We start from the raw sequence: 144,179 nt of genomic DNA, 5'->3' as shown, positions 1-144,179 counted from the left end.
ATTCCTCTCTTCTCTTGAGGTTCCCCAAAATATCCTGAGGTTCCTTGTACCTGCCAGGGAAGTGATCTTCTTTACTCAGCTGGTAAGGTTGCTGTGAACCCTGTAAGCAAGGTACCAAGCTAATATTTCCAAGTGGCTTTGTTTCATAAACTCAACCGTCATTCCTCAAAAGCTGTATGGTCATATCTGAGCCTATGCATGTTTTCTCAAATATGACATTCCATTCAAGGCTTTGGTAATATAACCAGTGTTTCCAATTGTGTCCTGTTATAAGGAGAACAGATTTTTACTGAACTTATGCAAACAACCATATTGCCATGAATGTAAGAATATTCATTCATCAAGAGTTTCTAAATTCTAGAGGGATCAGATAGGGAGGAAAAGATAAATGCCTCAGTTCTGCTTACAAATTGATGTAAGTCATAGTTTCCTAAGAGAAAAGAGAAAAAGCTTTCCTTAATCTGGAAAAACAAAACATTTAAAAAATGAGCTATATTTCAAATGAAAAGTTCATGAAAATTATAATCATCCTCATCAATTCATTCAGTCCCATGATATCAACTCTTGATCTTCTGTTAACAGTTTCATGAGGCCATCAGTTTCTACATTACAGTTTTGTAATTTCTTATCCAGCTCAGTTTCATAATCTGAAAGTTTATCAGAAACCTGTATTTTAGAGCAAATGTCAGAGTCCTTTCTACTAATCTCTCTGAAGATGAAACACATCTGCAAAAACATCACAGTAAAACAACTGTCTGCAAATGACAAAATATTCAAAAATGGCAGTTGACAAAGAAATTTGGCTACTTCTGTGACATATAGCATTTTAAGATAATAACTAGTATTATGACAGATAACCAGGACAGATCAGCATTTTAGGAATGTTATATAATTTTTAAACACTTAGATTAATAATATTTACCCACACAATCTAACCTGGGAAAGTTTATTATCACTTATTTGACAATGCTTTCCATGTAATTTAACATACCAAATATGTTTAATTAGTTTAATGTCTTCCTCTTTATAGAAAGAGAGAATAAATTCTTTGAGAAGTCCCAGGGCTGGTTGGAAATTCTTAAAGTTTCCTTTTTTTAAGTCAAAAGAAAGACTTTAATTTGGGGGGAAGTTTGTAAACAGTGTCTGGTTATCAATTCAATCAAGATGACAACAAAAACAGTCAAAGGTAAACGGAGAGTTAAACAGTAAAAAAAAAAAAAGAACTTAATAGAGAGATCCCAGTCCTTCAGAACATAGGAAATTATTACAACAAAACATACATTTTCTTTTAGGTAAACCTACTCAAAGGTAAAGAAAAATACTTTATAAATAACCTCTTTAGCCAAAGCAGATCAAAAGTTCAACAAAATTACCTTTTTAACAGAGAGAAAGCCAAATTCTAATTTTGCACCAGTTTGCTTTTGATATTAAGACTCATTCATTTAATTGAGTTCTTTTTAATCTTAGGCAACTCAGCCATGATCAAAATCCTCAGATCTTCTGTCACTTGCTTCTTACATTCAGAATTTGTCCCATGCCTTCTTTCCTTTTTCCTTTCCCAGTACTTTGTGATAAATTTATCTTTCTTAAAAAAACAAACAAAAATATCTCTATTCTTTATACCATCATCACTGAAAACACACATTTTACTCTTTTTCAGATAGACACTTTCTAGAAATATATGTGTTTTCTCACAAAAAATTCCCCAGCACGGCACAGAACATGTTTATTAATAAACTTAAGTATCTTTCAGTTTCTCTGAGATAAGAAATCAAGGCAGACAAATATATACCCAGTAATCAATTACTAATATTTTACTTTATGTGGAAATGACCTAGATACTCAATAAATTTTATCATTTAATTTAACTTGGCAAAACTCTAAAGTTTTAAGTCACCAAAAAGATTTTGGAAGCTGTTTTTCAAGTATACAGGCCATAAAACATAATTATTGCTCTCCAACACTCTTACCCATTTTCATCTATCTAAATCATTTGTTCCCAACAATTAAGTTTTGGTTACTCACAAAAACTTCAGGTGACATTAAATCAGTTAGCCATCATCTTAAGTTCTTTTAAGTACAGACACCACAACACATCTATTTAGTTTACTTCTTCCCAAAAATCATATTTAGATTGCCTACAAAACCCTCATGAGACATCAGACAAAATCAGCTATTATTCTAAGTTATTTTTTACTGACAAACTTTGTCACAGAGATAACATGTTTGTATCATATCCAATGTTGATAACTCTGAGAACATGTTTATTTTAACCAAACCAACAAACTTAGACAGGCTTTTATTTACCAAAGACCATTTTATAGCATGTTAAATTCAAAGACGTCTGGGCTAGTTTCTATTAAATTTAGAAATAATTTACATAAGCACTTACTTCAAACCAATTAAATAGAGATCCTTTAGAAATTATATCATCTGGAGGCAGACAAATATATAGGAAGACAGACACAAACAGAGATCTTCAAAATTTTAGCCAGGTCTCAGGGACAAAGCTCAAAAACTACAGCTGGATCCAAATTGCTCCTTGGCAGATGGCCCTGTTCAGATGGCCAAGGACTTTTTACTAAAGATTCTTTTCTTTTTGCTATAAGGATACTTTTGTCTTTTAGAAGTTTCTGCATATTAATAAAAGATGGCATTCCATTGTGAGAGGTTTTGAATCCTCTCTTTTAAGGGTGTCCACTTAAGGTCACTTTGTCTGAAACAGAGGTTCCCCAGAATGGCCATTATAATTGCAAATTATCTCAGAAGTTTGCCTATTTTTCACTTGCTTAATTTTACATTAGGAATTTCAGGGCAGTTGAAGCAGGGAAGCTGAGTGAGAGAGGAGCAGATTTGGTTTCATTTCACTGGCAAGACTGCTGACACCCCCCAATTTGATATGTTTAATCATGTAATTATTTTCTTTTAAAGAGGCAGTAAAGTGTCCCCAATTTCATTTAGAAGCCTCAAAAAATTAAAATAGGCTTCCCATTGTTTGTTTAATTTTATATCCAGCTTTTTCCAATTGCATATGCAAAGACAGCAGTTTGGTTAGTGAAATTAAAAATGAAAAAAATGAATTACGAAATTGCCCCATTTTGGCCATTTTAAAGTGAGATCTCCTTTAGCACATTTTTTTTGTTTTGTTTTGTTTTGTTTGTGAGGAAGATCAGCCCTGAGCTAACATCCGTGCCAATCCTCCTCTTTTTGCTGAGGAAGACTGGCCCTGAGCTAACATCTATTGCCAATCCTCCTCCTTTTTTTTTTCCCCCAAAGCCCCAGTAGATAGTTGTATGTCATAGCTGCACATCCTTCTAGTTGCTATATATGGGACGCGGCCTCAGCATGGCTGGACAAGTGGTGCATCGGTGCGCGCCGGGGGAACCAAACCTGGGGCCGCCAGCAGCGGAGCGTGCGCACTTAACCGCTAAGCCACCTGGCCGGCCCAGCACGTTTAATTAACATTGCCTGAAGGGTGGATTTATATGCTGTTAACAATATCATGAAGGGGAAATGTTCCCCAGTAAGACACAATGTTTACCTCCACAACATAATCTATAATACAATCAGGCAAAGGAGATGCAATCATTTGACATAAAGCCCATTTAAATATACCAATTTCTTTTATAAAGTTTTATCTTAATTTTATCAACTCATACCTCTAATCATAACTCCCATTAGGATTCCATTAACAAGGTTTGGTATTATAAGACTGTGTAGGGGAAGCATTCCCAGCCAAACATAACATCCATTTCCAAAAAAATATTCAGGCAAAGTTGACATGACATCTCCATATAATATTAGTTTAAATATTTGAATCTCTATAATCTTATTAACCTTAGCAGCCTAACTGTTGCCCATGGGATTGCTGATCAGGTTTCTCATTGTGATTTCTGCCTTCTGGCTTTTAAAATAATTTTTCAAACTGAGATGAATTGAATGGACCCACTTGAGGGTCCTTTAATGTTGGGGGGGCCGTGGGGGGTGCCTTTAGCTCACCCGACCTTAGGCAGTGTTTTATTAAAACCTTTGTTTTAACCTCATTCATGTCTGTTTCACTCATCTCATTTTTCTGTTTAATAACCAGCTGAAGATTTCCATCCTGCTGGGGTGAGCCCTGTGACTCTTCCCTTTCTGATTCCTCTTTGTTTTTCCCTCTTTAAATATTTGTATTATTTACCCCACTGCCTTATTTACCTTATTTAAAAACAAAAAACAAAACAAGACAACCTTTAAAAAACGTCCACCTTGTTGAGAAGAGTCTCTTTATTTTTCTCTCCGCTTCTTTGTATTCTTTTGTTAAGTTACTGTTTTCATTAGCATTTGTAAGATCCTGAAAGGAAGCTCAGACCTCAAGCTTGATTACCTTCTTAAGACTAGTCATTGTATTTCCTTTTTAATTTGGTCTTTTCATAGGTACCAATAAAACAGCTGTTTATGATGAGAGCGCTCTAAAAATTTTTCTAACTTAGAAGTTTTTCCAACTTAAAGATTCTTTGTCTGACCATTTTCTCTCCAGAGTCTAAAGAATATTGTGGCCGTGTGGTGTTACAAAAGATGAGCATCTTCTTCTTAGACATTGGCTCATAACTATAACCAGACCATCTCCTCAGAATCAGCCCCAATGGCTCTGCTTAGGGACAGATGGCACATTCCCCATTCTGATACACAGAGATGGACAGACACACAGATCCAGACACAGAAAAACCAGGCACCAGTGAACCAGTTTCCACATTCTGGGTAAAAGTCCTACAACTACTCCCACTCTGACAGGATGCCCATTCAACCAGATAGTCCTGCCTCTCAAAGAGGGAGGGCCCTGGATGGAGAAGAAGGGAGTTCTTGGTGGTGCACCCCCGAGGTGACTTACTCTACTCCATATTGAGTCTGTTGACTCACCAGAGACAGTTGCTGCTCTTTTTCACCACAGATACCATATAGAGGCAGCTGGCGTCAGTATGGGAAGTCAAAAGGGACAAATCTCCAAGGTGAAAGGGGCCTCTGCAGCTGCTAGGGAATTACCCACGAGACTGGCCATCTAAGGCCACTAGCCACGGGCAGAACTTAAGGTTCCTTTGTGGTCACCAATTTGATACTGAGCAAGGGCTCGATCTGCTCACTGTAAGATAAAATCCCAAACAGGCAGTGGTAGAGAAAAAACTTTAATAAGCAATTGGCTATCAAATCAGAAGATGGTGGACTGTTGTCCTAAAAAAAAAAACCATCTTAAAGGGGAACTGATTTGGAAATGAAGTATATAAGGCAAATAGGGTTGGGGAGGGGCCTCAGGAGTGTCGGATGATGGGTGACCGCAGACCCTTGGGCAGCAATCTGTAGATGAAAGGTTTCAGATGTGCTGAAGACGACATTCCTGAGGAATCTAAGAAAACCTCAGTTACTTCCTTATCTGGGACAGAAGGAACAGTTTGGGCAGAGGACATGAATTTTCTGTTAACAAGTCATTCTTTTATACTGGTTACTGATTGGCTTGCCTATGTGCAGTTCTAGGCATCTTTCCAAAGCATACTGTGTGAATAAGATGTATGGGGGAGCATGTGGCCTTGGTTGGATGAAGTTCTAAGAGTCCTCTGCACAGGGGCAACTGTCATCCATATTTCTTCATGGGTCACATGTGCAATTTCGGGGGAGGGGTTTCCTACGTGCCATATGTAGTGGATCTGTAGTCTGTGATGTGTAAAGCTTACAATCGGTCATCTTAGCTTCTCCATGCTCCTGTGAGATGCTTAGTCAGGCAGAGGGCTGTCAGGAAGCTCTTTTCTTTATCAGTGGTCCTCCTGCTGTTCTGAAAGGCAAGCTCAGAAACTTTGGTTACTTTGTTTCCCACGGTAACCTTGTGGGTACAGGCACCGTTTCATCCTAATCCAGGGAAACTTTAACTCCTTTGTCCTCAATTTCAAGATGATTTTGAAGCATTGCTTTTGTTGGTTGTATAAGGTCTGTATATAGGAAGAAATGAGATATTATGACCATGAGTCATAAACTGGAGTGTAGTCACATATCAGTTCTTGATCCACCAATTTTATGGACTCCTTTATTTTATTTTATTTTATTTTATTTTATTTTATTTTATTTTATTTTATTTTATTTTATTTTATTTTATTTTATTTTATTTTCAGTGAGGAATATTGGCCCTGAGCTAACATCTGTTGCCAGTCTTCCTCTGTTTTGTATGTGGGATGCCACCACAGCATGGCTTGATGAGCAGTGTGTAGGTCAGGTCAGGATCTGAACCTGCAAAACCTGGGCCGCCGAAGCAGAGAGCGCGAATGTAACCACTACACCACCGGGCTGGCCTGTGGACTCTTTTTCATACATGAGAACAATTCAAGATTCCCCCAACATTGCCAGAAATAGTTTTGGGATCCAGCAAGCAGGGAAACACTTGAATTGACAAGTAAAAAACAAAACCTCAAAGGGATGATGATAATAATATACATTTGAAATGTGATTCAGATATATACATTTTCAAAATAGGAAGAGAAACAGTAAATTAGGTAAACTATACATTTGAAATAAGAGAAGTCACAGTAAATAAGAAAAGTTGCACATCTGAAGGGAGATTCAAAAGGAAAGCAAGTCATAGATGATGTTGAGAAAGGAAATCAGTAAGATAGTTTTTATTCTGATTTAACTCGTGTTCTGAGACACTGTAAGTAACAAGTGACCTATGGTAGGTTATAACAGGAAATTGGAAGTCTTGTGCTTTTCCTCCTCAGTCATATAACGTTAAACTTGCAAAGACATTGCATAGGAATGAGTGCATGGCGCACTGGAAAAATGCAACATAAAGATTCATTTTGGTTATTTTTATACTTTCCTCAGAACAGAGATATTTGAACCTTGTAAATCACAAATTGTAAAATGTATCAAAATTTTATTTTAGTAAATTATTATGTGTCTTTCAAAACAGGGGGATGTGGACCCTATGGGTCACAGTGTTAGGCCTTTGTCCATCCACAAGGAAGCAATTGGCTCCCCAGCTAGGAAGGAGGCTGCCACGTGAGCAGCCCGGGCAGCCCTCTCCCCAGCAGTTGCTGTTTTGTAAACACAGGGAAGTCTTCCCGAGAAGAGACAAACGGACATTAAGGAGTCCCTCAAGCGTGTTCTTCTGCTCCCTGGCGGTGAGCCATGACAGAGGCTGGCTGGGAAACAGCTGCTGGCCACAGCCCCACCTGGAGAGCAGCTGAGGGATGGAGTTGCTCTGTTTGAGCAAAGGCTTAAAGCCAAGGACATCTCCGACAGGCACTGATGCAAACAACCATGGGCGCCTCAGAGAGCCTTGTTGCGATGGGACTCTATTAGATGGAGAAAATAAATGACGATAAATAATAAAATAATACTATGCTTTGGGGGCATAGTATAGGCACTGTATCGAGGCGTTTTGCAGACTCTCTGCCTGTGATCACTCCACTTCTCTTCACACTCACTGAACAGCCAGGGCTAGAGAGCTGTGCCGCCACATCCCTGAGCAAAGGGAGAGCTCCTCGACTCTGTTTACTCATGAGGAGACTGAAAGGGTTTCAGTAGTTTCACAACGTTCCATTGCACCAAGGAACCAAGATTTTAAACCAATTCCCTGTGGATGGAGGGGGATATTAGGCTGTTTCTGATCCTGCTGCTACACACAGCGTTACAATGAATACCTTTGCATGTGCTGTATTTCCTGTGTGTGTGACCACATTTGTAGGATGTATACTTACACATGGACATGCTGCATTGTCACTTTTTTTGGTTTCTAAGGATCGTGGCAAATGTACTCCTCTACATGGAGTTGATGAATTTACTCTCCCACAAGCAATGTAAGAGCGTTCCCGTCCCCACCCCCAACCTCTCAATATAGCATTAATACTAGCAATCCCACGTGGGTGCCCATTATACTCAGACGCTGTTCCAAATGGCTTAACTACATTAAGTCACTCAATCTTCACAAAACCCTGAGAGTTAGGTCCTGTTGTTATCATCACCGTTTTATAGGTGAGGAGCCTGAGGCAAATGGAGATTAACAAATTTGCCCAAAGTGACACAACCAGTCAGCCAGGCAGGCTTTGGATTCGTGGCCCCATGCTTTTAAATCCCACATTATACAGTTCAAGTTTTATTTTTGCCAGTCTGTTGGGTGAAAGGGGCACCTTGTTGTAGTGTTTATTTGCATTTCTCAGATAATGAGTAAGAGTGACATTCTTTTTATGAGTTTACACTTCATTTTTCTGTGAATTGGCTCCTTCTTTTGTGCCCTTCTCTGCCTGGTGGTTGGTCTGTTTCTTGTTGATTAATCATATAACCAAGATATTTTGACTTTACTTATGACTCTTGCTTATGGTGTTTTTTTTCCCCCTAAGCAATATATTGTTGTTTTTATGTAGTCATATTTATTCATCTTTTATTTTATGGTTTCAGGATTTTATATCACACTTGGAAAAATCTTCCTTCCAAGTTGTTTTCTTAATTCTCCAGTGTTGTTTTAGTAACTTTTTGTTTAAGTTTTTACATTTCAGTCTTTGACCCATCAGGAATTTATTTTGCTGTGAGATATGGATTTTATTTTTCAAATGGCTATTTTTTTCCAAAACAATTTAATGAATATCATATTTTTTCCTCTACCTATTCCAGTTACCATTGCTGCATAATAAACACCCCAAAATTAGTGGCATAATTTAAAAACTCATCGTATGTACTATACAATGTTATATTGTACTCACAGGTTCTTTGGGTCAGGAATTCAGAAATGTCACAGCAGGAAAGGCTTGTCTTTGCTCCACAATGTTTGGGGCCTCAGCAGGGAAGACCTGAGGGCTGGGGTGACTAGACAGCTGGGGACTGGAGCCGTCTGAAGGTACTCTCACTCAGTGGTTGATACTGGCTGTTAGCTGGGACCTCAGCCAAGGCTGTTGCTCAAAATGCCTGTGTGTCTCTCCATGTGTCTGCCTGGGCTTCCTCAGAATATGGCGTCTGGGTTCTAAGAGCAAACTTCCCAGGAGACCCAGGGAGTATTAATTGCATTTTATGACCTAGTTTTTAAAGTCACATGGTGTCATTTCCACATTAGTCACAAAGCCCCCCCATGTTCAAGAAAAGGAAACATAGACTCCACCTTTAGAAGTGAGAAGTGTCAAATCACATTATAAGAAGAGAATTGCAGAAATCTTCAGAAAATGTCACATACTAGACTGTACACTATATAGTGTATGTATAGTATATTATAGGATAGTGCCATACGGAGAAGTTTTACTGTCCTAAAGTTTTACTGTGCTCCACAAAGGATTCATTCATCCCTCCCTTCCCTCTTACCCCCTGACAACCACTGATCTTTTTACCATCTCCATATATTGCCTTTTCCAGAATGTCATACAGTTGGAATCATACAACATGTAGCCTTTTCAGATTGGCTTCTTTCCCTTAGTAATATGCACCCTCTCCCCTTTCTCAGGACTATTCTCTCAAGTCCTCCTGTTCACACCCCATCATTCACAGATATCACTGGTATCTGTGATTGCTCACAGATTTTCCTCCTGCTCCAACTCCTGCCATGATCACCGGCAATGCCAGTGTTCACAGGCATAATGTTCCTTCACCTCTTAAGTCTGACAGACATTATCCTCATTCTTCAGCAGTCCATGATCCTGGCTGCACTCTGGATCTAATGTCCACCGAAATTGCCTAGCCTCTGGAAATGCAAACTTCAATATTCTAGTTTCTGACTAGAGCGCTTGTTATCTTAACCCACCCTCACTTCCACTATCCCTGTTCTTTGACGTTATCATGACCTCTTTTTTTTGCCGCAACCAATCATATCCCTCATGTCTTGACTTCATGACCTATGCAGTGGTCGTGGGTTGAACTGTGTCCCCCAGAAAGATATGTCAAAGTTCTAATCCCAGGTACCTGAGAATGTGACCTTATGAAGTGAGTCTTTGCAGATGTGATCAGTTAAGTGAATGAGGTCATGATGAAAGGGTGGGCTCCAACCCAATGACTGATGTCCTTATAAAAGGAGAGAAATTTGGACACAGACACAGAGACCAAAAGAAGACACACTGTGAAATAATAGAAAATATATTAATTGGTCTCTTCCCCCAGTCCCCAGCACAAAGTTCCTAAAACCCTGGTAATTTCCTAAGTCATAAAAGCACCAGGAGAATTTTTTGTCTAAAATTTGGTCTTTGACCCCGGTTCCTGACACTGAGCTCCTAAATCTTTTGATAATTCTGGGTGATAGGAATGTCTTTTGATCTAATGAGGTGACTCTTAGTGGGCTCCTGGATGTGAGCTGGTCAGCAGAGAAACCAAGCAATAATCAGAAGCTTGGAATTTTCAGCCTGTGAGATAATGGATAATATATATATTGTTCCCTGCCCTGGGTTCCCAACACAGGGCTCCTAAAACTCTTGTAAATTCCTAAGTGATAAGAACACTAGGAACATCTCTTGTTCTAATATTTGGTCTTTGATTCTGTCCCTGACACAGGGATCCTAAAACCCTTGTAAATTCCTGAGTGATAAGAACTCGAGGAGGATCTTTGTTCTAATGAGGTGACTTTAGATGGGCTTCTAAATGGGGGTTGGTCACCAGAAAGATCAAGCCTTGATTAGAAGCTTGGAATTTCAGCCTTGCCCTCCCCACTTCTCAAGAGGGGGAGAGAGGCTGGAAATGGAGTTATAAATTGATCATGCATACACGTGGAAGCCTCCATAAAAATCTTAATAGTATAGTGTTTCAGGAGCTTCCAGATTGGTAAAACCATCCATGTACCAGGAGACTGATGCACCCCAACTCCACGAGGACAGAAACTCCTGTGTTTGGGACCCTCCTAGACCTTGCCCTATGTATCTCTTCATCTGGCTACTCATCTGTATCCTTTTTCATATCCTTTAATAAACTGATCAATGTAAGTAAGTGTTCTCCTGAGTTCTGTGAGCTGCTGTAGCAAATTAATTGAACCCAAGAAGGGGGTCATGGGAACCTCCTATTTGCAGCTGAGTCAGACAGAAGTTGTGAGTAACCTGGGGACCTACTACTTGTGATTGGCTCTGAAGGGTGGTGGGAGAAGTCTTGTGGGACTGAGCCCTTAACTTGTGGGATCTGACGCTCTCCAGGTAGATAGTGTCAGAATTGAGTTAAGTTGTAGGATACCCAGCTGATGTCACAGAGAATTGCTTGGTGTTGGAACTCCCACACACACATCTGGTGTCAGAAGTGTTGTGAGTGTGGTAGTAGTGTGAGAGTAAAGGAGACACATAAGAGGAGGACTGTAGGTTTTTCCTACTTGCACACACAGAAGGGAGACAATGTGAAGACACAGAGTGAAGATCATCCTGTAAAGCTAGAGGTTGGGAATATGCAACTACAAGCCAAGGAATGCCAAGGATTGCCAGGAGCCAGCAGAAGTTGGAAGAGGCAAGGAAGGATCCTCTTCTAGAGCCTTCAGAGTGAGCATGGCACTACTGACACCTTGATTTCAGACTTCTAGCATCCTAGAACTGTGAGAGAATAAATTCCTGTTGTTTTAAGCCCCACTGTTTATGGTACTCTGTTATGTCAGCCATAGGAAATGAATATAGCAGGTTAGACTCTATATCTAGGCTTCTGAGCATTAAAACTCATATGATCAGAGAATGGATGCCACCATTAATTCATGGCCTCAACTTTAGCTGGATCCTTAACATCATTCAACTGGACATGAAGACCTCTCTGGTCTTCCCATTTTCAACTATAGCTGTGCTAATCTTTATCAACTCCCCTCAAACCACCTATAGAGGTCACCACTGCTCAACGCCTTATGTCAACAGCAGCTGTAGTTGGGTTATGACTTGATTATATTTGCAGTAATCCACTTTCATCTGGCAGGATCTATCTGGTTTACATTGGGACCATACATTTAAATTGCCAGTAAATTAAATGCAGAAATGAAAGGGACCACCACCCAGGAATCCTTTAGGTCTTTAAGAGTGGCACAAATTTCTGCCATTTCCCCTGGGATGTAAAATTATTTTAGGTTTAGGAATTTGGCTGGGGAGGCCATTTTAGAGGCTTCTACTTGGCCTTCCCACTATGTGATAGCTCTTACTGTTACCACCAAAGGGGTTTTCTACTCACCACAAAGACAAGCCAACAGTCAGGAGGCAAGGTGGTAGGAGCAAAAGGGTTTTTTTAATTATAGCTTGCTAGCAAGAGGGAAGATGGTGGACTGGCATCCTAAAGAACCATCTTCAGACTACAGAATTTTGAAGCAGTTATATAGGGCAAATGCATTGAAAAGGGGGTCTCGGAATGTTGACCATCTGGTGTAGTAGTCCTTGAGATGTAAGATCATCCCTTTCTCTTGTCACTGGTGATGGATACCAGCATAGGGATCTTTTCTGGAGGTTGTTACATTCCTGGGAAAACTTAAAGAACAAAGTTATCACCTTATCGCAATAGGGAGGTCTATGTATGAGCCAGGGCTATGAAAATGGCAGAGCAAGCATATTTCTCACAAGCAGGTGCTTACTTATCTAGGCTACATGCAAAATAAAGCCTTGCTGACAAGGCAAGGGGGTGTCTGGTGGATGAGGGTCATTTATAGTCCCAACATGGCTTCCCTCTATAAGATGGTTTCCCTTATGCTAACCTATGTTGACCATTGGCCTTATTTATCTCAGCTATTTAAGCAGCAAAAACATTACCACATTAGACCAAGGAATCCAAATGAGCATTCTGACAACTACCAAATATATCCACTCCAGTTATACATTTAAGGACTGAAGAACCAAACACTCTGTTAATCCATGGGCCCCACGTGAGCTGGACATGGGCCTGGCCTCCTTTTATTTCTTGGGCAACATACACCTCTTCTCTACTAGAGAGGCCAGGATGAGGCTTCAGGTCCTTGACTATCAATAGGAAGTCAGAACTTATCTTCAACAGTTCTCAAAATGTTTAGGTATATCCCTTTTTGCAGAGTCTAGTTACCTAGGAAATGGCTGTAGATTCCTTTGATAAAGAACTGCAAAGAATCATTAATGTATCCAGTTGCTGTGGTGTTACGGTGGTCCATCCTCATGGGGATCTAGTCTCTCCTTGATTCAATATGTTATGGCTCTGAAAACTGACTCAATCCTGGAAACTAGGCAAGGGATTGTGACATTTTATTGGGCTGTCTGCCCTAACCCTCCTAATTATCCATCATGATTTCTTTTGTAGTTTACATTGAGCAATACCGTTGTCATCTGCCCAGCTGTCTTGCGCTAGGAACATCATGCTCCATTAACTAACTTCATAGTTCTTGGTGGCTCAGGCTCTTCTACCTGCCACTCCTGCAGTGCTGTTCAATATGATAATTGCATCCACCTTGCTTCTGAAGGTTAAATGCCATCAACTGGCTTCCATTATCACCATGGCTTTCAGGGAGCCAGGTTCTGTTAAGCTGCTCCTATCCTCAGCCCTGGCCTCCAGAAAAGAACATCTGAGCTCCACAACAACACTGGTGCCCCCTCACCAGTGCATTCCTTATAGCTTTGGTCAAATGCATTCTTCTGGGCTCTCCCACAGCTGGTGGGCTCTCTGGCCCTACATAGTACATCCAATCTAGCAGGCCTACTTTTATAAGCATTTTGATCCCTTGCTCAACCATTTACCATGGAGTTATGGAATTTCTACTTTAGGGAGTGTGAGCCACCACTTCCCCAAAGTTTGCAAAGCTAGTCTAGCAATGTTACTACATCATCTTTATTGGTCCTTGCTAGTGTTAAATCCTGTGTCAAGAGAGGTGGTTCCCATATCAATAAACTCTTATTTTATTATATTAAATATTATATATTATATTCCATCCCACTTGATTTGGCACACTCCCAAAAGTTCTCTCCTAGAGACTGCGGGTATGTCTTAGCTGGATTCTACATCTCATCTGGTGTCAAGTCCCTTTTCTTTCCTAGCAGGCTCAGCTCTTCCCCAGCTGGATATCATGTCCCCAACTTATGACTTGACCCTAGTCTGGTAGGAGGTTGTAGGTACAAGGGGGTTACCTCTTGAGGTAGCCATGTGTTTTCTTGCAAGGCCTCAGCATCATCATCAAGGTGGGAGTGTTAGCCTTTAAAAAGGAAGAGTGGGCCCATTCTGCAGGTCTGGAGTCCTGTTTTCTAGCAGAGAACAGGTACTTTTGAAAGGTAGTAAAGATAAATTCTTCTGAGATAAGGGGCATGAACTGAAAGCAGAATACAAAAACATCATATTAGGAGTTGTTGCTTAATTGTTCTGGTCATCTCTGGGAGGAGCATGAAGCTGTATTTTTGACCTTCAGAAGCAACAGTGGCGAAAGCTATTGCTGAGTCAGGGTTCTTGTATTACTGCTTCAGTATTTCACATGCTTTTTCATTGTTTTCATTATATCATTATATTATTTCATTATATCATTATATACGATGTTCTGAAGACCTCCTAAGCACTTGTGTGTCCATCTGTTTGTGTGGAATCTCAGAAGAGTCACATGATCTATTAAAAAACAACTGTTTCTCAGACTCCAACATGTTTGGGAAATCTGCCTCCTAAACATATTTACTCACACAACTTCCTCCATTGGTCACAAATATTTTATTAGGAGATTTTGTTTGAAGAGGGGGTGAAGAGAAGGGAAGGTGGTGACAGGAAGAAAGAGAAGCTCGTGATGAGATTGTGCCTGATATCCGTGAATCCCAACTGGACTGCACCCAAATGTCTTTATTTTGAAGGGTCTGCAGCTGTTTGAAGAGATAGTTAAAGAAGTATCATTTTATGGTGAGAAAAGGCTTTGGAATGAGCACACTTTGTTGAAATCCTAGTTTCTCTGGTTAACAGTTGGATGACCCTAGCCAAGCCATTTAACTTCTTTCAGTTGTGGTTTCCACATTTTCAAAATGAGGATAATAATACTATCCATTCTGCCAATCTCTAAAAGGGCTGTGTGAAATTTTAAGATTCTTGATATGAAAGCACTTTGTAAATTTTAAGAAACCATTAGGGTCAGTGCTGACGCTCCTGTTGCAATTACTATGGAGCAGTTGCAAACTAAAGGCAAACTACTTATTCCTAAAGGGGGAATTTGCCACTTCAGCGTGGTGATTTATTTCCTCTGAAATTCCTAGGATTTTATTTTTTGGTTTCAAACTAAATAAATATTGACAAACATAACTTATAAACATTATATGTTTTAAATTAATGCTCATTTTTAATTTCATACCATGACTATTGAAAAACAATTTTTTTACCCTGAAAAAAAAATCTACAGGTTGTAACCACAGAGAAGGCAAACTGGTTTTTCTTAATTACTCCAAAGGACACTCTATTCTGAGGTGATAATTGTGTAAATTTGTAGACATGTCTGAGGACTCAAAGTAAATTTCTAAATATGCAGAACTCTGTGCAAGAAAATGACCTTTAGGGGCCGGCCCGGTGGCGCAAGCGGTTAAGTGCGCACACTGTGCTGCGGCGGCCCTGGGTTTGCCGGTTCGGATCCCGGGCGCACACAGGCGCACTGCTTGGCAAGCCATGCTGTGGTGGCGTCCCATATAAAGTGGAGGAAGATGGGCACGGATGTCAGCCCAGGGCCAGTCTTCCTCAGCAAAAAAAAAAGAGGAGGATTGGCAGATGTTAGCACAGGGCTGATCTCACAAAAAAAAAAAAGAAAGAAAGAAAGAAAATGACCTTTATTTCAAAGTAAAATTTGAGTTTAAAAATAAAAGTCAGTGTTCTTTTTTATGAGATCTGTGATGAGATAAATAGACCTGCCCTCCCACTCCCCTTCACCCACCGTAATGATCTTCATTCCTAAAGAAATCACATAGAATTTTGTTTGCTGCTTAATAATACTTCTTTTTGACCCCATCCTGGCCTAGTCTCACTCCCTTTGAGTCTATTATTCCAAAGTGACATCAGCTTTCAGGTAATAAGCGACATCCAAATATCTTTTTGTAAGGAAGATTCTAGATATTCCTTGATCCTCTTTCCCTACCCTCAATATCCCCTGTTTCTTTCTTTCCAAAGATGTCTTATTATTATATGATATATATAATATAATTAGACATAATAATACAAAGATGTATTGTTATTATCATGAATAACTAAAGATTTTGCTGATTCTAAATTACTCTTTGGTAATGGATACAAATGACAAAAAAGAGATTAGATATGATATCAAAAACATAAAATGAGGGAGGAGGGGAGTTAAAGAGTAGAGCTTTCAGACAGAGGTCAAACTAAATTACTCTTTGGCTAATAGTAGAACAAAGTCTTTGAAAGATATCAACCTGTTAAAGAAACAGCACTTTGAAATGGCTCTCCTGCGTCTATAACAAGCTTACAATGGTAAATAATTAAACTCATAAAAAATGATCACTTGGCTTGCATAGCATCCTAAGTTTTCTAAATTTTCCACCAGTGTTACAGCCAATCTGTGCTCAAGTTTAAATTGGGAATCCTTTCCTTTTTTCCATGAATAGCAGGCAAACTAGAAGGGAAGAAAGAAAATGTGCTTATCGAATTGAATTATTCAGTTGGCTGTTCCCTTTAATCAAGTCACTGGGATAATTGCCAAATCCTTTCCTTTGGGTGGCATGCCACACACTCCTAATAGAACCAAAATACCAGGAGTATTTATAAAGGTGAACCCCCTATAGAGCAGGGATCTGGGCAATTCCAGTGGCTCTCCACTCCGACCCCCAAGCCCTTGGTGACCAGGACCCCTGGGGAGATCACCCACACTTCAGACCAAAGATGTTCTGTGGAATATATTAGACTTTCAAGGAGGCATGTATGTTTCAAAAAAAAAACCCAAAGCATATCAATATTATGATACAATTTTATATTTGGAAAACCAGATAAAAATGTTTATTTTGAAATTTCAAATCAGTTATAGTTAATTCGTTTTCCCAAGGGGTGCATGGATTTTGAAATGTTGTAATGCTGTCCAGACTTTTCTCCTTTTCTGCTCCTTGTGAGAATTTGCCTGACTCAGGCCAGAGCCAATATCTGTACTGAGAGTGAGTATCAATGTGATTGCCAGCTTCCCAGGGTGCGAGAAAAAGAGATCCAGCCTCTATCAGCCCCCTGGGCCAGGGCACTGATGCCCCATGCCCCCAACCTTCTCTTCCTCCGTCGGCCTTTCTCTGGAAACTGTAAACCCAATGCTCAGGGGCACACATGAGGCTCGAGTTTCCTGCCTGCAGAGTGAACTGACAGAGCTCTGGAAGAGAGTTTGGACATATGAAGGGTCACCATCCCAGACAGAGCAATTTTCTTCCACATCAATCTCCTAGGAGAGAAGTAGGATGGAAGAGGGGGAGGGGAAACCTGGCTCCCATTTATCAGCATGGGCTTACTTAAGCCTTTGCTAAGTTACCATAGAAAAATACATGAAACCAGACTTCATTACTGCAACCAGAAAGTATTTTTCACGATTAATTGCTGCTTAGTCTCCAAGTCCTGGAACACAGCTCTGCTGACGAGAATGCACTAACAGTTCTCAGAAAACCCACAAGCAAAGTTAAAAATCACATATGCTGGAATTATCAGGAAAGATTAATGCATACCTGTTGTGATGTTGATAGTTTCTTAGGAAGAAATAAAGATGGAAGTCAGTTTACCACACAGAGTAACCAGTGAGAACTGACAAAAAGGATGGTGAATTGGCTAGCTTTCTATATGTAAGATTTACTAAACATTTACATTTTTTCTTGGTCACTGGTGATTCCAAAGGAGTGAGGTCTAAAGATTTTATGGTCTCTACATTCTCTAATACAAATGTAGCACCTTTGTACATAGAACAGTCTTGCAAGAGCCCTGAGGATCTTCACCCTTAGGAATCACAGATCTGAAGTTGTCAGGTAAGGCTGGCTGCGTCTCACGTATGCACTCACTGACACAGACTGATTTCAGAAACCAAAGCTTCCAGGTTCTAGCGTCCCACAATCAACCAGCAGATGCTGAAATTACACAATTACTACATTAGAAATGCTTTGATTGGCTTAATGCTTTATTTACCTTAATTTACCAAAATGAAAATATGTTCTCTCTAGCACTTATATCTTAATGGAGAAAAGTTTATGACAACTCAGGAGCTGGTTCTGATAGGGAAGGAAGAGAGAGAGGATGAGGGCACTAAGCGTCTGAAATGACTGTGACAAATGAGGGTGCACATAGAGGGCACCGTAGACTCTGAAATCTGTTTGTTTTTTATTTCCCAGCCTTGTTATATTGAACCTTACCCCTGACAGCATTCCTCCTTCAGGATAGCATAGGTTATCTGGATAAAAGAAAGAAGCAGAAACTAGTGAACAAAATAAACCAGGATTCCGCATCTGATGAGGCAAGTGAAACAAGGTGGGAACATCCCTTGGTCAGTAGGGGATGAAAAAACCTGCAATAAGTGGCTAGGCATATCTGGAGAGGGCTGTTACAGATAGCATGCATGGAGAAGCTCTAAGAACACTCACAGCCTTGGTGTGAGCTGATGATTCCTATTTCCCAAGTACTCAGGTTGCCCCGGTTTCTCCTGCATCCCAGTGCTCTCTCTGCTCCCCTACTCTCCTAAGGCCGTCACATCCATTCTCCAACAGCCTATAATGTCCTCCACCCCAGTGACCCTGGGGTTCCTGGGTTGTCCTCCTCAGAGCTCTGTTTTCAGAAAACTGTGCTCTTATTTAATATCAGTGACATGGTAGCCAAGAAGTCCTCATCAGAGGTCCAGTCTACTTCCAATGTAGAGCTAGCAGGCCAGAGATAGGTTTACTCTCACCAGGCCCAGCAGATCCTCTCAGTTCCTCAATCTGCCCACCCCATGGTCAATATGCCCACCTTGCTACCTTTCAAACTATTTTAATCTCCACTCCCACCATCAAGGCCCTTACGTCCGTTTTTCATGGGCATCCATCCACGTATCAGAGAGAGACAGACGGGGAGCCCACTACATGGCTGGCACTGCGAATGTAGCAGATACCGAAAGAGACACAACCTCTGCCTTCCTGGCACTTACAGTCTAGTTGGGGGATGCGGACAACAGGGAAAATAAATAAATGAGATGAATAGTATATTAGCAAGTTGTAAGTTCTATGGAGAAAAATACGCTAGGAGGAGGAGAAGGAGCGTTAGGGAGAGGTAGCTGCAATTTTAATCACAGTGGACCAGGAAGAACTCACTGAGGTGGTGTTTAAGTAAAGACCTGGAGAAGGTGAGGGAGGAGATCTGGGGAAGAGCGTTGCAGAAAGAGGGAAGCAGTGAGCGTACAGCTCTGAGGCTGGAGCCCGCCTGGCCTGTCCGAGGACGAATGCTCAGGAGGCCAATGTGGCTGGAAGACTTAGTGAGGGAAGATCAGAACAGGTGAGGTGAAAGAGGTAAAGAGGCTGGGCCTCGGAGGTGAGACACAACCCTGACCGTCCCCAAATCCCACAAATGCGGAGTACCACTGTGGGACACCCGGCTAGGGAGCTTCCACTAGGTCTTCACTTCCTTCCTATGTGAGAGCAGCCAGAGGACTGGCTACACACATCTAGATGTTCTGCCCTTCGTTTGGAGCCTCTGCCAATTTAAGGCAAGATCCTTGTGTATCAATGGCAGTTACATTGACAGGTTTTTATCAGGAATTGTGTTTGCTCTCAGTTGCTATGGAGATACAAATTTATAAATTTGCAGGGATTTATTTGCTGTTGACTTTTCAGCCAATTAATTCAAGAGCAGAGAAAGTATACAGAAGGATTCACAATCAGAGATACAGGTATTTTTCATCCAAGTCACCAAGTATATTGAGATGAGATAATGACCTACAGAAGATGGCAGAGGTGGTTATGAATCCTAAAGGGGACACAATTGGCTTGCGTCTGTTGCAAGGTGTCCACAGTGCCTAGATCGGCTCTTCAGTCTCCCCTCCACTGAATAAATGCTTGCTTCTCCACCAACTGGTAATACTTTGTCAGTTGACTTGTTATCTTTTGAACTATTTTATATTTCATAGTATACAGATGTCATTATAATTTTTTTTATTATTTTATTGAGTTCATAATAATTTATAACATTATGAAATTTCAGTTGTACATTATTATTAATTAGTCACCATATATATATGCCCCTTTACCCCTCATGCCCAACCCCCAGCCCCCTTCCCCTCTGGTAACCACTAATCTGTTCTCTTTATCCATGTGTTTGTTGATCTTCCACATATGAGTGAAATCATGCAGTGTTTGTCTTTCTCTTTCTGGCTTATTTCGCTTAACATAATACTCTCAAGGTCTATCCACGTTGTTGCAAATGGGACAATTTTGTCTTTTTTACAGCTGAGTAGTATTCCATTCTATATATATACCACATCTGGTTTATCTATTCATCAGTCAATGGGCACTTGCGTTGCTTCCACTTTTTGACTATTATGAATAATGCTGCAGTGAATGTACAGGTGCATAAGTCTCTTTGAATTCTTGATTTCAAGTTCTTTGGATAAATACCCAGTAGGGGGACAGCTGGGTCATATGGTATTCCTATTTTTAAGTTTTTGAGAAATCTCCATACTGTTTTCCATAGTGGCTGCACCAGTTTGCATCCCACCAGCAGTGTATGAGTGTTCTCTTTTCTACAAATCCTCTCCAACATTTGTTATTTTTTGTCTTCTTAATTATAGCCATTCTAATGGGTGTGAGGTGATATCTCATTGTAGTTTTCATTTGCATTTCCCTAATGATTAGTGATGTTGAACATCTTTTCATGTGCCTATTGTCCATCTGTATGTCTTCTTTGGAAAAATGTCTGTTCATATCCTCTGCCCATTTTTTGATCAGGTTGTTTGTTTTTTTGTTGTGGAGTTGCATGAGCTCTTTATATGTTTTGGAGATTAACCCCATGTTGGAAATATGATTTGAAAATATTTTCTCCCAGTTGGTGGGTTGTCTTTTTGTTTTGTTCCTGGTTTCCTTTGGCTTGCAGAAGTTGTTTAGGCTGATGAAGTCCCATTTGTTAATTTTTTTTTTCTTTCCTTTGCCTGAGAAGACATGGTATTCGAAAAGAAGTTTGTAAGGCCAATGTCAAAGAGTATACTGCCTCTATTTTCTTCTAGGAGTTTTATGGTTTCAGGTCTTACATTTCAAGTCTTTAATCCATTTTGAGTTAATTTTTGTGCATGGTGAAAGATAACGGTCTACTTTCATTCTTTTTCACGTGGCTATCCAGTTTTCCCAACACCATTTATTGAAGAGACTTTCTTGTCTCCATTGTATGTTCTTGGCTCCTTTGTCGAAGATTAGCTGTCCGTAGATGTGTAGTTTTATTTCTGCGTTTTCTATTCTGTTCCATTGATCTGTGTGTCTGTTTTTGTGCCAATACCATGCTGTTTTGATTACTATAGCTTCGCAGTATATTTTGAAGTCAGGGATTGTGATGCCTCCAGCTTTGTTCTTTATTCTCAGAATTGCTTTAGCTATTCGGAGTCTCTTGTTGCCCCACATGAATTTTAGGATTCTTTGTTCTATTTCCATGAAGAAATAGATGCCATTGGGATTCTGATTGGGATTGCATTGAATCTGTCAATTGCTTTAGACAGTATGGACATTTTAACTATGTTTATTCTTCTGATCAATGTGTGTGGAATATCATTCCATTTCTTTATGTCTTCTTTGATTTCTTTCAATAATGTCTTACAGTTTTCATAGTACAGATCTTTCACCTCCTGGGTTAAATTTATTCCTAGATATTTTATTCTTTTTATTGCAATTGAAAGTGGGATTGTATTCTTGAGCTCTCTTTCTGTTAGTTCATTATTAGAGTATAGAAATGCAATTGATTTTTGTAAGTTGATTTTGTACCCTGCAACTTTGCTGCAGTTGTTGATTATTTCTAATAGTTGTCCGGTAGATTCTTTAGGTTTTCTATATATAGAATCATGCCATCTGCAAACAGAAAGACTTTCACGTCTTCCTTGTCCATTTGAATACCTTTTATTTCTTTTTCTAGCCTAATTGCTCTGGTGTAAACCTCCAGTACTATATTGAATATGAGTGGCAAGAGTGGGCATCCTTGTCTTGTTCCTGTTCTCAGAGGCATGGCTTTCAGTTTTTCACAATTAAGTATGATGTTGGCTGTGGGTTTGTCATATATGGCCTTTATTATGTTGAGGTACTTTCCTTTTATACCCATTTTATTGAGAGTTTTTATCATAAATGGATGTTGGATCTTGTCAAATGCTTTCTCTCCATCTATTGAGATGATCATGTGATTTTTATTCCTCATTTTGTTAATATTTTGTATCACATTGATTGATTTGCAGATGTTCAACCATCCTTGCATCCCTGGTATAAATCTCACTTGATCATGGTATATGGTCCTTTTAATGTATTGCTGTATTTGGTTTGCCAATATTTTATTGAGGATTTTTGAATCCATGTTCATCAGCGATATTGGCCTGTAATTTTCCTTCTTTGTGTTGTCCTCGTCTAGCTTTGGGATCAGGGTGGTGTTGGCGTTATAGAATGAGTTAGGAAGTGGTCCATCTTCTTCAAATTTGGAATAGTTTGAGAACTATAGGTATTAAATATTCTTTGAATGTTTGGTATAATTCTCCAGAGAAGCCATCGGGTCCTGAAGTTTTATTTTTTGGAAGGTTCTTGTTTACTCTTTCAATCTCTTTACTTGTGATAGGTCTATTCAGATTCTGTATTTCTTCTTGATTCAGTTTTGGGATGTTGTATGATTCTAAGAATTTATCCATTTCTTCTAGATCGTCCAATTTGTTGGCATATAGTTTTTCACACATTTTCTTATAATCTTTTTTATTTCTGTGATGTCTATTGTAATTTCTCCTCTTTCATTACTAATTTTTATTTGAGCCTTCTCTCTTTTTTTCTTTATGAATCTGGCTAATGGTTTGTCAATTTTGTTTATGTTCTCAATGAACCAGCTCTTAGTTTCATTGATCCTTTCTACTGTTTTTTGGCTTTCTATTTCATTTATCTGCTCTAATTTTTATTATTTCCTCTTTCTGCTGACTTTGGGTTTTCTTTGCTCTTCTTTTTCTAGTTCTGTCAAGTGTAGTTTAAGATTACTTATTTGAGATTTTTCAGGTTTGTTATGGTGGGCATGTATAGCTGTGAATTTCGCTCTTAGGACTGCTTTTGTTGCATCTCATATGAGGTGGTATGGTGTATTTTCATTTTCCTTTGTCGCCAGATATTTTTTGATTTCTTCTTTAATTTCTTCTTTCATCCATTGGTTGTTCAGTAGCCTGTTGTTCAATCTCCACATATTTGTCACTTTCCCAGCTTTTTTCTTGTGGTTGATTTCTAGTTTCATAGCATTATCATCAGAAAAGATGCTTGATATGATTTCAATCTTCTTAAATTTATTGAGGCTTGCCTCGTTTCCCAACATATGGTCTATCTTTGAGAATGTTCCATGTGCACTTGAGAAGAATGTGTATTCTGCTGTTTCTGGATGGAGTGTTCTATAAAAATCTAGTAAGTCCGTCTGGTCTAGTTTCTTATTTAATTCTGCTATTTCCTTGTTGACTTTCTGTCTGGATGATCTATCCATTGATGTAAGTAGGGTATTGATATCCTCTACTATTATTGTGTTGCTGTTAATTTCTCTTTTACATCTGTTAATAGTTGCTTTCTGTACTTTGGTGCTCTTGTGTTAGGTGCTTATATATTTATAAGTGTTATGTCCTCTTGGTGGAATGCCCATTTTATCCCTATATACTGTCCCTCTTTGTCTCTCATTGCCTTTTTTATCTTGAAGTCTACTTTGTCTAAGTATGGCAATACCTCCTTTCTTTTGTTTGCCATTTGCTTGGAGTATCATCTTCCACCTCTTTACTCTGAGCCTGTGTTTGTTTTTAGAGCTGAGATGCATTTCCTGGAGGCGGCATCTTGTAGGATCTTGTTTTTTAATCCATCCAGCCACTCTGTGTCTTTTGATGGGACAATTCAATCTATTTACATTTAGAGTGATTATTGATAGATGAGGGCTCAATACTGCCATTTTATCACTTGTTTTCCTGTTATTCTGTGTTTCCCTTGTTTCTCATCCCATATATTTCCAACTGTCGGTTCAGTTTGGTGTTACTCTATGATGGTTTTCTCGGTTTTTTCTTTATTTATCATTTGTGTCTCTGTTCTGATTTTTTGTTTAGTGCTTACTGTGAGGTTTGTATAAAAGATCTCATAGATGAGATAGTACATTTTATAATAGTCTCTTAATTCCTCAGTCTAAGCAGTTTCCATCCCTTTCCTCTTCCCTAAGTTATTGATGTCACAACTTATTCTGTTTTATGTTGTGACTTTGTGATTAAAATGGAGTGATTGTAGTTATTTTTGATGTTTTCCTTCCCTTTATCTTTCATGTTATAATTAAGTGTTTGCTAACCTATTTTGATAGAGAGCTGAAATTTTCTGATTTTATCTGCCTATTTATCTCCTTGCTCAAGCCTTTGTAAGCTCTTTCTTTTTTTTTCATGTATGAGGGCCTTCTTGATCATTTCTTGTAGGGGAGATCTTGTGGTGATCAACTCCCTCAGCTTTTGTTTATCTGGGAACATTTTTATTTCTCCATCATATCTGAAGTATAGTTCTGCTGGATAGAGTATTCTTGGCTGAACATTTTTGTCTTTCAGAATTTTGAATATATCGTTCCACTCTCTCCTAGCCTGCAAAGTTTCTGCTGAGAAATCCACTGAAAGTCTCATAGGGGTTCCTTTGTAGGTTATTTTCTTCTGCCTTGCTGCCCTTAATATTGTCTCTTTGAACAAGCTCTCTGCTCTTTTCTCCCCCCCTTTTCCCACTGGAATACATATAATCCTTATGTTGCATTTCCTAATTGAGTCAGATATTTCTCAGAGAATTTCTTCATTTCTTTTTAGTCTTAGTTCTCTCTCCTCTGTCATCTGCAGCATTTCTATATTTCTGTCCTCTAACATACTAATTCTGTCCTCCATAATATCAGCTCTATTTTTTAAGGACTCCAGATTTTCCTTTATCTCATTCACTGTGTTTTTCATCTCCAATATTTCTGATTTTTTTTATAGTTTCAATCTCTTTTGAAGAATTCCCTTTGTTCATTAATTTTATTCCTGAGATCATTGAGTCGTCTTTCTGAGTTTTCTTGTAATTTGTTGAGTTTCTTTATGATAGCTATTTTGAAATCTCTGTCATTTTGATTGTAAAATTTCTGTGACTTCAGTGTTGATTTCTGGGTACTTGTCATTTTCCTTCTGGTCTGGAGTTTTAATATTCCTCTTCATGCTGTTTGATGGTGTGGACTTGTGCTGTTGCGTAGTGGTAGTATCTGGTCACAGATTCCACCTGCCACCCCGGGGGGGAGGGCAGGAGCTGTGTCTTCTGAGCCCTCTGTGAACCCCGGCAGATGTGCCTGTCCATTGGATGCTCTGCCAACAGGGCCCATCTGTGTTTGCCCACTGACCACTGCTGCTTTACACACGTATGTGCAGGCACTCTGGCAGTGATCCGCTGTTCTGGCTGAATGGCTGAGCTGGTGTACCAGGCAGAAGGCAGGGGAGGGGTGCTTTCTTTCTCATGCATGATCCTGCATGCCCATGTCTGCCAGCTTGGGCTGCTCAGTGTGGTGTGGGTGCCCCCATAATTGCTTAGCTGCCTTAGTGTGGAGTGTTCCCAAGGCTGGGAGGCAACTCCAAGAGTACAAGCGTTCCTGTGGAGGGCTGTCTTCTCCTTCTCCTCTCAGTGTTGCACACTGGCTGCTGGTGAGGCCTCACACCATACATCACTGCCTCTTGGGGAGGGAGAGGAGATCTCCTTACCTCCTTCCACGGCCTCCCATGGGGGTCCAGCACCCCCACCTTCAGATGTATGGCTGTGTGGATGTCTCAGACGTCTATTGTGCTGTATGAATGTCCTCTGTTGGTTTATGAATGTCCTTTTCATTGTATCTTGGGGGAAGAGATTAAGGGAAGAGCTCACTCTGCCATGATGCTGACATCACTCTCCACATTATAATTTTTTAATGAGGAGAAGCCTTTTAAGAAAAGTTGAACATTGAATCCAAGGTAAGAAGCATTCAGCAGCAAAGAGAGGTGAATAGATTCTGAATTCTAACCTCATCCTATTCTTTTTTTAATCTCCATGATGTTTCATACAACTTCTCTGTACTAAAAGAAATTATTTAGGATACTTACTCTGTACCAGATGCTGTGATAAGCACATATTAACTTTTTACATGTATTAACTCATAAAAAAATCTCTGATGTATTCTATTATTATACCATTTTATAGATGAAAAAGTTGATGCTTAGAGAGTTCAAAATGTTGCACTGTGTTGCTATGTGTAGCTGCCAAAGACATATTTTCGCTTACTCTGCGGGGGGGGTATGGAGAACTGGTAAAATATATTCAAATCTTAAGAAGCAATGAGCAGACTGATATCGTTAGATCTGTCTGTGATATTGAATCTAGTTTATTCCCTGATGGATTTCTCTGATGGATGAGGGATATGTTCCCTTCAGGAGCTGGGTGTAGGTCAGGAAAGCCATAGGAAATCTTGGCTTGGTCAGATTTTACAGGCCCGCCAATTGGCCTGAAAACCTTGTAAAATAGATAGACACTTTATCTCAATTTTTCCATATCTGAGCCCAGTTTCAACCAAGGAGGTCAGAATTGTGTGCTTAGGAGAAAATCACGTAAAACAGCTACTTGAACTGAGACACTCCCAGGTAGACCGTTGGTCCTCCTGGAGTCCATGCAACACTGCTCCCCTGTGCTTTAGTTGTTTCTTCCTTATCTCAGGGTGAGAAATCCAGAAAGGTCTCCAAGAAATGAAATAAGTGGGATGTTTATGAAGGGTTTTGGCCATTCCTTTCCTCGACCACAGTAGACAGACTAGCTCTGAGATTCCAGGAAAACTCCCCTGTGGGGACGCTGATGAATCCAAGGACACATTGTTTACTTTCCCAGTGGTTGGGTCACTCAGGAGCAAACAGAGTGCTGAGAATCTCAAAATCCAAACTCCCCATGGATTTTGTGTCAAGATCCTTCACCCACTGTCCCCCCCCGCCATTTCCTTGTTCTTTTATTTGATTGCCAATGACAAATCCATAGCATTTACGTAAAGTGAGTCTCTCTTTACAAATTTGTTGCATTATAGGAAAGTTCTGATTTACTTATTTGCAATTTTTATGAATCTTATTAATGCTTTTCCTTGGAGTACACTGTCGTTTCAGACATGCCATCTCACTTGAAGAGGACAATTTGTACATATACATATATTTTTTTAATTTCTATATTATATACATATGTTTAATATACATATACTATTTTACAAGCTATATTGATAGTCACATGTCCTGATGCCTCAAACTTTTTGAAATTTCATATTTAAGAAGAATATAATTTCTAATAAAATCATTTTTAATCCCAAATTAAAGTTTGTGGATACTTCTGGTAAAATAGCGTGGTAATAAGATTTTGATGCTATGTGAATCATTTCAAAGTAACTAGTAACTACCCTCCCCAATACAACTCATTAAACAAGAAGCAGCTTCAATTCTCAAAAAAAAATTTTTTTGAAAAGCATTATTGTGATTTTTTTCTTTGGCCTATTTTGAGCACAAGCCGTTAATCCTGACTTGCCCAGATGTGGATAAGGGTGAAATGCGGGAAATGAATATGTTTTGCATTCTTTTGTCAAATACCAAAAGAAAGACTGGTGTTTTGATATTCAAAAACATGATTTTGCATAAAGACACTAGTCCTTTATGATAATTCGTTATTTGGGGAAATGATTATCTAAATTTCTTTATCTCCCCTTGAACATATCCATGGACTAACTTGACTCCCTAAACATTCAGTTTTCATTGGAGAAGGTCCAGAAGGAGAAAAGGCTGTTCCTTTTTGGCCTCAATGGACTGTGGAAAGAAGGATAAGAAAGAAAGAGTAGCAGAAGCACTCAGATATGTGTATCAGTTTTTACCTCTCTGGGCTACAGCCCAAAATGTGTTCAGTTCATGTGGAAATAACTTATGGGGGACAGGGTAGGTGGTCTTGCATTTTGAACTTGGAGAGGAAACTGCCCTGAACCAACATAGGGCCCACACTGAGCAGAGCGGTAGGCAGAGGGAGCCCCTGAAGTTAGCTTTCCTGAGCTATTCAATTTTCCTGCAGCATGGATCCTAAGTTCAGAGCCAGCTTGTGTGGAAGAAGAAATCCACAGTAGGGGATGGGATTGGATTTAGGGGCCAGTTGGATAGAGGGAAGATATGGTGAGAGGCTCAGAGGCTGAGGTCCCTAAGCCGAATGGATGGGCCTTGAGTTCGCTACTGGTGGATTTCACCATCAGAGACCAATAGGGCAATTCCATGACAAGGAAGAGAAGATTTTTCCTCTCAGTCCAGAAAATACCAGCCAGCGCACACTCATGGACAACAGGAGGCCAAGAAACTCTTGCCCTCAGCACCACAAGGTCACAAAAATCCACTTTTTCTTCTTTTACACCTGGACACCATCTAAGAGAGAAAAAGATGAGAGAAGCTATATGAGAACTAAATTTTTTCTTCCTAGAGTGTATGAACACTACCCAAAAAGATGCTTACATTATAAGGTCATGCTAGGCTTTAAACAGGACTAGATTTTGGTTAAATTTTTTCCCTGTCAACCAGCATATGGTGACTCCTCTGCACATCTGAATTATAGTATAGTTAGTTATGAGTTAAAATTTTTTAGTCTGTTGTCTATGTGTCTTGTAAACTACAGGCACTCTACCTGGACAGCTAAAGAAAAGAAAAAAGATTAAAATTGAGCAGAATTTGTTCTCACTCAGATTTAAGTATAAGGCAGGATAAATTTATTGCATCCTTACATCTAAAGTTTCTCTAAGCATAGTCCGGTAGAGCCAAAGCTCTTAGCACTTTCCTACCACAAGCTGAAATGGGCCCAGAGAAGTTTACTTCGCATTTACTGAGCCCATCCTCAGTCAGACACACTGGTAGTTACTGGTACAAAGAGGAATGAGAAAAGGTTCCCACTCTCAAATCATTCATAAGCATCTAAATAAATAATTGTGAACAATATATGCACTTAAAATTACTTTTAAGAGCAATGGTGTCAACAGAAGTTCTGAAGTTAAGATACGAAATGAAGATCCATCAGCCAGCCTTTCACTAAGACTCCAGCCAACAATGCATCTGAATCAATGTGTTTAATAATAGTACCATGCATGGTGGTTCAAAGAATTTAAAAATTTGCAGATTGCTTTATATTTTCAATAAAATGCATTATTTTTCTGCAATCTAATTTTTAAGGCTAGTCTAAGTGCTTTCACATTGAGATCCATGGGTTCAAGGTAATTTTTGGAGCAAGTAACAGATCACAAGAACAGCACTTTTCACTTTCCTGAGCACGTTTCATGTGTTATCTCACTTAATCCTCACAACATGCATTAAATTATCTCACTTTGTTGATGAAAAGGAACCACACAGAGTTCACTCAGTTATGGCACAGGAGCCCCGCCTTTACCCACTGTGCTGCACTTCCTCTACCCCGTGCTTTCCCTAAAGCACTTGGCAGGTCCTTCCATGTGGTACTAGTTTGGACAAATTGGCTCTGTTGCTCCACATTTGTGAAAGTGTATTCTTTAGAACACCACAACTATATGCAAAGGTTGCTGGTACCTTTTATTTTTAATTACAGTAAAAAAAATTTTTTTTAACTAAAAGAAATCCTTGGAGCCTTTGATATACTAACGTGCACTGTATACATTTCCAAAGGACATAATATTGCTTAGTGCTTCCTAAACGTATAGACCCTTTTGTAATGGAGCATCCCAGGTCTATTAGTCAGGGTTCTCCAGAGATACAGACTCAGAATATATATGTAAATATATATTCTATATAAAATATAAAAGATTATTTATTTATTTATTTTAAGGAATTGGCTCATGCAATTATGGAGGCTGGTAAGTCCAAAATCTTCAGAGTGTGTTGACACGCTGGAGACCTAGGGAGGAGTCAATATGCAGTTCAAGTCTGAAGAGCTGATGTTGCAGATGAGGTCTGAAGGCAGTCTTCTGGAGAATTCCCTCTTTCTTGAGGAGGTCAGCCTTTTGTTCTGTTCAGACCTTTGACTGATAGGATGAGGTACACCCACATTATGGAGAGCAATCTGCTTTTCTCAAAATCCACAGTTTTAAAGGGATTAAAAATACCTTTACAGAAACATCCTTAATTAGACTCAGGCAAGTTAACACATAAAATTAACCATCACACCTGGAGAAGAGGATTCCACAGAACTCACCTTAGAAAACATTGCCATAGCTGCATCATCAGCTCCCTGAAAGCAAGACCTGAGTTTTGAAATTATTATATCCTTCAATATCTTGAAGTAGTAGTAGATAATAATAGACTGTGATTGTGGTAAAATAGAATGAGCACTAAAATTGGAGTCGAATACATGGAGTCCAATCCTGGCTCACCATTCTAGTAACTTTGTGATCTTGAGTAAATAATTCAAATCCTATTCTTATCAGATTTGTTATGTGTGAACAGGGAATAATCATAACTATATCACAAGATTGTGGAACTAAATGAGGAGATATGTGAAAGTGTTTGGTACATAGTGTAAAGTGAAAAATGTTTCATAAAGAGAACAATTATAACTCCATGATGAAAGACTACATGAAAATATGACAATTTCAAAGTAAATCTCTGGAAATCAACACACTCCATGTTATTTTAACGTTACCAAATTGGGATATAGTTTAAACCATACAAAATTGTTAATGTTTAGCAGTTTTTGAGTTACAAGAATGGCAATTCCATATGGCTAATCTTAACACTATAATGTGAATAGAGGGTACAATGCAGAGTTATACTCGGGCTTACTGCTAACTAGGACTTGATATGCCCCACTCATTATTGTCTCTGCCTACAAGGAGATTTTATTCTGAGACAGGGCGACTCAGAGTACATATTAAACCCAACAAAAAGAAAAAAATTTGATCACTTTTTGAATTGATCACAGGAAATGGTTATGAGAGGTCTGAGAGGACAAGGAATTTTTCCTAACAGCCATGCTGGCTTCCTACTGCTCCTTGAACACACCAGGCACACGCCTTCATAGCTTCCGCCATGCATCTGCCTGATCAACACCTCATCTCCTCCAAGTCTTCGCTCAGATCTCAGCTTCTCAAGGAGGCCTCCCTTGACCTCCCTGTTTAGTATTTTTTGCAACCTGCCCCCACATCCACACAACCCATTGTCCTGATTCTTTTTACTCTGCTTTACTTCTCCATAGCACTTATCACTTTCTAACATATAATTTGATTTTCCTGTTTGTTATATCTATTATACATTGTGTGTCTTTCCCATTAGAATACAAGCGTCTCAAGGGTAGGGATCTTTGTCGAGTTTGTTCACTGACTATCCAAAACCCCTGGAACAATGCCTGGAACATAATAGAAGCTCCATAAACATTAGTTGAATAAATAGATTTAATGAGAGGATCTTGAATATGCAAGATATGCAGCTTGAATGACTAGAAAAATGTAGTTGGCTCCAGATTCAAATGGACAGCAAGAAAGGAAGAAATTGAGTGTTGAAGTCAACAGTTAAAGATTTGACTCCAAATTTCTGTTCTTAACTCCTGGAAGAGGCTGAATCAGAATCTGAGGTGATAGTTGATGAAATCTCTGCAGAATGAATCCATCTTCTGAGATGAGATCCAGACAGATATGGAGGACAAATGAAACTACCGCCAGGCCAGTTGAGCTAAGCCACTGAGGCCAACCCATTTCTGGTTTTTTTCAATATCCCAGGGTAACAGGATTAACCACTCCATGGTTCCTTTTTTGTGTGTGTGTGTGTGTCTTAAATTGCTAATGTGGCCATAACTTTTGAAAATATTCTTGGTCCTAACCAATGAATAAGGATTGTAATAGAGGCAGGCCAAAATTAAAGATCAGGGCAACCAAAAACCATGATGGAGGACGCTATTAATGTGACCAACTCATCCTGGCAGGAAATATAGGAGTCAAATCCCCAAATCACAGGGCAAAGATGAACCTGACACAACCCACAAATTTGAGTCACTGAGACCTGAGCCTAAACCCACGTGAAGCAGAAGCAATTGCCTGGTTAGTTCAAAAAGAGTGTTTTCTATGTGATTGAGAGAGGGTAATGCTCCGTTGTACACATCCTATGTCTAGTAACTTATTGAATCCCCACAACAATTCTGTGGGGCACATACTAAATGATCCCCCTTTTATAGATGAGAAAACTACATCTATAGATGTAGAGTTTAAGGAAGCTTCTCCAGGTCACACAGCTAGGAAGCCAGGATTTAAACCCTTGTGTCTGCAACTTAGGAACTCATGGTCTTATCATACACTCCCGCCTCATAACACTCAAATGAGAATAGATGATTCCTTAGGAAACTATATAAGCAAAATTGACAGATATTACATTAAAGACAAGACACTGTGCTAACCAATTAGGCAAATTTTCTTAATTTCAAAAAATATGAAAAATTGTTTAAGGTCTTTGTCCATCCCTTAGAGATACGGAATATTATTCTTTACTGGAGCGAACCTTAAGACATGAACTAGCTGGCCTCTCCAGATTTCTTCTAGACCTATGGATCTTTAATTTACAGATTGAGAAACATGATATGTTAGGATAACAGAACCAGCCTAGCTCTAAGTCCAGTGCTGTACCTTACTAGTTGTTATCTGGCTACGTTTATACTGTGGATTCAGGACGAGTCAGAATTGCACAAATTCTCTGTCATTGGAAGGCTGAGGTTTGTTTCTGTCTGGAAGTTTGTTCAAGCGTGAGTCCACTGATTGAGGGAGTGATTGTGGTCTGCCAAGGCTGCTGTGTAAAAAGGAAGTCGTTTCTTCCAACAGCCTTGTTTATGTTTGTGAAAACTGTTTCAGTTTATGTCCTGTTTCCATTCCCATGCCCAGCCCTCCCAAAGTAAACAGATGACAAGGAGCAGTGGTGGGGTAGTGGTGATGCAGGGGTGGGCATGGAGGTGGAGGAAGGAAAGAGATTTCCCTAGGGCAAGAGGGTTTTCAAAGGACCCAAATGTAATTTGGAGATGAATTCAAATGCCAAAACCAGATGGGGTTTACACTGTCAAGAAGATCCCAATCTGTAAGCATAAATACATACTCCTAGAAATTCCATTTACAAACAGTGATGGACATTCTTACACCAAATGCTAGCTAAATTAGTGGCTGAAGATGAATTCTTGGCACATCAATAGGTGTACCTCTTTATCCCATTCATCTCCACCCATCTACTTCTACTTGCCCAGAAAACTTATTTGTTTCTGATACTGTCTAGAAGAACAGACCCCGATCTCCTTTAATTCCAACTATGGCAACAAAAACCCTGAAAGGTAAAAGAAAGAGAGAAAGAAAAAGGAAGGAAGGAAGGAAGAAAAAGAAAGGGGGGAGGGGCAGAGAGAGAGGGATGGAAGGAAGGAAGGAAGGAAGGAAGGAAGGAAGGAAGGAAGGAAGGAAGGAAGGAAGGAAAGAAGGAAGGAAGAAACGCATGGAGAAAATAAATTTCCAGAATTTTTACTAAATCTGTAAAATAAGCCAACATTTAGAACTTCTCTTCTTTCCACATCTGCTTCCAAGACCTTAGCTGACCTCACTTGGACTAGAAAGTTCTCTTTCTACAAACAAGAATTAATTGTAATCTTTGATTCAGTAACACTGGAACTCACAAAAAATGTCCTTCTTATATGGCTGTCTATCAAAATACGTATAACTAAAACAGCAGTAATATGTGATTTGCTCTATTTAAAAGCAAGCAATTCTGTTGTGTTAAATTCTCACTTATATAAAAAGCACTTGTCAAAAATTTAGTTGATCACATATTTCAATGTCAGCAGAACAAAAAGGAAAGACAGTTACATCAGCTGAGATGATATAGTTCTATTGTCCACAAGTCAAAAAATACCTCAAGAAGACTGGTGTGATGATTGGTCATGGATGCTAATATGGATTCTTACTACACCCACATGAGTCTCCATTAATTCCCAGTTACACATGACTTGGGTACCAATCTGTAAAAAATCAAGACATTTATTGAAATGTCAAGCAGTCATTTCTTTACTTATTACGATAAGTTACACTTTCATATAGAAAGGGTTTTCTAAATCCCCAAAACACAAATATTTTCCTGAAAAGTTTGAAATTCCCCTGAGAAAAAATGAAAGTAATATGGATTGACATTTCCCAAAACCCATGTCCAAATACTACATTCAAAGGACAGCTATGCCCAGGGGCCATGGGTTAACAGGATTTAATTGTTATAATCATTGGTTGATAGGACTATATGTGTATTATGTATATATTATACATGTATAATACATATTTATATATGTAGTTTATATATAAAATGTATATATATGTAGTTAAGTATACATATACTTAACTATATATATATATATGTATGTGTGTGTGTGTGCATGTGTGGTTTGGATAGTCTTACAATAAGTATGCATTACTTTTATAATTCAGAAAAAATAAATTATTTCCATTTTTGGTGGGGGAGAATGACATCTCAGTAAATGCAGATTTTGAATACACTACCAATTTAGGAATTAACATTGTGGCAAGATAGTACTTTTGTTTTTTAAAAAAAACTTTTATTTTTAAATAAAAACTTTTATTTAAATACACACACACACATATATTTACCCACTTCTAGGAATTTTCCCTGAAGATACATTTCCAAGAACTACATATGCATAAGGTTATTCATTGCTGTATATTTGTAACTACAAAATATTGGAAACAATCTAAAGGTCCTACATAGGAGATTGATTTAATAAACTATGGTAGCCCACAGATTTGATAACCTAGATGAAATGGACAAATTCCTTGAAATACACATCTGCCAAAATTCACACAAGAGGCAATAGATGACCTGAATAGGCCTATACCTATTAAAAGAGTTGAATCAATTATTAATGATCTTCCAAAACAGAAAGCACCAGACCTAGATGGATTCATTGGTGCATTCTGTTTAAGGAAGAAATTATGCCAATCCTTGACAATCTCTTTCAGAAGACGGAAGCAGAAGTAATACTTCCTAACTCATTTCATGAGACCAGCATTACCCTAATACCCAAACCAAACTAAGACATTATAAGAAAAGAAAATTACAGATCAATACCTCTCATGAACATCGATGCAAAAATTCTCAACAAAATATTAACTAATCAAATCCAACAAGGTATAAAAAGAATTATGCACAACAATCAAGTGGGGTTTACCCCAGGTATGCAAGACTGGCTAAACATTTGAAAAACAATTAATGTAATCTATCACACCAACAAGCTAAAAGAGAAAAATCACATGATCATATCAATAAATGCAGAAAAAGCATTTGACATCTGAACAACAAAGAGACAAAAGACCCAATAACAAATGGGCAAAAGATCTGAACAGACATTTTTCCAAAGAAGATATACAGATGGCCAACAGACACAGGAAAAAGTGTTCAACATCACTAATTATTAGGGAAATGCAAACCAAAACTACAATGAAATATCACCTCACACCTGTCAGAATGGCTATAATTAACAAGACAAGAAATAACAAGTGTTGGAGAGGATGTGGAGAGAAGGGAACTCTCATACACTGCTGGTGGGAGTGTAAACTGGTGCAGCCGGCATGGAAAACAATACGGAGATTCCTCAACAAATTAAAAATACAACTACCATATGACCCAGCTATTTCACTGCTGGATTTATCCAAAGAACATGAGAACACAAATGTGTAAAGGTATGTGCACCCCTGTATTCACTGCAGTATTATTCACAATAGCCAAGAGTTGAAAACAACCTAAGTGCCCACCAAGGAATGAATAGATAAAGAAGATGTGTTATATATACACAATAGAACACTACTTATCAAAAAAAAAAAGATGAAATCTTGTCATTTGTGACAACATGGATGGACCTCGAGGGTATTATACTAAGTGAAATAAGTCAGACAGAGAAAGTCAAAATGCCGTATGATCTCACTCATAAATAGAAGATAAAAGCAACAACAACAAATGAACATATAGATACAGAGATAAGATTGGTGGCTACCAGAGGAGGAGGGTGGAGGGCAAAAGGGGTTATGAGGCCACATGTGTACAGTGATGGATGGTAATTAGTCTTTGGGTGGTGAACATGATGTAGTCTACACAAAAACCAAAATATAATGATGTACACCTGAAATTTATACAATGTTATAAACCAATGTTACCTCAATAAAAAAATTTTAAAAAGAATAAATTATTTTTGATGACAAATAAAAGAAAAAGAAGAAGCATTTAACAAAATCCAGCACCTATTCATGATAAATAACTCAGTAAACTAGGAATAGAGGGGAACTTCCTCAACTTTATAAAGAATTTTTACAAAAAAGTCTATCGTTAACATCAGACTTAATGGTGAGAAACTTAAAACTTTCCCACTAAGATCAAGTACAACTGTAGGGGCACGATCCTGCATGCCCTTTAACAGCCGTATGTCCTTCTGGCCCCCTTCTGGGCAGGACGCCCAGCTACTGGGATTTATAACAATCCAGGGCCTAGCCAGCCCAGATGTTACTTTATCTCATTCAAAGAACATCAACTCTTAAAGGAACACAGAGCCCCTCCATGTGAGTTGCTGTTCCTGGGAATGCTGGCTGTACCAGGGACAGGCCCTCTTGGCAAACATATCGCCTTTGTGCCCCTGCCTATATAAGCAACCCCCTCCCCACCCATGGTAGCAGGTGCACACTTCCATCCAGCCAGCCACCATTGGACATTCCCCATAAGTAACTCCCAATAAACCTATATATCTCATTCACCACCTCCAGGTCTTTTCTTAGGGCTCTCCACAACTTATCCCACACTGCTTACCCAGCTGGGTGTGTGGCCAGACAACAAGGCAAGATGTTCTCTCTGACCCTTCCTTTTCAATATCACACTAGAAGTTCTAGCTAATGTAATAAGAGAAGAAAAGCAAATAAAAGGTATACAGATTAGGAAAGAAGAAATAAAACTGTCTTTCTTCACAGATGACATAATTGTTTATGTAGAAAATCTGAAAGAAGCGGCAAAAAACTCCTAGAACTAATAAGTGATTATAACAAGTTTGCAAGATACAAAATTAATGTACAACAGTCAATCACTTTCCTTTATACCAGCAATGAACAATTGAAATTTGAAATTAAAAACACAACAACTTTTACATTAGCACCCCCCAAAATGCAATACTTAGGTATAAATCTAACAAAATATATACAAGATCTAAGTGTGGACAATTACAAAACTTATGAACAAAATCAAAGAACTTAATAAATGGAGAGTATTCCATGTTCATGGATAGGAAGACTCAATATTGTCAGGTTGTCGGTTCTTCCCAACTTGATCTATAGATTCAATGCAATCTCAATCAAACTCCCAGCAAATTATCTTATGGATATCAACAAAATGATTCTGAAGTTTATATGGAGAGGCAAAAGACCCAGAATAGCCAACATATTGAAAGAGAAAAACAAAGTTGGAGGACTGATGCTACCTGACTTTAAGACATACTATAAAGCTGCAGTAATCAAGACTGTGTGGTATTGGTGAAAGAATACACAAATAGATCAGTGGAACAGAATACAAGGCCCAGAAATAGACCCACATAAATATAGTCAACTGATCTTTGACAAAGTAGTAAAGGCAATACAATGGAGCAAAGATAGTCTTTTTAACAAATGGTGCTAGAACAACTGGACATCTACCTGCAAAAACAAATGAGTCTAGACCCAGACCTTACACCCTTCACAAAAATTAACTCAAAATGGATCATAGACCTAAAAGTAAAATGCAAACCTATCAAACTCCTGCAAGATAACATAGGAGAAAATCTAGATAATCTCGGATTTGGCAAAGACTTTTTAGATACAACACCAGAGGCACAATCCACAAAAGAAATAATTGATAAGCTGGACTTCATTAAAATTAAAAACTTCTGCTCTGCAAAAAGCAATATAAAGAGAATTAAAAGACAAGCCACAGACTAGGAGAAAATATTTGCGAAAGACACGTGATAAAGGACTGTTTTTCAAAATATACAAAGAACTCTTAAAACTCAGCAATTAGAAAACAATATGATTAAAAAATGATGTAAAGACCTTAACAGACACCTCACCAAAGAAGATATACAGATGGTATATAAGCATACAAAAAGCATACGAAACATATGATGACATCATATGTCATCAGGGAAATGCAAATTAAAACAACAATGAGATACCACTACACACCTATTAGAATAGCCAAAATCCAGAACACTGGTAACACCAAATGCTGGCAAGGATGTGGAGGAACATAAATTCTCATTCATTGCTGGTGGGAGTGCAGAATGATACAGCCACTTTGGAAAACATTTTGGCAGTTTCTTACAAAACTAAACATACTCTTACCATATGATCCAGCAATCACACTCCTTGGTATTTAACCACAGGAGCTGAACATTGATACCCGCACAAAAACCTACACATAGATGTTTATAGCAGCTTTATTCATAATTGCCAAAACTTGGAAGCAACCAAGATGCCCTTCAGTAGGTGAATAAATAGATAAACTGGTACATCCCGACAATGACAATTATTTTTCAGTGCTAAAAAGAAATGAGCTATCAAGCTATGAAGAGACAAGGAGGAACTTAAATGCACATATCTAAGTGAAAAAGGCCAATATGAGAAGGCTACCTTCTCTATAATTCCAACTATATAACATTCTGAAAGGGGAAAAACTATGAATACAACAAGAAAGTAATTGCTAGTGGTGGTGGGGGTTGGGGAGAGAGAGATGAAGAGGCAGAGCACAGAGGATTTTTAGGACAGTGAAAATGTTCTGTATGATATTATAACGATGGATATATATTATACCTTTGTCCAAAACCATTGAATGTACAACACCAAGAGTGAATCCTTAGGCAAACTGTGGACTTTGGATGATTATGATATGTCAATGTAGATTCATCCTTGGGAAAAAATGACCATTCTGGTGGGTGATGTTGGTACTGGGGGAGGCTATGTATGTGTAGGTGTAGGGAGTATATAGGAGATCACTATACTTTCCTCTCAATTTTACTGTAAACCTAAAACTGTTCTTTAAAAAAAAAAAAGCCTTAAAGGGGCCAGCCTGGTGGCATAGTGGTTAACTTCACGTGCTCTGCTTCAGTGGCCCGTGGTTTGCAGGTTCCGATCCTGGGCAAGGACCTACACACCACTCAACAAGCCATGCTGTGGTGGTGTCCCATATACAAAATAGAGGAATATTGGCACAGATGTTAGCTCAGGGCCAATCTTCCTCAGCAAAAACAAGAAAAAAAGTCTTAAAAAAAACAGAAACTATGGTACAGGAATAAATAGGATGAGAAAGATCTATATAAACAGATATGGAGTAATTCCAGGACATATTGTCAAGTTTTGTGTAAGAAAGGAAAATTTAAAATTTTTCTTTTGAATAAGAAAGGAAAATTTAAAAAATATATGTATCTGCTTATTTTTGCAAAAATAAATACAAGAGTGATAAACCAGAAACTAATGACACTGGTTGTCTACACAGGGTAAGTGGGAAAGGGCTGGAAGGAGAAAGGGAGGACACTTCTTCTGTCTTTTTTCATCTAATTTTAACTTTTGGAACTATGTTGATATTTTACGTACTCAAAAAAATAAAATTGACTCAACAAAAATGGGAAAACCTCTAAATAGAATATAAACAGAAACAAATGAATACCACTGTATTTCAAAGAATAACGTAACTACACTGAAGGGGGGACAACATTATCCAAGTAACGTTGAAACAAAGAATTCTGACTATAAATTCTTAGTCTAGAGACACAAAGAACTGGAAACATATCTTGAATTGTACTTAGTAGATTTATTTGTCTCGGTGGTATTGGTTAGCAATTCTGATGTTCCTTGTATTGTAGGGTTGAGCAAATGAGTAAATATGTTGATGATGTTGAGAACCAAGTTTCTCACTATTGAAGAAGACAGATACAATTATAAAATGAGAAAGGCTTAGAAAGAACCCTGTAGTACTGGATGGTGATTAAACTCATGGCTTTTTATTATAGGTAGTTATAAATATAAATAGAGATAAAAATAGAGAGACACACACACTTGGCCCGGCCCAGTGGCATAGTGGTTAAGTTCGCGTGCTCCGCTTCAGCAGCCCGGGGTTAGGATCCCAGGCACGGACTGATGCACCACTTGTCAAGCCATGCTGTGGTAGTGTCCCATATAAAGTAGAGGAGGATGGGCAGGGATGTTAGCCCAGGGCCAATCTTCCTCGGCAAAAAAGAGGAGGATTGGCAATAGATGTTAGTTCAGGGCTAATCTTCCTCACAAAAAAAAAAAAGAAAGAAAGAAATAGAGAGACACAGACAAAGAGATGTAGACATAGATTATACCTTCGTTGACTAAAGGGGCCTGGATGCAACAATACCCCAGAAGTAATTAGGGCACCAGCGCTCACTCAATGGAACCAGGGCTCCTTGGAGATACGGTTGATTCCAGAGTTAGAACAAGGAAAGTGCAAGATGAGCCTAAAACAATTTTCTTTGTGCCTAAAAGTAAGGAAGTGCTCAGAAATGAAGACGATATGTCAAAAGGATACAAAAGCCCACTTAAAGGAGTTCCCACAGGCCAAATCTGTGACAATTTGAGTACCAAAAATAAGTAATGATTATCATGTATTTTAATTCATTGGAATAAAAAAGAATCCATGAATCTATACAGATAACGAACAAATAATAAACAAACAAATAAGAAGGGAACAGTAGTATGCTAATAAATGCAGACAGAATAATGGTGGTTTAAAAAATCACCTTTTGCAAATGTCATAGTAAAAATTGAATCAGGGAAGAATTATGAATGGATACTAAAGCCAATGGGTAAAAATTTAAGGAGAAACAGGACATTTATAGGATTTCCATTATTCCCCCTCACAAATAACATAAACTACAAAGGCAAAAATAGTCTTTACAGAGCAGATGCCTGGTGAACCCCAATTTCACCAAGTGATGAACTTTGGCGTCAATAATAACGGCACAAACCACCATCTTGTGCTTCCAGATATTAAGCACTGAGGACACACTATCACTAACACTGCTCCTGCCCAAAATGCAAAACATGGACCCAATCATGAGGATGTCAGACAAGCCCAAGCAGAAGGACAGTCTACAAAATAAATGACCTGGACTCTTCAAAAATGCCAATGTTATTTGGTAAAGGCTGAGGAACCGCTGTAGCTTATAAGAGACCAAAGAGAAAAGAAAACTTAATGCAATGAACGATTCTGTTTTGGATCCCAGGAAAGAAAATATTATAAAAGACATTATTGAAACTATGATAAAAATTTGATTTAGATCTGTAAATTAAATAACAGTATTGTAACAACACTAAACTTCCTGATTGGGGTTGTGTGAATTCATGTCCTTGATCTTAGGAAATACACACTGAAGTATTGCAGGGTAAATGGGCAGAAAGCTCAGGGAAAAGTAAAGTTATATGTAAATATACACAGCAAGAACATTATCAGTTGATGAAGCTGGGTGAAGGGTATACAAGAATACACTATTCTTGCAGCCATTCCCTATCTTTGAAATTCTTTCTAAATACTTTTTTTTTAATGCCACTAACTTTACATTTTACATTTTCAGATTTTTAAAATAAAACAAGCCCATTATAAAATATGGGCTACATACTGAAAGTTATAAAGCAGCAGTTGCAAATTCCCTGTAATTCTACGTTCTGTTAAATTGTTGGTGTTCCATTCTTCAGAAGGATTTTACTCCTACATACTTCTTTTTAATGGGATAATGAATATATAAAAGGAAGGTATAGCATCACACAATCTCTATGCAAAAAAATGTAACTTTAATATTTCTCTGATCGAAATTTTTATGTCTATGTTGAGCACCCATTTGATCTGATACAGAAAACAATTTAGTCCCTTTCAGAGAAAAGCAGAAGCAACGAGAGCGCCCAGAGTTCAACTCAGTTCAGCGTTGTAACCGTCCTCCACTTGTCTCCCCCCAGTGGAGTCTCAATTCCGGGTGATCTCTTCTAGTTTACAGGCCGCAGTGGGGCAGGGGGACATTGATTGGGAGAACTCTACCTGTATACAGGATATTAACATTTTTGCCATATAGCTGGATAGTTTCTAATTTGTTTCTTGTCTTTCAGCCTCTCTATATTGTACATTTCTCACTGCATAAATTTTTTAACTAAATCCTACAAGTGGAGAAAATATGTAAAACAAAATCCAATAGCACTGTTAACATTTCAATTAGTTGTAATTAATGACCATACTTCAATTGAAATCCTAGTGGAAATTCTTTTTCTGAAGCTCAGGTCACAAGATTTTTCATCACCAGCAAAGTCTCTGTCCCCTGGACAAACTGGTCTGTATATCAGAAATGAATCTGGAACATTTCCACTCCAGCAAACCAGAAATCTGACCAACAGAATTGCCCCTCAAATAAGTACTGGGATCTCTGTGATTAATAACCACATTTTGAAAAATTAAGGAAATACAGGTACAGAAGTTGTTTGTTTTTTTTTTAATTTTAGGAAATACCAAAGGTCACAAAATAAATATTTTATCTTCCTCTCTCTCTTTACTATTAATTCCTGCCTCTCCCCACCCTGGGCTTTATTATATAAATCAGGGGTTGACAAACTACAGCCTGTGAGTCAAATCTAGCCCCCTACCTGTTTTTGTAAATAAAGTTTTATTGGAATAGCCACTCCCAATTCCTCTCATATATTATTATGATACCTCCTTGATGTAACGGCAGAGTTGAGTAGTTGCAACAGACTGTATGGTCTAAAAAATTTTATTTCTGGCCTTTTACAGAAAAAGTTTGCCAACCCTTAAAAAATGACAGCACACGTACTACACATGCTACTCTGCCCCCTGCTCCTCATCAACAACAGCCACACAGTCAGTGTACAGATCTGCTTCTTTCTTTATAGTATTGGAACAGCAGTCCACTGTTTAAACAAATTCCACAACTTGTTGAACCAGTCTTTTAGGTTGTTTTCTGGTCTTTGCCACTGTAAAAGATGATATTTTCATGCATTTGTGCAAAGTATATGTGTTGGCAAAGTTTTTACAAGTGAAACTGTTGAATGAAGATAACGTGCATTTTTTATTTTAATAAATATTGCATAATTGCCAAATGTAAAAAGTTTTATGACAAAACTGATTGTAGAATGGATTCAGTTCCAAAGTGATACCTACTTCTCTTATTCTCCCTTCTGTTTAGATAATGCTGGGCAGAAAAATATAGGCAAAGATTATAAGAGAAATAATATAATAAGGAAGGTATAACAGTATAATCTCTGTGCAAAACAAAATGTAACTTTAAAATAATACATGGTCATGGAAATGAGAGAAGGGACTATGTATTGAAAATTGTGCAACATGGCTTTTAGAGCAGTTAAGGAAAAATAGAAAACTTTATTTTATGATTCTTCAACAGAAAAAATCATTTACATTTTGCCAAAACTCTTTTACAGATGAAATTAAATAATGGTTTCAAATGTGGGTAAATATGTCTTTAGTTGCAAAATTTCAGAGACAGGCTGTACTTTTTCCTGATAAAAGTCAAGCCCAGTAAGAAGTTCCACATCGCGGACCCGGGCAACGTGTTCTTTCAATCTTTCTTCAATCCACTCGGCTTCCAGTTTATCTTCCTGTAAAAGAAACAAAAGGCTATTTTCTATAGGGTATGATTTTTCTTTAACAGGAAGATCTTTATTACTTAGAAATCGTCCTTTTTCCTTTTTTTTTATTGAGGTATAATTGACATACAACATGATACTAGTTTCAGGTGTACAACATAATTTGATATTTATTCCTGCAGTTTTTATTGCCTTAAATCTTAATTTGATACAGCTAAATTTTGTTGTTTATTAAAATAAAAATAAAACCAAAAGTACAAAGTATACTATAACAGATCACCACAAAGTCATAAACTTTAGCTATTTTTATATTTACTTCAGATAGAAATTTTTTAAAGAAATGAAATCTTACGGATAAAGTCCCCAGTGTTCCTCTACTCAGAGCTAATCATTATCATGAGTCTGTGTGAATCCAGATTGTTGTTAAAATTTTACTGCACATCTATATACAATATATGGAGTTGATTTATGAGTTTTGAAATTTCTATAAATGATATTGTAAGTGGCATTCTAGAATTACTTTTTCATTTAATATTATGTTTATAATCTATCCATAGTGACACATCTAGATCTAGTTAAGTCATCTGTTGTTAGCTGTGGTTTGTGGCAGCACAGTTTTCTTCATTGCCATACTGACAGTATTTGGGGCATTATAAATAACACTACAACGGACAACTTGGCCCATGTCTCCCGTGTTCAAGAACATGAGTTTCTAGGACGTACAAATGGAGCTGCTGGGTCGTAGAGTACATGCAACCTTGACTTTGCCAGATGTTGTACCTAGCACTCCTCAAAGTGTTTGTGCCAGTTTACACTTCCATTGGCAGTGGAGGATAATCCCCATTTCCCTGCATCCTTGTCAAACCACAGGGTGAAACAGCGTTTATCCCTGTTTAAATTTTATTACCGTGAGAGTTAGTACAGTTGAGCATCTTTTCAGATATTCTTTGGCCATTTGACTTTTAATAGGTTTTTTACTATATCAAAGTTAGTTCAATAATTTAGAGCCATGGATTTCTATGAAATTCCTTATTCTTTATTTACTAATTTTCTGATATTCATATAATATTGCCAATTTTCAGTTAAATTTTTAAAAAGTAAGAAAGTGTAAAAGTTTGCTTAATTAGAGGAGTGTGTGTTAAAACTCTCATTTGACTTCAGTGCAGTGATTTACCAGTTTTTTAAATATGCCAGCTTAAAATAAGTGGCTACTCTTGGAGCCAGAGGAAGTATATGGGGAAATTAGTCTTTGTTTCTAACCACTGAGGCATCTATCTGTGTGAGATTCATGATGTGAGTTAATTTTTTAAACAACAAATATGCAGTGTACTAATTTGAGCTCATATTTCCAATGGGAATCAAATTCAGTCTTTTTCCCCTGCCTTTACTAATTCACATTTCAGCAGCATTTAGTATTTTTGATCACTTTCTTCATCAAGTTTCCTCCCACTTGGTTTATAATACTCTACTCCCCCTGGTTTATTTGGTATCCATCCAACTAAATGTTTAGTGAACACCTGACAGTCTTCGCTTTCTGAAAATTGCAATTAAATGATCTTAAAGTAGAACACATAATTGTATGCAGGCAGGGTGATACTCACGCTAGTTAGTACTCAAGCTAGTTAAATCAATGGCACCAACCAATCTGAAGAGAAGCCAGCTGTAGACAACTGCTCTAGCTGGACCAATGAGTCCCAACAGAACAGCAGCCTTGAGGATACAGTTTTTATGAGCTATATTTAAATACATGCTTTTGACTGTATATGTAATTGATTTATATAGATATACTTGATTATATATGTAGTAGAGCTGTTACATGAATAGAAATACTCTATACTGAAAATACAACTCACTTTGTTATTTTCTTGAGGCAATATCAGTTTCAGTATTTTTCTCCCCAAAGCATGTCCTCATTCACTCTCCTTAACCACCAACAGTCTGCTTGTGGCTGCTACCACACGAATGAAACTGCCTTGACAAGGATGACCTCACTGAGTGGATTTTTTCAGACCTTTCTCTTGGTTGATCACCCCAAGCTTCTGAAAGTTCCTCCTCTGTCTCGCATAGCTCTGACTGCTTACTTCTTTGACGACACCTTCTGTTCCTTTAACTGACTCTAGTTATTTCCATCCTGGGAAGTACAGACATTTCCCGCAGTTCAATCTTTGGAACTCTTCTCTCTGCTTTCTTCTCTTTGGCAATTTTATTTCACTCCTGTGATTTAAACCTAATCTATCTCTATGGAACTTCTCTTCCAAGTTCCATACGTGTATTATTTCCAATACATGCTGAGTGATTTACATTAACGATAGTCACTGGGACTCATGGCAACACTCTCATTTATCTGACAGGAATTTCACAATACAAAGTTGAGGGAGAGAGAGAAGTCAAGATGGCGGCATAGGCAGACTCTGAACTCACCTCCTCTCGTGGACACAGCCAATTTACAACTACTTGTGGAAAAATTACCCGAGACAGAACTGAAAACTGGATAAGAGGAACTGCTGCAATAAAGGACAATCCTAATTGAGGTGGAAGAGGCAGAAACTCCCTTCTGGAGAAGAAAAACGCTGCCTTCACAAGCCACAGAGCTTCATGGCCTCCCTCCCTGGAGGAGCGGGGCCCTGAGCCTGGGAGGGCTCCCGCTGTAGGCATTTTGTGGACCCAGCACAATCGAGATGAGTGGCATAATATCTGACTTTGCCTGCTACTAAAACATTGGGTAGCACCCCCAGAAAAGCTGGTTCACAAAGAAAGTAAAACCGGCTCTTACAGGGCCCAGGGGCAAACTCACCCGTTTCAGAAAGCAACCTAAAATCACCAGAAAGAAAGGTGCACAGTGCTTTGGTGAAAAGAGACACACCTAATAGGCTCTGAGTGCATCTCGGTGAGAGGTGAGACCTCTCCAGGGACTGGGACATTGGCGGCGGCCATTGTTGTGGCCTGGTGTGGGCATGCTGACACGGATGCCATTGGAGTTCTCCCTGAGGCCTGCTAGCCCAGGGTCTGCCCCACCCGCTAGAGCACCGATTTAATCCAGCTCAGCCAGGGCAGGCAGCCCACCCTAGAGACTGGCCCCACCCAACAACAAGCCCTCAGGCAACTTGTGGGCCTGCATAGATTGGTGACCAGATTCTCCAAAGCCTGGCAACTGAGCCAACTTCAGTGGGGCAGGGTGTGTACAAGGAGTGGGTGGAGAGTGTGGGGCGGTGGTGGAGTGTGTGGGGCTCCCACCGTGGAGAGACTGGGTCCGCTTCGGGAGGTCGGGGCGTGCACACGGGGCAGGACTGTGTTGACTGTGTGTGTGGACCTGTGGGCGGCAGGGCTTGTCAGCTGCAGAAGACTTGTGCTTCTCAAAGACCCACATAGGGGGTTTGTCTCACCTTCCAAAGCCTGAAACAATTGGGTGCTCCTGTGCCTGAGGCCAGCCCCACACAGCTGCAATCCTCAGAGAGCTGACAAGAGACCTAAAGGCTGGAGGCTTATAGCAATTTTAAGGCACTGAGCCTAACAACCTGCCACGCTGGGGGCCTACTCACTTAAAAGAAATACCGCAACAAAAATGTGGTATTAGAACTTGCAGCCAGCTGTGCTGGGCCTACCCACACCTGATAAAGAGACTGAAGGGCCCACAACAACTACAAGCAGCTGAGCATTACAACAGCTGGCCAGGAGCATAACTCGGCCTCCCTGGGCGCCTACAGGGAGAGCAAACAGGCCACAACAGAAGGACACACGTAGCCCACATAGGGGTCACTCCTGGAACATTGAGAACTGAGGGAAGCACACTGCAGGCCTCCTAAGCCATCACTTACATAAGGTCACCTATCCAAGAGCAGGAGACGTAGCTGACCTACCTAATACGTAGACATAAGCACAGGGAAAGAGGCAAAATGAGGAGGCAAAGGAATACATTCCAAGTAAGGGAACAGGACAAAACCCCAGAAAAGAAACTAAGTGAAATAGAAATGAGCAACCTACCCGACAGAGAGTTCAAACTAAGAGTGTTAAGGATGCTCACTGATCTGGGGAGAAGAATAGATGAACTCAGTGAGAATGTCAACAAAGAAATGGAAGATATAAAAAAGAACCAATCAGAAATGAAGAATACAATACTGGAAATGAAAAATTCACTAGAGGGACTCAAAAGCAGAGTACAGGATACAGAAGAATGGATCTGTGAGCTGGAAAAGAGACTAGAAGAAATTACCCAAGCTGAACAGCTAAAAGAGAAAAGAATTAAAAAGAGTGAGGACAGTCTAAGGGACCTCTGGGACAACATCAAGCACACTAACATCCGTGTTATAGGTGTCCTGGAAGGAGAAGAGCGAGACAAAGGGGCAGAGAATCTATTTCAAGAAATAATAGATGAAAACTTCCCTAACCTAAGGAAAGAAACAGACATCCAGGTGCAGGAAGCACAGAGAGCCCCAAACAAGATAAACCCAAAGAGGCCCACACCAAGACACATCATAATCAAAATGTCCGGAATTAAAGATAGAGAGAATCCTAAAAAGCCGCAAGAGAAAGTCAAGTTACATACAAAGGAAACCCCATAAGGCTATCAGCTGACTTCTCAGCAGAAACCTTACAGGCTAGAAGAGAGTGGCATGATATATTTAAAGTGCTAAAAGGAAAAAACTTACAACCAAGAATACTCTACCCAGCAAGGTTATCATTCAAAATGGAAGGAGAGATCAAAAATTTCCCAGACAAGCAAAAATTAAAGGATTTTGTCACCAAGAAACCAGTGCTACAAGAAATGTTAAAGGGACAGATTTAGAGGGAAAAGAGAAGACCACAAATAGGAAAAATTATCTATTTCCATGATAAAAGGGTAATGGATACAAATGCACAAAAAAGAGGTTAGATATGATATCAAAAACATAAAATGAGGGAGGAGGGGAGTTAAAGAGTAGAGCTTTCAGACAGAGGTCAAACTAAAGAGACCATCAATTCTGTATGGAAGAAGAAAGGAACAGAGAAGGACTACTAAAACACTGAGAAAAAAAAAGTTAAAAAATGGCGGTAAGTACATACTTAACAATAGCTACCTTAAACATCAATGGACTAAATGCTCCAATTAAAAGGCATAGGGTGCCCGATTTGATAAAAAAAAAAACAAGACGCATATATATGCTGCATACAAGAGACACACTTCACACCTAAAAACACTCACAAACTGAAAGTCAAGGGATGGAAAAAGATACTCCATGCAAACGGCAATGAAAAGAAAGCTGGGGTAGCAATACTCATACCAGCCAAAATAGACTTTAAAACAAAAACTGTAAAAAGAGACAAAGAAGGGCATTACATAATGATCAAGGGAACAATCCAACAAGAGAACATAACACTTGTGAATATCTACACACCCAACATAGGAGCGCCTAAATATATAAAGCAATTATTAACAGACATAAAAAGAGAAATAGACAGTAACACAATAATAGTAGGGGACTTTAACACTCCACTTACACCAATGGATAGATCACCCAAACAGAAGATCAATAAAGAAACATTGGCCTTAAAAGACACACTAGAACAGATGGACCTAGTAGATATATACAGAGCATTCCATCCAAAAACCAAAGAATACACCTTCTTTTCAAATGCACATGGAACATTCTCCAGGATTGATCACATATTAGGCCACAAAACAAGTCTACATAAATTTAAGAAGATTGAAATAACACCAAGCATCTTTTCTGACCACAATGGTATGAAACTAGAAAGCAACTATAGGAAGAAAATCAGAAAAGCCACAAATATGTGGAGATTAAACAAAATGCTACTTAACAACAATAGGGTCAACGAAGAAATCAAAGGAGAAATCAAAAAATACCTGGAGACAAATGAAAATGAAAATACGACATGCCAGAATTTATGGGATACAGCAAAAGCGGTTCTAAGAGGGAAGTTTATAGCAATACAGGCCTACCTCAACAAACAAGAAAAATCTCAAATAAACAATCGAACAATGCACCTAAAGGAACTGGAAAAAGAAGAATAAACAAAGCCCAAAATCAGTAGAAGAAGGGAAATAATAAAAATCAGAGCAGAAATAAATGAAATAGAGACTAAAAAAACAATAGAAAAAATTAATAAAACCAAGAGCTCGTTCTTTGAAAAGATAAACAAAATTGACAAACCTTCAGCTAGACTCACCAAGAAAAAAAGAGAGAAGGCTCAAATAAGTAAAATCAGAAACGAAAGCGGAGAAATTACAACAGACACCTCAGAAATACAAAAGATTATAAGAGAATACTATGAAAAGCTGTATGCCAACAAATTCAACAATCTAGAAGAAATGGCTAAATTCTTAGAATCATACAATCTTCCCAAACTGGATCAAGAAGAAATAGAGAATTTGAATAGACCAATCACCAGTAAGGAGATCGAAACAGTAATCACAAACCTCCCCAAAACTAAAAGTCCAGGACCAGTCGGCTTCCCTGGTGAATTCTACGTAACATTCAAAGAAGACTTAATACCTATCCTTCTCAAACTCTTCCAAAAAATTGAGGAGGAGGGGAAGCTCCCTAACTCATTCTACAAAGCCGACATTACCCTGATACCAAAACCAGACAAGGAAAACACAATAAAAGAAAATTACAGGCCAATATCACTGATGAACATCGATGCAAAAATCCTCAACAAAATACTAGCAAATCGCATACAACAATACATTAAAAAGATTATACACCATGATCAAGTGGGATTTATTTCAGGTATGCAGGGATGGTTTAACATTCGCAAATCAATCAACGTAATACACCACATTAATAAAATGAAGAATAAAAATCACATGATCATCTCAATAGATGCAGAGAAAGCATTTGACAAGATACAGCATCCATTTATGCTAAAAACTCTCAATAAAATGGGTATAGAAGGAAACCTCAACATAATAAAGGCCATATATCACAAACCCACAGCGAATATCATCCTCAATGGTGAAAAACTGAAAGCTATCCCTCTAAGAACAGGAACCAGACAAGGATGCCCACTCTCACCACTCGTATTTAACATAGTACTGGAAGTCCTAGCTAGAGCAATCAGGCAAGAGAAAGAAATAAAAGGGATCTAAACTGGAAAGGAAGAAGTGAAACTGTCACTATTTGCTGATGACATGATTTTATATATAGAAAACTCTAAAGAATCCACCAAGAAACTTTTAGAAGTAATAAACAAATATGGTAAAGTTGCATGATACAAAATCAACATACAAAAATCAGTTGCCGTTCTATACACTAACATCGAAGGAGCAGAAAGAGAAATTAAGAATACAATCCCATTTACAATTGCAACAATAAAATACCTAGGAATAAACTTAACCAAAGAGGTGAAAGATCTGTACACTGAAAACTATAAAACATTCTTGAAAGAAATTGAAGAAGACACAAAGAAATGGAAAGATATTCCGTGCTCTTGGATTGGAAGAATTAACATAGTTAAGATGTCCATACTTCCTAAAGCAATCTATAGATTCAATGCAATCCTTATCAAAGTTCGAACAACATTTTCAACAGAAATAGAACAAAGAATCCTAAAATTTATGTGGAACAACAAAAGACCCCAAATAGCCAAAGCAATCCTGAGAAAAAAGAACAAAGCTGGAGGTATCACACTCCCTGATTTCAAAATATGCTACAAAGCTATAGTAACCAATACAGCATGGTACTGGCACAAAAACAGACACACAGATCAATGGAATAGAATCAAAAGCCCAGAAATAAATCCACACATCTATGGACAGCTAACCTTTGACAAAGGAGCCAAGAACATACAATGGAGAAAAGAAAGTCTCTTCAACAAATGGCGTTGGGAAAACCGGATAGCCACAAGCAAAAAAATGAAAGTAGACCATTACCTTACACCATACACAAAAATTAACTCCAAATGGATTAAAGACTTGAATGTAAGACCTGAAACTATGAAACTTCTAGAAGAAAATATAGGCAGTACGCTCTTCGACATCGGTCTTAGCAACATATTTTCAAGCACCATGTCTGACTGGGCAAGAGAAACAATAGAAAAAATAAACAAATATCAAACTAAAAAGCTTCTGCACAGCAAAGGAAACCATCAACAAAATGAAAAGACAACCTAACAATTGGGAGAAGATATTTACAAACCATACATCTGAAAAGGGGTTAATCTCCAAAATATATAAAGAACTGATGCATCTCAACAACAAAAAAACTAACAACCCAATTAAAAAATGGGCAAAAGACCTGAACAGACATTTCTCCAAAGAAGATATACAGATGGCCAACAGGCACATGAAAAGATGTTCAACATCATTAACTATCAGGGAAATGCAAATCAAAACTGCAATGGATATCACCTCACGCCCATCAGAATGACTATAATTAACAAGACAGGAAACAACATGTGTTGGAGAGGATGTGGAGAGAAGGGAACTCTCATACACTGCTGGTGGGAGTGCAAACTGGTGCAGCCACTATGGAAAACAGTATGGAGATTCTTCAAAAAATTAAGGATAGAACTACCATATGATCCAGCTATTCCACTGCTGGGTATTTATCCAAAGAACTTGAAAACACCAATGCATAAAGATACATGCACCCCTGTGTTCATTGCAGCGTTATTCACAATAGCCAAGACTTGGAAGCAACCTAAGTACCCATCAAGGGACGAATGGATAAAGAAGACGTGGTATATATACACAGTGGAATACTACTCAGCCATAAGAAACGATGAAATCCAGCCATTTGTGACAACATGGATGGACGTTGAGGGTATTATGCAAAGTGAAATAAGTCAGAGGGAGAAGGTCAAATACCGTATGATCTCACTCACTAAGTAGTAGATAATAACAACAACAAACAAACACATAGAGACAGAGATTGGATGGGTGGTTACCAGAGGGGAAGTGGGGAGGGAGGAGGGTGAAAGGGATAATTCAGCACATGTGTGTGATGATGGGTTGTAATTAGTATTTGGGTGGTGAACATGATGTAATCTATGCAGAAACAGAAGTATAATGATGTACACCTGAAATTTTTACAATGTTATAAACCAAGGTTACTGCAATAAACAAAAAAAATTTTTTTAATTATAATAATAATAAAACATAAAAAAAAAAGAGAGCAGATTAGTGGTTGCCAGAGGCTGGGGGAAGGGGAGATTGGGGAGTGACTGCTTCATGGGGATGGAGTTTCTTTTGGGTTAATGAAAATGTTCTGGGAACTAGATAGTGGTAATGGTTGCACAACATTGTGAATGTACTAAATGTCTCTAATGATAAAGTTTCTGTTATGTGTATTCTACCACAATAAAAAAAAATTTTAATATATATAAAAAAATAAAGACATGAATTCGCTTTGTATAAAGAAAGAAAGAAACACCTAAAAAAAAAAAAAAACAAACTTGAGGGAAAAACGAAAGAGGAAAAGGGGGAAGAAAAGATGGAATGAACAAGGGAAGGAAGAAGGTAAGTAAGGAAATATGAATCTCGTTTCCTAGACCACGTGTGAAGTGGAATTGTGACTCTCTCATTTCTACAACTGGTGCCAGTTCCCTGAAACTCCTTCTGGTGGGAGTACCTCCCCACACCCAGTGATTAGAATACTTAACAGTGTGGAATTTTCATACAACATGACCCTTAAAGCAGGCCAACTATTTCACTGAGTGCTTAAAGCCCGATTACCTGTTCTAATGCTGGTGGACATACTGGCTATTTGCACTTATTAAGGTACAGTTTGTGTAGGTAACTGAACTCTCTGGGTGATTTTATTATAGAGGATTTTCTCTGCATATGATTTCACTTCATGTTGACTTTAGAATGTAACTCCAACATAAAATGTGATTTCTTTATAATGGCCATCATTTGCTTACTATTCACTGAAAATTCTTTGGGTTTTATATGAAATATCTCATTTAATCCTCACAATCCTCATGAGGGGAAGTGAATTTTTTTTATACAGTTGAGGAAAGTCATATTCAGTTATTTACCCACAGAGGTCAAGTCAATAACTGAACCCAGGATGTCCAACTCTAATACCCATGCATGTAAGTTCTATCCTATACCGCTCCTCATATATCCTCCTAGAGAGTCAACTAGTTTCTTCATATGAAGACCACCAAGAGCAAGTCTGTTTTTCCCAAAACAACTGACTGTCTTATATATTTCCTGGCCAGTCATGACTAAATTTTCAGTCACCTTTGACTCTCATCCTGCCTCTCCTAGTCCTCAATCTAATTGACAGCCACATCTTATTAACTTCACAATTTCTTATAATCATAGCTTGGTATAAGTTTGATTTATACTCAGCATATTTGTCTTATAATTATCTTTATAGACATAGTATCCTTATTACTATACTGCAAATTACTTTAAAACCTTGGATAATGTCTGATTCATTAGTGATGATGTCCCACTCAACAGAGATGATGCCCTATTAATTTTGAGATCATCTCTGCTTGGATGATCAGGGAAGGCTTCATTCTGTTTGTACTTTATCTTGAAGTATAGGTGGAATTTCTAGCAGATGCAACAAAAGAGCATTCTAGAGGAGAGAAGAGTATGAGCAATGATGCTGAGGTAGGGAAACTCAAGATGGGTTCAAGCAATTCCAAGGACTTCAGTTGACGTGGAACTTGGGACTGTAAGATGAACTGAAGGTAAATTGTGAAGAGCCTTAAGCACAGACTAGGAGATTTTTGTTTGTTTGTGTATTCCTATTCAGGGTAGATAATCAAAGTTTGGGGATGAGAAAGTATGTCATAATGAAAAACTAAATTTCAAGGTGAATAAGTTGGTAGTGTACAGAGGTGAAGCGCAGGAGGACAGGAGACAATGAAGCTACTTAAGGTTCATCTTCATAAGTCCTAATAGAAGGTGATAAGGGCCTAGACCAGGGAGAGCAAAGGGTTTCTTCTTTGCACATGCATTCTAAACAACCCAAAATGGTTACCTAGCACCTCTGTGATAAAGAACTTTTAACGTCGATTCAGTGGTAAAGAGCACACACTGTATCAAGTCACCAATGTCTGCCACCAGAAGAGGAAGTGAAGAATAATGGCTTACCCTGGTCTCAACTCAATAAAATTTGGATGAGTAGGAAGAGATTCAACTACACAACATCTGACAGCTTCTTGTTTGCAAACTCTTCCTCACTCTAGGACTATGAGTGACCCACTGTTTAGCCTCTAACCTTTGCCCTCCATCTTCAATCCCTGAAAGACCATTCAAACACTCATGTTTAAAACCTATCTTCAAGACCCAGCTAGAATGTCACCTTCCCTACCAGGAAGTATTTCTCTTTTGAAATCCTACAGCAATTTAATCTGTCCCTCTTTGTGCCACTTATCTCTTCCTTCTTGTATTTTACTAGGCTTCTAACTGCTAGACTATGAGCCCCTTTCGATAGAATTCACGTCTGATTTATCTGTGTATCTCCCACAGTACATAGTATGATGAAGGCAGTTACATGTTGAACACCTGAAAGAATAGAGGTGAATCCCAATCTGGCCTGGAACCTAAGCTTTAATTTCCAGCCTCTAATAGCCTCTGGAATTTTGCATGTCAACACGCATTCCTATAAACTTGACATGCCTAAACTTAATTATCCTATCTACCTGCCAAAATAGTTCTCATTCCTAACTTCCCTCTTTCTGTCTTTTTCCTAATTACCTACATTTAAATCTCTGATTCATCTTTGAGTCTCCCTTTTCATTCGGCTCTTGCATCCAATTAGTTACCAAATCCTCTCCATTCTTCACTCTCTCACTGGAAGATTTTTCCTGATCCTCTCCATCTATTCCAATTCTGCCCATCCTTCAGGGCCCAGCCCTACTCCCACCTCATTTCATGTAACCTTTATTGAATATTCCAGCCAAATGTGTTTTTAATTTGAAACACTAAATCTTTGTAAGAGTGTTTAGCAATTAATCCCAACTTTGTGACATCTCTTACTTTTTAATTTTTAAAACAATTCTTATATTATTGGCTGACCCATTTATGTGTCTATATTCTATTTATCCTCATTTATATATCAAAATTATATATGAACTCCTTGAGGGCAGAGACGATGTATTCTTCCTTGGTGCATTATAAAGAGTTTCTATCACAATACTGCACATTTAATAGGTATTCAATACATCTGTTGAGTAACTTCAGTAAAACCTAATCACCAAGATACATATTTTTTTCTATAAAGAACATATATGAAAGTTAAAGTAACTATTTACATATAATTTGCCTTGATCCAAAAGGATTTTGAGGTCTTATCTAACAAATGATGTTAAAAAAGGAATGTTACTTGAACTTATATTGTGTATGTATATATATAGATGTAATTCATTTCAGACCTCATGTTTCAAGTTGATGGAGTTTTTATATTTACATAGTCATTCCAGAAACATTAATTTAGTGCCAACTTTGGAACAGAACTTTAAAGTTTGTATCCAGAATCAAAATATTAATAAGATGCCACCCCTTCCCTTATTAGTGAGTGTGAATAAAATGTATGTAAATAAAATACATAAGATATGCATATATAAACACATGTTCATGCAGACATATACATGTTTAAATTGATATTAATTACACAGAGATCAATAGTCAAAGGAAAAGTTAAAAAATGAGGTCATTTTTAGTACAACTCTACCCAGGAAACACCTGAAACATGCATTGTTGTCAGAGCCACTTTTCTGAAAGCCCAATGAGCTCTGACCCATCCTTTTCTTGAGTCCCAGACTCTCCCAGGGCGTACTCACAGGGCAGCTCTCCACGTTGGTGGGGCGGTGAGGGATGATAAAGGGTAGGACATCCAACCACCCTGGGCAGGCATCAGGGGTGTGGCTCTGATTTTGACAGCTAGTCAGCACCACAAAGTAGTGTGTTGGGATGGGAACACTGGTGTTCACTACATATCTGAAAACACAATTGAAAAGACTGGATGTTAGTATACTTTTGCTTCTAAAGATTAAAAATGTCTTTAAATATTTTTAAAGAAACACCAAGGCAAAAGAAGAGTAAAAGAAAGTAAATAAACAGAAAGTACAAAATCTTATCACATATTTTTTGACTTCAATGAGCCAGAGATTTACAGAAGTCCAAGCTTGGTCATCTTAATATTATAGGAAAATATTAGAATACAAAGAAAAGCAGAGCGTGATATGATGCCCTCTGTGTTTCCTAGTTCTGTGGACTCCACACTTCACGTGACCTTCTCTAACAGAAGAGTGGCTGGGAAGGAGCCCTGACTTGGACTCCAGCTGTGCACTTCCACATGTGTACTAATCCTCTCACGTTCCATGACTTACTAAGTCTCCTCTACTTTAACACAGAGGTGATCCTGTGCTACCATCTCCTGTAGACGTGGAGATAAATCCTTGAGTTTCAGATAACAAACATGAAAGTACTTTTAAAAGCTTTCAGTGCACAATAAAGGTAAGTTATTAGAATGAGTCCACTGAAAGGAACATGAGCTGGTATAAGCAGTAACGCATCACTGTGATTCAGAACTTCTACACTGACTCAAGCTAGACTGCTTGGGTTCGTATTCTAGCTTTACCACTTAATAGTTGTGGAACACAGACAAGTTATTTAACCCCTCTGTGCCTCAGTTTCCTCACCTGTAAATGGGGGCTAATGGAATCTAACAAAGGACGTTTTGTGGATTAAACGAAGCCTATGAAAGTGCTTAGAAAAGCAGCTAGCATGCAGTAGAGTGCTGTCAAAGAGTTTGCTAGAATTATTAAATGGTGAAATGCAGGCTCCATAAACACTGAAATAGGGACAAAGCAGGCAGTGTAGGACAAGGCCACACACTTAGTTGTCATAAATGTTACGCTGCAGGAAGGCGCAGGTAGAAATCATTGCTTTACATAATCTAGGCTTAGACAGCACACTTATTTAGTTTGGCCCTACCTACATTTTGATAATAAAGTAAAATAATGGACGACACTTCTAAACCTCTGTATTCCTGTGTGCTGCTTTCAAAGGTAATTCTCAGCAACCTGTTACAACCAGGTTTAGTACAAAGACGTACAGTTTAGTGGGACTAGTTTTCTACGTGAAGCCTACACCCTCCCCTGGGAAATACTTTTATGAATCACCCACTATTGGACAATATTATGAATCATCACTACTTGATTTTTTAATTTATTATATTGCTGGACTAGTTCTATATTTATCAATAGTATAGTGAGTCTTGCCCATCTCCTTAACCTTTACAGAATCACCTTCTTCCTTTGCCCATTAGTTTAGAAATTTTCTGAATAAAAATGTTGCTAAACATTTCCTGGAAATTTTTTCTTTGCCCATTAGTTTAAATTTTTGCAATGTAAAGTTTTGGCTAAATATTTAGATAGTCTAGTTGAAAATAATCAATGATAACATCTCTATATAAACATACTTTGTAATGTTTAGAATACTGAGCTTTTGTTTAAAATACTGAGGTTTCTCCTCATGATACCCTATTGCTAAATCAAAAAGTCCATTTGGTTTCAAATTACTTACTCTGTAACTTCATTTGGAGCATCAAAATGACCATCATAATTATAATCAAATACTGGTCCACTAACCACATTCACTCCATTTCTTTCCATGGCATATTTTACAAGAAGAACACTGTGGACGTAATCCCATATTTCTAAAAATAAAAGAATAAGGTGTTAAATATCTACCTCTATTGAACATGGAACTATTTTCTATCATAGACAGGTACATTTAAATAGCATCAAATTCTGCTTCAATAATTGTCAGTGGTAATTGGATAATTCTGCAAAATAGTTCATGCAACAAAAATAAATGGCCACATTAATGATAGATTTTTGTTGTTCATGTGGTTGCAGTCTTGAAATTACAGTTAAATATGTCTCCAAATTCCTCCCTAGGGCTGAGTTCCTTTTGGGACTGTGAGTATTAAAAATGGCCAGAACACACACGCTGCCTTATTAATTATGACTCTAGGGACAAACACCTTTCATTTAGTTATGAGGCGTGTCAGTAAAATTTTGTTTTGTGAATAGCTCTTTACAGTTAAATTAGGGTTACAAGCAACTTAACAAAATTCTAGCAACAAGTCACCCAAAGTTGAAGTAAGTTGAAAAGAAATTATGTCAGAGATCCTTCCTGTTTCTATATTTAAAACGTTAGAACAAAATGACTCAATATCAGGAACAAATTGCAATAAAAGATGTGCTTAGTTTGTAAGTTCATAGAGTCACTTAGGTATTTTTAAATTAATAATCTAAATATGTACTTACTTTTGAATGCTTCATACATAGGAACCAAATTACTTGTAATTAAAGCATCATATTGACTCTCAGAAGTTCTGTTGTTTGCTGCAAAACAAATTAGATTTATTAAATCTAGCTATAAGAGAAAATACGCCATCTTACATAATGTGCAAATTACTATTACATACGAATGTCAATTTATTAGCAGTCAAAACACAAAGATACTAAGTAGTCCCCAGTAGAGGTCATCAGTAACGCAGGCGGTTTTATGCATTTGATACTGTAGTGGGTTGAATGGTGACCCTCAAAAAGCTGTGTCCAAGTCCTAACCCCCTGTACCTGTGAAGATGAAGGTGGGAAAACAGGGTCTTTGCAGATGTGACTAAGTTAAGGGTCTCGAGATGAGATTATCCTGGATTTAGGGTGGGCTCTAAATCCAAGGACTGGCATCCTTGTAAGGAGAGAGAAGGCTGAGAAGAGGAGAGACTCAGGGTAGAAGGCCATGTGAAGACGGAGGCAGAGCCTGGAGAGATGCAGCTCCAAGCCAAGCGACACCTGGAGCCCCCAGAAGCTGGAAGAGGTAAAGAAGGATAGTCCTCTGGATTCTCTCCTTCAAAGGGAGCACGGCCCTGCCGACACCTTGATTTCAGACTCCTGGCCTCCAGAACTCGGAGAGAATACATTTCTGTTGCTTTAAGCCACCAAGTTTGTGGTAATTTGTTACAGCAGCCCTGGACAATCCATATAACACCAAAATGAATGCATAGCTATTGAATGTGCACAAAATAATAATGCGATTGTAAATAGTACTTCCGAAATAAAATTTTCTTAAGAAAGTGAGTTTTAACCCAATGAAGACTGCTGACTGATGACACCACAAATGATTGGCTCTGAGGACTCATGGACGTGCTGTCGAGCAGAGTGAGTGCTGGGCATGTATGCTCTGGAATCAGACTGCCCAGGTTGGAAGCCCAGCTCCACTGTCTCCCAGCTGAACCACCTGAGCAAAGTGCTCTGTCCCTCTGGGCTTCATTTGTCTCATGGCATCTAATTCATGGAAATATTGTGAGGATTAAAAAGGTACAGGCATATAAATGTGTATTATAATACTTTTTATATTTGAACTCTGCTCGGGTATCTTAACTAAGACTTAAATGAAAGGCCAGTGGGTGGGCACCAAAAGGCAGAGACAAACAAGTTGTTGGTGGTTTTTTCCTTAAGGTTTCATATGCTGTTCACCATCCTCAGATCCCCTATAAGCCTTTTCTACTTTTTAAGCTGAAAGTTGGGAGGACAATCAACATAACATTACCTCCTTTTCAGAGGAAAATAAGATTTAGCTTATAATGGAATTTCTAACAAACAGAATTTATAGTGGAGAGTTAGAAGGGAGTTTCATTTTATCCTTAATTTTTTTTAGATAAGCCATTTAGTTACTAATTCATTTCCTTGTTGAGGCAAACATTTATATATCAACCTATATCTTATGGCTTCACAGACACAATTTTATATGCCAATCTAAAAATTCTATTAATAAAATGTTGCAACTATTTAAGGTTTATCCTAGGGTTTGCATAAGTTTGGTAGCTCTAATTGACTCTAGATATGTTAATAAGATATATCAGTTTATTTGTCCTAATTCTGTGTTAGGAGCTTAAATTGTTGTGCTACTTGCCTTATTTAACCTTTTTTTTCCCACTATAAATCTGACAATCTCTAAGTTATAAATCTCTCAACTGACCTCTTTGGTCATGGCTTCCAGAAAAATGAAGTCAAATATCAGGAGTAACCCCATTCCCAGAAGCTGAAATTGCTGAAAATATCATGGGTGAGTTAATGAAAACGACATTTCCTGCAGAACAGGAAAGAGATTTGAGTTGTACAAAAATCACACTGGCTTTTGCATGTTCCCAAGAGAGAGAGACGATTTCTCAAATGAACTTAAAGTTCATTCAGCTGCTGAATCCACAGTTCAAAATTGTTGAACACACACAGTGAGTAAGAGGCCTGAATTCCTGCCTGATTTCTTTTCACAGGCACAGCTGCATTCTCCACACAGGCCTGAGCTTGGGCAGTAGCCAGAAAAAAATGCTTTTTAGACTCTTGTGTCCTTCTCCAAAGAATCTTCAGTTTTAAACCTGCCGAACTCTCTGAACATCTGGGCTAGATCAGACCTTATTTGTATTTCCCACTGCAAAATTTATTAGTCTTTATTACAGCTGTCACACTGCTTCAGGCCAGCCCACAACCACTGGAAGCCTCCTGGGCAGCTCCTTTAGCCCAAGCAGGTAGTTTTGGCGGACAGTGTTTGTTTAAGGCACATGCCCACATCCAGCTGATGAGGGCTTTCTAAGCTGATGCTCTGAAAAAGAGTTAGGCTGAAGAGTGATGTTAGCATCATGGTGGAGTGAGCTGTTTCCTTAGTCTCCTGCCCCTAAGTTACAACCAAATGGACATTCACTAACCAACAGAGGATTCCCTACAAAGCACAATAGGACATCTGAGAGACCCATGGAGCCATACATCTGAAGGTGGGGGTACTGAATCCCCAGAAAGCAGTGGAAGTAGATGAGCAGATCCCTTCGCCCTCCCCAGAGGCAGCAATCTAGATTGTGGGAACTCATGCCGCAGCCAGCCCGAGATTGTAAAAGGAGGTGGGAGATGAGGCAGGCCTTCATGCAAATGCTTTCTCTTTCAGATTTGCAGCCCAGATTTGCTGGTGGGAATGCAAACTGGTGCAGCCATTATGGAAAACAGTATGGAGATTTCCCAAAACATTAAAAATAGAAATACCATATGATCCAACTGTCCCACTACTGGGTATGTATCCAAAGAACTTGAAATCAAAAATTCAAAAAGACTTATGCACCCCTATGTTCATTGCAGCATTATGCACAATAGCCAAGATGTGGAAACAACCCAAGTGCCCATCAACTGATGGATGCATAAAGAAGATGTGGTATATATACACAATAGAATACTACTCAGCCATAAAAAGAGACAAAATTGTCCCATCTGTGACAACATGGATGGAGCTTGAGGGTATTATGTTAAGGAAAATAAGCCAGACAGAGAAAGACAATCACATGATTTCACTCATATGTGGAAGATAAACAAACACATGGATAAAGAAAACAGATAAGTGGTTACCAGAGGGTAGTGGGTTGTGGGCTGGGCAAAAGGGGTAAAGGGCTATATATGTATGGTGATGGATAAAAATTAGACTATTGGTGGTGAGCATGATGCATTCTATATAGAAACTGATAAATAATAATGTACTCCTGAAATTACACATTATTATAAACCCTATGACCACAATAAAATAATTTAAAATATATGTATATATATATATATATACACATGAATTTGGAGAAGCTGAAAGGGGAAGGAGACTGAAAAAAGTATTTGGAGAAATGGTGAAGAATTTTCCAAATTTAGTGAAAACTGTAACTCCACAGATCCAAGTAGCTCAGTGAACGCCGCGCACAAGAAAAATTAAGAAAAGGGACATAATAACCAATACGCCTAAAAGCAGTGACAGAGAAAATCTTAACAGCAGCCAAAAAAAAAAAAGACGTTACATAAAAAGGAATGAAGATAAGGATGACAGCAGATTTCTCATTGAAGCAATGCAAGACAGAGGACAGTGGAGAAACACCTTTATAGTACTTTAGAGTAGAAAAAAACTGTCAACCTAGAATTCTATATAGAGCAAAAGCACATTTCGAAAACAAAGGCAAAATACTTTTCAGACATACAAATTCTTAAGAATTTATCACAGCAGACCAACACTATAATAACTGTTAAAGGAAGTCCTTCAGATAGTAGCGAAATGATACAAGTTGGAAATGTGGATAGACAAAAAGGAATAAAGAATACCAGAAATGGCAACTACATGGATAAATATAAATTTTAAAAAAAGAGTTATACTAACCAGGAGGATAGAGGAAGCCATGGGAGATATTCTCATCTGCTGTATAGAAGGAACATTTTTGGCTCTCAGAAGGAGCAACCCTGACATCAGCCCGCAGACAGTCTGGGAGAGTGGAAGGAAGCAGTGATGTATCTCCCTGTATAAGGAGAGAAAAGAAAAAAAAGAAGAAAAGAATGCCCACAGTGTGGCTCACCCATCACCTTATATGGCTTGTAACTTCCCTAGAATGTTTTTCATGTAATCTTTTCCTATTTTCTTAATGAATCAGGTCTATGCAAGCAATGGAAGTGGATGTCTTCAGCAATGTTTTCTTCTATGCTCCTCTTCTGGTTAGGGACACCAGGAGGGCAAATCAAATACACCTTGGAAAAGGATATTTGCAGAATAAAACCTGACTTGAAAGCAGAGGAATAATGGGAGCTACTGCTAAAAACCAAAATCCTTTTCAGGATCTAACTTTTAGGTGGGGATATATGTTGTGCTTCAATAAAAATTGAAAACAAAATATAAACAATTTATTTTTAAAATACACATATGAACTAAGGATATTATTCTTCAGTTGGGCAAGAACTTCTAATCAACCTAAGATTAATTCAAAGAAGCTCTAATTGTCAAAACTTACTTATTTGAGGATTTAAATAAATTTGTAGCTACGCTTCATTCAAAGTGAAATATATGAATTTTTTTAATAATTTTCTTTGTAACTCCATTTGAAGACTAATATATTAATTTATTCACTAACAGGCATCCTATAATTGTGCTGTCTAACCCAAGTATTTAAGGTAATACAGTATTACATAATTATATTTTCATTAGCATATAATCATGAGTAAGTAAACATTTTGCTATTCAATTTTCTCAGAGATTTTGATTTATATGCTATCTACTGCCCACATGTATATATTTCTTAACAAAATTTTTTATAATTTATAAAAAGATTAAATTAAATTAGGATATCTTTCCTCTGACACTGCATTGTACTAAAAACAAAAACCAGCTGTGGAGTCTAAAATGTATGTGGTAATCATTTTAAAATACATGTGTGGGGCCGGCCCCATGGCTTAGCGGTTAAGTGCGTGTGCTCTGCTGCTGGCGGCCTGGGTTCGGGTCCCGGGTGCGCACCGATGCACTGCTTCTCTGGCCATGCTGAGGCTGCGTCCCACATACAGCAACTAGAAGGATGTGCAGCTATGACATACAACTATCTACTGGGGCTTTGCGGGAAAAATAAATAAATAAATAAATAAATAAATAAAAATACATGTGTGTATCACAAACTGAAAGTGAAGGAATGGAAAAAGATACTCCATGGAAATGGCAATGAAAAGAAAGCTGGGGTACCAGTACTTATATCAGACAACACAGACTTTAAAACAAAAACTGTAACAAGAGACAAAGAAGGGCACTACATAATGATAAAGGGAACAATCCAACAAGAGGATATAACACTTGTAAATATCTATGTATCCAACATAGGAGTACCTAAATATATAAAGCAACTATTAACAGACCTAAAGGTGAAATAGACAGTAACATCATAATAGTAAGGGACTTTAACACTCCACTTACACCAATGGATAGAACATCCGATCAGAAGATCAACAAGGAAACACTGGCCTTAAACGACACAGGAGACCAGACGGACTTAGTAGATATATACAGAACATTCCATCCAAAAACCCCAGAATATACATTCTTTTTGAATGCACAGGGAACATTCTCCAGGATAGATCACATATTAGGCCACAAAACAAGTCTCAATAAGTTGAAGAAGATTGAAATAATACCAAGCATTTTTTTCAACCACAACAGTATAAAACTAGAAATCAACTACAGGAAGAAAATTGGAAAAGCCACAAATATGTGGAGATTAAACAAAATGCTACTGAAGAATGATTGAGTCAATGAGAAAACCAAAGGAGAAATTTTAAAAGCATCTGGAAACAAATGAAAATGAAAATACGACATGCCAAAATTTATGGGATACAGGAAAAGTGGTTCTAAGAGGGAAGTTTATAGCAATACAGGCCTACCTCAACAAACAAGAAAAATCTCAAATAAACAATCTAACAGTGCACCTAAAGGAGCTAGAAAAACAACAAAGTCTAAAATCAGTAGAAGGAAGGAAATAATAAAAATCAGAGCAGAAATAAATAAAATAGAGACTAAAAACAATAGAAAAAAATCAATGAAATGATGAGCTAGTTCTTTGAAAAGATACACAAAATTGACAAACTTTTAGCTAGACTCACCAAGAAAAAAAGAGAGAAGGCTCAAATAAATAAGATCAGAAATGAAAGAGGAAAAATCACAACAGACACCTCAGAAATACAAAAGATTATAGGAGACTACTACGAAAAGCTATATGCCAACAAATGAGATAATCTAGAAGAAATGGATAAATTCTTAGAATCATACAACCTTCCAAAATTCAGTCAAGAAGAAAAAGAGAATCTGAATAGACCAATTACAAGAAAAGACATCAAAACAGTAACCAAAAACCTCCCCCAAAATAAAGGCCCAGGACCAGACGGCTTCCCTGGTAAATTCTACCAAACATTCAAAGAAGACATAACACCTATCCTTCTCAAACTCTTCCAAAAATTGAAGAGGAAGGGAAGCTTCCTAACTCATTCTACAAGGCCAACATGACCCTGATACCAAAACCAGACAAGGCAAACACATAAAAAAGAAAATTACAAGCCAATATTACTGATGAACATTGATGAAAAAATTCTCAACAAAATACCAGCAAATCAAATACAACAATACATTAAAAAGATCATACACTATGATCAAGTGGGATTTATTCCAGTCATGCAGGGATGGTTCAACTCTGCAAATCAATCAATGTGATAAACTACATTAACAAAATGAAGAATAAAAACCACATGATCATCTCAATTGATGCAGAGAAAGCAATTGACAAGATATAGCATCCATTTATGATAAAAACTCTTAATAAAATGGGTATAGAAGGAAAGTACCTCAACACAATAAAGGCCATATATGACAAACCCACAGCTAATATCATATACAACAGAGAAAAACTGAAAGCTATCCCTCTAAGAACAGGAAACAGACAAGGATACCACTTTCACCACTCTTATTTAACATAGTATTGCAAGTCCTAGCCAGAGCAATCAGGCAAGAAAAAGAAATAAAAGGGATCTATATTGGAAAGGAAGAAGTGAAACTGTCACTATTTGCGGATGACATGATTTTATATATAGAAAACCCTAAAGTATCCACCAAAAAACTTTTAGAAATAATAAATGAATACAGTAAAGTTGCAGGATACAAATCAACATACAAAAATCAGTTGCATTTCTATACACTAACAATGAAGTAGCAGAAAGAGAAATTAAGAATAAAACCTCACTTATAATTGCAACAAAAAGAATAAAATATCTAGGAATAAATTTAACCAAAGAAGTCAAAGATCTGTACACTGAAAACTATAAAACATTGCTGAAAGAAATTGAAAAAGACACAAAGAAATGGAAAGATACTCTGGGCTCTTGGATTGGAAGAATTAACAGAGTTAAAAGTCCATATATCCTAAAGCAATCTACAGATTCAATGCAATCTCTATCAAAGTTCAAACAACATTTTCAACAGAAATAGAACAAAGAATCCTAAAATTTATGTGGAAAAACAGAAGACCCTGAATAATCAAAGCAATCCTGAAAAAAAAGAACAAAGCTGGAGGTATACACTCTCTAGTTTCAAAATATACTACAAAGCTATAGTAATCAAAACAGCATGGTATTGGCACAAAAACAGACATACAAATCAAGGGAACAGAATTAAAACCCCAGAAATAAACCCATACATCTATGGACAGCTAATTTTCGACAAAGGAGTCAAGAACATACAATGGACAAAGGAAAGTCTCTTCTATAAATAGTTGGGAAAACTGGACAGCCACATGCAAAAGAATGAAAGTAGACCATTATCTTACACGATACACAAACATTAACTCAAAATGGATTAAAGACTTCCATGTAAGACCTGAAATAAAAATTCTAGAAGAAAACATAGGCAGTATGCTCTTCGAGATGGGTCTTAGCAGCATATTTTCAAGTATCATGTCTGACCAAGCAAGGGAAACAATAGAAAAAATAAACAAATGGGACTACATCAAACTAAAAAGCTTCTGCACAGCAAAGGAAACCATCAACAAAACAAAAAGACAACCTAACAATTGGGAGAAAATATTTGCAAACCATGTATCTGATAAGGAGTTAATCTCCAAAATATATAAAGAACTCAAACTTCTCAACAACAAATAAACTAACAACCCAATTTAAAAATGGGCAAAAGATCTGAACAGACATTTCTCCAAAGAAGATATACAGCTGGGCAATAGGCACATGAAAAGATGTTCAACATCACTAATTATTAGGGAAATGCAAATCAAAACTGCAATGAGATATCACCTCTCGCCTGTCAGAATGGCTACAATAAATAATAAGTGTTGGAGAGGATGTAGAGAAAAGGAAACACTCATACACTGCTGGTGGGAGTGCAAACTGGTACAGCCACTATGGAAAACAGTATGGAGATTCTTCAAAAAATTAAGGATAGAACTACCATACGATCCAGCTATTCCACTTCTGGGTATTTATCCAAAGAACATGAAAACATGAATGCTTAAAGATATATGCACCCTCTATGTTCACTGTGCGATAGTCACAATAGCCAAGAGTTGGAAGCAGCCTAGGTGCCCATCAAGGAACTAACGGAAAAAGAAGATGTGGTATATATACAATTCTCAGCCATAAGAAAAGATGAAATCTTGCTATTTGCAACAACATGGATGGACCTTGAGGGTATTATGCTAAGTGAAATGTCAGAGAGAGAAAGTCAAATACCATATGATCTTATAAATGGAAGATAAAAACAACAACAAACACATAGAGACAGAGATTGGATTGGTGATTACCAGAGGAGAAGTGGGGAGGGAGGATGGTGAAAGGGGTGATTTGCACGTGTATGGTGATGGATGATAATTTGTCTTTAGGTGGTGAACATGATGTAATCTACACAGAAATGTAAATATGATGTAACCTGAAATTTATATAATGTTATAAAACAATGTTACCTCAATAAAAATAAATTAATTATATAAAATATATGTGTATCAAATCATGTTGTACACCTTAAACTGACACAATGTTATATGTCAATTATATCTCAATAAAGCTGGGGAAAAACAAATAAATAAAATGTACAAGATCAATTCACAAAGGAAAAGGCAACTTACACTGTGTGTTATATTCATAGGCAAGAGCATACTGTGAGAAGGTATAGAAAAGGTAGGAGATGAAGATAAGGGAAGTCTAGGCAAAGCCAACCAGAGAATGTACCCCCTAACACACTGCAAACACTCCAGTAGGAAAACACTATGCAGACGTTGAGGAGACTTCTCAACTTGACTGAACACATTTATCTCTGATCCCTTCTAAAATCCCAAAAAAGACAGTAATAATGAAGATATACAAGGCATGATAAGAAATTTTCAGAAGCTGGAAATCAGATAAACATATTTGTTTACTATTTTTAACCTGACTTAATAGACCAGTAAACACTGACAACCAAAAGCCTACGGTTAGGGAAAGCACAAAGAAGCTGATTCCTACTGCAGAACCTCAAGGGCAGAAATTGGAGTCTCCTAAAGACAGGGGATATGTGTAGGGCTGGAAACAAGGGGATAGGTTGAAAGTCTGTAAAAGAGGCTGGAGAGAATGTTTACTCACTGGAGAGGTGGAACCAGAGGGATGATCAGACTAAAGGACACAAGACACACTAGAGAGCAGGTGCACCATATTGAAAACAATGGGATTCAATAAAAATCCATATGCTGAGTGGTATGATTTCCCCCAGTCTCACTGCCCCCATGTAGCCTTTCTAAAGATTAGAAGTGTTCTTTCTTCGGAAAACAAACCAGCCTGAAAACTAGATACTTACATTTGGGAGTTCCCAACCAAACGCCTGGCTCTCATTCTGATCAACCAATAGTGAAGCCTATCAGCTGGCAAGACCCTGCCATGCAGCTTAGTGTCTCATCTTTAAAAGATGAGCTGACAGCCAAGGACCACCAGACATTTTCTGAGGTTGGGGGGAGAAACCAATAAGAAGAAAACTCGCTCCTCAGAGAGATGAGAGTACATATGGCATCCATACAGAAGGAACAGAAGGCAATAGAAAAGGAAAGAGATAACAGAAAGAACTCTTGGGATTTAAAAATATAACAGCAGAAATAAAATATTCAGTAAAATATATAAGATGAAGCTCCAGATATCTCTCAAAAAGTGGAATTTAAGACAAGAGATGGAAAAAAGTAGGGAACACATAAAAATATTAGAGGATGAGTCCAAGAAGTCTAAAGTCCTTTTAATTTTGAAGAAAAATTATATCTAAAATTCTAAAGCAATGCATCAATTAAGTGTATAGATTGAATAAGAATCTTTTGAGACACACGAAGTCTCAAAAACGTATCTTCCCTTCTTCCTTTCTCAGGAAGCTCCTGAGTGGTATAGTCTACCAAAACAAGAAGTGAACCAAGAAATATGAAGATATTTATGTCAGAGGCAGCGAATTAGTTCTTAACACTTATTTCACTCTCCTGGTGGCAGACACTGGAAATCTAAAAACATTTGTTTATATTCTTTAAAAAAAATCATAGTAAACAGTTCTGAACGACCACGTTTCTTCACTTGGCAGAAGGGGACATAAGGATGTCATAAAATGGGAGAACCAAGAACCAGAGATTGCTGAGTCAACCCCACAGACACCCAGAATATTGTGAGTTGATATTCCCTACCACATATCTTTATCATTTTACTCTAAAACTTCACGGTTAGTAAGTTTTAGTTGAAGAAATGCACAATACATAAATGTAGCCACAGATGCATTTTCCTTAATGTAAGGAAAACGAAATGCCTGTATTCAACAGCTAAAATTATGAAAATAAAATTATGAAAATGTTAAGGAGGGAAGTTTTGAGTCTGCAGCTGTGGAAGTTGCACTCAAACAATTTAGTTGGACAAAATGTTGACTGTTTTCTCAAAGTGGCATAGACTTTGGGTTGGGGGAGATGGACCAGGATGGCTTTAGCCAGAAAGTACTAAAAAAAAAGTTACCATTTTCTGTTAACTGAAATTTTGTTTTCTTACATACCAAACTTAAATCCCCAAGTACAAGCGCATCAAGTCTAGGAAAGACAGGATGTGGCCTCCTTTATAAAGGCGAGATTATGCAATACGGTCCTCTAGAAGGATGGAGGGAGATACGGTCACGTCATTTCTGAGTCTTAGGCTCCTGAGAGAAGGCATAGGAACCACTTTCTCCCCACCATTTGCATAAACAGCTTAAATCCTGCCATCTTTTCAGAGTTTTTTACACCAGGGGATAGAAAGTCAGGAAAACAGTACATAGAACTGAGACACCCAGATAAAATCTGAACTCCCTCGCTCTCAAAATTCTTCAAGAGAAGTAGATAATGAACATAGACAGGAAAGGGAGATGCTTTCATTTCTAGTCTGGCATGGGGATAAAATAAAATTTGAACAGGAGATAAAATTATTTTATTGAAGTTATACACTCCCTTTACCCATAGGCTGAATGTAAAAGCTAAAACTTAAGTATTTGCAGATTGGATAGTTACAATCTTGCCTTATGGTACATAACAACTTTATAAATTTTTAATTATTTTTCTGGTCATATGATTTTTTTCTACAGGGAAAAAGATTTCTTACAGTTCCAAAAAAATTTTGCAATACTCAACGTCTCTAGTTTCTAAAGACTCACAAAACATGATTGGGTTGTAATTTATAATATCAGAGCAAACAAGCTTTAGAAATAAAAAGGCTTTTAAAAATTCATTGATATGGGAGATATATATACATATAGATAAAGAGAAAGAGGAAGACATATTCAAAGTACGTTAGATTTTCGTCTCTGAAGAAGCCCTTTGATTTCATATTAAATTTCATATATACGAATAAATTTCATATATATTCTAAATAATAATTGTAATTTTTGCCCTTATTTTCAGTTTTTCACTTAGCAACAGAAAAATACAGTTCACATCTTCCTACTGAGTAGGCCCAGAAGAAAAAACCTACGTATATTCTGATCAACCTTAATGGTTTCGAAGCAGTTGTTGTAGCACCATGATTTCAAATCACGACTACTTCCTCAGAACTCTTCTGAGATAATAACAACAAAAACAACAATTTAAAAACCCATCTAAACCACAGAAAAACAAAAACTCCATAGAACTTAAAGGCACAAGCCAATTGGGCCCATGCCCCAAAGAGCGCTTATTTAAAGTCTGATTTTTCAAACACAGAGCTGATTTACAACACTTTTATGTGAATCTCAAAACACCCTTGTATGTAATTTTCTTGACCCACAACATACTAACAGAGTAACTTCTGAATTAGAAAGCAGAAAATTGCTAGAATTCCATCCTGTCACATGGAGAGAGAAATACACAAGTGGTTCTGCGGGATCAATAAAAGGACAGGAACTTCTGGTGACAAAGAAGCTAGTTTTAAAGCAATAACAAAAAAGAATTGTACTAAACGCCTAGTCTGAGCCCACTTACAATCTCTCTGCCTTTGATTTCCGCTAAAGCTCATATAAATTCAGGAATGCAAGACAGCAGAAGAAAGTATTAAAAATATAAACATTCCCTTAACTCCACACAATCCCTAGTACCAGGACTTTTCAAAATAGACAAGTGACTAATAAGACCGGCCTTGAATATACTGCCCCTCTCACAAACAAAAACAAATAGAAATTAAATTTTAAGGAATAATTTCATATTGTTGTTTATTAATACGTTTCACAGTAGTTTGAAGAAAATCATAAACAACTGAACATTGTGCACATGAAGAAAGCGATGTTGCCATTAACCATATATACGAACTCAGGAAACTGTAAAATATTTGCCCATGGGGCCGGCCCAGTGGCGCAGCAGTTAAGTGCACACGCTCCACCGTGGTGGCCCAGGGTTCACAGGTTCGGATCCCTGGCGTCCCCCCACCGACACACCACTTGTTAGGCCATGCTGTGGCGGCGTCAAATATAAAGTGGAGGAAGATGGGCATGGATGTTAGCCCAGGTCCAGTCTTCCTCAGCAAAAAAGAGGAAGATTGGCATTGGATGTTAGCTCAGGGCTAGTCTTCCCCACAAAAAAAAAAAAAATTTGCCCAGATTGGGAAACAAAATTAGTACTCCCCTACCACCAACCACAATTAAACCATTGTCAGCAGCAGAGTTGGCTTTCAGAACACACAAAGCTTCAATTAATAGTGGGAAAATGTCTTATTTTTCTCCAAAAATCTTGAATTGGAACAAGAAGAGTAAATAAACTGGATTCAACCAATCACTTCCTTTCCATAAAAAGAGGAGGAGTATCTGTACCCATAGCAAGAACAATAATAGGTTGAGGTTTGTCATCAGAGTCTTTGGATCTAAAATACTAAGGTTTTCTCTACAAAAACAGCTTCCTGACTATTTATTTACCCTTCCAATTGAAAGTACTGCTTGTCTTTAAGTCTTTAAAAATTATGGTTGAGATTAATTCATCCAAGGCATTCATTCAATAAGCATTTACTGGGCAATTCTACTGTGCTGGGGATACATTAAATAAAACCACCCCTGCCCTGAAGGAGTATTTGGACTGATTTTGGCAGACTTTGATTTTGCTTTAATTTACATTTCCCAGATTGCTAACGAAGGTCAATTGCTTGGCTCATATCCTGTGCCCATTTATTAACTAAGATGCTTGTCATTCTTTTGTTTATTGGTAGAAATGTACTAGCTTTTCTGGATCCTAATTACTATTCTGGATACTCATCATTTGTTTCTTACATGCAATGCAAATGTATTGTCCCATCCATAGCTTTGTCTTTTTGTCACACATTATGCTAATATAGTCAAATTAATCAATTGCCTCTGTATTTTTGCTGTTGTTGTTCTTGTGTCCTAAGAAATCCTTCTCTATCCTATGGTCATAAAGATATGCACAAAGGAAAATATGCATTTGCTGTTCACATGTAGGTCTATAAATTCACCAGCAATTTAATTTTGTATATGGTGTGAGGTAGGGATCTGATATTTTCTTTCTTATGGTAGCCAAATGTCCCAGCACCACTTATTGAAAAGAAATTTGCCAGATTGTGAAGAGGGAAGAGGATTTAAACAATTGGATTCGAACCTCAGTCTGGAGAGATCTGTGATGTATCACACCCGTACATTAAGTCTAGCCTGAATTACTAGAGTGCTAGATCCTTCAGGGAAGAAGTACCTCTTATTCACATTGTGTTCCTGTGCCTACTATAGTACACAGCAGATAGTAAAGCATTTGTTAAATATTCAAATAAATATAAAGCCCTTTATAATCTGGTTACCTCACCTTCGAGGTGCACCCACCATGTCCTTAGGATATACCAAATGAATAGTGTGCCTCTGTACTTTTTGTTGCTTCTCTTTGAAATCTTCTTTTCTACCTGCCTTACCAATTGGACAGTTGGCCTGTAAACACTTTCAGGCAAAACACAATGTGTTGCTCTTTTGCACCCACATGGCACCTATAAATACTTTTAAGCAGTACCTGGGACATTGTTGTACAAGCCACAGGCCAGTGAGCTCCCTTGGGGATCTCTACTGAAAATTAAAATTCAACTCTCAGAATACTAGAGAAATACAAAGTTTTTCTAGCCTGCGTGGATCAATGGACACAGGAACTTACCAGACTGGGGACTGTATATGAGCTCCACAGGGGCATCCTGATAGCTTTTCCAAATCCACTGACATATTCTCTATGGTAAAGGAGACAGTGTTCCTGGTTCTTCTGCATAACCCTGGGCCTCCCAAAGGGCAAATTTAGTTTCTCTGTTGCTGTTACTAAAATAAAAATAACATAAAATAAAAATGTTTGTAAAATTAGCAAATGCTCCTAAGCATAATAACTACCACTCTCTGATGGCTTATTATGTGGCAGGTACTCTGATAAATATTTTACATACTTAACCTCTTTTACCTATTACAACCGTATGAGGTAGGTGTTAGTATTCCATTCTACAGATTACAAAACTGAGGCTTCGATAAGTAATTTAGCCAAGCAACTAACAGCTCACAGGACATATTTGAAGAGATAAAACCTCAAAATCAGAAGTACATACATTATAACAAAGACGACCTAGGTTAATAATTGTCATAGGGAAGATACTGGAATTTTATAAAAAGTATGTCCTAATGTTTTATTTATTTCTAATTGTCTGCTCCTATAATCTAAAAATCCATCAATTATTGATGGTTAAAAACCTGCAGGGTATTCATGCCATGGAATAACACTCAGCAGATTATAAGAAGCTTATCAAACAACCAACACGTTTACTGAACTGTAACTGGGTGCCAGGTGCTATTCTAAGTGCACACATATATTAACTCATTTAATCTTCATAACAACTCTATAAAGTAGGTGTCCCCATTTGATAAATGACGGAACAGGCCTAGTGAGTTTAATACAAGAATATCTAAAAGATAACATGTATTAATAACATTGCTCTAAATTCTTTCCATGGATTAACTCCTTTAATCTTTACAACTACATGAGGTGGGTACCATTATTACAGATGAGGAGACCGAGGCACAGAGAGGTTAAGTGATTTGGCCCAGGTTACTCAGCCAGGAAGCAGTAGAGGGAGGACTCACACCCAGGCAGTTGGTGTGCTCACATCTAAGAAAGGGAATAGGGGACTGAGGATGCAGCGCGACCATTTCAAGAAATTTGTTTTGTTCCTGGAACCACTGCAACTACCCCACACTTGCTATTGTGGTTGTTAGATCTGGGTTTTCTTTGCCTCCTGTATATTGGCAATAAAATCTTTATGTTCAAAAGCCCCTGTGAGCTTCTTTCCAAGAATCCCCAAAAGAGCAGTACTGTGTTTTGTTAGGTCTAAACATCCAAGACTGAACATGTTTTCTACTGACTTACCTTCATCCTGGGTGAGATTCAGCATTTGATTCACACGTTCTAGAGAAGCATCCTGCAAGATGATGCGGGAGGGGGAGAAAGTAAGTCACAGTAATAACACACGTTTTAAACAGTGATCAGGATTATTTCTGCAGTACTCACACGAATGTTTTACTAGTGAACAAAGAAGCCAGACTCACTGGAGTTTAAATTCCAATTCTGTCACTTACTCAGAAGTATAGAGAAACTACTCCCCCTGGAATACATTTTTTTTGTGCGAGTTTGTAAAGATAAAACTGATAATGGGGCACAGCATTCTGACCAGAGCTGGAATCAACGACTAACTTGGGGTGACAACATCCCAGGGCTTCTCAAGCTTTAGAACACATACAACTCACTTGCAGGCCTGTTCACATGCAGCTTCTGATTCAGGGAGCCTGAGCTCAGTGGGGCCTGAGACTCTGGACCTCTCACCAGCTTGCAAGTGGCGCAGATGTTGACCCTGGGACCACACTTTGAATAGCAAAGGGCATTCTTCACAGAGAGGAACTTGGGGTTTGCAATCAGGGAAACCAAGCTCCTGTGACCCTGGACAACCTACCTAACTTCTCTAAGCCCTCCTTATCTCTAAAATGGGAATGAAACACCCACTTTGTAATGTTTATTATTGTTACTTTAAATGGTGGTTCCATGAGGTTACTGGAAGCAGTAGGTAGGAAACCCACACCCTCCCTCAGATTTGATTTTTACTGAGTTTTGACTGGACTTTTGTCCCTCAAAGCCTCTTTGGTTGGTTACTTATTTATGTGGTGCAATGTTGTTCTGAGGATTAGCGAGTGTGGAGTTTTGCTGACTCCTTCCTGTGAGGAATAACTCTCACCTGAGGCAGCAGGTTTCTCTTGAGCTCTACAACCACATTTGAACTCGGCCTCAAATGCATCTAGACATTAGTTTTAGCTTGATGGACTCCTGATATCTGGACTTCAATTCCATTCTGAAATTGCAGCCCCACCCATGGCTCCAGTTCTCACAGGTGGGCTTGGTTCTTGCTCTTAAAGCTCCCGTTCTGACCCCTGGCCTTTGGGGGTCCCCTCCCAGCGCTCGAATCTCACCTTTTTGAGAGTCTCCTGGGATCTGAAGTCCTGCTCCTGAACTCAGCCAGGTGCCTGATCCACTAAAAAGGCCTTCCCAATGCTGACTGACTGTCAGTCAGCCTCCACACGCTGCCTGATGGGATTCTTCACTGCTACCCAAAGGAGTACCCCCCACTCTGAAGGCTAGGCTTCTTGCTGGGTAGACTCCACAGCATCTCCCCTCATGGGTGTATCTGACGCTAGACTGCAATCCTGTAGCCTCGCAGCTATTTCTGCTCTAAGTAACCAAGCTTGACCATCTGATTCTTAAGCTGTAAGAGGGATGGTTTATGAGGGAAATCAAAGTGAGCTCCAGGAGTCTACTGTTCTGAACGGTTAAGGACAGTTAGCTCACAAGGGAATCAACAACTTCCAAATAGTGCTTCCCAGTTTACAAAGCATATTTACATACTTTTAATCTTATAATGTATTTCTCATTTCCAGATAAGGTTCAGAGAAACCACATACCTTTACGGGGTAAATATCTGCACTAGAACACAAAGCTGGTTGTTGGCTACCTGGTTATACATTGGTTGTTCCTTTACATTCTTATGGATACATGAAGTTATTACTTATGGTTTTTTTTGGGTTTTTTTGCTGAGGAAGATTCGCCCTGAGCTAACATCTGTGCCAATCTTCCTCTATTTTGTATATGGATCGCCACAACAGCATGGCTGCCAACGAGTGGTGTAGGGCTGTGCCCAGGAACTGAATCTGGGCTGCTGAAGCAGAGCACAACAAACTTAACCACTAGGCCACCAGCCCGGCCCATTACTTACCCTTTGTAGCTCAGGGCATGAACAGCCTAGATCATCTGTGGGCAATGGAACCGTAAAGCCACAAACAGAAAACTCGGACACTTCCTCAGCATGGGATGGCTCATAAAAAGGCACCTTCAGAAGATGGTTTAAACTGCCATGGGTACCGTTGTTTGGTGCTGGTTGAATGTGTAGAAGATCTGTTTTAAAAAATTTAGAGTAGTTTTAAATTGGAGGCAACAACATATCTGTAGGAGACGGGAGAAAACAAGCCCCTCCTGTTCACTTCCTTAAACAAATTCTGCTGCGATGCAGTCGTGTCCTGCACACCCCGATCAGTGTACTAACTTTCTTCCCCCGAGTTTCCATCACCTAGTCTTTCTGGAGAAGAGGACCAGTTGCTGTAGATGAGCTGCAGGAACTTTTAGGAAGTGGTTCTATTCCTCTAGAGAAAAGTATCATTGTTTAAATCATCACTTTGTTCCTTAAACATGTCATGGTTTTCTTGCATAAAAAGCTATACTTTTAGTAAAAACAAATGGAAAGAAGTTAAACAATTTACAACCTTACTTGTAGTATATTTACTTAATTATATGAAAATTCTCTAAGGACAGATACTATTTCAAAATTAAAGTAGGGAATTTTGCTTAATATGTAGGGATCTTTTTCTAACTTTTTTCTATAAAAACAGAACATGCAAATATCTCACAAACATAGGCTTTCACGTGGCCCCCGCTGAGTGCTACCAAACAGATCTCTCCTCGACCTGGAATCCTCTCTAGTCCCTTCTAAGCCTCCTCCCACAGGGCCAGCAGCCCTGACCACAAACTCGGCTTTGGGAACCAAGAATTTGAGCTGTTAAGGCTACAACACATTATTTTTAAGTGGATACTTTTTGGTCTCTAAGTCACATTCCATCACCACAGGCCAGGACAGGATTAAGAGCGACAACTGTGAGCATATTTATGTCCAGATTCCTGCAGCTAAAGGTGAAATTGTAACTTACCCACTGCCTTGCCTAGATGGGTGACTTGTCAATACAATGGTCTGAGGTAAGCATGCAGGCAGAAAAGGTAGGTTAGATTCCTCAAAACTCTAATTCTTTAAGGTTTTTTAACATTGATTATAGTAACAAGTGTCTATCCAAATAGGACTTTCTTTTTTTTTTTTTTTTTTGTGAGGAAGATCAGCCCTGAGCTAACATCCATGCTAATACTCCTCTTTTTGCTGAGGAAGACCGGCTCTGAGCTAACATCTATTGCCAATCCTTCTCCTTTTTTTCCCCAAAGCCCCAGTAGATAGTTGTATGTCATAGCTGCACATCCTTCTAGTTGCTGTATGTGGGACGCAGCCTCAGCATGGCCAGAGAAGCGGTGCGTCAGTGCACGCCCGGGATCCGAACCCCGGGCCGCCAGTAGCAGAGCACGCGCACTCAACCGCTAAGCCACGGGGCCGGCCCCAAATAGGACTTTCTTACCATCCTTTTATGCCAGAAGCTTTTTCTCTGTAATTACAAGAAAATACTTATGTTTTTCATTGTGTTTTTCCTGCTTTGAAAAGCTGGAAGTGTAATTTAATTATCTAAGTTTTATTAAATTAAATTTTCATATAGTAACTAACTAATAGAAAAGCTGGTCTCCTGAGATGTAATGTTTATCATTACTAGAAAAACAAAAGAATTCATTCTTATTGCTGAATAATTTTGAATAATAAATTATTCTTCCCCATCTTTTCTACTTTCTGTCTTCTTAGCACAGAGCATCCGCCTTTGGGATTCAATTTATCACCAATTTCAAAATACATATTTTTAAAACTATATCCCCATTTTGCTGTTGTATTTATATGGATATACTTACCACATATTAGGTTATAGATTTCAATATTTTCAAATGGTTCAATTTCAGTCTTCTCTTTGAAACTGGGTCCATGTGCCAAAAAGATAGCCTAGATAGTAACAGTCCTACTATTACTAGATGCATCTAAACTCAGAAACAGATGGTGGCAGAGACACACTGTGGTTCTGTAACAGCTCTCCTATTTGTACTTAGGCCTTTGTAAGGATTTCTTTTCGGATTTCAAAGTGACTTTTACATCACTTCCACCTGTGATATTGTACCAATCCCAATCAAATATAATCCCTCCTGTGTTGACTTGTCTCTCTACCTGCATCCACAGCACCTCAGATGTCAACAGACTGGGAGAATACAGGCAACAGTGGACAACCAACGTCAGCACAATGCTACCACATCTGGGCAACAGAAATTAGAAATTCATCCTATAACATCACGTATTCTTTTCATATTCTTTTCATATCATTTCTCAAATATGTTAATGTATGACAAAAAATGTTGAAGTTTCTAAGCATTAAATTTTTGCACAACTTCTACAACCCACTGATTTCTTAAATATATCTCCCCTTTACTTTTAGGATGAATAGACCTAAATATTTTTATTTATATTTAATTAATGTTAATTATATTCTTTATAACAGATCTAATTATTTTAGATTGTAAATAACTAGAAGAAAAGTATCAAACATAAGCTATTGTTTTCTGGTAACAGGGGTGTACCTATATACATACATATATATGTATATATATATATATAATACATATGTTTTCTTCCCCAAGATTCTCAGCAAAGAATTGGAGGTGTAGGTTTTTCTTGCAGCAGTTAACTTAATAGTCAAATAGTGCTCTAATTAATAGAGAAGCACTTTGTCTCCAGAGATTTTTCAAATATTCGCAGAGATATAACCCATCATGACAATGATAAGAGGCAGTACATTCAATAAGAGCCTAACATTTTTTGCTTTTTGGAAAGGTATATACATGGGTGTATGTGTGTGTGGTGTGTGCGTATGTATGGTGTGTAGTGTGTGTGTGTGGTGTGTATGAGTGTGTGTGGTGTGTGCGTATGTATGATGTGTAGTGTTTGTGTATGTGTGGTGTGACTGTGTGTGTGTGCAGTGTGTGTGTATGTAGTGTGTGTGGTGTGTGTATATGTATGGTGTGCCGTGTGTGTGTATATGTGTGTGGTGTGTGTATGGTGTGTAGTGTAGGTATGTGTGGCGTGAGTGTGTGTGTATGTGTGGTCTGTGTGTGTGGCGTGTGTGTATGTATGGTGTGTAGTGTTTGTGTATGTGTGGTGTGAGTGTGTGTGTGTGTATGTATGGTGTGTAGTGTTTGTGTAGGTGTGGTGTGAGTGTGTGTGTGTATGTATGGTGTGTGGTGTGTGTACATGTATGGTGTGTAGTGAGTGTGTATGTGTGGTGCGTGGTATGTGTGTGTATGGTATGGAGTGTGTGTGTATGTGTGGGGTGTGGTGTGTGTGTATGTATGGTGTGTAGTGAGTGTGTATGTGTGGTGTGAGTGTGTGTGTGTGTATGGTATGTAGTGTGTGTGTGGTGTGTGTGTGTATGGTGTGTAGTGTTTGTGTGTGTGTGGTGTGAGTGTGTGTGTGTGTACGTATGGTGTGTGGTGTGTGTATATGTATGGTGTGCAGTGTGTGTGGTTGTGTGGTGTGTGTGTATGTGTGGTGTGTGTGTGTATGGTGTGTAGTGTGTGTGTGTGTGGTGTGTGTATTACAAATGGAACCAGATAAGACCGTCAGGGTGTAACAAGCATCAAGCTTCACCAATGGGGAACACGGCTACACTTCCTCATGGGCTCCTCCAAGAGCTTCTTCCTGGGCTTCCAGGACACCACAGCCTCCTGGTTTTCTTCCTGCCTCACTGGCTCTACTTCTAGGTCTCCTTGCTGGTAACCCTTTTTCTCCCCCACTCTTCTAAGAGAAGTGCTTAGGGCTCTATACATGGTCCTCCCCTCCACCTACACTCAATCCCTGCGGATCTTATTAGTTGCATATCTTCTAAATGATTTATACGCCTCAAACTCAATTGTTTATCTCTGGGTAGACTCTCTCTTAATTGCCTATCTAACATCCCTACTTGCACGTCTGATAAATGTTTTGAACTTAACATGTCCAGCTGAATCGCGCTCTTCCCCTCCATCAGTGGCAGCCACAGTCCGACATCCGATGGCTACGAAGGCTCTCGCCCCAATACAGCAGACACTCCCACCCTCTAACAGTTATATTTCCCATAACACTTATCCCCTAACATACCAAATAATACATTCCTTTACTATGCCAACTGTCCGTATCCCCTTGTTAGAATGAACGCTACATGAAGGCAGGGATCCTTATCTTTCTGTTCACAGATGTATTCAAGAGTCCTGAACATTGCCCATCACAAAGTAGGTGCTCAATAAGTACTTGTTAAAAGAAAGCAGTGAGTTACCTCCATGCTCTTAAACTTAGTGTCGTAACCATGGGTGCCTCCTCCACAGGATGAATAATCTTTACTCCTATAAGGAATAATAGTAGTACACTGTGATCCATATATTGATATGAGACCCTAATGATTGCAAACTGAGATTTAATGGATTTTTATGTAGCTTCCGCTTTTATATAAGCAAATTTTTCTGTCAGCAACAGCATAAATATGGTTATTTTCGTGCTCAAATTCATAACCACAGAGGAACAAACAGAATGGTCGGAGAGAGGGAATGAGAATTCCAGGGTCTGTAAATAGAATTCAAAAGCCTTTCACTCTTAGACGTAGACAAAAGGATAATAACAAAGGCATAGATTTTAAAAAAGAATTTGGCTTCGAGCTTACCTGTCCCTTTACACATGTCTGTGTGATTGAGAAGAGTTTGATTAATATGTAACTGCAAGCATTTTAGTACTTTAGAAATAAATCTTTGGAACTGGGGAAAATATTGATTCCTATTTTACAGTGGAGATGTCTAAGGAAATAATATAAAAGTATGAGTAAAGAATACTCAGTAAGTTACCTATAACACTTGGTAAGGGGAAGCCAGTATATTCTATAAATTCAGAGTTTATTTTTAATTTTTGGGATTTTCTTCCATAGGCCATTGCTCTATTACTTGAATGACTTGTCAAATTTAGTTAGTCTTTTGCTACTTTTTATACTTTAATCTTTGAATTGCACAGTATTAGCAATTTTATACATAGTTAGCTTTTATACTTGAAAACAAAATAGCAATAAATGAACCTAGACTTTTTTTAAAGCAACAATGTTATACTGGTTCAAATTAGGTCTCTAAAGGGAAAAAAAGACTACTATTTCCAAAGGTTGACCTGAAAAGATTCCTCTCATTTGCTTCCCCACTCCCCACCTCCCACTCCCCAGGGCAAATACACACACAAACACACACACACACACACACACACAATGTTCTTGTTTGTTTTTACATTTTAGGCTCAACTGAAAGCAGGACTTAAATGTAGTGTCTTAAAAAGTCAACTTTTTAAAAAAGTATAACTGACTCTAACTCAGCTTAACTAAAAATAAATTACAAAATAAGAAATAAATCACAACACCAAGCAGGCCACACTCAACTCTACCCAAAAGGGGGAAGAAAGGAGAGGCTAAGTAGTGCCTGCAACAGGGAAAGCCAGAGGAGTCCTATTTAAGGGGCTTAAATTCAGTTACCCTAAGGAGCCACTTCACGTCCTTGTCTTAGTTAACTCCAGCAAAGTTGTTGGCATAAGGTAAAAGCTGTTTAGAAAATATTTTTATCCTTATTGCACAGATATTTGGTTCCCCAAGATTACCAGAAGTATTTGATTGGGGATAATTAAGTTTTAAATTCTGTGTGGGAGGCTAGACTACATTAATGAAAGAAAGAAAAGGTCTTCTGAAGCAAGTCATTGGTAAAATTTTCTAGAATTGGTCCTTTATTTATCTTTCAATTTTCAGAAAAATCTAGTTTTTTAATATTCTCAACTCCTAACCCAACTCTATCAGAAAACTTTTATATTGCAAAGGTTTATCTGGAAGTAAAAGATAAAAAATATTGTTAGAAAATGCTCTATTTTCTACAGCTTTCCAAATAAAAACTTTAGAGGTTTGCTCTTCTAACTGTTCATGTTCATGCTTTCCAACCATTCATTTGACTCTAGAAATTACATATGGAAAAATGGAAGCCGGCATTTGGAAAAGATGAGTGGATTTTAACTGTCATAATTTAGCTCAACTTCCAAGTACTATATGAAAACTTTTGGAACAAATTCTCTTTTATCTTCTCCATGTCTAATTAATAAAGTTATAATCAAGGCCAGGTTTCTCCCCCATGGCTAGTGATGACATAGATGGGAGATGAACAAGACTTCTCTCCTGGTACCAATCAGTTGCCAAGTCCTATCTTTCTCTACGGTACCCTTCACATTTTCCCTTGCTTTCCTCTACTGCCACCATTCTAAGCTCGATCCTCATTACCTCTGACCTGAACCAACTTCCTAATTGGTTATCCTGACTCTGAATCAGTTATCCTAAATCTCACCCCACCCACCCACACATACACACATGCTCATGCATGCATACCCACACTCTTAATCGTATTTAACGCTATTTATCACTGTTGGAAATGGAAACACACGTTTAATGAGTACAAATGTGGCACAGAATATGATAAATCAGTACTACCCTGGGAAATCTGAGTCATAAGTTCACCACATATATTTTCCTGATAATGTGCTACCTAACTAGTCTCACCATCCCACATGGCTCCATAGCCTCCCTCGGGCTGTCATAATGCTGAAGAACGGGTCACTACACATCTTTCTAACTGGCCTTGCTGCCGCTCACTTGACCATCCTCCTCCATATGGCAGCTGGAGTGAGCTCTCTGAAACGCAGATCCCACTATCTACCAGTGGTCTCCTACTTTCTTCACGGTCAAGGTCACACTCTTTAGTCATGACAGATAAAGTGCGTCATGCAGAGGGCAGCTTCATTCACCCAGTGCTCTAGCAACACGGGACTACTTGCCATTTCTGGAATCTAGTCCTTCTGTCAGGAAATCTGACCCTTTCTTTCTACCCTCCTTGCCCCAGAGCAGCTGCTGGCTTTAAAAAGGCACCGGGCTGCTCTGTGCAGAGCCTTTAGAAGAAGAAGCACCTCTGGGCCGGCCCCGTGGCTTAGCGGTTAAGTGCCCTCGCTCCACTACTGGCGGCCCGGCTTCGGATCCGGGCGCACACTGACGCACCACTTCTCCGGCCATGCTGAGGCCGCATCCCACATACAGCAACTAGAAGGATGTGCAACTACGACATACACTATCTACTGGGGCTTTGGGGGGAAAAAGGAGGAGGATTGGCAATAGGTGTTAGCTCAGGGCCGGTCTTCCTCAGCAAAATGAGGAGGATTAGCATGGATGTTAGCTCAGGGCTGATCTTCCTCACCAAAAAAAAAAAAAAAAAGCAGCAGCAGCAGCAGCTCTGAGAAGACACAGCTGGCAGTGCTCAAGCCTTGGCGAGTAGACAGGTGACTTCCAGCGAAGAAAAGTGGTCCCTCTCCTCCTGCAGACACAGCCCCATCAGGGCTTGATGAGCTGAGCAAGGGTTACATTTCAGCACCCACTCCTCTTCTCGGCTGAGTACCTTGTACACTGCGCAGACTGCACAACTGCACAGGGCAGACCTGCTGTATGGCAGCAGCTAGCCTAACCCACCCTGAGTCTTCAAAACCCAGAGCAGGAATCACCCTACCCGGAGGCATTCTCGGACATTCTCTGACATCCTCGCCTGGGATGTGTGATCACTCTTTGTGTCCTTGAGCCTTGTACTTGATCGTAGTGCAGAGGTTGTTACACCTGATTATAATTGTTCTCTTCCTCCCTGCCTGGGCTAAGACCCTTACGGTGGGGACTGTGTCTTTATCTCCAGTTCTTAGAAAGGTGCCTGGGACATATTTGTCAGTTTCATAAATCATAAAATAATCATAAAATAAAAAGCTTTTATTCATGTTCTCTAAAAGGGCACTTTAACAATACTTCAACTATAGTTTCAAATAACTGGATTTCCCCAAATTAGTAAAATCCAACACATTTTAGGCAAAACAAGGATGATGATGATGATGATGATGATGATGATGAAGAAAATGGATTACACTAAGTGAAATTTGCTATAATTTTGAAAAGAGAATCTAATCTAGTTACCGAATACTGAACATTATTACTAAAGACAACATACTTTCACTTAGAAAATAGGTCTCCTGAGACTCATGTGTTGGAGATAGAGCGGATCCAGGATTGGATCAGATGAAACTGCTGGGTTGATCTGGCAAGAGCTGCAGTTAACACTCCTCTGATCTAAGTTAATTTACTTTGTGTGCTAAGGGCACGAGAATAACAAAACCAGGCTAACCTTGTGTTACAGATGAGGAAAATGAAGCCCCGAGATGCAATCTGTCTGAACTCCCACAAGGAGCCAGGCATGGAGCCAGGCCTTGTAAGCCAGGCTCTTTTTACATCTCACTGCCAGCTGTTCAACGTACAGCTCACAGTTCGAGACTGAGTATTAATGAGAGACACCCAGAGATGTTCTGGAGGCTGGATTCTCCTTCTGTAACCCACTGGTCATGTTGTCGGATGGATGGGCACGTTCTCGTTTTGCACCAGTGGCCTCCTAACTACTTTAATCTCATATTCTTAACAGTAAATATTTGAAGAACTTACCCACATTTATTTATATATTATATACATACATTACTAACAATCTTATATACTTAATATTAGTAAAGCTTAATTTTGTTCACATAGTTTAATGTTTTTTCAGAGAACACTGTCCTGAGCCCTAGACCAGCCCGCTGACCTACACAAAAGGCTGTGAAACTCCAATCCCAAGAAGAGAGGCAGCGCCATCTAGTGACCGCTGTGAGCTGCACCCTCTCTGGCCTCGAATGCACTGCGTGGGTTTCCTGGTTACACATCTTCAAGCAGAGGCTCTGCCAAGTCTCTAGTTCCTCCCCCTGCACACACTTACATTAGAGCTCAGCTCTCTCATCTTCTTTTGTCTCCCCTCTGTTAAACATATCTCTCAGCCACTGTATTCCCATAGTCCTCCGTAGCCCCTTGGCATTACACAGCACACACACAAGATAGGCCAGAAAACACAGCATGATCCTGATTCTATTTATAACCTCCTATGCCCATGGAAAAAACACGGGAATGAAATACAAAAGTAGGAAACGTTCATTAAACTACCAGACAGTGTGTATTTATTTGTTTACTGGCTTGTTATCAGTCTTGTCCATTTGACAAGGAGGGCAGGAATCATGTCTGTATCCCAAACGCCTGAAACAGACCTGGCACATATGTAGCAAGCATCAATAAAATTGCATTGTATCCATGAATTGCTTGGTTATTTTGGGAAGGAGTGATTCAGAATGGTTTTTATTTTCTCTAAACATGCTTATATTTTGCAAATGCTCAACAATCAAATGAATTATAACTGTAACTAGAAAAAAGACATAAATGTTACAACTAATTGGTTAGCGTGGCCTTATAGCCATAAACGTGATCTTTTATAAAAACCACAAAGATGACAAAGATCTTAATTAAACAGCCATCTTACTACCAGCCTGGAAGACAGCTGATATCATCTTTACATTCTGTCTGTTGCCTAAAGGAGACCCCAGTGAGGGTTAAGACTGTGTCGGTATTGACAGTCTCTGGAACAGTCGATGTACAGTCTCAGCCTTCCTCCTCAGTCTCATCTATATTTGTGAAGGTTATGATGCTAGGATCAGCAATCTAACAGTCATTTCAAATACAAGAGTGCTAGATAGCATATGAATGTCAAGAAAATGTCAATGCTCAGGAAAATTTACATGATCGTAGTAGCAGGGTAAAGTGAAGAAAATTTATAATGAAAGATGGTTGTTAAAAGTATTGTGAGATAAGTAACTAGACACACAAACCTCACAGCCAGCCACTGTCGATCCACCAAAAGATGAACTTTGTCGATTCTGATATTTTTGGCAAAGTGTAGTCGTTTTGGCAAATCAGGAGTCAAATAGGGTTTGAAATGCTGATCAGGTTTTTGGCACTGAAAAATAGGTAAATGATGTCTTCATGACGCTTATATGCTTATTACACAAGTTAATTCAACAATTTCATCTCCTAAGACAATTTATTAAGCACTTTTTAAAAGTAAGAGGATTTAAGCTTGGCTAACAAAATAGGAATATTAAACCTATTATCAATGCAGCTGCATTCCTTAATTATAGTGTTTTTATTGTTGCAACAATATTTAGGTTGCAATTAAAAATATGATGTAAATTATACTGTTTGATGTTCCAAGTTTCCATTCTTGTGTATATATCTTAAACCACCATAAATCTCTCCTCCTTTTTGACAGAGAATAGATATAAGTCTAGATTTAGAGCAGCAAATACAACTTTTGAGTCTAAATTACACATAAAAAGTATACAATACACTACTGGCTATGAGTAAAAATTTTAAAAATCAGTTTGAGCCAAAAAATGCCTTCACAATTGACTCAATTTACCCTTTAAATAAAGTATATTTGCTTAATTTTCAAATCAACAATTTTTGAAATCTAGTACAGTCTCCCTATTTGTGAAAAATTCATGGATTTCTCACACACTGGAGTGAAATTTTGTTTCTTTAGTAATACTGCTGTAACTAGATGGCATATTTTAAAACTACATAAAAATGCAAATCATATTATTATCTATCATGTAAAAACAGTGAGGAAATGAGGGATAGAACTACAAAGGAACTTTTTCTCCCTTGTGACCTTTTTGAGAAGCAAGAGAAAAAAAATACAGATAAAAATATGAGGAAATGAATTTTTTCTACTTCCTCATTTTCTCATTTAGTTTAAGCCTTGATAATCTCATAAATATTTCAAATCTGGGTCACTATTATCTCATGCTCAATTTATATAAGAAAAATAGGAGACACTATGAAATAGAACAAAAAACAATTTAAAAGAAATACAGAATATAGGAGAATAGAAAGTTACAGAATGAAAGGGGGGAAGAGAAATGTATTTATTGCACAGATATTTCTGCCAGTTTTTTCCTTGCCTTTTTTGGTATCTTTTCCAGGCTTCTTATTTTTCTACTTTTTCATCTGTCATTACTTCCTTCTTAAGCCAGTATTTTTGTAACTTCCAGGCAAGCGCATAATGGCAGCTGCAGTGTATGCAGCTTCCTCAAAGACACAAGGGACTAGAATGTGCCCTTATGGACCATAGATCATTTGACTGGTGAGTCACAGTTTCCTAGTTGGGTGTGTAGCCAGAGTGAATCCAGAGAAAACCAGGGGTACACCGTCAACCTCTAAAGAAGTACTGGGTTAATCTTTGCATTTGAGAGGAAGACACTAGAGTTGAGATAAAATTTGGGTCATTTTATCTAAGAACAAAGTTGCTGCTGCTGTCTGTCACGCAGCCAGAACTTAGACCTGCCAGTTCATGTCTGGTTATGTTTGTCTAATATGCGCTCAATACAGGCCCACAGAACAGCATTACTGGGGATATTGTACTACCACATGGAATATTTTCCTGGCAATAATAGACTACTTTGGGAAATGGTAGTCCATTTCTTCAGGGTTCTGTAGCTCCAGGCCCAGTCCATATCTGTGATGCCAAGTAATAGATTTCCAAAGCCTGTGGGATCCAATCCCCTTGCACCACAGGGATTACTGGGGATTTGTCCTTCCTCACCCACCAATGGGACTGCAGCTACATGGATCATGAGGTGATGGGAAAAAGGGAAAACAACGTGCGGATTGAGAGCATCCACATGTTAATTCTCGACTACCCACCCAATCAGCACGAACACACTACGTGTACACCCTTCACCAGCAGGGGGTGAGACTGTCTATCTGTTTACTCAAGATCAGAATCTCAGAAAAAGCAAGAGAAAAAGGAGTGACTGACACCCTAAGGGATTTCTGCTCTAGCTGCCATTCCTCCTTCAAACTCACAGGGGGCCCCGGGTTACAGTAACCATTCCTTACCCGATGTGTCATCGTCAGTCATTCACATTTCATCCTAACTGTTTTTACTATAATTGCACATCACCTACATTTAAATAAATTGAGCCCCATGCCAAGCAATGGTAAACTCATGAATTCCATATCATAGATACGTATTTGTGAATATACTTTAAACAGAGAACTATTAAAACTACCACACAAGAATATTTCAGGTCTCTCCAGGTGTAGTTAACTCCACCTTGAAAAATCCAGATTGTTTTAAACTATCTGGAATTTGTCCTGCTCGTTTACTTATAACCTGGGTTATGGAACCAATCAAAAGCAGCTGGAATTATACTTAGAGGGTAAGGAGATGATCTTTCTGACCTGTTCAAAAAGATCTGTAGAGTCTGTGATTTCCTGATATTAAGTCACACAGAAAAATGTCTGATATTAAGTCACACAAAAAAATGTGAAAAGCAATGCTACCTGAAGCTCTCTAGCACGGCCCCTTTGAATGAAACAAAAGCCCATTCCATAAAAGCCAGGAGTCAGTGCCCCTGTTACCCCAAACTAATTTCCTATGATAGTGTCAACTCCAAAATGAAAACAACTAAGATAAAAGCAACTGATATGCATATAAAATAATGTTGGAGGGAGGGTTTAAAAAATATATTACGGGTGGCTTGGAGTCAGAAATATAGAGTATAAATTTCTTGAATCCAAGATTAACATACATAGATTTATTAGGAGACTGTATACTTACACTGAGGTTTCTAACGATTTCTTCAGAATTAACTGTTTCAAAAGAAAAAAAATAAATCACATTACGATTGATACTTGACAACTGCAAAAAATGTGAACAACTCAGGTGAATTTGACACTAATTTATTAATGAATATGATCTGGTAAAATTAAATAAAAATTATTTTAGCATTTAAGAACAGATATAATATATTGTAACATAACGATATTAGATATTACCATAAACTTTATAGACTGACTATCCTTAAACATGGGAATTTCTCACTTGCTTCTGTGTGGTCTTCTCAAGAAGTCAGAAGAGGGGCCTGGTAATCCCTACATCCTCAGAATCGGGGGCTATGGTTATTCACGTTAAGTTTTACCTTTTTTTTTTCATATGGGCATCTTTATACTTACAGCTATAAAAGTCTTGAGGTACATTATCAGCCCTGATGCGGGGGGCAGGCCCTTCATACATGTAGAAGTTTATTTGGGGTAGATAATCAGTCATATATTCCACTTTGTCACAGTAAGTCTGATCCATTCCTGAAAAAAAAAAATCATCCCCTGAATGCATATAGATGGTAACAGTTGGTTGTCTTTGATCACGTCAAATAGCAGATAGATCTCAAACCAAGTTTCACTGAGAGCCTATGCAATTTACCCTCTACTTTACTCTAAATGGCAGACCTTGAAAATCCTGGCAGGAGAGCGAAAGGTCATGTTTATAAGAGAAGAATAGACAGGAATTATCAACAGATCATTTGTTCAGTGTAGATCAATTAAGGTAATTTCAAAGAGGAAAATAGTCTCTAGGAAGCTAATTAGATCTTTATAACATCTGATTTGTACATAAAGCAATATGATAAATTTTTAAATCAAAAAAACAACATGCATTTCTACAAAACAATAGATTAAGAGAATAAGGACTAGAGAATATTTATTTTTCATAAGTGTATTATTTAAATTTATATAAGCAGCACGTGCTCTAAAAAAGATTCGGTAGTTAAAACTAACTTTCTTATTTGAAGATTCTTCAGACTACATCACAATTTGTATTTTTATGATTTTTATGATTTTTATTTTTATATTTTATAATTTCTTTTAACAAAATGTGCATTAAAATATTTCCTTTAACTTTAAAACAGTAGGCCAAAGTGTTAGGGAACCATTTTAGAAGTTTTTAAAATAAATTACTGTTTCACACTATCTTGATGTCCTAAAATGCAAAGCAAACTTCTGCAGACTGCTCCTTTTCCTCTTCTTGCCCCATGTCTGGTTCCTTCACAGATACTGGAGTTTACTTGAATGTCCTCCAAGAGAAGATGGTTCTGATGACCCATCTAGGAAAGGTCCATTTCTGCTATAGGTACCTATGAACACGCCATGTCTAGTAAAGTACTCAGCATTGAGGAGGCACTTAAAAAATACGTGTTGAGTGAATGAGGATTTCAAAACTGTGTGAGGTGGCAGAGTGGCAGCTGTTCCACTTCCTTGAACACTCAGGTTAGCCGAGATGGAGAGTTCACCTCAAGCAGACAAACATGGGGTGATAGAGACTTTATAGAAGTCTATTCATACAACTCAAAAAAAATAATATAGGGGCCGGCCTGCTGGCACAAGCAGTTAAGCGCGTGGTCCGCTGCGGCGGGCCGGGGTTCGCTGGTTCAGATCCCGGGTGAGCACCGACGCGCTGCTTGTAGAGCCATGCTGTGGCGGCATCCCATATGAAGTAGAGGAAAATGGGCACGGATGTTAGCTCAGGGCCAATCTTCCTCAGCAAAAAAAAAAAAAAAAAAAGAGGACGATTGGCATCAGATGTTAGCTCAGTGGTGATCTTCCTCACAAGAAAAAAAATAATAATAATACAAATTCTTTGAGAAAATAAATGAAATTTACAAACTTTTAGCCAGACTCACCATGAAAAATAGAGAGAAGGCTCAAATAAATAGAATTAGAAATGAAAGAGGAGAAATTACAATGGGTACCACAGAAATACAAAGGATTACAGGAGAATACCATGAAAAACTATATGCCAACAAATTGGATAACCTAGAAGAAATGGATAAATTCTTAGACTCATACAACCTTCAAAAACTGAATCAAGAAGAAATAGAGAATCTGAATAGACCAATCACAAGTAAAGAGATTGAAACAGTAAACAAAAACCTCCCAAAAAAACAAAAATCTAGGACCAGATGGTTTCTCTGGAGCATTCTACCAAACATTCAAAGAAGATTTAATACCTATCCTTCTCAAACTATTACAAAAAGTTGAAGAAGAGGGAATGCATCCTAACTCACTCTACGAGGCCAACATCACCCTGATACCAAAACCAGACAAGGACAACACAAAGAAGAAAAATTACAGGCCAATATCGTTGATAAACATAGACGCAAAAATCCTCAACAAAATATTGGCAAACTGAATACAGCAATACATTAAAAGGATCACACACCATGATCAGGTGGGATTTATACCAGGGATGCAGGGATGGTTCAACATCCACAAATAAATCAATGCGATACACCACATTAACAAAATGAGGAATAAAAATCACATGATCATCTCAATGGATGCAGAGGAACCATTTGAAAACATCCAACATCAATTTATGATTAAAAACTCTCAATAAAATGGGTATAGAAGGAAAGTACCTCGACATAATAAAGGCCATATATGAAAACCCACAGAATACATCATACTGAACAGTGCAAAACAGAAAGCCATCAAAGCCTTGTTCTGAGAACAGGAACAAGACAAGGGTGCCCACTCTTGCCACTCTTATTCAACATAGTACTGGAGGTTTTGGCCAGAGCAATTAGGCAAGAAAAAGAAATAAAAGGTATGCAGATTGGAAAGAAAGAAGTGAAACTCTCCCTGTTTGTGGACGACATAATCCTATATATAGAAAACCCTAAATAATCCACCAGAAAACTATTAGAAATAATCAACAACTGCAGCAAAGTTGCAGGGTACAAAATCAAGTTACAAAAATCAGTTGCATTTCTATACACTAACAATGAACTAGCAGAAAGAGAAGTCAAGAATACAATCCCACTCACAATTGCAACAAAAAGAGTGAAATATCTAGGAATAAATTTAACCAAGGAGGTGAAAGACCTATACACTGAAAACTATAACACATTATGAAAGAAACGGAAGATGACACAAAGAAATGGAAAGAGGGGTTGGCCTGGAGGCATAGTGGTTAAGTTCCCGTGCTCTGCTTCAGCGGCCTGGGCTTTGCCATTTTGGATTCCAGGCGCAGACCTACACATTGCTCATCAAGCTATGCTGTGGCAGCATCCCACATACAAAAAATAGGGGAAGATTGGCACAGATGTTAGCTCAGGGACAATCTTCCACAGGCAAAAAGAGGAAAATTGGCAACAGATGTTAGCTCTGGGCCAATCTTCCTCATCAGAAAAAAAAGAAAAAAGAAAGATATTCCATGCTCATAGATTGGAACACTAAACATAGTTAAAATGCCCTTATTACCTAAAGCAATCTACGGATTCAATGCAATCCCAATCAGAATCCCAATGACATTCTTCACTGAAATAGAACAAAGAATCCTAAAATTTATATGTAACAACAAAAGTCCCCGAATAGCTAAAGCAATCCTGAGAAAAAAGAACGAAGCAGGAGATATCGCAATCCCAGACTTCAAAATATACTGCAAAGCTATAGTAATCAAAACAGTATGGTACTGGCACAAAAACAGACGCACAGGTCAATGGAACAGAATTGAAAGCCCAGAAATAAAAACACACGTCTATGGACAGCTAATCTTTGACAAAGAAGTCAAGAACATACAATGGAGAAAGGAAAGTCTCTTCAATAAATGGTGTTGGTAAAACTGGACAGCCACATGCAAAAGAATGAAAGTAGACCATTATCTTAGACCATACACAAAAATTAATTCAAAATGGATTAAAGACTTGAATGTAAGCCCTAAAACCATAAAACTCCTAGAAGAAAAAATAGGTAGTACACTCTTTGACATGGGTCTTAGCAGCATCTTCTTGAGTACCATGTCTACTCAGGCAAGGGAAACAAAAGAAAAAATAAAGAAATGGGACTACATCAGACTAAAAATCTTCTGCAAGGTAAAAGAAACCATGAACAAAACGAAAAGACAACCCACCAATGGGGAGAAAATATTTGCAAATCATATATCTGATAAGTGGTTTATTCCTAGATATTTCACTCTTATATGTAAAGAACTGACCAACTCAACAACAAAAAAACCAACAATCCAATCAAAAAATGGGCAGAGGATATGAACAGACATTTTTCCAAAGAAGATATACAGACGGCCAACAGGCACATGAAAAGACGTTCAACATCACTAATCATTAGGGAAATGCAAATCAAAACTACAATGAGATATCACCTTATACCTGTTAGAATGACTATAATTACCAAGACAGAAAACAACAAATGTTGGAGAGGACACGGAGAAAAGGGAACCCTCAGACACTGCTGGTGGGAATGCAAACTGGTGCAACTACTATGGAAAACAGTATGGAGATTTCCCAAAAAATTAAAAATAGAAATACCATATGATCCAGCTATCTCACTACTAGGTATTTATCCAAAGAACTTGAAATCAACATTTCAAAGAGATTTATGCACCCCTATGTTCATTGCAGCATTATTCACAATAGGCAAGATGTGAAAGTAAACCAAATGCCCATCAGCTGATTAATGGATAAAGAAGATGTGGTATATATACACAATGGAATACTACTCAGCCATAAAGAAGACAAAATTGTTCCATTTGCAACAACATGGATGGACCTTGAGGGTATGATGTTAAGCAAAATAAGCCAGACAGAGAAAGACATACACCACATGATTTCACTCATATGTGGAAGATAAACAAACACATGGATAAAGAGAACAGATTAGTGGTTACCAGAGGGGAAGGGGGTTGGGGGTGGGTGAAAGGGGTAAAGGGGCACAGATACAACAGGTGACAGATAACAAGTAGACTATTGGTGGTGAGCACAATGCAGTCTACACAGAAACTGATAAATAATAATGTACACCTGAAATTACACAATGTTATAAACCATTATGACCTCAATAAAAATTTTTTAAAAAAGAGTACATAGTTCAACACTGATTTGTTACTAAAATAATTGAAGATAAATCACCACTCTAGATAATTACTAATTAGCAGGTTAAAAAATGTTGACCGTAGAAGAAAAAAACAATAAACAATAAGGCAAGGAATCAAAGAGGAGGGCATAGACTGCAGTACCAATTAAACATTAAAATAAAATACACTCTATGTAACCATAACTGAGAAAAATATACTGAAATATATTTCAGAAAAATATACTGAAAAATATACTCAGAAAAAATATACTGAGAAATATACATATCTTGGAAAAATTCTTCTCACTGGCATTCCTAGGCCCTACTATCTTTGGGTGACATATTAAACAAACAAACAAAAAAAACTCTCTACCTCAAACTACAATACAAAATAAAAATCCTTCTTTGAAAAAAATTAAAAAATAAGAAAAAAATAACACACAGGACATGGTAAAACCAGCCAATAAGTAAACTGCAGCCAATCCACGTGAATGAAACTCCCGCTGAAAAGAAGGCCTGAAAAGCACTTTGTATGGCTGAATAAGAACCCAATCACATCCTGTTAAGTACCACTAACTCCATTTTTACAGAAAATTAAGTGCGTGGATGGATATTTAGAATGGATGTTAGAATAATTAAACTAGAAATTTTAATTTTAGTCTTCTATTTATCACAGTCTACCACTAACTCATTCTTGGCTCATTCAAGAGCTTCTAGGCAGAGAAGTACATTATCATTATTAAAGTATCATTATTATTTTTGTCTCCTCCCTGAAGTGATAAGATAGAATCAACGATAAAATATGATTAAAAATAAAGGCATACCATGGTCAGCCACAAGGATTATATTGACACAGTTGTCTAAATTCCGCTGTTTCAGGCCTTCCATCAACATTCCGAAAGCATCATCTACTAACTGTAATGCTTGAATTACCTAAGGAAAGAGAATTGGAGTTAAGATTGTCTTCATGAATTAAGGTGTAATTAAGCATATCATTACGTAGTCAAGCAAAAATTATACGCATTTCCTTCTCTGAATTGATGGGTTTTGAAATAGGACATCAGAGCCCAGCAACCACGCTACTACATTTACCAAATACCAATTTCCTAAATTTCTACAAGCAAAAAATTTAAACCATGTTCCCTACAAAGGAAGACAGACTACTAGGCAATAAAAATCTGAGACAAATGTTCAACCTCAACAAACATTTTTCAACTGCAAAGGTATTCATGATAATGACCAATGCTGGGGAGAAGAGTCCACAGACTCTTTTATAGGAGCCTAAATGATTACATACGGCCTGGAGGATCATGTGACAATGTGTAATCAGAGAGTTAAAAAGGGGCAGAACCGAATAATTCTACTTCTGGGCATTTGGCCTAAGTAAACACTTAGAGTACAAATGGAGATTTACATACAAGGATGTTCATCACATTATTTATCTATAATTTAAATAAAAGAAAAAATAAATTATGCCACATTCTTAAGAAGTCATCCTCAACAGCCTTTAAAAAATATGTTTTAAAGAACACGGCATAGGAAAATGCTCATAATACAATGTAAACATAAAAAATTAAAACCAAGCTGTATATGCACCCGAACATATTGCGGAATCCCGATTTGTTTTTAAATGTATTTAGCATTTCTTAGAAAAGCACATGTATAGAAAACAAAAAGGAAATATATCAAAAATATATTAACCATGGTCATCTCTGAATGGTCAATTGGAATTCATTTTTATTTTATTGTTTATATTCTTTTGTGTTTTTAAATTTTCCAGACTTTATCAATATAGTGCATTGAACTGACAAGGTTTAAGTGAATAACTTTTACTGACATAACTTTTCACTTTTTTTTTCACTGAGTAGGAAAGTGTAATAGTAATAGGATTGGGAAACAATGTTTAATCTCTAATAGTACTATAAGAGTACTATAATTAACAATGATTGTCTTTTTTTTTTCTTTTTCTGAGAATTTTTCAAGCCAATTACCATTAAGAACTTTAGCGCGTTATCTCACGAAATCCTCAAAGCAAACGTTCATGGATGGTGCTATTGGACCTTCCAGTTGTAGAGACCAGGAAACTTGAGGTTTAAGAAGTGAAGAAACGTGTTCATGGCCACACAGTTAATAAGGGACAGAGCAGGACTAGAACTCAAACCATCTCTATCTACTGTTAAATCCATCAACTCCAACATGCTTTCCTGAGCCTCATTCTCAGGGTGACCATGCCCCCTGGTATGCCAGTGAGAGTCACAGTTTCCACCTGTCATCATGACATAGTTATGTCCCCTCTCACAGAGTCACCCTACTCACACCTCCCAACTGTACTGAGAGCCCTCCTCCTCTGTTCTCACCCAGCACCCTGGTATGCTGCCACCACCGGACTCTCCACAGTTTTGAAACCATCTGTGCATGTGTCTGCCTCCCCAGGAGAGCACGAGCTCCCGCAGGGAAAGACCGTCCAACCTCACTCATCACATGCTTCCCAAGCACAGAGCCCCACAAAGTGCACACTCCATAGATGGCACATTTTACTGAACGTGACTAGACGTCAGCCCCCAACTCCAGCCCAGAGAAAGGAAAGGAAGAAGAAATCCCCTTAACGGGCAATGAGTGAGCAGTTTTTTGAGCGCTAAGATCATTAACAGGCATGGAAATGTTTGCAGCTGTGGGGCAAAACAAGTTTGGGTAGAAAACCCTGCTCTTTTCACATGGAATCACGATCACTCACCTTCACAGTGGGTACTGTGGAAGCAGTAAAATCAGCCCTGGTACAATGAATTAACTGGTAAGACCCTCAGTGAACAAGTGTTCTTTGTCTCCAGAAGGCCCTTTCTGTAAAATGGAATTCTAGGTTGCAGAGGAACCTGCTACCTGGAAGCTCTAGACGGCACTGAAATAATCTGCTTTTCATTATATAAATAACATTACTATATCAAAGCACAAATTTAATAAGTGTTTATCAAATGAGTCAAAATGTGGTTCATAAGGCAGATATCCTTTTTAGACCTTAAACTATTTTGTGGTTAATAAGGCAGATATTCTTTTTAGACTTTTAACTATTTTATCAAAAACATTTATATTTTATGGGAATTACAGAATACCATTTTATTTTGTGGGTTAGGGCTAGATGGTTTTACATGTGTTTTAAAAAGAAACTTACTGCAGCACTGACTGGTCCTTTTTGGTGTCCTGCAGAATCAGGCTGTTCCACATACAGGGTATAAAAATCAGGTCTAGGGATGAAATGGAAACAGAGAAGGACATCAGTAAACCCGGAGTAAACCTACAGGTTGGATTTGGGAACTTTGTAGATCTAGAACTTTGGGGCCGTATCCTCTTTTCCTCTGGCCTCCGTCTCTTCATCGGGGTCCCGTGGTCCCACTTGGCCCGAGTAGGGACAGTCTCCTGACGGGAATTAAGACCTTCCAGGCTGTAAGCGCTGGTCAGACTTAGTAACGAAAGCCTGTCTTGTTCTTGCTGTGAAGACCTCTCTCAGTGCCCCTCAGCCCTCATGTTTCCGGGTTTCTGACTTTTTGCTGATTCTGTTCTGCCACTCCTTGAAATTTCCTTTAAACATCTGGTCTCAGATGCACCGCTGACCTGGCGCTCTCTTCCAGGATGCTCTGACCGCATCCCGGGGCCGGCCTTGCCCTGGCCCCTCTGGCTCCGGGGTCAGTCCTCACGACCAACTTGCAGATCCACCGCAGTCCTGCTCCCAGCCCATATCTGGTTCTGAGATTTGCTTCTGCTCTTTGGTACTAGCTCTGTCTCTATTGTCCCATCATGTCAACCACATTCTCAAGAGCAAAAAGTCAACTGCTCTCAGAAATAATTCTTGAAAAGTGCCCATTAAAAGAAAATGCTAGGGCGGGCCCAGTGGTGCAGCAGTTAAGTGCACGCTCCGCTTCAGCACCCAGGGTTCGCAGGTTCGGATCCCGGGCACGCACCAATGCACCGCTTGTCAAGCCATGCTGTGGCAGTGTCCCACATAAAGTAGAGGAAGATGGGAATGGATGTTAGCCCAGGGCCAATCTTCCTCAGCAAAAAAAAAAAAGAGGAGGATTAGCGTCAGATGTTAGCTCAGGGCTGATATTCCTCACAAAAAAAAAAAAAAGGAAATGCCAAGTTTTTTTCCAAAAATGGTCATTTAAAGTAAAGAAATAATTTTATTTTATACCCACAAATATCCCACTGTGCCAGCACTTCTCTGACACTAGATATTACCTTTCAGCTTTGGGCAGGTCCAGCCAGTTTAGCAATGTAGAGATCCTCTCTTCATATGGGACACTACTGAAAAGAGCAAATAATTGTAAAAAATTAATCAAGTCAAGAATAATTCCATTATATTTCTGCTCAGGAAGGCAGGTTGATATTTTCAGGTATCCATTTTTGTTCATATGTGATCAAAATACTGAAAGTGATTCAGTATGACTCAGAGGAATTCCTGTTTTCAACACTTATATAGAGATACACTTGCCTCATTATAAATTAAATGTATATTGTTTTCTTTCCTTCTCATCCTTCCTTCCTTCAGTTTTCTCCCAAATAAAATAGAAGGCCATTAATTATTTTCCTTTCATTTGATTTGTTTATTTTTATTCATTTATGCATTTAAGCATATTGAGCATCTATTGACAGACATCCTTTGTTCATTTTAAACAGAATTTATCAGTGAGCAAACCCAAGATGCTTTTTTTCCTGGAGATTACATTCTCTAGGAGGAAGACCAACAATAAACAATAATCCTAATGCATAAATAAATTATATGGTGTGTTAGGCGATAAAAAAGAGAGAGAGTAGAGCAGAGAAAGGGGCACTGAGAAAGTGGGATGGGTGATTTGGAATTTGAAATCTTAGTGTGATCAGGCTAAGACAATATTGAGAAGGTAATTTTTGAGCAATGGCCTGAAGGAGGGGAGGGAGTGGGCTGTGCAGATTCTCAGGCAGAGAGAACAGCCCGCACAAAGGCCCTACAGCAGAAGCAAGCCTGGGGTGTTGCGGCCACCAAGGAGTCAGCATGGCTGGAGAAGAGTGAGCACCCAGAGGAGCAGCAGGAGAGAAGTTCTGAGAGTCAGGGGGACAGTCGGGGTCATACCATGTGGGGCCTTGTAGGCTTGCACTCTCAGTGAAATGGGGCCCACTGAAGTTTTTGGTTCCAAAGAGCGTCACGGTTAGAGTTGTTTTTTAAGTAATCATTCTGGCTGGTAGATTGAGAACAGATTATAGGGGACAAGAATAGAAGCAGGAGCTGTGTAAAGAGGCGACGGCAGGAAGACTGGCAAAAGATGATGACAGCTCAAACCAGAGGGTTAATGCTGGAGGCAATAGGAAGTTCTCAGCTGCACATAGTTTCAATTAGAGCTACAAGCATTTACTGACAGACTGAATGAGGGACCCAAGAGAGAGAAATCAATATTGACAAGATTTTTGGCCCCAAAACTGGAAGAATAGAATTACCACCAAGATTAAGACCAAAAAAAAACCTAATCATGTCTTCCTAGGCTGGGAAATATCTACAAGTGCTTCACTACCTGTTGTAAATCCTATATAAGGAAGGAAAGGAGCCATTTACAGCCACGTCTGATCCTGGCCAAAAGTAGGTACCAGATTTTAAACCTTGATACATTGCTGTCAGCCAGACCTATAAGAAGAGAAAATTTAAGATGAGTGAAAGTCAAGAGATTAATCAGTTTGGGTAGAAATATAGAAACTGAACAACATTAACAGTTGCAAAATTTATTTGATCATTAAAATTTATTTAAATTATTGAAAGTTTGTCTTTGTAGCAGTTAAAAACTATAATTATCCAGGGATCCACCTCGAAAATCAAAAATGTACTAAAGTAGTAAGATAGAAGATAATTTTTTCAAATTGGTAAAATTGTACAGTATCTCTTTCCCTTTTAAAGAATTATAAGACATACTCAGGAAAAAAATCAACAGATAATCTTTCTAGTAACTTCCAGATTAATATGTTTATAATACAACATACAAGTTTCAAGAGAAGGCCATTTAGGTGAACTAAATGCTTAAAATGAACTATAAATGTTTAAAAGATTCAAATTGTTATTATAAGTAGTGGTGAAACACTTTCCCACCCACAGCCCTTAGAAATGAGAAAGATAATATAAAACTCAAAGTGGAGACAGAAGAGTCGTCCACTGTCATATTGGAAAATGGAGGTTACTTTGGTGCCACATGTAGAAGCTACATACTGGTTGTCCATGCCACCAAGTTGGATTATTTTTCTCCTCTGAAAAAAGTGAAAAACTCTTGTTGAGGTTTACATCATACATATTATTGTCAATGATGCCATGTGATTCTGGATATAAGCCCTAAAAAGATCATTTCAAAAAAAGATTTAAGACAAAATCATACATTAATAAAACATATTTAAATTGAAATAGCATAAGATCTTTAACTCATATCTTGGAAGGATGTCATATATTTTTCAATAGAAAACTCCTGGATCTGAACCTAAATGTATATATATATGCATGGTCTATAGCAGCAAATGAATGATATTAGGCAGCTGGTTTGTGTTGGTGGTATTAATATAAGTGTTGAGTGATTAATACCTATTTGTGAATTAAAGTTTCCCATATTATAATGATCAGCCACTGGCTATGTTGGCAATAATAGCAAGAAATTTACTCCGTAGAAGCTGTTGCATATCAAATATCCTGGCTAAATGGGTTAAAGTGTGTTCCAACACTTTAGAAGGGAGCCTGCCAAGTCTCCATCCATCCTCCCTTCCACCCATACCTCAGTCCAATCGTTCCTTCAGTGCAATCACAAATATTCATTCAATCATTCCACACATTTTCTATGCCTATGATATCCCATGCCGTTGTAACTACTTTTAGATAGATTTGAGTATTTATTTCAGAACATTACTATATATATGAATATGAATACATACACATATTTATAGTGAATGAATAGCACTTACATGCAATCCCTTACTTATGTATACATACAGGTATACATACAGGTATACAGGTATGCATGTATGTGCATAGACAGTCGATTCCTTTTTTTGTTTTTTTGTGAGGAAGATCAGCCCTGAGCTAACATCTGATGTCAATTCTCTTCTTTTTTCTGAGGAAGACTGGTCCTGAGCTAACATCGTGCCCATCTTCCTCTACTTTATATAGGACGCCGCGACACCATGGCTTGACAAGCAGTGCATCGGTGCACGCCCGGGGTTCCAAACCAGTGAGCCCTGGGCCGCCGCAGTGGAGCGCGCACGCTTAACCGCTTGCGCCACCAAGCCGGCCCCTAGACAGTCGATTCTTGTAGTTACGCAGTAGTTATGTTCTATAAAGCTGCTGCCAACACTAAATAGCGAACACGGAACCGTTGCGCCTAGGGAGAATACAGGGTTGGGTTTCTGTGAGCCTCTGATCACATTTTTGTCTACTTATCAATATACAATCTCATTTTATGTGTATTTCTGTTTAAAGATACCTTATTTAATATATATTGTTGGTTCACAATGACTCATGCCTCTAACACATATTTTCTCCATAAGGCACATCACAGCCTTCTTGCTCTTAGGAACACAAGACAGCACTTCAGCACTACGCTAGAGGGCCATTTTAAACGGCAAAATCAAAAAAAGCACGAACATGTGAAAAACATGGCACTAACTAGACAACAGACTATGAAGACAACATGTGTTTACAGTGTGAGAGCTAAAACAGGAAGGCAGAGTGTCACCTTGTTAGACCTCAGCTGGGAACATATGAGCTGGGCAACTCGAATGTTTTGCCACTCTGTGAATGTTCACAAATGACTATGAATATGTTGCGGGTACTGATTTTGGGGTTACGAATGAATTTTAATGAGTTGGTGAATCTGCAAATATAGAATCTGCAAATACATATATAAATATGTGTGTGTATACATATGTACATATACACATACACATAATTACTAGGGTTAAAATTCAAATAGGTTACAGTTACTGTTCCACAGTAATAAAAGACTAAATGCAAAGTAGTAAAGACACAATAAAGGCTTTGGCAGTGGCCTCCTTAAGACGTGTTCTAAATCTATAAGTGTTATATAACTTAATTTTCCTTTGAGTTCATTTTGATCATTTCACTTTTGTCTTTTCGTACATAGAGGAGAATTTACTTGCTTTATCTAAAGAGATACAACCTGTCTCAATTCATTTATGAAATAGAATCCTTTATCAAGTTAAATATAATGAAAAGACTAAGAAAGGAAGAAATTCCCCACATCCAGGGGCTGTCCTCATACACAGCCTACCATTCCCAGCAGACCTTCAGATAAGTAGACGCTAAGCAAAAGATCAGAGGACAATGGTATTTCTCACATCCCAGAGGCCACCTGGCCTATCACAGAGGTGAAGCAGCCTAGTGCTGGGACACTCATTCACAGTTAACTCTGCACAGCCCTGGATCGGCCTCAGTCCGAGACACTCCTGCCTGGCCTGACTAAGCCATGAACTGTCACCACATGTACTTGTGAAATGTGAGCCATGGGGTGTGGCCACTGCCTGCCTGAGCACGTCCAGGGGGGCCAGTCACCTGTCTGTGGCCTCAGTCTTGCCACTGGCCAAGCACTTACCGTGACAATGGTGTAATGATTTGGGAAGGTTTTGGTTGGATAGACAGGTCTCAAGTATTCTGAATGAATTCCACATGTTTCTGCAACCAAGTAGAGTGGGAAATGAAGAAGGGGTTACTTCCTCAGAAGTTTTTCAGATAACTAAAAATCTGAACATGCAAGTTTCCCAGGGAAATAGAAATCTAAAGAGTGGACTGAAGATAGAAAAAGGTTGAAATTCTGGCACCTAGAACTCCTCTGTTCCAAGGAATGTCAGTTTTTAGGAGAGGAGTGAGCTAATGCAAGGATCTGTGAAATTCTGTAAAGAGCTAGAAAACAAATCTGTTACGCTTTGCAAGTCCATACTGTCTCTGTGCAACAGTTCAACTCTGCTATTGAGGCCCCAAAGTATCCATAGACAATATGTAAACAAATGAGCATGACTGTGTTCCAATAGGACTTCATTTACAGACATTGAAATTTGAATTTCACATAATATTTCCACGTCAAAAAATATTCTTCAGTTTTTCCCCAACCACTCACGAATGTAAAACAATTCGTAGCATATAGCAGGCCATACAAAAACAGGCAGAGGGGGCTGGGTTTGGCCCACGGACCACAGCTGGCTGACCCCCAAGCTAAATGACTCTAAACGATACACTACCTGCTTTGTGTCCTTTTGCTGCTTCCCTCTCTCTCACCAGGTCATTACTACAAGAATTTCTGTGTAACATTTGCATCTCAGCTAACAGCTCTTACGTGTAAAGTATCCGATATAACAAAAGTCAATACAACTCTCTAGATAATGAAGAGGAATTTGACTGTATAAGTGCACAAGCCCATGTCATGTAGCAACGTTTACATAGTGAGCCAACTTTACTGCTTGTTATTTTCAGTACAGTTTCCACTTATCAGTGAAGTTTCCTGCAATCTGTTTTCCAAAAAGCATGGAATTAATTTTGCTTCTAATCATTCTGTTGTTTCCGGTCTGTGCAATAACCCTGCTGAAGGAGGTCAGAACCACTAGAACATATTGTATCTCCTCCGCAGCAGCAAAATACGAGAAATTTCCCATTCCAAAATCCTGTCGACTCTAATTCTAAAAGAAGCTTCATGATTATAGATTCTATTTAGGTTAAAAAAAGAGTGAAAATGATTGTCGTTCAGAAAAGGACAAACTTTGCAGCTTGAAATAATGAATGTTTTCTAAAATACACTTGGAGTTGGTCTCCTTCCCAGCCTCTAGTTCAGTGTTTCCAGTACGATCCAGGAATGTCCTCCGTCAGAATCTTCCTGGGCCCGTATCAAGTCTACTATATAGGACTCTGGTGGAGTTGGGGCTTAGGTGGGTAGAAGGTGGAGGAAAGGGAGCTCAAAAAAATCTACGTATTTAACAAGCACCCCAAGTGGTTCTGATGTACATAAGTTTGCAGCCTGCTCTGGGACTTGACTCATAAGGTATAATTAAAAATTAAAATAACCTTTTTTCTTTTTTAGTCAATACCACCAATACATAAACCTAGTTCTCAATCAGGGAAAGACATATTTAATATTGTTAAGAAGTTATATGATAAGAAAATAAAATGACATCTAAGCCACCTATATAATTAAAATAATTTAAGTGGGAAAAAGATCATACAGTAAACAGAGATATAAAGTCAGTTTCTGTTCTTATTTCCTTGAAACATGGCTGACTCAGTCAAATTCTTAAATGCCTAAAGCACAGGGTATAAAATAAAATACAAACTAAGCTACCAGTGTTGTGAAAACCTGACACCTCCCTAGTCAGGATGTCTTAAACAGGACAAACCTGCTGACTATCTACAGACTCAGGCTACCATTTTGGATCAACTGTCATTGAACCAGAGCTATTGTAGAACTGCTCTCATAAAGCAAGATCTTCTACCATTGTTTCTTCCTGCTAGTAATAGTCTAAATTATGACTGAATAGAATAACTCTGGAGGATAGACAATAAACCAATAAGAGTAGTTGCTTCTGCAGAAAAAAACTAGGATGATCAGGAAAGAGGTTTTCTGTTTGTCGATTTTTTTTACTACAAACCCTTTAATATTGCTTTAAAAAGTTTATCGTTTGCATATTTTACTCCTTAAAAAAACATTTTTTTAAAAAGAAAGTGCCAACCAAAAACATCTGAAAATATAAATGGAATAAACATATATCCACAGTAACTATAAACTAAATGAAGAAACAGATGACTAATGGATGAATAAGTGAAACAGCTGGAGAATGTACAGATGCAGCAAAAGCAGTTCTAGGAGGGAAGTTACCAGTAAACACCCACATTGAAAAAGAAGAAATTTCAAATAAACAACCTAACTTTACACCTCAAGGAACTAGAAAAAGAACAAATGATACCCAAAGTTAGCAAAACGAAGGAAACAATGAGGATTATAGCAGAAATAAATGAAATAGAGAATAGAAAAACAATTTTAAAAATCAACCAAATTAAAGTGGGTTTTTTGAAAAGACAAACAAAATTGACAAAGCTTTTGCTAGACTAACTAAGAAAAAAAGAGAGAAGACTCAAATCAATAAAATCAGAAATGGAAGAGAAGACATTACAACCAATACCACAGAACTAAAAAGGATTATGAGACTACTATGAACAATTTTACCCAACAAACTGGATAACCTAGAAGAAATGGATAAATTCCTAAAACATACAACCTACCAAAACTGAATCATGAAGAAACAGAAAGTCTGAACAGAACTATAACTAATAAGGAACCTGAATCAGTAATAAAAAATCTTCCTACAAAGAAAAGCCCAGAACCAGATGGCTTCACTGGTGAATTCTACAAACCATTTAAAGAATTAATGCCAATCATTCTCAAGCTCTGCCAAATAATGAAGAGAAGGGAACTTCCAAAATCATTTTATGAGATCAGCATTACCCTGATACCAAAGCCACGCAAAGATCACAAGATAAGAAAATGGCAGGCCAATATCCCTATGAACATAGATGCAAAAATCTTCAACAAAATTTTAGCAAACTGGATTCAACAGCACATTAAAAGAATCCTACACCATGTCCAAGTGAGATTCATCCCTAGGATGCAAGGATGGTTCAACAAATGAAAATCAATTACTGTGATACACCACATTAACAGAATGCAGGATAAAAATCACATGATCATCTCAATAGATGTAGAAAAGGCATTTGATAAAATTCAATAACTTTCATGATAAAAACTCTCTACAAACTAGGAATAGGTGGAAATTACCTCAACATAATAAAAGCCATATATGGAAAGCCCACAGCTAACATCATACTCAATGAAAAACAGAGCTTTTCCACCAATATTCAGAATAAGGTAAGGATGCCTACTTTCATCACTTCTTTTTTATATAGTACAGGAAGTCCTAGCCAGAACAATTAGCAAGAAAAAATAATAAAAATCATACAAATCAAAAAGGAAGAAGCAAAATTGCCCGTTTGTAGATGATATGATATTATATATAGAAAACCCTAAAGACTCCATACACAAAAAAAACTGTTAGAACTAATCAATGAATTCAGTAAAGTTGCAGGATACAAAATGACAATACAAAAATCAGTTGCATTTCTATATACTAATGAACTGTGAAAAGGAAATTAGGAAAACAATCCCATTTACAATAGCATCAAAAAGAATAAAATACTCAGAAATAAACTTAGCTAAAGAAGTGAAAGATTTCTACACTGAACACTATAAGACTTTGATGAAAGAAATTAAAGAAGATGTATACAAATGGAAAGACATCCATGTTCATGGATTGAAAGACTTAATATTGTTAAAATGTCCATACTACCCAAAGAGATCTACAGATTCAACACAATATCTATCAAAATCACATAGCATTTTTTACAGAAAAAGAAAAAAACAATTTTAAAATTCTTATGGAACCACAAAAGTACCTGAATAGCCAAAACAATCTTGAAAAAGAAGAACAAAGCTAGAGGCATCACACTTCCTGATTTCAAAATATATTACAAAGCTACAGTAATTAAAGCAGTATGGTACCAGCATAAAGATATACATCTAGACCAATAGAACAGAATACAGAACCCAGAAATATATCTACACATATATGGTCAACTGATCTTCAACAAGGATTCCAAGAATACACAATGAGGAAAGAATAGTGTCTTCAATAAACAGTGCTGGGAAAACTGGATATCTGCATGCAAAAGAATGAAATTTGACCCTTATCATACACCATAAACAAAAACAACTCAAAATGAATTAAGACTCCCACCTAAGACGTGGAACTGTAAAACTCAGAACAAAACATGGGGGAAAGCTTCATGACATTGCTCTTAGTAATCATTTCACAGATACCACTCCAAAAGCACAGGCAACAAAAGCAAAAATGTACTAGTGGGACTATACCAAACTAAAAAGCTTCTGCACAGCAAAGGAAGCCATCAAGAGAGTGAAAAGGCAAGATATGGAATGGGAGAGAATATTTTCAAACCATGTATCTGATAACAAGTTAATTTCTAAAATATATAATGAACTCCTATAGCTCAATAGAAAAAAAAAAAAAAACATAACCTAATAAAAAAATGGGCTAAGGACTTGAATGGATATTTTTCTGAAGAAGACATACAAATAGCCAACAGGTATAAGAAAAGATGATCAATGTCACTAAACATCAGGGAAATGCAAGTCAAAACTACAATGAGATATCACCTTGCACCTATTAGGATGGCTATTACCAAAAACACAAAAGACAAGGATTGGCGAGGACTTAAAGAAATTACAACCGTAGTATACTGTTGGTGAGAATGCAAAATAGTGCAGCCACTGTGAAAAACAGTATAGAGTTTCCTCAAATAATTAAAAATACAACTACTATATGATCCAGCAATCCCACTTCCGGGTATTTATACAAAAGAGTTGAGATCAGGAGCTTGAAAAGATACTAACATTCCCATGTTCAATGTAGCACTATTCACAATAGCCAAGATGTGGAAACCTAAGTGTCCATCAACAGATAAATGGATTTTTTAAGTGGTATATATGTGTGTGTCTATATATATATATATATATATATATATATATAGACACACACACACACATACACAATGGAACTTTATCCAGCCTTAAGAAAGAGGGAAATCCTACAATATGCAACCACATGGATGAACCTTGAGGACATTAAGTGAAATAAGCCCATCACAGAAAGACAAACACTGCATGATTCCACTTATATGAGGTATCTAAAAGAGTCAACTCAAAAGTTAAGAACAGAATGGTGATTTCCAGGGGCTGCAGGGAGGGAAAAATGGAGAGTTGCTAGTCAATGGGTATAAAATTTCAGTTACCCAGGATGAATAAATCTGGAGATCTGCTATACAAACCTTGCGCCTTAGATAACAATACTGTATTATACACTTAAAAATCTGTTAAGAGGGTAGATCTCATGTTAAGTGTTCTTACCACAATAATATTCAGAAAAAAAGGCAAATGGCATCTTCTGTGGAGAATCTAAGAGTTCTATTTTCCATGAATGTCAACCTTGCTGCTCTAATCTGCACAACTCTGCACGTGCTGCCTGCAGAGCCACCTGTTACTACAAGTCTTGTTCTATCTGAGTTTCCCACCTAAGTTTCCAGGAAGTCTGACTTCTAGCTCCAGCAGAAGCACTTCCATCTCACCTGACAGTTTCCTGATCTTGGGCCTGGCCCTTCTTTGTCTGCTCCCACCCACACTGAGACAAGACAAAGACCTCACCTCCTCACTAGAGTTGAGTCCCAGAGTCCCCTTAGTCACCGACATGACTCACTCATGCTCAGTTTCCACAACCACTGTAGCCCAACCCAGGAAGCTTGATGGACACCAGAGATGGGGTTCCAGACTTCCTGAAAGTGATGCCTGCTGTCACATACCTCACCTCAAGCCCACCATTCCCAGGAGCCCTGATCCTAACACTTCTACCACATCCACTCTTAACTGGGCCTCCTAGAAACTAAGAGCCCATTCTGCCCTGGTGGAGCTAGTTAGTGAGGTCTTGACACGAAAGGATTGAGATGTCATCTGGATGACTTAAAAAAATATTTTAAAGCTTAGAAAGAGGAAAGCTCTCAGTGGCCCAATATTTCATTGGTGTCATTTCCAACTCTCAATGAGATGAGAAAATCAAATAATTCCACCTCCAAAGGGGTTCAGTTCAGCCTGGCTAGTTCAATTCCCTTTTGGATACAGGATTTGATATCCAGATTATCAAGGGCAATGCAGTTAAGGAAATAGAAACTGAGAGGTGTTAGTTAACTTTCCAGGCCAAAGTAAATCAGCAGCAAGTGACAAGTCCTGAATTTGGAGCCAATTCTGTCAGAGCCCCAAGATCTGCCTCAAAGCGTGAGGGAGAAGCTGAAGGGACAAGGCACCTTGTGTTGTAGGGGGAGGTAGTTTATCTCTCTACAGTCACGGAATTTTAGAGCTGGAATTAGCAGCAGAAATCCTTAGATCTAAGCCTCTCATTTTACCACTGAGGAAACTGAGACCCAGAAAAAGTAATCGACCTACTCAGGGTTAAACATCTATTTTTTAATAATTTGGAGAAAAATGAAAACAGAAAACCAGTAAAATAGTTATAAACTTTGAGGACTTTGGAAGTAAAAGAGGGCCTGGTACAAAAGGGAAGAAAGAGGGGAATTGCAGGGCAGGAGAGTGTGGACTCTGGAGCCAACCCTGTGACACTTCGTAGCTCTGTGTCCTTGGGGAGTCGATTTCTCTTTATTCTTCACTTTATAAAACTGTAAGAAGGCAAGCGCCCTAACGCAGAAGTACAACATCATGAAAAGGTGTTAATAAAAACAGTAATCATAGTAATAACATAAAATCATCCAAAGTACACTATGTATTCTCACAGAATTCCTCTCAGGTGGGAGGTGACGATTTTATAGATGAAGAGACGGGGGAACCAATAGGTGAGGTAAACTTCCCCAGGTCTCACAGCTGCTAAGTGGTGGAGCCAGGTTCCAGCACTTGGATTCCAGAACCAGCTAGAGATACTGGACTTTTCACCTCCTGGAGCGTTGGTATGTGCTGGCTCTGTCCAGTCTACTCAGACTCCTTCAGGATCTTGACCTGGCTGGTCATAGTCACCTTGCTAAGACCCAGAACCCAGGTCTGACAAATGCCACTTTTGAGACAGTATACATAAACAGATTTCCATAGAGCAGAAGTTATATTCAAATACAAAACAATCAAAATAAACAAACAAAAAGATGAACACGCTAAAAAAAAGGAAGGAGGAGCTAACAAGCATGAAAATAGACACAACGTAGTGAAGTCGTCAGGATCTCGAGAGGCCCTGTGCTAACATGAACACTAAGGTTAGAGATCAGAAAGAAAGGCGCACCCCCTAGACATTGACTAATGAGGCGTCTTTATGATTCACATCCTCAGTTGTAGAAGACTTACTCAGTTTATTAATATTAGGTATTAGAGGACTCCACGTCTGTAAATACTCAGCTCTAAATCCATCCATGGAAAACAAAATAACTGGTGGTAGGTCAAATCTGAAAACGGAAAACAAAAAATTAGTCCATTATTTTGATGGGAAAAAAACAGACACTTTTCTGTACTACTTACAATTCTGTAAATTAGAAAATGCTTACAAAGTACAGTAAGAAAATAGTTCTTGGTCAACTTTTCCTTTCTCTTCTTAAAAATTATTTCCCTTAACAGTCTATACTTCCAGTATGTTAGTAATCTCTAATAAAAATGTACAATTATTTTTTTAAAAAGTGTTATGTAAATTATCTGAGTCTTTCAACTTTGAGGTCTACCAACCTTTGAGTTCTACAGTTTAAATAACTTCGGCTAACTTGCTTTATTCCCACTGGCTCCTTGGCATTGCCTATCTATGAGAGCCAGCTATGCCAGGTATGAAATTTCTCTAGCCCCGAGAGTCTATAATGAAAGGCAGTGTGCTGTGGAGAAAAAGGAAGGGCTTTGGCCTCAGGAAGACTTGAATACAACTCTCCGCTTCATTCTTCACTGGCTGGGTAATCCTAAACGGTTACCCAAACACTCAAAGTTCAGTCCCAAACCACTCACCCAATACAACACAGCACGTTATTATCACTGCCTCACCTCAAATATATTTAGTATTTTACGGTGAGAGGTATACACGGAGCTAATTAATTGTAGTTTTACAACAGAGGTCAGCAGCATACAAGCAGAGCATTAACAAAACATCGCCAGAAACCAGGTCCTAGATTGCAGCCCTTTCCCAATTCTGGCTTTGGCCAATGAGCCAAAAGCAATGATACATGAATTCAATGCTCAAACTCAAAAATCACAAAAGTTACAATTTGGATATAATTATGGTATAGAATTTAGGAACTGCGTAGCTTATGAGGTGTTTTATTATTCTAAAGTTCTACGTTTTTTGACTTTTTATTCTAACGTCTCAGGATATTAATATTAACCTTAAAAGCATTAAAATCTCTTTTTAGATGAGTATTTCAGTCAAAATGATGGAAGGTAACTTTTGGGTTATAGCCAGAGACTGTCTTTTTTTCATTCAATATTTTTTTTTATTTTTAAAATTTTACTTGTATTTTATATACATACACACATTCACACACACACTTTTCAGAGTTTCATAAATTTTTCCTAACTGAACTCCACTGTGTGGCATCACCCAGATCAAGAAACAGAATGTTAACAGCACCCTAGAATCCTCCCACCACGCTCCCCTCTAATTACCAGCCTCTGCCAACCACACCTATAGCCATGGTGATCACCATCTTGACTTCTAACAGCATAGATTAGTTGTGTCTATTTTTGTACTTATGTTTACATGCAAACAGAATCATAGAGTACATATTCTGTCACGTCTGGCTTCTTTCACTCAACATTATGTTTGAGATTCACACATTGTTGCATGTAGTTGTAGATCATTCATTCTCATGGCTGTCTAGTATTCCAGTGAATGAGTAAACTACAACTTACTCATTCTAGTGTTGGTGAGTATTTGGGTACTTTCCAGTTCAGGGCTATTATAAATAACAATGATGAACACAGTAATTTTTTTTAAACTCCAAACAGTGCATGTAAATGAGAATGCAAAAGAAATTATTTTCAACTCTGTGCTCAAGATGTTTCACATCTAAATTTTTGGATGAGAACATACTTTTCCAAGAAATTTGGTTAGAGTAAGTCTTTAAAAATTCTAACAAATACCCAATGTTATCATAAAGAAAATTCTGAATGCTGAAGCAGCTAAAAATAAGAAGAATAATTTCAGTTTTTTTCAGTGTGCTTGAGTAAAGCTAGAAAAAATATCAGTATAGCCATCTAATTCCACATTGTAAAAGAAATTGTGAGGAGAGTCTGGAGGACAAGTCTGTTTGGTTTCCCAGAATACGCATTTATTGTAGATTAATTCATTTAACAAATATTTGAGTTAGACATTGTGCTAGATACTGAGAATAAAGGCATGAAGTAATTCCAGCCCTTATTTAGGGATGAAATTGAGAAGTAAACAGATGTGGTTAAGGGCTACATTTGAGTACAGGGTGCTATCCAAGTATGTAGGAGGATGTCAGATTGAATCTTTGTAAGGTGAGAGCTAGCTCTCCAGGGGGTATGACATGTGAACCAAGCCCTAAAGAACAAATAGAAACAATATGAAAAGAGAATGGGACCAATATTTAATCAGGGAAAATGCTCTGTGCAAAAGACCATGTGAGAGATATGAGGCATGTGATAAAATTTATGAGTTTCAAAAACATTGGGTTAAGCAAAAAAAAAAAGACACAAGAGAACATATAGTATGATTCCATTTATATGAAGTGCTAAAACAGGAATCCATGATGACAGAAATCAGAACATGAGGCAACTTTCTGGGGTGATGGAAATATTTGGAAATATTCTGTATCTGTGGGTTACACAGGTTTCTGAATTTCCAAAACTTATTATACTGAACACATATATGTGAGCATTTCAATGTATATAAACTAGACCTCAAAAAATAAAAATGGAAAATTGGGACCGTTTTAACTAGAATGTGTAGAAAATTCATCAAGAATGAAGGAGGAGATGCATGGAGGGGTGGGGTGAGGGGTGTTACCTCACGGGTCATCACCTGTGCCCACCTGACAAAGTCCCCCTCCTCCATTCTTCAAGGTCCACTTTTCCCTGTGAGGCCTTCCACGGACAAACCTCTTCTCCTTCCCTCAGTAAGAACAAATTTGAGGTGCCAGAATGTTCATAGAAAAGAGTTCCACCTGGAGTAATTTAGATAGAAATTCTAGGCCTGACCACAGGACCTCGAGAATGCTAGGATAACCGGGAGCGCCCCGAGGCACCACTTCTCCGTCCAACGTGAGGCCGAGTCCCACGTACAGCAACTAGAAGGATGTGAACCTATGACATACAACTATCTACTGGGGCTTTGGGGGGAAAAAACTGAATAAATAAAATCTTTAAAAAAAAAAAGACTTCAACAAATTTTTATAAGTCATTGTTGTAAGATATGAATGTAATAAATTAACATAAAAATGCTTTGTAAACAATAAAGCTAACACAAGTCGTTATGAGTTTGAAGCCACAAGGAATCTAATCTTTTGTTAACTTTTTTATTTTAAAATGTAAACAGAGTGGAGGAACTTCCACCCTGCCTCTCAGCTACATTCCCGTGTGCCATCCAGTAAAAGAGGATAAAAACCCCCAGATCGTTCTCACCCCTCTGGACACTGAGGCTGCTGGGCTGTGCCACACTCTTCATTCACCCACGGGCTTTCTCCTGAAAAGCATCAGATCAAAAGCTTTAGACGGCTGCCCCACAGACAAGAGAAGAGAAACAAATGTTCAATGGACATGATCTTTTCAAACTACTTAATTCCTGTTACTGCAATGACTATTCTTCCAGAACATAGTTAGTGCTATTTCACATTTGCAAGGTCATTGCCTCTAGTGCCTCGCACAGATCAGAAATCTACACTAACTGAATACCAGGAAGGCCGTGTTTACTGAGAAAAACAAAGGAGATTCCTTTAGCCAGAGAGGGATAATTTCTTTCTTTCTTTAATAATGTTTATTTCCTCAATGACAATGTTTTCCCAACTGCTAAAAAAAAATGTTTAATAAATATAGATATCCAATCTAAAGAAAAGAGAAAAGAAAACATAAAAAAAAATAGCCAATAAGAATAATTGATATCAAATGGGCAAAACTGAAAAAACAGTTAAGATCTTAACTAAAAACTTATTACTCCACAGATATTTCTGGTTATCGAACACTCCAGCTAATTTACGAAGTAGAAATGACAGAATATGAGTGTCATCATTTGCAACACCTGTGGAGCTAGGCAGGGCTCATCAAAGGCTAACATCCCCAACAAAGAAACAAGCAGATAAGATGTGCCACTTAATGGAAGTAACACCTCCTCCTATAAAATATATGCGCTAAATAAATAAATTAAACCCTGAATCTAAACGGTCCTTTGATTCTAACTACCAGTTTTCAAGAAACATTGGAGAGGACAAACTGCTTAAGTCACAGGACATGCAATCTGCAAACCCAGACTGGAAAACTCTACAGGACAAATGACCCATTTCTTCAACATGTAAATCGCAAGGGGAAAAAAGATGGAAGAAAGAATCTACTTTTAAAGGACTTCAAATAGATCAGCCAGTCTCAATGCGTGAAATCTATTTCAATCTTACTTCAAACAATCTTTTAAAAAATATTATGAAACAGAAAAATTTGAACACTGGGTATTTGATGACAATAAATAATCATCAATGACATTTTTAGATATATTGATGGTATTATAATTTTGTTAAATCCTTATCTTTTTTAGATTCATACTGAAAATATTTACAGACGAATGATATTAACTCTAGGGTTTGCTTTGAAATAATCTAAAATTTAGGGAGGTAGGTTGGGGAGAATAAAGAGTATATTTTATTATGAAAAAAATGCAAAACTTGGAAATAAGCAAAAGGAGAGCTGATCACTAAACTTCATTTTAAAGTAGTAATTATCGGGCCGGCCCCGTGGCTTAGCAGTTAAGTGCTCGTGCTCCGCTATTGGCGGTCCAGGTTCGGATCCCGGCTGCGCACTGACGCACCGCTTCTCCGGCCATGCTGTGGCCACGTCCCACATACAGCAACAAGAAGGATGTGCAATTATGACATGCAACTATCTACTGGGGCTTTGGGGAAAAAAAGGAGGAGGACTGGGAATAAATGTTAGCTCAGAGTCGGTCTTCCTCAGCAAAAAGAGGAGGATTAGCATGGATGTTAGCTCAGGGCTGATCTTCCTCACGAAATAAATAAATAAATAAATAAATAAATAAATAAAGTAAGAATTATCTAAAAAGCCCACCTACAGATTTTCTAATTACCTAAGAGTATATACCTTTACCCAGCTTATTCTTTACAATTCACTTTACAACTCAGTAACGGTAACAGTTAATTGGTAGAAATGAATAGCCATATAACCGATTCTTGTCTGATAGCAAATAAATTGCCCTGTAGAAATACAGATAATTTCTGTCCCACCAAAAATTAGAGTTTTAGTGATTTTATTCCAACATTCTTTCAGTCCCATATATTCTTAGTCTCACTGATTCTCTTTGAGCCAGCTTAACATTCCAGTTGGTTATCTCATTGATGAGTTAATAAGTCTTTGACATCTTCACTTTACATTCATATGAGAGTTGTGTTTTCATCTTTTTGAAAATTGTACTGTGTCAATGTGAGACAAGATTGGCCATGAGTTGATCATTGCTAAAGCTAGGTGATGGACATACGAGGAAAACATCGTACTATTCTCTCCTTTGTATATGTTGGAAATGTATCATAAAGTTTAAAAAATTCTAAACTTAAAATATAAAAGTAACTAGCTGGTTTCTTGCACAAAAATTATTCAAATCCCCTCAAACTACTGTTTGAAGAAATAATTTTGGCAAAAATCGTTTAATATCTTTAAAGTATTGAATCCTTAGGGTGAGAAAACATTTACATTTATTTAAAAAATAAACTGAAATGATTAGTGGTAATGGCAAACTTCAACACGGCTTATAACAATTACTTCTGTTTATGTTAAATTCAAAAAATATTGTGCAATGAATTCAGTGGGAAAATTTACCACATGACCAGAGGATCAGTCTTGAGATAAAAAGTTAAGAGTTATAAAATAGGGCCAGAAGGTAGGGGAATACAGAGGTCAGAGGTAGTATGGTCAGTGAACTCAGAGAAATAAGCAAACTAGAAACTATACTTGCCTTTGTGAATTTAGTGGGATTTTTAATGACACAATATTCACTATAAATATCAAACAATTATCATTTAAAAACAGAGTTACCATTTCAGGCTTTTTTTTTTTTCCTTTCTGATTGTCCTTTTTAGCTGATTTTTAATTATATTTTGCAGAAAAACTGATTCCTCTATTAGTGCAAAACCTATTTTCTACTAAGGGATTATAGTTAATAATGTTTCTACTATAACATTTTCCTCCTTTTTAAAAAATAAGAATTCAACCAAATCCCTTTTTTTGGTCTAAAAATATTAAAACTGTAAGTTAATTAGCTCTACTGGATGTAGCGTTATGAAAAAGGCATTGAGGGTTGGCCTAGTGGCGTAGCGGTTAAGTGCACGCTCTCCGCTGCCGGAGGCCTGGGTTTGGATCCCAGGCGCCCACCGATGCACCGCTTGTCAGGCCATGCTGTGGCGGCAGCCCATATAAAGTGGAGGAAGATAGGCACGGATGTTAGCCCAGGGCCAGTCTTACTCAGCAAAAAAAGAGGAGGATTGGCATGGATGTTAGCTCAGGGCTGATCTTCCTCACACACACACACAAAAGAAAAAGGCATTGATAGCTTGAAGCAATTTTGTTGCTATGTTATAAGTGCATTTTTCATAAATATCATCAGATGTTCTGAGGGAATGGTGACTTAAGAAAAAAAATCTGCACCATCTATAAAGTGGCAAGTGGGTGGCATTAGAGGTGAATAACCTAGATTATAATTTTGGCTCTGCATTAACTCCCCGAGGGCCCTAAATCAGTAATTGAACCAGTCAGGACACAGTTATTTTAACAACATTGGTTTAACGGACTGATGTTTGGGCCAGATAACCTCTTTCATAAGGTTTTAACTTGAGGATCTGCCATCTGGTGTCCCAAACCACAAGTCTAGCAGTCAATGGACTGAAAAAGACCTCGTCTTACAGAGAAATATAAGACTTGAGGCTTTCTCCTCTTTTCTACAGTATTTACGCTATGAGCTCTCTTCCTGTATGGGGCACAAACCACATTTCTTCCCATAGTAAACACATTTGGTCTTTTCTTCTATATGGACTAGCTAAAGAGTCTCTGACTTGTTTTAATTTTGCAGCCTAAGCCAGCTTTAGGTCACTGAACTCTCAGAGGCAAATGGGTTGACATCCTCTGCTTACCTTGGCAAACACTCTTATAGTTAGTACAGCAGTCTTTCCTCTGCAAACAGTCATCTGAACAGGAGCAAAGGCTGGATTCTAGTCTGGTCTCCCCACAACGAAACTCATTGCATGTCCATATTCGGGCTGTAAAATTACACAGTTTGGTTCTGAGCATTTAACTTATTTTACGTATCCAACACCAAAATATAAATTTCATGCATTTCTCCCTGCATTATTGTACAGGCAAATTCTCGGTTTATCTGCATTAAGAAATGAAAATACATAATACAAATAAGGGGCAATCCACCACTTTTCTTCATTCGGCATGAGTGGCAGAGAGAAATGCTGGGCTACCTAGCACATTCACCTCTGAGTCTGGAGAAACTCTGAACACCAGTCCTATTCCCACCCAGGGGTAGGAGCTCCCGATGGTGAAGAACCACTAACCCTGAGTGATTGCTGCCACTCAAGAGCAGCTTTGCCCAGGCTTGTCTAAGGGCAGGCAGCAAGGAAGAGACAGTGACAACAGAACTAACAAGAACACAGTCAGGTCTGTAAGAATGTAGGCAGGTCAGGGTGCCTGCCAGCTGAGAGTGACAGAACTGGTAGATCAGCTCCTACCACGCCTCTCCTGTTCTCCCAGGCTATGTACTTAGTATGAGATCAGTTTAAATAAGTCCCAATGCTAAAAACACAAGAGGCTGCACTGAGGCTGCTTCCCAGTGTACCAGCTAGGAAACGGTGACTAAAATCAATGTCAGCCCTGTGCTTAGACAAATACTGAGTGCTGTGTGCTTCAGTTGTGCACAGAGTTCTTCATTCCTCATTATTTAGTATTTACTTAGAAAGAAAAGATTTGGGGACATTAAGAAAGGGAATACAGATCTTATCTAGACTAGGTTATCCCCTCCCTCCTGCCCTTTTCAGAGAGCATAGTGTAAGGAGCTCTACTGTTCTAATCTTCACTCTCCTCGACCCTCTAGACTCCCCACCTGCCCTGATTTCTTAGAAAGTTAAACATTGCAAACTGTGTCTTCCACGTAGAGAACAAAGTTTCTTAAGTTGTGTTCTGTAGACACTGGCACCAGAATCACCAAGAATCACCAGCTTTCTTAATGAGCCTTATGCACCTGAAATTTGAGAACCACTACAAATGAAACCAAATAAGAGGATTAACTTACGCCATAGTAAAACTCCATTGAAATAGATGTAATTTTACAGCATTTCATCCCTAGAGACTGTTACTCTTCAACCTCAATTAAATAAAAAGTGGACTCTGCGTTTAGCACTGTAAAGAGGGACTTGATAATACTAGATCCTGTATACAAGGTATTACGGGTTGAAATGTGTGCCCCCCAAAAAATGTTGAAGTCCTAACCCCCATTACTGTGAATGCAACCTTACTTTAGAAAAGGATCTTTGCAGATAACCAAGTCACAATGAGGTCATTAGGGTGGGCCCTAATCCAGTATGACTGGTGTTCTTATTAAAAGGGTAAGTCTGGACATGGACACACCCAGAGGGAGGATTGTGAAGACACAGGGAGAAAGCCATGTGAAGGTGAAGGCAGAGTTTGAAGTTAGGCTGCCACAGAGCAAAGAATGCCAAGATTGCCAGCAACCTCCCAGAAGCTCGGAGAGAGGCATGGGGCACAGTCTCCCTCACAGTCTTCAGAAGCAACCAACCCTGCCAACAGATCTTGTGCTTCTAGCTTCTAGAACTGTGAGAAAATGAATTTCTGTGGTTTAAGCCACCCAGTTTGTGGACTTTGTTATGGTAGCCCTAGCAAACTAATACACCAGGTGTATGGTGAGCATTTGCGCATGTATTAATGATAGCACCACTAACACGCTGATAAAATTATTCTCAGAATTCATACTTGATTCCACACAGGTCTCTTCAAAATCCCAGCAGCAGTCGCCTCGGTCTTGACATCGCACATCACACCGGCAGCCCTCCAATCCCCTAAATGAAGAATCAAAGCATTTTTTCCTGCAGCTGCCTGTACAGTGAAGGAAATAAGGAAACCAACAGTTAGAAAGTATCTCATAGCTAGATGGTAGAAGCACATAGCAGTACTAGCACAGACAATGCAGACAAATAGGTAATTTTTATTGTGCTATATGATCCATCAGTGCAAAGTAATAAGTAATGAGTGATAAATAATGAGTGATTTTTCCCAAGGCCCCAGAGAGGCCCCAGACTCAGAGACATCAGGCACCATTAGATGAGGGTAGGAGGGACAGGCAGAGGCTAAATATAGTGGAATTGGTTGAAAGTCTGAATTTGGAGCAGTGACTACACACTCCACTTCCTACTACAGAATAGAAGGCCCATAATCTGGAGGAATTTAGGAGGAGCAGCTTTCATCACAGGGACAGCAGACATAGAGGATTAACAACAATGAGAAAAGATGACCAAGCCTCACTCTCAAATGTGAACAGATGGTTACCAGACATGTGAGGATGGCAGGAAGCATCTGACATGAAAGACAAAGACCAAAACAAACAAGAAAAACAGAAAAACTTGGTTGAAAAGGAAACAATTGCAAGGATCAGAAGAATTACACACACGCACGCACACACACATACACACACACATGCAACTAATATTGAGATCCACCAAAAAGAGAAGATATTGCATCCGTGAATAAGAAAGAAAGCTTAATTAAAAAGAGATAAATAACATTCAGGATGCTCTTGGAAATAAAACCATGAGAGTAGTAATAAAAAATTCAATGGAGGGGTGTGGTAGGGAGAATTACAGTTCCCAAGACGATTCCACGCCCTATCCCCAAGACTGTGAGTATGTTACCTTACGTAGCAAAGGGACTTTACAGATGTAATTAAAGTTATTGTTTAGTTGACCTTAAAAGAGGGAGGTAGTACCTAAAAGTGAAAACAAAGAAAATGGAGATGATATTATCAAAGAAATCATATCATAAAATTTCCCAGAACTGAAGAGCATAAATTATTACAGCAAAAGAGCCCACCCATTTTCCCAGGGCAAAACTCACACCAAGGGATCAACAGGGATAAAGAGATCTTGAAAGCTCCCAGAGAAAGATCATGAGCAATCTGTAAAGGGTCACAAGTCAGAATGGTATCAAATTTTTTAAAAGCAACCCTGGAAGCTAGAAGACAGGAAAGTAGTGTCTTGAAATTTCTAGAGGAAAATTATTTTCATCTTAGAATTCAATATCTAGCCAAACTCTCAAGTGTTGGGATAGGATGATGAACATGTCTTTATATGGGTAAGAACTCAAGTTATGTCTCTCATGCATCCTATGTTAGGAAGCTACTGAAGGATGTTTTTCAGCAAAATGAAGAAGGAAAACAAAAAAAGAGATCCAAAAAGTATGAGATCCAGTACAATGGAGAAGCTAGAGAAACACCAAACATACACCAAACAAACCAAGAGAGCAAGTAACACGGACTGGAGCAGGAGGATAGAAAAAGAAAAATTAAAATTAAAGATACCCTTCTATACCCAACTTTAGACTGCCAGAATGAGGGAGCCAGATAGTGCCAAGGGTCGGTGGGGATGCACGGAAAAGGCAGGGTAGGCTGTGGCAGCCATTCTAGAAAGAAATCTGGGACTACTTACCCAATTTAAAATGTAAACTCTAAGATCCAGGACTTCCATTCCTGGGTATGTGACAAAGCAAATCTCACACAGGTCCATAAGGGAACCTGCAGGATTTACACGGTGTTAGGGAACTAAAGTCACCTCGGTATCCAGCACTGTGAAAGGGCATAAGTCAAATGGTGTGTTGGATACACGCCAAAGAGTACTGTGTGGTAAGTAGATAGACACATAAGAATTGATGTATGCACAGCAATTTAGATGGATCTTAAAAAACATTCAGTGAAAAAGTAAGAAAAAAAAAGTTTATATACTATTTACATAAAAGGCCTTCACATTTTTACATTCACTCTCCTCCTTTGAAACATTTTCCACACTTGGCTTCCAGGACCCAATAATCACCTGGTTTTCCTCCCACACTCCTGGCTGCTCCTTCCTAGTCTCCTTCTTTGTTTTTCCCGCCCCCCCCCCCCCATCTTCCCAATCCTTTAAGGTTGGCGTACCCTGGTCACATTGCTTTAAATCCTATGTATGATGCTGCGAGCCACCACATTGTAAGTCCAGCTAGGACTTACCCTCTAAAGTCAGCCTCAACTACCATCCAACCACCATCATGACTTTTCTACTTGGACATCTAGTAGATATTTCAAATTTAACACATTCCAAACTAAGCTCCTGATTATTTTCCCCAAACCAGCTCCTTCTACAGTCCTCCCCATCTCAATTATGGAAATGCCATATTTTCAGATGTTCATGCCAAAAATCTTGAGGTCATTCTTGACTCCTCTCTTTCTCACTCCATAGTCAATCTGTCAATAAAATCCATCCACTAGGGGCCGGCACCGTGGCTTAGCGGTTAAGTGCACGCACTCCACTACTGGCGGCCCGGGTTCGGATCCCGGGCACACACTGACTCACCACTTGTCCGGCCATGCTGAGGCGGCGTCCCACATACAGCAACTAGAAGGATGTGCAACTGTGACATACAACTATCTACTGGGGCTTTGGGGAGAAAAAGGGGGAAAAAAGGAGGAGGATTGGCAATAGATGTTAGCTTAGCGCCGGTCTTCCTCAGCAAAAAAAGAGGAGGATTGGCATGGATGTTAGCTCAGGGCCGATCTTCCTCACAGGAAAAAAATATACATATATTAAAAAACATATTAAAAATCCATCCACTACATCAAAATATATCCAGAATCAAAATATTTCTCACCAATTACAATGCCCCACCCTGGCCCGAGACACAAGGCCTGTCTGTATTATTGCAATAATTTCCTAACTGGTCTCTCTCCTTCTCCTGGTGTCACTCTGCCATTTAGTCATAACAGCCAGCAGCCTGAGTGACTGTGTGAAAAGCAAACTGCACATGTCATTCCTCTGCCCAAAACCTCCAATCACCTCCCATCACTCTCAGAAGGGAAGCTGAAGGCCACACTGTGGCCCACCAACCCCTCTCTGATCTGGCTCCTCTTGGTCCGTCTCGTTTTATGACTCCCTCCCTCTAGTCCTCCTAGTTCTAGCTCACCGATCTTCCTGTTATTCCCTAAATGGTGTTCTTTACACACCAGGCAAGCTCTGGCCCTGGCCCTTCACACTCGCTATTCCTTCTTGCCTGGACTGTTCTTCCCCAAAATATCCCTGTTTCCCCCTCACCTCCTTCAGCTCTTTAGAAAAGCTACTTCATACACACAGCCCACTCTGCCTTGACTCAATATTTCATATTCCCCTTTTCAGGTTTACTTATCCCTTAGCATTTTCTCCATCATATTATATATATTTTGCTTATTTATATTTTTATTGTCTGTCTTCCCTGCTAGAATATAAACTCTTTGAAAGATTTTTGTCTGTTATCTTCACCACTGTATCCCCAGTAATTAGAATAGTACCTAGCACATAGTCAGTGCTCAGTTGTTAAAGAATAAATAAAAAGTATGTGCATGCATAATAATAAATTTGTAAGAATGCTTACCAACTCAAGCTAAAAAACCTAGTTTAAAAACTCACACTAGAAAAAAAAATAGATTGCCTATGAAGAGTGGGTTAACTGGAGCAGAGAGTGGTGAAAGTGGTCCAGGGTGGGCTATTAGGACACAGTTGTGGTGGAAGATAGAGGGGATGAACATGTTAAGGACGCTGGCAAAGAGGGACTGGAGTTAAATATCAAGGACCCTGGGGAGGGCGGAGAGGGAGGGGGAAGGGAGCGCTGCCACCTGAGGGCTGATGGACTGAGACGAAAGGAGAATAAGGAACAATGATTGTGGGAAGCCAGCCAGTGGGTGTGCTAAAGGAAGGAAGGGAGTGAAAGAGGTGGAATAACGTCAGATTTTGTTCGGAGATTAGTATATGCCTCTTGCAATTAGTTTATGTGATTTGTGGGGTAAAATAAACAAGAAATAGGGCCTGCCCAGTGGCACAGCGGTTAAGAGCGGGCGCTCGGCTTTGGCGGACCGGGGTTCACAGGTTCAGATCCCGGACGCGCAGCAACGCACCGCTTGTCAAGCCATGCTGTGGCAGCGTCCCACATAAAGTAGAGGAAGATGGGCACAGATGTTAGCCCAGGGCCAATCTTCCTCAGCAAAAAGAGGAGGATGGGCAACGGATGTTAGTTCAGGGCTGATCTTCCTCACACAAAAAAAATTAATAATAATAATAATAATAATAGAGGCCTGCCCGGTAGTGCAAGTGGTTAAGTGTGCGTGCTCCACTTCGGTGGCCCAGGGTTTGCCGGTTCGGATCCCGGACGTGCACCGATGCACCGCTTGTCAAGCCATGCTGTGGTGGCATCCCACATAAAGTAGAGGAAAATGGGCATGGATGTTAGCCCAGGGCCAGTCTTCCTCACACAAACACACACACACAAAAATAATAAGTATTATAACCTATAAAAAAATAAATAATAATAAACAAGAAATGACACCCACCTGTGTACACTAACATTAGAATAATACTACCAGAATGGCCTGCCAACTTTTGTTAGATCTAGGATTGGTACTATAGTTCAGAAACACAAGAGCCAAGTGACCAAGAAAAGACGGTAACTTTCTAGCTAATGTCCACCTTTTCCGTTCCACTGTGCTCCCCTGTTACACTAGGGGTACTGAGTGCTGGTTAATTCTTAAATGGAACCATAACTGGAAAATTGTCAGTTATCTTTACCAAGAGTCTCCCTAATGAAGAAGTAATAAGACTTCCCCCACTGGAATCAAACTAGAAGTTAGTCAGCCAAATTAAAAAGGGGGCCGGCCCAGTGGTATAGTGGTTAAGTTCACATGCTCTGCTTTGGCGGCACAGGGTTCACAGGTTCAGATCGTGGGCACCGACCTACACACTGCTCGTCAAGCCGTGCTGTGGTGGCATCCCAATAAAGTAGAGGAAGATGGGCACAGATGTTAGCTCAGGGCCAACCTTCCTCACCAATAAAAAAAGGTGGGGGGGAATAAATTATCTAACTTTTGACCTCACACTTCCCCTTAGAAAAAGTATCAAAATAATACATAACAAGTTTATAGATAGTGCTTTTTGTATAGTCAAGTGTAAATGGTTTATTTACTATTCGTCCTAATGGGATACGACAAAAGACAAAAGAGACCTGAAGTCTATTGATATTTTGGGGCATGTATCTCCTCTTTTTTTTTTTTTTTTTTGCTTCTTATTAGAAAAAAAAATGTGAAGCTTTTATTCTGCACTACATTTCAAGAATGTGACACTGCCTGACCAAGAAACAGAGAGATTTCAGGGATGGAGCAATACTAACTTGATATCCAGGTGCAGCAGTGGTGGCAGGAGTTCCTGGGAGTGGAGCAACAAAGACTTTCGAGGACAAGTTTATCATCAGATAGTAAAGATCAGAGGAGGAGCAGGGACAAAGGAATCTCTGATCAGTTATCAAAGTCCTCAATGAAGGAGAGGAAAAGTCAGAGAAAAATACTGGGGTGATACGAATCTCAAAGTAGCAGGGGGATGAGGGCAAAGAGTGAAGTCCAGAAATGACAGTGGGTAATGCTAACCAGGGATGCGGGCTTCCCATGAGCAGGGCTGGCAGAAGGAGAAGCCTAGTAGGAGAGTGCCGCATGTAGGAGGGAAAGGGCTCCAGAGAGGAGCGTACAAGTTTTAACAGGTGAAGGTGAGGAGAAAGAAGCAACACGGGATGTTCCGAGACATTGCTGAAGGGTATACCTTGCTGTTCCAGTTGCCTGAGTCCAAGGCCCAGCCCTAATCCAAGTGACACAATCACCAACAGAGCAAGGAGAACCTATTACAAAAAAGGAAAGTGAAATTTACAATATTTTTAAAATATACAAAGATCCAGATAACCACCCTCCACCAGTGAGTATTAAGGGTACACAGCGTGCTAATTTGCCTAATACCAGATCCAATAATGATAGAGCCACATTTTATTTAACACCTGGAAATAAGAAAGGTTTGGAAAGAATTTTTAAATACCATTTATTACAGACCTTCAAAATCAAGTACATGAGTCCCAGTGAGCTTAACCCCAAATTGAGTTAAAGTGTGAATGAAACTAATGGAGCCATTTACCTTTTGCTCAGTTTTCTTAACTAGACAACTATTTGGAAATCATTAATGTAAAAGTATTCCAAAACTGTGAAATTGTTAACTACCTCGTTCCTAGGGAGCAGGGTTCTTTTTCCCCACCCTGTCCATCAGAGGATAATGAGAATATGTAACACATGTAAAAATACAGTGCCCAAATAATTAACTGGCAAATGATCTGCTTTCATCTACAGCTCAAACCAATCATTTAGAGTAACTTGGAAGCTGTGCGACCAAAAATCGTGTGTGTCATTCATTATCACGACTGCTGACAAAGCTCTTCAGTGTAGTGGACTTTATGCTCTGATTAGAATTAAACTGCAATATAATTAAAGAGAATTCTTCCTGCTGACCTCTTTCCCCATCCATTAAGTCCAATGATAAGCATGCTGGATGATAGAGCTTGAGTAATGTGTATCGCCATAAAGAATATGAATGCAATGGACACACAGATTCCTTAGGAAAGTATTTTACAATACCAGTAACCTTTGTTATGGTTTTAAAAAACACCACTTTTATGAAAGAAAAAAACACAAAATCAAAATTTGCTTAGATAATAAAGACCTACATAAACTATTGACTTTTTAATTTTTATTCTGAAAATCAACTGAAAAATTAACGTATCTAACTCTTGCAATAGAAGTGAATTCAACAATTGGAAAAATATGTTAAAACACTATGAAAACAGTTCTCATATGAAGTTTCAAAGTTAGCCCCAGGGTCAAGGACCTTCCAGCAGCATTCATTCAGTGGAGTGAATGAAGAGGGAAAGGGGAACATAAACAGTTATTAAATAACATCATTAGCACTTTGTTCTCTGTTATGATGCTCAAAAGCCACAGGTGACCAAGACTAGGAATACTACAAAGCAACAAAACGCCGGGAAACTTTCCTTTGGAAAACCTCATGCATCATAGATTTACAAACTGGTGTGTTTTGGTTAACATCTTATCTTTGGTCTGTTCACCATTCAAACTTGCTGGAAAAATAAACAATATCTAGCTGTCCCTAGGATGCTTTAAAACTTTGTAATATTAAATCTTAGTGTCTGTTTCTTCATGACTTTGTACTTGTTCTATATATTAATGGCTTGCTCTCTGCATTATTCTGTCAGCTCCTTGAGAGTAAGAAGGTTCATTTTTAACACATACAATCATTTACTCCAAACATGTAATTCTGAATAAGCTTCTTGATATTGAGGTACATATGTGTCTTAACCTATCTCATGCTATCTACAAAGTGGAGAGAGGAGTACTGCAGGCTCCAACAGTCACTGAGAGCCCAGCATTTGGCTTTGGCTCGGCTGCGTAAAGTGTGCTAGAAACAAAGTACATACCTTTAAATTTGTCAAATGAAACTTTTAGTAAAAGTTGGAAACATCAAGGTACCTTTGAAACTATGATTTTAAAATATTGATCTTCTACTAGAAGTACTAATAGACCACTAGAAAGATATGAAGAATGGAAATAAATGATGCCCAAGTTTTGTTCCCAAGGAGTTTATAATTTCCTCACTTTATAAGATAGGATACATTTAATAAATGGCATAGGAGCTAGAAGAGCACTGCAAAATTCCCAGACGGATAATGAATAGAGAATCTTGAAGGTTTACTTTGTTACAGTCACCGGGTTCAATGCTTCCACATGTTTCATTTATTCCTCAAAACAGTGCTTGAGTGACAGAATGGTGGTGACATTAACTAAAGTAGAGAATTTAGGAGAAAGCTGCAGCAGGATAGGCGAGAGAAAATTATGCACTTGGTTTTGGCTTGAGGTCCTGGATGAGGAGCCAGGCATCTGAAATTGTGTAACCAAAACTCAGCAGAAGGTCAGAGCTTGTGGCTTATTTGGAAATTTGCTTGAGAATATGACTCTTAAAACCATGGAAGAAGATGAGAATGCCTGAAGAAAACATCTTTAGACAGGGTTTGGCGGAACACTTACGTGCAAAGTGCAATGAGAAGAAAGATAAATCAGCCAAGAATGCAGGTAAGGAGAAATGTCACAAAAATGGGAATTTCACTGCCATCATGCAAGCAAAGAGAGAGCATAATTCAAAATGAGAAAATACTCAACAATATCCATGTACTGTCATTCTGGAGACTCAGCAGAAGAATGCGAGGGGAGAAGGACTGACTTTGAGGGGGTAACTTCAGTACAGTAAAAACAAAGCCAGAGAACAGAAGTTGGGTAGTGAGAAAACACAGGCAGTGGACAGAACTCCCCTTTCCCTGAAAGCACGCTGGTAAAGGGAAAAGAAAGAGTAATACAGTCAAAGGAAGCTTTTTTTTTTTTTTTTTTTTTTTTAGGACAGGGAAGATCTTACCATATAAAAGAACAAGAAAGAGAAAACAGGCAAAAGAGACTACCTCTAGGAGTGAAGTAAAATAGGATAAAAGCAGTAGTCCAATAAAGAATATAGGCTTGGTGATTTTAATTTCTCACTCTCTGGTCTTAAAATAGTCATGCAATAAAAAGGTGACTTGGAGGTAATTATAATCATGCTAACATCAACGCTGCAAGGTGTTCTGCCACAGATCCCAACTTTCTAGATTGATCAAGTATTAATTTGTTGTTACTCAAATTTATAAAATATAATTAAAAATATTAACTTTGCATTCCAGTTGTCATAAGGGATAAAACTGAACACAATTACTTAAAACTTTACATTTAAATAGCAACACAAACAAATATAAACGGGGAGTCATACACTTAACATTTGTCACAAAGCTAGAAAGACTAGAATTAAGAACGGTACTTACAATACAAATTATTTTAAGTTTCTTAATAGAGTTCTTCTTAACAGGTTCTTCCACTGATAAAGACAGCATAGAATCCATTGTTCTGTTAACTATATAAACCTGTTTTACCAGAAGAGAGTAGCACTCTTTCCTTTTCCCAGTCTGACAAAGAGAAACTGTATGAGTTACGTGGCTGTGGCTGACTTTTAAATGTTTGGGAAGATCACAGCTCTTTAGTGATTAGGCAATCAAAGAGAAGAAAAAAATTGTAATAATAATAGTGTTGAGAGATGAAAGTCCATTTCCAGTACATTGTAGACAACTGTTGTTTTCCTCTTTATAGTTTATACTAAATACTAATCAAAATATATGTAACAAGAATAATACAATAATCAAATTTTAATACGATCTGATCATTTATTTTCTTTAAAAATAACCCCTAACTAAAGGCCTTGTTACAGAAATTCCAGGGAGTTTCTACATTTATATAAACTTCATGTCACAATTGAAAACCAAAATATGAAAAACATGCTTTAACCAGAGTAGGAATTCCAACTTTGCTGAATCTCTGTAAAGTACTTAATTACGTGATAATTATGTCTTGCATTTTACATTGTTCACAATTTGATGTTTTTATACACATTATCTCGTGTCAAACTTAATATCCCTTATAAACATTTTACCCTTATTTTGTAGATGAGTAAAGTAAGGCTCTGTTTATTTACACTAAGTGACAGGACTTGCCTGTCCCAAGTCACATAGCTGCCAGCTGCCAGAAGTAGAGCTGGAACCCAACTCTTCTAACTCCCCAAATCCAAGGCAACTTTCGCTAACTAATTACACTCACTCTTTTCTCATTTACCTAGACGAGAGCATCCTGACACACGTACTGCATGCGGAGAAGGGGTTACAGGTGTATGATGAGAGAAGCTAACTGAATAGCGGTGTGGCCAAAGAGCGTGACAGTAAATGGCAGGGGTTAAGCTCTTCCAGTTTCAACGACCCTGAGGCAGTAATTCTCAGTGTGATCCTGTGGAACATTAGTCCTACGAAACCTCCTGGTCAAATCAAGCTTGAGAGCTCTTTTCTAATGTAAAGATTGTAAAAATGCTGTAGGCCGCAGTACACCCTTTGGAAAATACTATTCTAAACTATTCCAACCCTAAAAGCAGTGAAAAGAACAGGAAAAGAATCTATCCTATTTACAATGACTCATAAGTGTTAAGAATATTTCTGAAAATCACATCTGAACCCCTTTTCTGTTATTGAAGTCCACTTCCATAAGGAAAAATCTTGAGCAGAAGAGCCATGTTTCCTTTATGGCTTTGAGGGTCTGTGCGTTTTTTTCCCATCACTTCCTCAGTCCAGTATACCCCCCCTTCACCAGTTCTACCCATAGGCCTCACCAGTGAAAGCAACTGCATTAGTTGCTATAACAGAAGGAATTAATTTTAGAACTAGAAGATTCCGTAGAGATCATCTAAACCAAGGTCTTGCAGGCTTCTTTCCATGGACCACAATGGACTACCAGGCCTTTAAAAATAAGAAATGAACAAAAACATATTTGAATACCTTTGGCAAGCAGTTCTCCACACTGGATAAACTTAGAAGCATCCAAAGTAGATTTTAATTTTAATTTTTTTAATTCTGAAGCCCAGGCTCCACTTCCATGGAATTAGAATCTTTGGAGTTTTGGCTAAGGCAGCAGTGTTTGTTTATATGGGATTTTATATGTAACCAAGGGATTTTATATGTAGCCAACGTTAGTGTCAACACTTTGCTTTGAGCGGTGCAGACACATTTGAATTCTCTACTGTAAACATTCACTCTGATTCTAATCAAACTTGCTAATTTTACAGATGAGGGTAGAGGACCTGAGGGGCTGGATCCCTTGCCCAAGGTCACCTTGGTTATCGATAGCTCAGAAGTGAGATTCCACCAGGGCCTCAGACTCCCTCTTCAGGGTGTTTTGTTGTTATAATTGTTGTCGTGTCAAACTGATTGTGTAAAAGAAAGATCAAGCCCACATCACAATTTGCCACAAAATTAGGAGATTCCTAGGACCTATGGCTTTTATCTTGACATCTGACATATGCCTTCCATTTTTCTGGGCTTCTGGGTTCTAATTGCCCCTCTGTACTTACGACAATCTACCTCATCTGCCTGGACTCTGGTTTACAGCACTCCTGCTTTTATCTTCCCCTCTGTGGTGGTTAGTTTTGTATGTCGACTTGGCTAGGCTATAGTAACCAGTTACTTAATCAAACACTGGTCTAGGGTGTTGTTGTGATGGTATTTTGTAGATGTGGTAAGACTTTAAGTAAAAGATATTACCCTCAATAATGTGAGTGGGCCTCATCCAACCAGTTCAAGGCCTTAAGGACAAAACAAGTTGACCAGAGAAGAAGAAATTCTGCTCCAAGACTACAGCATTAGCCTGTGTTCCTAGCCTGCCAGCCTGCCCTGTCCTATAAATTTTGGGTTTGCCAGCCCCACAATCAAGTGAGGCAATTCATTTCTCTCTCTCCCCCCCTTTCTCACTCTCTCTCTCTCTCTCTCTGTTTCTCCATTCTTGTTCTGTTTTTCTGGAGAACTCTTACTGATATACCTTTTGAACGTGTTCTCACATTTTTCCTTCTTAAGACTTTGCCTCACTTACGACCTCTCCCCCTCATTTGAACCTCCAGATCTGTTCTCTTGGTTTCTGACTGTCTTCTTGATTTTTCACTTCTCATCTTGATATTTCCTACATTAATTTGTATACTTTGACCCCAGAATGCTTACCTGATACCCCAGCTGCACTTTCAGATGCTGCTTCCTGGTGCTCTCCAAGATGTCACTTGATCCTACACCAGCTTTGTTTACCAGGGTATCACTGATTCTGGCTTTACATTTTTACTCTATGATTCATTATCTCCCCCATGTCCAGAATGTCCCGCCTCTCTTCTTCCACCTTCATCCCCTATCCTCTTTCAACCCTGAGAACACAAAAAACACTAGATAAGGAAGTCAGGAGGCCTCTGATAAAGTCTTGTCTCTGTGACTTACAAGTTAATTGACTCTTGACATCAAAGTCTTCTTTATTTTTAAGGTGATCTCTAAGTTACTACATTTTGTGTGTGTGTGTGTGAGGAAGATCAGCCCTGAGCTAACATCCATGCCAATCCTCCTCTTTTTGCTGAGGAAGACTGGCCCTGGGCTAACATCCATGCCCATCTTCCTCCACTTTATATGGGATGCTGCCACAGCATGGCCTGATGAGTAGTGCAGCGGTGTGCGCCCGGGATCTGAACCCAGGCCACCAGCAGCAAAGTGCATGCACTTAACTGCTACGCCACAAGGCTAGCCCCTAAGTTACTACATTTTTAATACTATGATGGAGAAATATCTTAGTCCTTCGGGTCCTGAAGTGAGTAAACCTCAGAGAATCTACCTGGGGCACATCTTGGTAGGTAGAGTAGAGAGTTTGGCCTTGCCCAACATCTAGTATTAACTAGTCTCTAGTTATATTCCCTGCTATAGCAATTCCCCTAACTGAACCCTAAACATCAACCTCTTTTGAGTCTCTCAAGTCTTAGAAACTTATTCCTAACAGTTCACCTGAGCATTGGACACCAGCCAAATCCACACCGTCCATGCAACTTAGACTTTGGAATAGACTGCCTGAGTCACCTAGATCTGAACCTACACTTTCTAGGTCACTTGAACCTTGGAAGCCTCACTATTCTTTTCCCCTTCAACTTCAGAACAATCTGCACCTCCTGGGTTCTGAAAGTTTCACTCTGCATATTCTATGCTTAATGGCCTAGAACATCTGTGCTCTGAAAGGCAGCTGCCGTCACATCCCCCACGAATCATAAACATTTTTCACATTGTACAAGGTCCCTGTGTCCACAGAATTCTAAGAACTCTTCTAAAATCACAGGAAACCCACTAGTTGCTGTGTCAAGAAAGCCCCAGAGGCCTGCCAGTATCAACTTCCTTCAGTCTCATAAACCTGTCCTTTCTGGTTCCGGCACTAGAGTTTGGGTGATAGTTGGACAAGCCAGACTGGGAAAGTCCAGAGAAACTAGATACACAGAGGGGGATGGTGGAGGTGAAGCAGATACTAGGCTCAGGACCAGCAACAAGAAGGAGTCCATCAAGGCAGAGAGACCTCAAATAACATAATAGCAGGGATAGGTGGGCAGTGGCCAACTTCAAGGAGAGCCCATCATGAGGAAAAGGCAGAAAAACCTCCAGGGAGATGGCTGAGCACCTAGCAAGCAGAAAGCTCACCAGGTAGGCAGTTGGTATAGGAAGGACAGATGCTAGTCCTTGCCAAGTGGAGATCCAATACTGGAGCTGAACCTAGAACTAGCTGTCTAGGTGGGACTGGTGTTAGCAATGCCAAACCAGGGCCCGAGAGGCAACTTTGGACAAGAGAGGACAAGGCAAATGTCAGCATGGACTAGGGAACCCAAGTCCCTAGAACTGAAACATCAGTAAAGTGCTGGGTTCCTAGACAACCACACAATGACTATGACAAAGTAGAATCAATGCTCGTGGATTGATATCAGTATTTTGTAGTACCTATGGTGTGAAAAGACATTTCCCAAGATAAAACACATAAAATCTCATGACTGATCAGCAGAGATGAACATTTATAATCAACTTGGAGATAGAGAACAGTAATTTTGAATCTCAATTAGACAAAATGTTATTCCTCAACCTTGGGGGAAAAAAAAGAGTTCCATTCTTCTTATTAGTAGACCCATATCACCAAAAAAAGTACCCTATTATTATACTATTTTGAATTTTCTCAATAAAAATTCGTGAAAATTTGTTTCCTCTCTTGTAAGTGCACACATCTTTGATTTCCTATACATACCTATACACTATCTTTGGTTTTGTCTCTTGGCCCACAAAGCTCAAAATATTTACTAACTAACTGACCCTTTGCAGGATTGCTGATCCCTGATCTACCCCTTGATTCTTCCAGGTTTCAAAGGCTGGCACTAATGTACTTAACCAGAGGAATCTGTGCCAGCTTGTCACCTGAGCCATCGGTTACCACCTGATGATTCAGAAAGGCAGAAACCTGATGTGATGCCTCCTTGTGGCGTTGCAATTGTTTTCTACTGGACAGCCAACATTTCTCAGGTTATCTCTGGGGCCTGGAGGACTGCTTCTCTTACTTTGCCTCAAGTGCAGAAATCTGCCTCACTAGTGTTAGAATTCTAGCAGCCCTCTCTTGTTCATTTCAAAACTCAGAAATCATTTTATTTCCAATAATTTTCCAAGCTTAGTAGGCTCTTCTTGTGTTTAGTGTTCTCAAACAGGCCTCCTTCATGACTCAAATTCTAGAGACATCTCCAGAAGAGACATCCTAAAACCTCAGTGCTAACATGCTACCTGGGCTCTCCAAGGCTTGGGAGAGCAGCCCCACAAGTGCCAGTCCATGAAGGTACAGGCTGTGGATTCATTCTACTTCTCTGAATCCTGGAAGGAACTGGGTTATTTCCCCAAATCTGAGAACCCCTCAGATATGTCAGTTCCATGGGGGCAGGGACTAGGGTAGTTTAGCCTTGCCATTTTCTTCCAGTGTCTAGCACAAGGGCCAGCACCTAGAAGACATTCAGTGAACACTTCCTGAATCAATTATTTAATGGTTTCAGAAATAATCTTGGAGGTCTAAGTCCACCTCATAAATGTCTAGTGAAACATATTGTTATAAATTCTGATAAATTTATAGGTATAACTTTGTATGTCATCCAAACTTTCTATAAATCCAGCATTTCAGAAATAGCTATTACCTCAAAGGAAGCCTCACCCATGAAATAATGGTACTTTGGCTGCTTTTATTCAATCCACAGTAACAAATGATAACTGAGTACCACCAAGGCCCAGAGTTTATGCCAGGTGTTAGGAGACGCAAGAATGTTCAGTTTCTGTAGCTACTCTAAAGAGCTTCAGTCTGGTAGAATAAAACAGACATTTTTAACCATAATATAGTGCGATATGTGCTATACTAGTGGTATTAATGAAATACCAGGGAAATAGAGGAGGAAATCATAAACTTTTCTAAGGGGATTTAGAAAGGTACCTGTGTTAGCTTGTACAGCTGCTAGAACAAGGTAACCCAGACTCGGGGCTTACACAACAGAGATTTATTTTCTCACAATTCTGGAGGCTAGAAGTCCAAGATCAAGGCGCCAGCAGGGTGAGTTTCTTCAAAGGCCTCTCTCCTTGACTTGCAGATGGCCATCTTCTCCTGCGTCTTCACATAGGTTTCACTCTGTGTGTGCACCTGTCTGGTGTCTCTGTGTCACAATCTTCTCTTCTCCTAAGGAAACCAGCCATATTGGATTAGGGCCCACCCTAATGACCTCATTTTAACTTAATTACCTCTTTAAAGACCCTATTTCCAAATACACTCACATTCTGAGGTACTGGGTGTTAGAACTTGAACATATGAATTTTGGAGGAACAAGTCAGTCCATAACAGTACTTTAAGAGGTAACATTTCTAAGAAACATTGTGGTTAAAAAGTAACTCAAGCACTGTTGCTGAGTAGGGGGAACATCAGTCCCATCACCCATGCTGATTGTGTTTACAGCAGAGTGTTTGCAAAGGTTTCATGCACTTGCATGCATAGGCTTCAGGGAAGGTCTGTGGGCCACTTGAAATTATAAACAAACTTTGTGTATGTGTGCATATGCATATGTATGTGTATGTATTTGTTTTCTATATCGCTTACATGAGTCTCCAAGGCAAAGAGCTAAACCTTTTAAGAAACAACTGTTTTAAGGTTATATACAACAGGAGCTATATAACATACCTATAGAAAATAAAGTTTGTTTAACCTGAATATAATCATGAGAAATGAGACAAATCCAAACTGAGGGACATTCTCCAAAACAACTCTCCTAGAATCTTCAAAAACATCAATTTTATGAAAAGTAGGGGAAAGAAAGGGTTAGTGAACCATTCTGATTAAAGGATACTACAGAAACCTAACAACTAAATGCAGTGCAAGACCGGTGATTGGATCCTGGGTGGAAGAAAAAATGATAAGTGAAGGACATTATTGTGACAATTGAGGAAATGTGAGTATGGATGTATTTTAGATAATAGTATTGTATTGATGTTAAATTTCCCGAGTGTGGTAAGTGTACTGTTGTTATGCAAGTTAAGTCCTACGTGCGTGACTTTCAGAAGGCACAAGATGAAGTATTTAAGGGTGAAGTTATGATGTCTGTAAATAATTCTCACGTAGTTCACATAGAGATGATTAAATTGGTAAAGAGAAGGAGAAGGACAGAGAGTAGAAAGAGAAAGGAAGAGACAGGGAGAATTAGCAAACGTGGTAAAATGTTTAAAATATGTGTGTTGATTGTAAAATTCTTGCAATTTTTCTCTAGGTTTAATTTTTTTTTTTTTAAATAAAAAGTTGGGGGGGAAGCAATAGTCTTTCTGAGGAAGTTAATGGAGGATGTGCTCTCCTCCATCCCCAAACAAAAGAGGAAATTGAGGAAGAGGAAGACATGAAACAGCCACCAGAGATGCATATAGAAGAGAGAAAAGAGAACCACCGGGATGCCACCCCTGGACGGCAGTCATGAGGCGGCTCAGGGAGCAGCCAATCCCACAGGCAGGGTAGGGCAGAGGATACAGGAGGGATGTCCCCTGGAGCAAGATGAAAGACTTCCAGAGAGGAGATTCATATGTCAGGCAGAGGTTTCTGGATGAATTAGTGATAGGCACATTCAAAACTAAGCAAAGAAAACACACGAAACAATTATTAACTCCAAAGACAAAACAAAAAGTTGTACAGAAAAGGAAAGTGTAAGCTCAATGCACTGTGTTGCTAAAGTGTATATAACAGCTATAGAGTCAGAACAATATAAACAGTCTGTAATTATCTAACCAACAAATTCTGACACATGAGTAGGATGGAAAAGGAGGAAATGGAACAGTAAACACTCACCTTTCATAGTAAGAAGTCACTATATAATACCTAAAACTGAAATAGCAAGAAATAGTGGGATAAAGCAGGTCAGTTAGAAAAAGAATTGAAAGTGGTTACTTCTGGGGAGTGAGAGCTGAAGGCGGGGAGGAGTTTGGTCAGCAACTGTTATTTTTTAATATCAGCTTTGGAGAATTAGTCATCTTTTTAACATTTACATATAATGCTTTGAAAAATTATAACAGCCAAAACGAGTTAATAATTATACTAATAATATTATCGATTGATTTCACAGTGTATAACTAGCAAATTAAAGTTTTTAATTCTGGACAACACAATGAACACTACCCGTGTCAGTTAGAATACTACCTAATCAAAACTTCTATGTGCAAATAAAATGATCCAGGACAATGAGTTTTTTATATGGCAGAATAGAACATAAAAAATCAGAATTCTTCAGTCTGTAAAATCTATGAGGTATGATTAAAACAATAATAAATTTGGAGTAAGAAGCCATTTTGTAGCAAAAGAAATAAAAAAGAAACAAAGAGGCTGAACTGAAGACATTAAACTGTGAATATGTAGGAAATGAAAAGCCAAAGTAGGACTGGACCGGAGTGGGGAGAGATGACAGCAGAGAGGCCAGGTGGGGATCGCTGTCACAGTTCTAGTGAGAGGTGACAAGCTAGATGACAGCAGTGGAAACAGAAAACAAGTGTTGTGTTTGACAAATATGAAGGCAGCACCCCTGAGCCCAGAGAATGGTTCTGAACTCAGGTGACAAGGAAAGAGTGGTGCCATTAGCAGAGAGGGGGGCACCAGGAGGGGAGGGGAGTTTTCTGGAAAGAAGACAAATTAGGTTTTGGGCCTAATGAGGTTGTGTTATTTATGGAACATTCATGTTGCAATCTTCAGCATCAAAAGTGAAGAGAATATCTTCTAGGAAAGAAGCCTCCACTCTATTTTTTTTTAAGTATTACTTAGAATAACCAGTCAAGTAATCTCTCCCATCTCTCTCAGGTAGCCAATATTCATACATAGGCATTGATATTAGTCTTCTGTGGCTGCTGTAGCAAATTATCACAAACTTAGTGGCTTAAAACAATACAAATTTATTATTTTACAGTTCTGTTGGTTACCAGTCCAATATTATCTCACTAAAATCAAGGTGTCTGCAGGGCTGGTTTCTTATCTGGAGCCTCCAGGGGGAGAATCTATTCCATGGCCTTTTCCAGCTTCTGGAAGCCAACCACATTCCTTGGCTAATGACCCCTTTCCTCCACCTTCTAAATCTTGCATCTCTCTGACCATTCCTCCTTAGTCACGTCTCCTTCTGACTCTCCTCTTCCACCTCCCTCTTCTAGCTGTAAGGGCCCTTTTGGTTACCTTGGGCCTATCTAGATCATCCAGGGTAACCTTTCTATTGTAAGGTCAGCTGATTGGCAATCTTAATTCCATCTGCAACTTTAATTCCTCTTTGCCTTGTAATCTAACATATTTTCAGGTTCTGGGGATTAGGACAAGGACATCTTTGAAGGAGGGGCTATTATTCTGCCTACGATAAGCAAAAATACTTCCATGCTTTCTCCATGTGCTTGCAAACATATACCTATACAGATAGACAGTGGGTGACATTTTCTTTCTTCTCTTCCTCCCTGCCTTTCTTCTTCCCTCCTTCCCTCCTACCAACAAAAATGGAATTGTCGTGTGTGTAGATAGAAGGAACAGTCTCCAAGATCGCTCTCACTACTGAAGCCAATTCCAAGTCTGGGAGTTTCTAAGATAACTCTTAGGTTTGATAATTTTATAGAAGGACTCATATTATACTTATGGTTATGGTTTATCATAGCTAAAAGATACAGATTAAAATCAGCCAAGGAGAAGAGGCACGTAGGACAGAGTCCAGGGAAGTTCCAAATGTCCTCTCCCCCTGGATTTGTGGGGGACAGCATTACTTTCCTGGCATCAATACGTGACAACACACATGAAATATTGCCAACCAGGGAAGCTCACTTGAGCCTTGTGTCCAGAGATTTTATCAGGGCTCCATTATGTTGGCATGGTTGACTGCCCACATGATGAGGTACGAGACTGCCCATCTCAAACTCCAGTCCTTCCAGAAGTTGAACTGATACCTCATGACCTTCTCCACCCTAAATCACATTGTTAATATATCTAAGGTGACCCAAGGATCCCAGGCAAACCAAAACCTTCTATCAGGCATCACATTCCAAGAATTCAGAGACTACCTTCCAGAAGTCAAGGACAAAGACCACACCTCTATTTGGTCAAACTTCAATTCTCTCTATACAGGATCATACAATACTCATTACTGTGCAACCACTCCTGTCCCCACCCTCACCCTCCACCACAGACAAACACTGAGATGGTTAGATGATGTTCCTTTACAGGGGTTCCCAGAAAAGCTCCCCAGTAATATCCTTCCAGCCTCAGAGCTACCAGGATACTCTCCCTTTTAACTACCCATGCATAAACATGATTGAATGTCTCCTCCAAAGCTCTTATCCCTGAGATAAGGATATTCTCCCCCTTTTTAATTTATGCTGTAGTTCTAGGTAACCTGAACTCTGCTGATGGGCCCAGCCACCCAGAGAGTGAGGGAGTTATAAAAAGTGCATTAAGTTAGCAGGAGCTACTGATTATAGATCACTTACTCTATGCCTGGTACTGGACTGAATTCTTCAAGCACATTCCCTTTTCCTTCCCACAAGAATTGGCAGTTTTGCAGATGGTAAAATTGAACCTTCAAGAGATTAAAGGGCTTGGCATGCAGTTAGTTAAGTGGGAAGTGTTAGGATGTGAACCTAGGCTATTTAATACCAGAGTCCACTTGTTTGAGTGTGTGTGTGTGTGTGTCTGTGTGCTTGTGTGTGTGTAACTACAAGTACATACATAGATTCAGGTCACTCAGCAAGCTTGACACAGGTGCTTATCAGACTCTTCCAGTCTTTGTGTCATCTCCATTCCATTTACAGAGCCGATCTCTAGCCCTTCCCCTGGGGAGGCTGTTCTCATGTTAGTACACTTTACTTGTCACTCTAAAATCCAGAAGGAACTGGCTTCCAGTATTCCTGGTCTCCAGTAAAGCAAGGACCCATATCCCCACTACCATCCCCTACCCCACCCCCCACCACCATCCCCAAGCAATGGCTCACTCCCCAGGACTAGGTCAAAGTCCTCAAAAACCACTGAACCCTGATCCCTAGCCAATGGGATTTTTATGGTCTTAGCCAATGGGATTTTCATTTCACTGATGATTCCACAAGATAACTTCTTATCTGTTTGTAACATGGAACCCAGCTTACTCTCCACAGCTTCCTTTACAATTTCAGTATCCTTTCATCCATTCATTCATTTATTCATTTATTTATGACATTATATTAGAATTTGGAATAGAAATCATGAAGACAGAAATGATGCCCTTAAGTTGCTCACAAGCTGATGGCATCTGCTGAGTTCTTCCCTACACTCTCCTCCCATCCTCCAAGAACCCTAAGCTGCTCCATCTCCAACCTCAGCATCTAGGGTTTCCAGCTTCCCATTAGAGTTGTGACACACTATTCCTTAGGGAGGTAGGTACATCACCTAACCCTCAAATCTAGCCCAATATTTCTTCTAAACCAAGTGGTTTATTTTTCCTTCCCATAGCTCACTCCATTATTCACAAGCCCAGAGTGATCATCCATTATCTGCTGACTCACACTTCCCATCCTGGCTTTCGGGGTCCTCCAGTTCTGAGTGGTGTCTACCCCGCTTCACTCTCCAGACTGATCCAACTCTGTCATGAGACCAGCTCTAACAATGATCTGAATATAACCAGCCTTTTTCACAGAGACGTCCTGGGTGCTCTCACTTTGCCCCAGCCTTTTTGGTCACCATATCTCCATTTCTGCCTTTACTTGTCTCCTGAGCTTCTAACTTAGTCCCGGTTCCCAGCACCAAGCCTCCACCTTGAATCAGTTGCATTGCACTGGTTTGACTCTTAGCACACTTCCTTAGGTGCAGGTTTATATTCCCCCTTTTGCTCCATCTGCTTTCAGCTGTTCCAGGTAATTATTCTTCCTGCTGAAGGCTGGGTCATTTTTGTGGAAAGCTAGGACAGTGATTGTTACTCATTCAAGCATATCTCCAACCAGTCCTTATCTTAAATGCTCTTTTCTCCTTCTAGTGAACATTGTAGTTTGGTTTGACATTTTCTGTTGAGGAAATTATATAACATTTTACAGAAATTCCAAACTAAGGATTTAGGAGACTAATTTAATGAAATGGACTGACTATTAGTTATGGCACACCGAATTAACAGAACCATCTCTTTCTTGTCACTGAGGATTGGTTGGGAAGAATCCACCTTTCCTATTCAAACATTTGAAGGGAACTGCTGGCTTTATTTTTATTTCTTGCAAATGGGATTTCTTTATTCTTATTCTTATCTTATCTTTAGCAAATTTTTTTATTTTGAAATAATTACAAACTATTAGAAAAGTTGGAGGTACCAACACAAAGAACAATTCCTTTCCTGAACGATTTTAGAGGACGTTGCTGACCTGGTCTCCCATCTTCTCCAAGCACTTCAGTGTGTACATATCCTCTAACTAAGGGCATTTTCCTACATAACCATAAAAATCAGACAACTAACGTTGATACATTTCTACCATCTAATCCTCAGATCCCCTTCAGGTTTTGTCTGTTGTCCTTTAGAGTGAAAGGATTCCATGCAAAATTAGGTTTTGCATTCAGTTGTCATAGAACAATTCCTTCATCCTGGAAGTTTTTCAGTTATTCCTTGACCTTCTTGACTTCGACACTTTTGAATATCACAGAACAGTTTTATAGAATGTCCCTCAATGCGGTTTTGTCTTCTATCTCCCTATGATTAGATTTAGGTTATAAAACATTGGCAGGAGAATAACTGTAGTGATGCCATGTCCTTCTCACACATCCTAGCAGGTGCATGATTTCAATTTGTCCCATCCCTTATGATGTACACTTTGATTTCTTGATTAAAGTGGTGGCTTCCGGGGGGCTGGTCCAGTGGCTTAGTGGTTAAGTTCACGTGCTCCACTTCGGCAGCCCAGGCTTCACGGGTTTGGATCCCGGGTGCGGACCTATGCACCACTCATCAAAGCCATGCTCTGGCCAGCATCCCACATATTAAATAGAGGATGGGCACAGATGATAGCTCAGGGCCAATCTTCCTTAGCAAAAAGGTAAAGATTGGCAACAGATGTTAGCTCAGGGCTAATCTTCCTTACCAAAAAAAAAGTGGTGCCTTCTGGCTTCTCCACTGTGAAGTTACTCTTACAATAATACTCATTATTATGAATAAGTATTGTATGTGAAATTACATTGAAAATATATAAATACACCATTTCTCACCAAAATTTTAATTTATTCATCTATTCATTTACATCTTTGTGGACCCGTGGTTTCCTATTCTACTCAATGAGTTATAATCCATTATTATCATTATTCACTTTGATGCTCATATTGTTCCTTATTTGGCCATTGGGAACGCATTCAAGCTCCAAAAAATCATTCTTTAAAAGCTTTCTTGCTTTCTGGTAAAACAAGATGCTTCATGCTTCTCTTGTACATTACCTGGCCCGGCTCTGTGCTCAAGCATTACTCCAAATGACCTGGCTCCTTTAAGTAGAGACTAGCAGTTAGATCTGAGCTCCAGGTGTGATCACTGGAGTGTAGCTGCTCCCACACTCTCTTCATCACCAGAACTAGGGAATATATGTATGAGCGTGTGTGGCACATGTGTCCATGTATGTGTGTGTGCACATTACACCTATCATCTCTACTTATTTCTAAAACTATCTGTCTATTGAAATCCACGCGTTCATGTCAAAATTCCTGATTCCAACCGAGCACCACAGGGTTCATTCTACTTTCCCATTTACGTATCTCCCTTCTCTCACAGGGTGAAATCTGACTCTCATTGAACCTACTATTTTTGCTGATTTGATAAACTTCCCCGTACGAAGCCAGCCTCCCAACCTCGCCACCACCCCCTCCCATGCTTGGATGCCCACCTCATCCCACTCAGGCACCTACAGTCTCTACCGGGCTGTCCTCCCATAGAAGGCCTCTTCACTCTTGCCACCATCCCCGGGGACCTGGAGGACAGAGCATCGAGCCAAAGAGGATGATTGAATCATCCTGCCAGGTTTCAGACTTGGTTGGAACCTGTGACCCCTTTAATCTTCCCAATTTCTCCCTTGTGGAATGAGAATGTCTGTCATAGGCCTGTCCTATCATTGTACTTTGGTAGCAGATAACTTATCTGGTGTTAGCAGTTCACAGCTGGAGAGGAACTTTGCCTCAGAATGACTCATATCTCAAGTCTCATCTATACCTAATTTAGGAGATATTTAGATAAGATTTGGGACTTAGAGTTCATGCTGGAATGGGTTAAGATTTGGGGCTTTCGTGATGGGGTAAATACATTTTGCATGGTAGAAGGACACGAATTTTGGGGGCCAGAGGGGGGAGTTTTGGGGCCAAATTTTATGCCCCCAAAATCCATATGTTGAAGATGTAACTATATTTGAGGATAGGGTCTTTAAAGAGTTAATTAAGTTAAAATCAGATCCTTATGGTAGGCCCTAATCCTATATGACTGGTTTCCTTATAAGAAGAAGAAATTAGCCATGGACATGCACAGAGGGAAGACCACGTGAAGACACAGGGAGAAGATGAGCATCTGCAAGCCAAGGAGAAAGGTCTCAAAAGAAACCAACCAATTGATATATCTATCAATTATAAACATATATAGTTGATATATTTATCAAAATAAATAATGATAATAATGGATTATAACTCCTTGACTAAAACAGGAAACCTTGATCTCAGACTTCTAACTTCCAGAACTGTGAGAAAATAAGTATCTGTTGTTTAAGCCACCAGACTGGGTACTTTGTTATGGCAGCCCTAGCAAATTAATACCCTACACCTAACGCGTGAAGCTATTCTCTAGCAGGAAATTTGAATTCTTACATCTCAGTTTTTAGAAGCTATTATGTGGTAACAGTGGCATACAGTGGTTGCATGTGGATATGTTAGGGAACTGAGTTTCTGCCAGGTCAAAGACTCATCTATCAAAGCCGTGACTGGGACTCTGTGCTTCCAAATCAGCGTGTTCTCACACACCAGCTCATCTTAACTTTGGCCAGAGCTCATATAATAAAAAGGTAAAATGGTCGGGAAAGAATTGTATTTTTGCCATAACCAAAAACAAATTGATTTTTATATCATGCTTACAGATGCTCCATTCATTGAATATAAACTGACCATCCATTTCTAGACCATTCTCCACCACCATTGCATGGAAATCTGCCAGAGAGCAAATGAACACTGTCTTAGAGGTGTATCTGAATAAAGATGATCCACAATAAGGTCATCTATTCAGCATACAAAACAGAATCATAGGTTGTTAGGGGACTTGGATTTTAATAATTCTGGCTCTGTGATCCTTCTAGCTTGGATATGCTGCAAAATCGATAACTGCAATACTGTTCATTAAATCCCTAACACCCATGTCTAGCACTGAGCAAACGGTGGGTAAATCTTCCATAAAGGAAGAACTCTACTAGTCATGCACAAAGGTGTTATACGAGGATAAAGAAGAGACACCTAACTCAGCTGGAAGAAGGAGGGCAAACGTCCAGGAACATGTCAAAGTGATGCTAGAAAGAATAAAGAGGCCGAGGACACACTGCTCAGAGCACTGAGGCATCTGCTCTGACCACACCAGTGGACCAGACTTCTTCTTTGCCACTCTTCTCCACCAAAGAGGCTACAGGTATTCAGAATTGATACATATTACTATTTTTAGATGATTATAACTGAAAACGGTAGGTATTATTTTTCGATTATTCTAATCAAAAATCAATCGTGATGCGTTCATTCACTT

At 38.6% G+C, this 144,179-nt stretch overlaps 1 protein-coding gene across 1 annotated transcript; it reads right to left on the bottom strand.

Moving 5' to 3' along the window:
• Positions 1–43,472: 43,472 nt before the first annotated feature.
• Positions 43,473–125,244, bottom strand: ENPP3 (ectonucleotide pyrophosphatase/phosphodiesterase 3). Its single transcript, XM_087444122.1, has 24 exons — positions 125,175–125,244; positions 119,293–119,415; positions 117,432–117,557; positions 113,713–113,773; positions 110,440–110,537; positions 103,027–103,106; positions 100,644–100,763; positions 99,961–100,070; positions 98,654–98,719; positions 97,590–97,662; positions 95,248–95,356; positions 89,732–89,860; positions 89,337–89,368; positions 86,542–86,669; positions 81,050–81,116; positions 78,606–78,693; positions 76,771–76,949; positions 74,880–74,931; positions 73,632–73,786; positions 62,864–62,999; positions 58,957–59,034; positions 58,208–58,340; positions 56,461–56,617; positions 43,473–43,728 (listed from the first exon to the last, which is right to left on the bottom strand). Exons 5-24 carry the CDS (start codon positions 110,504–110,506, stop codon positions 43,558–43,560), a joined length of 2,130 nt encoding a protein of 709 aa, XP_087300248.1. The 5' UTR covers positions 110,507–110,537; positions 113,713–113,773; positions 117,432–117,557; positions 119,293–119,415; positions 125,175–125,244; the 3' UTR covers positions 43,473–43,557.
• Between the last annotated feature and the right edge of the window lie 18,935 nt (positions 125,245–144,179).

The sequence above is a fragment of the Ceratotherium simum genome, chromosome 19 (genome assembly GCF_057802395.1).
Source record: "Ceratotherium simum simum isolate JZ-2026a chromosome 19, ASM5780239v1, whole genome shotgun sequence".
Taxonomy (NCBI): Eukaryota; Metazoa; Chordata; class Mammalia; order Perissodactyla; family Rhinocerotidae; genus Ceratotherium; species Ceratotherium simum.
This window is presented reverse-complemented; position numbering and strand designations above follow the sequence as displayed.

What these genes read in the sequence shown, in the direction of transcription:
- ENPP3 (XM_087444122.1), bottom strand. Translation starts at nt 110,506, where the DNA reads ATGGATGGATTTAGAGCTGAGTATTTACAGACGTGGAGTCCTCTAATA. An exon ending in GACCTGCCCAAAGCTGAAAG is followed by an intron (nt 97,663 to 98,653) that starts GTAATATCTAGT and finishes TTTCATCCCTAG; the next exon opens with ACCTGATTTTTATACCCTGT. An exon ending in CTAAGTTTAAGAGCATGGAG is followed by an intron (nt 78,694 to 81,049) that starts GTAACTCACTGC and finishes GTTACTATCTAG; the next exon opens with GCTATCTTTTTGGCACATGG.